Source organism: Pseudophryne corroboree, chromosome 9 (genome assembly GCF_028390025.1).
Source record: "Pseudophryne corroboree isolate aPseCor3 chromosome 9, aPseCor3.hap2, whole genome shotgun sequence".
Lineage (NCBI taxonomy): Eukaryota > Metazoa > Chordata > Amphibia > Anura > Myobatrachidae > Pseudophryne > Pseudophryne corroboree.
Genome location: NC_086452.1, coordinates 126,845,506 through 126,989,684, shown reverse-complemented (window position 1 = coordinate 126,989,684; position 144,179 = coordinate 126,845,506).

Here is a 144,179-nt window from a genome sequence, read left to right as displayed (position 1 = left end):
AAACACTCCATATCTGTGCTCAGTGTGCTGCATATATCTGTGCTCACACTGCTTTATTGTGGGGACTGGGGACCAGCAGTATTATATAGGAGGAGTACAGTGCAGAGTTTTGCTGACAGTGACCACCAGTATACGTTGTCTGCCTGAAAAACACTCCATATCTGTGCTCAGTGTGCTGCATATATCTGTGCTCACACTGCTTTATTGTGGGGACTGGGGACCACCAGTATATTATATAGGAGGAGTACAGTGCAGAGTGTTGCTGACCAGTGACCACCAGTATACGTTGTCTGCCTGAAAAACACTCCATATCTGTGCTCAGTGTGCTGAATATATCTGTGCTCACACTGCTTTATTGTGGGTACTGGGGACCAGCAGTATTATATAGGAGGAGTACAGTGCAGAGTTTTGCTGACAGTGACCACCAGTATATATAGCAGTACGGTACGGAAGGCCACTGCTCTACCTACCTCTGTGTCGTCAAGTATACTATCCATCTAGATTCTATACCTGTGGTGCATTTTAGTTTTGCAGTTTGCTGACAGTGACCATCAGTATATATAGCAGTACGGTATGGAAGGCCACTGCTCTACCTACCTCTGTGTCGTCAAGTATACTATCCATCTAGATTCTATACCTGTGGTGCATTTTAGTTTTGCAGTTTGCTGACAGTGACCACCAGTATATATAGCAGTACGGTACGGAAGGCCACTGCTCTACCTACCTCTGTGTCGTCAAGTTTACTATCCATCCATACCTGTGGTGCATTTCAGTTGTGCACAGTATATATAGTAGTAGGCTATTGCTATTGATACTGGCATATTATTCCACACATTAAAAAATGGAGAACAAAAATGTGGAGGTTAAAATAGGGAAAGATCAAGATCCACTTCCACCTCGTGCTGAAGCTGCTGCCACTAATCATGGCCGAGACGATGAAATGCCATCAACGTCGTCTGCCAAGGCCGATGCCCAATGTCATAGTAGAGAGCATGTAAAATACAAAAAACAAAAGTTCAGTAAAATTACCCAAAAATCAAAATTGAAAGCGTCTGATGAGAAGCGTAAACTTGCCAATATGCCATTTACGACATGGAGTGGCAAGGAACGGCTGAGGCCCTGGCCTATGTTCATGGCTAGTGGTTCAGATTCACATGAGGATGGAAGCACTCATCCTCTCGCTAGAAAAATGAAAAGACTTAAGCTGGCAAAAGCACAGCAAAGAACTGTGCGTTCTTCTAAATCACAAATCCCCAAGGAAAGTACAATTGTGTCGGTTGCGATGCCTGACCTTCCCAACACTGGACGGGAAGAGCTTGCGCCTTCCACCATTTGCACGCCATCTGCAAGTGCTGGAAGGAGCACCCGCAGTCCAGTTCCTGATAGTCAAATTGAAGATGTCACTGTTGAAGTACACCAGGATGAGGATATGGGTGTTGCTGGCACTGGGGAGGAAATTGACAAGGAGGATTCTGATGGTGAGGTGGTTTGTTTAAGTCAGGCACCCGGGGAGACACCTGTTGTCCATGGGACGAATATGGCCATTGACATGCCTGGTCAAAATACAAAAAAAATCACCTCTTCGGTGTGGAATTATTTCAACACAAATGCAGACAACAGGTGTCAAGCCGTGTGTCGCCTTTGTCAAGCTGTAATAAGTAGGGGTAAGGACGTTAACCACCTAGGAACATCCTCCCTTATACGTCACCTGGTCCACTTTCATCAGAAGTCAGTGACAAGTTCAAAAACTTTGGGTGACAGTGCAAGCAGTCCACTGACCACTAAATCCCTTCCTCTTGTAACCAAGCTCCTGCAAACCACACCACCAACTCCCTCAGTGTCAATTTCCACCTTACACAGGAAAGCCAATAGTCCTGCAGGCCATGTCACTAGCAAGTCTGATGAGTCTTCTCCTGCCTGGGATTCCTCTGATGCATCCTTGAGTGTAACGCCTACTGCTGCTGGCGCTGCTGTTGTTGCTGCTGGGAGTCGATCGCCATCCCAGAGGGGAAGTCGGAAGACCACTTGTACTACTTCCAGTAAGCAATTGACAGTCCAACAGTCCTTTGCGAGGAAGATGAAATATCACAGCAGTCATCCTGCTGCAAAGCAGATAACTCAGGTCTTGTCAGCCTGGGTGGTGAGAAACGTGGTTCCGGTATCCACCGTTAATTCACAGGCAACTAGAGACTTGTTTGAGGTACTGTGTCTCCGGTACCAAATACCATCTAGGTTCCTTTTCTCTAGGCAGGCGATACCGAAAATGTACACAGACGTCAGAAAAAGAGTCACCAGTATCTTAAAAAATGCAGTTGTACCCAATGTCCACTTAACCATGTACATGTGTACAAGTGGAACAGGGCAGACTCAGGACTATATAACTGTGACAGCCCACTGGGTAGATGTATTGCCTCCCGCAGCAAGAACAGCAGCGGCGGCACCAGTAGCAGCATCTCGCAAACGCCAACTCGTTCCTGGGCAGGCTACGCTTTGTATCACCGCTTTCCATAAGAGGCACACAGCTGACAACCTCTTACGGAAACTGAGGAACATCATCGCAGAATGGCTTACCCCATTTGGACTCTCCTGGGGATTTGTGACATCGGACAACGCCACCAATATTGTGCGTGCATTACATGTGGGCAAATTCCAGCACGTCCCATGTTTTGCACATACATTGAATTTGGTGGTGCAGAATTATTTAAAAAACGACAGGGGCGTGCAAGAGATGCTGTTGGTGGCCGAAGAATTGCGGGCCACTTTCGGTATTCATCCACCGCGTGCCGAAGACTGGAGCACCAGCAAACAGTCCTAAACCTGCCCTGCCATCATATGAAGCAAGAGGTGGTAACGAGGTGGAATTCAACCCTCTATATGCTTCAGAGGATGGAGGAGCAGCAAAAGGCCATTTAAGCCTATACATCTGCCCACGATATAGGCAAAAGAGGGGGAATGCACCTGACTCAAGCGCAGTGGAGAATGATTTCAACGTTGTGCAAGGTTCTGCAACCCTTTGAACTTGCCACACGTGAAGTCAGTTCAGACACTGCCAGCCTGAGTCAGTTCATTCCCATCATCAGGCTTCTGCAGAAGAAGCATAAGAGAATGAAAGAGGAGCTAAAACAGAGCGATTCCGCTAGGCATGTGGGACTTGTGGATGGAGCCCTTAATTCGCTTAACCAGGATTCACGGGTGGTCAATCTGTTGAAATCACAGCACTACATTTTGGCCACCGTGCTCGATCCTAGATTTAAAACCTACGTTGTATCTCTCTTTCCAGCAGACACAAGTCTGCAGAGGTTCAAAGACCTGCTGGTGAGAAAATTGTCAAGTCAAGCGGAACGTGACCCGTCAACAGCTCCTCCTTCACATTCTCCCACAACTGGGGGTGTGAGGAAAAGGCTAAGAATTCCGAGCCCACCTGCTGGCGGTGATGCAGAGCAGTCTGGAGCGAGTGCTGACATCTGGTCCGGACTGAAGGACCTGCCAACGAAGCCTGACATGTCGTCTACTGTCACTGCATATGATTCTCTCACCATTGAAAGAATGATGGAGGATTATATGAGTGACCGCATCCAAGTAGGCACGTCAGACAGTCCGTACGTATACTGGCAGGAATAAGAGGCAATTTGGAGGCCCTTGCACAAACTGGCTTTATTCTACCTAAGTTGCCCTCCCTCCAGTGTGTACTCCGAAAGAGTGTTTAGTGCAGCCGCTCACCTTGTCAGCAATCGGCGTACGAGGTTACTTCCAGAAAATGTGGAGAAGATGATGTTCATCAAAATGAATTATAATCAATTCCTCCGTGGAGACATTCACCAGCAATTGCCTCCAGAAAGTACACAGGGATCTGAGATGGTGGATTCCAGTGGGGACGAATTAATAATCTGTGAGGAGGGGGATGTACACAGTGAAAGGGGTGAGTAATCGGAGGATGAAGATGAGGTGGACATCTTGCCTCTGTAGAGCCAGTTTGTGCAAGGAGAGATTGATTGCTTCTTTTTTGGTGGGGGCCCAAACCAACCAGTCATTTCAGTCACAGTCGTGTGGCAGACCCTGTCGCTGAAATGATGGGTTCTTTAACGTGTGCATGTCCTGTTTATACAACATAAGGGTGGGTGGGAGGGCCCAAGGACAATTCCATCTTGCACCTCTTTTTTCTTTCATTTTTCTTTGCATCATGTGCTGTTTGGGGACTATTTTTTTAAGTGCCATCCTGTCTGACACTGCAGTGCCACTCCTAGATGGGCCAGGTGTTTGTGTCGGCCACTTGTGTCGCTTAGCTTAGTCACACAGCGACCTTGGTGCGCCTCTTTTTTTCTTTGCATCATGTGCTGTTTGGGGACAATTTTTTTGAAGTGCCATCCTGCCTGACACTGCAGTGCCACTCCTAGATGGGCCAGGTGTTTGTGTCGGCCACTTGTGTCGCTTAGCTTAGCCATCCAGCGACCTCGGTGCAAATTTTAGGACTAAAAATAATATTGTGAGGTGTGAGGTGTTCAGAATAGACTGAAAATTAGTGGAAATCATGGTTATTGAGGTTAATAATACTATGGGATCAAAATGACCCCCAAATTCTATGATTAAGCTGTTTTTGAGGTTTTTTTTTTATAAAAAACCCGAATCCAAAACACACCCGAATCCGACAAAAAATTTTCAGGGAGGTTTTGCCAAAACGGAACCAAATCCAAAACCAAAACACAAAACCCGTAAAATTTCCGGTGCACATCACTACATATAATGTGCTCCAGCTCAGGAAGTACAAAGTATGTCAGACACCCACAAAGACTAATGTTGCATTTCACTGTTCTAGATTCATGTCCATCACAGGTAGGGGAAATTATCTCACAGATACCGGGTTCCCTATGAACTTAGAATGGACAGGACACTGGATTGATGGCTGGGATAGTCCCAGTAGAGATAAGACACACATAAATTTTTTTAAGGGGAATAGACCAAGTAGAGAAGCCATTCCCCATAGTGCCCAATCCAGTTGTAAAATTTTATAAAATCCTCTTTGCCTCTACAAACTTATCTGTTACTAACCTCTAAGTGATTTTTCTTCAAAGTTTCCTCGTCATCTCTTACGTTCACCGACAGGAGGGTACAATACATGAACCTGATTACAGTTCAAACGCCACATGCCTATTCGGTCCTTCAGAGTTCTGCCCAAATCCAGTATATCTCACCAGCACAAGGATACCAGTATTACTGCAGTGTGCCTGGTCATGCACAAAGTGTGGAGAATGAGAATACTGGTGAAAGGAGACTGTGTACAGACACCGATATGCATGATGGTGTGACAGCCTGTTGGTAAATGCCAAACCTGACATTTTCTTTTTTTTTATTATTATTCCCCTCTCTTCTCTCATCCAGAGATGGTTTACTTCACACAACTGATAACAGATGATAGTAAATTTGAAATGCAAAATTTGTGTTCCCTACAGGAAAAGGCAGTCTGGAAGTTGAAGGGGGAAGGTCAGGAGTCCTCAGGACTTTAGACAGGTGGACATGGTAAGCCAGTAGCACCCAGAGCATATCTTCCAAGTCTAGCTGAGGCGGCACACAGTCTGACTTATCTGGGCAAAGAGGGTATTTGCAAGCTAGTAAGAGCCTACTGGTGTGCACCAGGATTCTCTTCTCATGCAGGTAAGAAATCAATGACATGTTTTACTTGCCTGAGGAAGAATATTGGTAAGACAATACCAACAGAGCCATCCCATATCCCTCCTACAGACGGACCTTTTCAGATACATCCAACCGGAAAAGATGTTAACCCTACCCAAAATGTTTATGTGAATGTATTTTTATATATGTGTCTTATCTTCATCCCTGCAACCTCCAGTTAATGGCACACATAGTCGACAGATGATAGCCAGATATACTAGCACTCAGATATGTTCCCCTTCCATGTATCATCAACTAAATGTGCACCCCATTTGTTGGAATAAGAAGCCAAAAGAGCTCGGTAGTGTTTGTTTGCCCATTTACAGACCCTTAATACGGGATAAGAAGAATTTAATGTATACTTCGCAATACCTTGAAGCTTATTTAGAACATATATGGCATGATGATACATGCCCCTCAGACATTGGTTCATACATACATGCTTTTTACTATCCCACTAGGCTATACATTTCCCACCTACAACTCTCCCCAATCATCCAAGCTTTTGTATATATTGTATAGGTAATATTTTTCTGTTTATTAGTTAAGAGTAGCAGTTATTGATGACTGCCAAAGGGTGGACTGTGAAGTCAGAAAATATTACAGTACACACATCACATACAAACATCACACAGATGGCCTCCGTGCACGTACTTATTCTGCTGTCCGTGCACATATTCACAAATTGCGTATGATCGCTCACGCGGTCGTGCATGTTAGCGCATGGTATGATTAATTACGGAGGCATTTGTACTCGCATGGAAGAGCCACAAAGACATATTATATATTTAATCCATATAATGCATAAATCACCCACTGTCTGCTCATCCTTCTAATAGCATGAAGATGGTTCACACATAAATTATCCTCCCAGAAACTCTAATACAATGTACCAGACGGTCTTGTTTACGCAAACCTTTGAAATCCCATGAATAAGGCAAATACCTTTGGTTACTCCTATTGTTCTAGAGTTGTCCAGTATCTGTCGAAGACAATAAATACTGGATTGTCATTGTCTTATCTGAAGACAAGACAAACAAAAAGACAATATCCAGGTACCTAGTTTGAAGAGAAACTCAATTTGCAATAGCTGTAAAATTACAAACCAGACATTTAGATAGCTAAGGTAATTCATGGTTTGAACTCTTGGAAATGTGTGTGTGTCTTTATATATATATATATATATATATATATATATTTTTATATATATATATATATATATATATGTGATTGCAAGAGAATGCCGCACCACTTGTGATAACACAAACTCTCAATTAGAAAAACTCCCAGTTATTTGGGCGTCAGCTGCCCCCTAAGGAAACGGCAATGGTGTGTTGCCGCAAAACAAAGGATAGGGATACCGGATAGGGGTATGAGCGACCTAAGGTGTTTATATGTTGCCAAATATAATAAATATAATAAAAAGATGTATGAGATTTATAAAAATATATTATTCATTTATTTCACAACATTAGGAATGAATTTAAAGTGCAATGTAAATAAAAGAGACAAAAAATTATTAATTAAATGTTTTAAAAAAAGGAGAGAGAGTCTCTTACATAAATATGGTTCTAAAAAGACAGTTCTTTTAAAAAAGAGAATGGACATATGTTAGATCCTCAATTAAAGTGCAGAGACCTCCTGTCATATCAGTTAAGATTATATGCTATTACTCCACTTTTTAAATGAGCTTATTTGCACAGGCAATTTGCACTTTAATTGAGGATCTAACATATGTCCATTCTCTTTTTTTAAAAGAACTGTCTTTTTAGAACCATATTTATGTAAGAGACTCTCTCTCCTTTTTTTTTTTACTTTTAATTAATAATTTTTTGTCTCTTTTATTTACATTGCACTTTAAATTAATTCCTAATGTTGTGAAATAAATTAATAATATATTTTTATAAATCTCATACATCTTTTTATTATATTTATTATATTTGGCAACATATAAACACCTTAGGTCGCTCATACCCCTATCCGGTATCCCTATATATATATATATATATATGTTCCCTAACAAATTGTAATAACAGGTACATGTATGTGTGTATATATATATATATATATGTATATCTTGAGGATGGAAATAGATAATCATATCATGTGTGGGATCATATTGTTCAGAGTCAGGTAAACATTAATAGGGTGGGTATAAGAATATTGTCACATATTGCAACAATAGGTTATTAATAATACCAGATTTATGTATGATTAATGTGAGGCGATTAACTGGTCATGGGGCGGGAACTCAGATGCAAACAACAGAAATCACATCTCAAGTCTTAGCCATCGCCCACCTCTTGAGCTGACCAATGATCCCCGATGCACAGGATATGTCCCACCCCCGAACCAATGGAAGAAGAGCACACAGTGTCTATTGTATTATGTTTTGATCAACTGTATAAAAAGCCAAGCTGCCTAGCCGGTCGGTAATCTCTCTCTCTGAAGGGTCATCTTGCCTGATAGACCTGAGCACCGGGACCGCGTGGCGCTGGTGAAACCAAACGTATGTACCATTGTATTGTAGCCTCTTTTCTGGTATTGTAATTGTATCTTTCTTGTAACCCCCTTTTATCAATTATATGTTGGCGGGTCGGATCCCAACTTCTTAAATACAATTGGTGTTGTGTCTCCTTTCCCTGCTAGATTTGTAAGTGTATTACAGACACACGTGAAGCTGCATAGTGCTCACCGCGTGTCATTGTGTGTGTATGCACCGCGTGTACTTTGTACACCCGTCACGGTGTTAGTATGCAAAGTGTGTACACGGTATGGGACTTTGTATGCAAACTGAGTAATAAGTACGTAGGCTTAGGATTGCATTTAGCGGCCACAGCGGCTCGATAATAAAGTGTATTAAGTGTGGTTTTAAGTATTGCTTTTAGTCCTGTAAGTAAATCAGCATTTACAGATTCGGAGAACCTGGAGAACTTTTTCCAGGGGGACCACCTGTTGCTGAAATGATGGCTTTATTACACTGTGCATGTCCTGTTTCAGCAACATAAGGGTGGGTGAGAGGGCCGAGGACAATTCCATCTTGCACCTCTTTATTCTCTTTGCATTATGTGTTCTTTGGGGCCTAGTTTTTAAAACTGCCATCCTGTCTGCCACTGCAGTGCCACTCCTAGATGGGCCGGGTGTTTGTGCCACCCACTTGTGTCGCTAAGCTTAGTCATCCAGCTACCTCGGTGCAACCTTTTGGCCTAAAAACAATATTGTGAGGTGTTCAGAATAGACTGGGAATGAGTTGAAATGAATGTTATTGAAGTTAATAATAGGTAGGATCAAAATTACCCCCACATTTTGTGATTTTAGCTGTTTTTATGTTTAAAAAAAAAAATCCAGATCCAAAACCAAAACCCGAAAGGGTGGTTTGGCAAAACCAATCCAGATCCAAAACATGAATGGAGATCCAGATCCAAAACCAAAACACAAAACTCGAAAAGTGGCCGCCGCACATCTCTAGTATATAGCTTTTCCCCATTCACTCCTACATCATTTCGTTTCTTTAGTCTTTATTATGTTTTTATTATTTTATTAAATGTCATTTTTGTTTGTCATGCAGCAGCTTCTGGCCAGCTTCAGCCTTTTAGCTGTGGAGGACCCCCCTTGCATTGTAGAACATCATTGAAGCAAAGTGTTTGGTGTCCTACTGCTGACAGTGGGTTACAGCTAAAGCACCTGTCCTAACTAACTTAGGGGGTAATTCAGAGTTGATCGCAGCAGCAAATTTGTTAGCAGTTGAGCAAAACCATGGGGGGGTCATTCCGACCCGTTCGCAAACAGCGGTTCTTTGCTGCAGTGCAAACGGGTCGGAACTGCGGCTGCGCAGTGGCCACATTACGCACGTGCGTCATTGCCCAGCAACGGCAGTCACCGGGCAACAACACCAGGACCGAAGAAAGCAATTGCACGCGCCATCGCAAGAAGATTGACAGCGGGAAGGAGGATCGGGGCATCTACTCATCGCTTCCCGGGCGTGGTAAGGTGAACGCAGGCGTGTCCAGGCATTTGGAGGGCGGATGTCTGACGTCACATGCCGGACCTTCATCGCTGGATCCGTCACACTGGGTAAGTAGCTAGAGGGCTGGACTTGTTTTGCAGGAAACTTTTTTAGCATAGCAGGGCTGCACAAGTGATCGCAGCCCTGCTATGCTAAAATACACTCCCCTATAGGCGGCGTCAAGTTGATCACACGAGCAGCAAAAAGTTGCTACGTGCGATCAATTAGGAATGACCCCCCAATGTGCACTGCAGGTGTGGCAAATATAACTTTTGCAGAGAGAGTTAAATTTGGTTGGGTTATTTAGTTTATGTGCAGGGCAAATACTGGCTGCTTTATTTTTACACTGCAATTTAGATTTCAGTTTGAACACACCCAACCCAAATCTAACTCTCTCTGCACATGTTATATCTGCCCCCCCCCCCCCCCTCCCCGCAGAGCACATGGTTTTGCCCAACTGCTAACAAATTTTCTGCTGCAAACAACTCTGAATTAGGCCCTTGGGGGGTCATTCCGACTTGTTCATAGCTGTGCTAAATTTAACACAGCTACGATCAGGAACACAGACATGCGGGGGGACACCCAGCATGTCAGTCTCTGCCCTGTCGCTTAAGTACAAAAGTATCGTACAGCGGCGATGCTTTTGTACTTCAGGTGCAGCTCCCGGCCAGCGCAGCATTTGCGTGCTGGCTGAGAGCTACTCGCCACTGCCCGGCTCGCATCGGCTGTGTGTGACGTCATGCAGCCGCTGTGGCCCGCCCCCCACATGGTCCGGTCACGCCTTCATTGGCCGGATCGCGCCCACAAATGGTCGGCCAAACGCTGCCCTCCCGCCCAGTGACTGCCTCTGCCTGTCAATCAGGCAGAGGCAATCGCTAGGCAACGACAGCCGCTGGTTGTCAGCAATGCGCTGGTGCACTGCAGCACCGGCACAGTTCTGACCTGATCGCTGCGCTGCAAAGAACTGCAGCGAGGGATCAGGTCAGAATGACCGCCCTTAGTTTCTTGTCTATGAGCCTAGGACATGATATATAATGTATTTATTAGAGATGAGCGCCTGAAATTTTTCGGGTTTTGTGTTTTGGTTTTGGGTTCGGTTCCGCGGCCGTGTTTTGGGTTCGACCGCGTTTTGGCAAAACCTCACCGAATTTTTTTTGTGTTTTGGATTCGGGTGTTTTTTTCAAAAAACCCTAAAAAACAGCTTAAATCATAGAATTTGGGGGTCATTTTGATCCCATATTATTATTAACCTCAAAAACCATAATTTCCACTCATTTTCAGTCTATTCTGAATACCTCACACCTCACAATATTATTTTTAGTCCTAAAATTTGCACCGAGGTCGCTGGATGACTAAGCTAAGCGACCCTAGTGGCCGACACAAACACCTGGCCCATCTAGGAGTGGCACTGCAGTGTCACGCAGGATGTCCCTTCCAAAAAACCCTCCCCAAACAGCACATGACGCAAAGAAAAAAAGAGGCGCAATGAGGTAGCTGTGTGAGTAAGATTAGCGACCCTAGTGGCCGACACAAACACCGGGCCCATCTAGGAGTGGCACTGCAGTGTCACGCAGGATGGCCCTTCCAAAAAACCCTCCCCAAACAGCACATGACGCAAAGAAAAAAAGAGGCACAATGAGGTAGCTGTGTGAGTAAGATTAGCGACCCTAGTGGCCGACACAAACACCGGGCCCATCTAGGAGTGGCACTGCAGTGTCACGCAGGATGGCCCTTCCAAAAAACACTCCCCAAACAGCACATGACGCAAAGAAAAAAAGAGGCGCAATGAGGTAGCTGACTGTGTGAGTAAGATAAGCGACCCTAGTGGCCGACACAAACACCGGGCCCATTTAGGAGTGGCACTGCAGTGTCACGCAGGATTTCCCTTCCAAAAAACCCTCCCCAAACAGCACATGACGCAAAGAAAAAAAGAGGCGCAATGAGGTAGCTGTGTGAGTAAGATTAGCGACCCTAGTGGCCGACACAAACACCGGGCCCATTTAGGAGTGGCACTGCAGTGTCACGCAGGATGTCCCTTCCAAAAAACCCTCCCCAAACAGCACATGACGCAAAGAAAAAAAGAGGCGCAATGAGGTAGCTGTGTGAGTAAGATTAGCGACCCTAGTGGCCGACACAAACACCGGGCCCATCTAGGAGTGGCACTGCAGTGTCACGCAGGATGGCCCTTCCAAAAAACACTCCCCAAACAGCACATGACGCAAAGAAAAAAAGAGGCGCAATGAGGTAGCTGACTGTGTGAGTAAGATAAGCGACCCTAGTGGCCGACACAAACACCGGGTCCATTTAGGAGTGGCACTGCAGTGTCACGCAGGATGTCCCTTCCAAAAAACCCTCCCCAAACAGCACATGACGCAAAGAAAAATAAAAGAAAAATAAAAGAAAAAAGATGCAAGATGGAATTGTCCTTGGGCCCTCCCACCCACCCTTATGTTGTATAAACAAAACAGGACATGCACACTTTAACCAACCCATCATTTCAATGACAGGGTCTGCCACACGACTGTGACTGATATGACGGGTTGGTTTGGACCCCCCCCAAAAAAGAAGCAATTAATCTCTCCTTGCACAAACTGGCTCTACAGAGGCAAGATGTCCACCTCATCATCATCCTCCGATATATCACCGTGTACATCCCCCTCCTCACAGATTATCAATTCGTCCCCACTGGAATCCACCATCTCAGCTCCCTGTGTACTTTGTGGAGGCAATTGCTGCTGGTCAATGTCTCCGCGGAGGAATTGATTATAATTAATTTTAATGAACATCATCTTCTCCACATTTTCTGGATGTAACCTCGTACGCCGATTGCTGACAAGGTGAGCGGCGGCACTAAACACTCTTTCGGAGTACACACTTGTGGGAGGGCAACTTAGGTAGAATAAAGCCAGTTTGTGCAAGGGCCTCCAAATTGCCTCTTTTTCCTGCCAGTATAAGTACGGACTGTGTGACGTGCCTACTTGGATGCGGTCACTCATATAATCCTCCACCATTCTTTCAATGTTGAGAGAATCATATGCAGTGACAGTAGACGACATGTCCGTAATCGTTGTCAGGTCCTTCAGTCCGGACCAGATGTCAGCATCAGCAGTCGCTCCAGACTGCCCTGCATCACCGCCAGCGGGTGGGCTCGGAATTCTGAGCCTTTTCCTCGCACCCCCAGTTGCGGGAGAATGTGAAGGAGGAGATGTTGACAGGTCGCGTTCCGCTTGACTTGACAATTTTCTCACCAGCAGGTCTTTCAACCCCAGCAGACTTGTGTCTGCCGGAAAGAGAGATCCAAGGTAGGTTTTAAATCTAGGATCGAGCACGGTGGCCAAAATGTAGTGCTCTGATTTCAACAGATTGACCACCCGTGAATCCTTGTTAAGCGAATTAAGGGCTCCATCCACAAGTCCCACATGCCTAGCGGAATCGCTCCGTGTTAGCTCCTCCTTCAATGTCTCCAGCTTCTTCTGCAAAAGCCTGATGAGGGGAATGACCTGACTCAGGCTGGCAGTGTCTGAACTGACTTCACGTGTGGCAAGTTCAAAGGGCATCAGAACCTTGCACAACGTTGAAATCATTCTCCACTGCACTTGAGACAGGTGCATTCCACCTCCTATATCATGCTCAATTGTATAGGCTTGAATGGCCTTTTGCTGCTCCTCCAACCTCTGAAGCATATAGAGGGTTGAATTCCACCTCGTTACCACTTCTTGCTTCAGATGATGGCAGGGCAGGTTCAGTAGTTTTTGGTGGTGCTCCAGTCTTCTGTACGTGGTGCCTGTACGCCGAAAGTGTCCCGCAATTCTTCTGGCCACCGACAGCATCTCTTGCACGCCCCTGTCGTTTTTTAAAAAATTCTGCACCACCAAATTCAAGGTATGTGCAAAACATGGGACGTGCTGGAATTTGCCCATATTTAATGCACACACAATATTGCTGGCGTTGTCCGATGCCACAAATCCACAGGAGAGTCCAATTGGGGTAAGCCATTCTGCGATGATCTTCCTCAGTTGCCGTAAGAGGTTTTCAGCTGTGTGCGTATTCTGGAAAGCGGTGATACAAAGCGTAGCCTGCCTAGGAAAGAGTTGGCGTTTGCGAGATGCTGCTACTGGTGCCGCCGCTGCTGTTCTTGCGGCGGGAGTCCATACATCTACCCAGTGGGCTGTCACAGTCATATAGTCCTGACCCTGCCCTGCTCCACTTGTCCACATGTCCGTGGTTAAGTGGACATTGGGTACAACTGCATTTTTTAGGACACTGGTGAGTCTTTTTCTGACGTCCGTGTACATTCTCGGTATCGCCTGCCTACAGAAGTGGAACCTAGATGGTATTTGGTAACGGGGGCACACTGCCTCAATAAATTGTCTAGTTCCCTGTGAACTAACGGCGGATACCGGACGCACGTCTAACACCAACATAGTTGTCAAGGACTCAGTTATCCGCTTTGCAACAGGATGACTGCTGTGATATTTCATCTTCCTCGCAAAGGACTGTTGGACAGTCAATTGCTTACTGGAAGTAGTACAAGTGGGCTTACGACTTCCCCTCTGGGATGACCATCGACTCCCAGCAGCAACAACAGCAGCGCCAGCAGCAGTAGGCGTTACACGCAAGGATGCATCGGAGGAATCCCAGGCAGGAGAGGACTCGTCAGAATTGCCAGTGACATGGCCTGCAGGACTATTGGCATTCCTGGGGAAGGAGGAAATTGACACTGAGGGAGTTGGTGGGGTGGTTTGCGTGAGCTTGGTTACAAGAGGAAGGGATTTACTGGTCAGTGGACTGCTTCCGCTGTCGGCCCAAGTTTTTGAACTTGTCACTGACTTATTATGAATGCGCTGCAGGTGACGTATAAGGGAGGATGTTCCGAGGTGGTTAACGTCCTTACCCCTACTTATTACAGCTTGACAAAGGGAACACACGGCTTGACACCTGTTGTCCGCATTTCTGGTGAAATACTTCCACACCGAAGAGCTGATTTTTTTGGTATTTTCACCAGGCATGTCAACGGCCCTATTCCTCCCACGGACAACAGGTGTCTCCCCGGGTGCCTGACTTAAACAAACCACCTCACCATCAGAATCCTCCTGGTCAATTTCCTCCCCAGCGCCAGCAACACCCATATCCTCCTCATCCTGGTGTACTTCAACACTGACATCTTCAATCTGACTATCAGGAACTGGACTGCGGGTGCTCCTTCCAGCACTTGCAGGGGGCGTGCAAATGGTGGAAGGCGCATGCTCTTCACGTCCAGTGTTGGGAAGGTCAGGCATCGCAACCGACACAATTGGACTCTCCTTGTGGATTTGGGATTTCGAAGAACGCACAGTTCTTTGCGGTGCTACTGCTTTTGCCAGCTTGAGTCTTTTCATTTTTCTAGCGAGAGGCTGAGTGCCTCCATCCTCATGTGAAGCTGAACCGCTAGCCATGAACATAGGCCAGGGCCTCAGCCGTTCCTTGCCACTCCGTGTGGTAAATGGCATATTGGCAAGTTTACGCTTCTCCTCCGACAATTTTATTTTAGGTTTTGGAGTCCTTTTTTTACTGATATTTGGTGTTTTGGATTTGACATGCTCTGTACTATGACATTGGGCATCGGCCTTGGCAGACGACGTTGCTGGCATTTCATCGTCTCGGCCATGACTAGTGGCAGCAGCTTCAGCACGAGGTGGAAGTGGATCTTGATCTTTCCCTAATTTTGGAACCTCAACATTTTTGTTCTCCATATTTTAATAGGCACAACTAAAAGGCACCTCAGGTAAACAATGGAGATGGATGGATACTAGTATACAATTATGGATGGACTGCCCAGTGCCGACACAGAGGTAGCTACAGCCGTGGACTACCGTACTGTACTGTGTCTGCTGCTAATATAGACTGGTTGATAAAGAGATGTAGTAGTAGTAGTATGTATGTATAAAGAAGAAAGAAAAAAAAACCACGGGTAGGTGGTATACAATTATGGACGGACTGCCCAGTGCCGACACAGAGGTAGCTACAGCCGTGGACTACCGTACTGTACTGTGTCTGCTGCTAATATAGACTGGTTGATAAAGAGATGTAGTAGTAGTAGTATGTACGTATAAAGAAGAAAGAAAAAAAAACCACGGGTAGGTAGTATACAATTATGGACGGACTGCCCAGTGCCGACACAGAGGTAGCTACAGCCGTGGACTACCGTACTGTACTGTGTCTGCTGCTAATATAGACTGGTTGATAAAGAGATGTAGTAGTAGTAGTATGTATGTATAAAGAAGAAAGAAAAAAAAACCACGGGTAGGTGGTATACAATTATGGACGGACTGCCCAGTGCCGACACAGAGGTAGCTACAGCCGTGGACTACCGTACTGTACTGTGTCTGCTGCTAATATAGACTGGTTGATAAAGAGATGTAGTAGTAGTAGTATGTATGTATAAAGAAGAAAGAAAAAAAACCCACGGGTAGGTGGTATACAATTATGGACGGACTGCCCAGTGCCGACACAGAGGTAGCTACAGCCGTGGACTACCGTACTGTACTGTGTCTGCTGCTAATATAGACTGGTTGATAAAGAGATGTAGTAGTAGTAGTATGTATGTATAAAGAAGAAAGAAAAAAAAACCACGGGTGGGTGGTATACAATTATGGACGGACTGCCCAGTGCCGACACAGAGGTAGCTACAGCCGTGGACTACCGTACTGTACTGTGTCTGCTGCTAATATAGACTGGTTGATAAAGAGATGTAGTAGTAGTAGTATGTATGTATAAAGAAGAAAGAAAAAAAACCACGGGTAGGTGGTATACAATTATGGACGGACTGCCCAGTGCCGACACAGAGGTAGCTACAGCCGTGGACTACCGTACTGTACTGTGTCTGCTGCTAATATAGACTGGTTGATAAAGAGATGTAGTAGTAGTAGTATGTATGTATAAAGAAGAAAGAAAAAAAAACCACGGGTAGGTGGTATACAATTATGGACGGACTGCCCAGTGCCGACACAGAGGTAGCTACAGCCGTGAACTACCGTACTGTGTCTGCTGCGACTGGATGATAAATAATGATATAAAAAATATATATATATATCACTACTGCAGCCGGACAGGTATATATTATATAATGACGGACCTGCTGGACACTGTCTGTCAGCAGAATGAGTTTTTTATAGAATAAAAAAAAAAACACCACACAAGTGAAGTCACACGACGAGTGTTTAACTTTTTCAGGCAATCACAATATAGTATACTATACTACTAACTATACTGGTGGTCAGTGTGGTCAGGTCACTGGTCAGTCACACTGGCAGTGGCACTCCTGCAGCAAAAGTGTGCACTGTTTAATTTTAATAATAATATGTACTCCTGGCTCCTGCTATAACCTATAACTGGCACTGCAGTGCTCCCCAGTCTCCCCCACAATTATAAGATGTGTGAGCTGAGCACAGTCAGATATATACATAGATGATGCAGCACACTGGGCTGAGCAGTGCACACAGATATGGTATGTGACTGAGTCACTGTGTATCGTTTTTTTCAGGCAGAGAACGGATATATTAAATAAAACTGCACTGTCTGGTGGTCACTGTGGTCAGTCACTAGTAAACTCTGCACTCTCTACACAGTTCTACAGTACTCCTAATCTCCAGTAAATCAGGTCAATCTCTCTCTCTCTCTCTTCTAATCTAAATGGAGAGGACGCCAGCCACGTCCTCTCCCTATCAATCTCAATCCTTTACTGTGCTGTATGTAGTGTGTTTTACCTTCCTGTACTGTGCTGTGTGTAGTGTGTGCTACCTTCCTTTACTGTGCTGTGTGTAGTGTGTGCTACCTTCATGTACTGTGCTGTGTGTAGTGTGTGTTACCTTCCTGTACTGTGCTGTGTGTAGCGTGTGCTCCCTTCCTGTACTGTGCTGTATGTAGTGTGTGTTACCTTCCTGTACTGTGCTGTGTGTAGTGTGTGTTACCTTCCTGTACTGTGCTGTGTGTAGCGTGTGCTCCCTTCCTGTACTGTGCTGTATGTAGTGTGTGTTACCTTCCTGTACTGTGCTGTATGTAGCGTGTGCTCCCTTCCTGTACTGTGCTGTGTGTAGTGTGTGCTACCTTCCTGTACTGTGCTGTGTGTAGTGTGTGCTACCTTCCTGTACTGTGCTGTGTGTAGTGTGTGCTCCCTTCCTGTACTGTGCTGTGCTGTGTGTTGTGTGTGCTACCTTCCTGTACTGTGCTGTGTGTAGTGTGTGCTACCTTCCTATACTGTGCTGTGTGTAGTGTGTGCTACCTTCCTGTACTGTGCTGTGTGTTAGTGTGTGCTACCTTCCTGTACTGTGCTGTGTGTAGTGTGTGCTACCTTCCTGTGCTGTGCTGTGTGTGCTACCTTCCTTTACTGTGCTGTATGTAGTGTGTGCTACCTTCCTGTACGTAGTGTGTTCTCCCTCCCTGTACTGTATGTAGTGTGTGCTCCCTTCCTGTACTGTGCTGTGTGTAGTGTGTGCTACCTTCCTGTACTGTGCTGTGTGTAGTGTGTGCTTCCTTCCTGTACTGTGCTGTGTGTAGTGTGTGCTACCTTCCTGTACTGTGCTGTGTGTAATGTGTGCTACCTTCCTGTACTGTGCTGTGTGTAGTGTGTGCTACCTTCCTGTACTGTGCTGTGTGTAATGTGTGCTACCTTCCTGTACTGTGATGTGTGTAGTGTGTGTGCTACCTTCCTGTACTGTGCTGTGTGTAGTGCGTGCTACCTTCCTGTACTGTGCTGTGTGTAGTGTGTGCTACCTTCCTGTACTGTGCTGTGTGTAGTGTGTGCTACCTTCCTGTACTGTGCTGTGTGTAGTGTGTGCTACCTTCCTGTACTGTGCTGTGTGTAGTGTGTGCTACCTTCCTGTACTGTGCTGTATGTAGTGTGTGCTGCCTTCCTTTACTGTGCTGTATGTAGTGTGTGTTACCTTCATGTACTGTGCTGTGTGTAGTGTGTGCTACCTTCCTTTACTGTGCTGTGTGTAGTGTGTGCTACCTTCCTGTACTGTGCTGTGTGTAGTGTGTGCTACCTTCCTGTACTGTGCTGTGTGTAGTGTGTGCTCCCTTCCTGTACTGTGCTGTGCTGTGTGTAGTGTGTGTTACCTTCCTGTACTGTGCTGTATGTAGTGTGTGCTCCCTTCCTGTACTGTGCTGTGCTGTGTGTTGTGTGTGCTACCTTCCTGTACTGTGCTGTGTGTAGTGTGTGCTACCTTCCTATACTGTGCTGTGTGTAGTGTGTGCTACCTTCCTGTACTGTGCTGTGTGTTGTGTGTGCTACCTTCCTGTACTGTGCTGTGTGTAGTGTGTGCTACCTTCCTGTACTGTGCTGTGCTGTGTGTGCTACCTTCCTTTACTGTGCTGTATGTAGTGTGTGCTACCTTCCTGTACGTAGTGTGTTCTCCCTCCCTGTACTGTATGTAGTGTGTGCTCCCTTCCCGTACTGTGCTGTATGTAGTGTGTGTTACCTTCCTGTACTGTGCTGTGTGTAGTGTGTGTTACCTTCCTGTACTGTGCTGTGTGTAGCGTGTGCTTCCTTCCTGTACTGTGCTGTATGTAGTGTGTGTTACCTTCCTGTACTGTGCTGTATGTAGCGTGTGCTCCCTTCCTGTACTGTGCTGTGTGTAGTGTGTGCTACCTTCCTGTACTGTGCTGTGTGTAGTGTGTGCTACCTTCCTGTACTGTGCTGTGTGTAGTGTGTGCTCCCTTCCTGTACTGTGCTGTGCTGTGTGTAGTGTGTGTTACCTTCCTGTACTGTGCTGTATGTAGTGTGTGCTCCCTTCCTGTACTGTGCTGTGCTGTGTGTTGTGTGTGCTACCTTCCTGTACTGTGCTGTGTGTAGTGTGTGCTACCTTCCTATACTGTGCTGTGTGTAGTGTGTGCTACCTTCCTGTACTGTGCTGTGTGTTGTGTGTGCTACCTTCCTGTACTGTGCTGTGTGTAGTGTGTGCTACCTTCCTGTACTGTGCTGTGCTGTGTGTGCTACCTTCCTTTACTGTGCTGTATGTAGTGTGTGCTACCTTCCTGTACGTAGTGTGTTCTCCCTCCCTGTACTGTATGTAGTGTGTGCTCCCTTCCTGTACTGTGCTGTGTGTAGTGTGTGCTACCTTCCTGTACTGTGCTGTGTGTAGTGTGTGCTACCTTCCTGTACTGTGCTGTGTGTAGTGTGTGCTACCTTCCTGTACTGTGCTGTGTGTAGTGTGTGCTACCTTCCTGTACTGTGCTGTGCTGTGTGTAGTGTGTGCTACCTTCCTGTACTGTGATGTGTGTAGTGTGTGTGCTACCTTCCTTTACTGTGCTGTGTGTAGTGTATGCTACCTTCCTGTACTGTGCTGTGTGTAGTGTGTGCTACCTTCCTGTACTGTGCTGTGTGTAGTGTGTGCTACCTTCCTGTACTGTGCTGTGTGTAGTGTGTGCTACCTTCCTGTACTGTGCTGTGTGTAGTGTGTGCTGCCTTCCTGTACTGTGCTGTATGTAGTGTGTTCTCCCTCCCTGTACTGTATGTAGTGTGTGCTCCCCCTCCCTGTACTGTGCTGTATGTAGTGTGTGATCCCCCTCCTTGTACTTTGAAACATACAGTATAAGGTTAACAGTGGCGTGCGGTGAGGTCAGTGGCTGGTGAGGCACTACAGCCATAATGTCCAACAAATCCTGCCGATGACCCGTACTGCCGCTGAGCCAATGCCTGTTACTTCCCCTGAGCCGATGCCTGCTGCCACCGCCTAAGGCTTACAAACTCACCCACCATTAACTGACCCAGCCCTCCACCACGAATTTGCATCTCAGTCCAATGCCGCCAATGCCCGCTGCCTGCCTGCTCATCATACTGTACTTGTGATATATTGTACAGTTTTATAGAAAAAATAAATAGTGTTTGGGACTGGGAAGGGAGTGGGAGGAGGACATGAATGCAATTTTGTTGTCCTGGGCTTCAATTAACTTAATGGAAAAGGGTCTGAATGGGTTAAAAAAAAAATGTGTGATGTCCCCCCCTCCTAAGTATCACCAGCCTTGGGCTCTTTGAGCTGGCCCTGGTTGTTTAAATACTGGGGAAAAAAATGGACAGAGGTTCCCCGTATTTAGACAACCAGCACCGGGCTCTTAGTCCGGTCCTGGTTCTAAAAACATGGGGGACAAAAGATGTAAGGGTCCCCCATATTTTTAAAACCAGCACCAGGCTCCACAAGCCAGGGAGATAATGCCACAGCCGAGGGACACATTTATGGAGGTCTCTGCGGCCGTGGCATTACGCCCCCAGCTAGTCACCCCTGGACGGGATTCCCTGGAGGAGTGGGGACCCCTTAAATCAAGGGTCCCCTTCCTCCAGGCACCCAAGGACCAGGGGTGAAGCCCGATGTTGTCCCCAGCACCCCTGGGCGGTGGGTGCCTGGTTGATAGCCAGAAGTATGTAAAACAAAGGAATATTTTTTGTTGTTGTGGACCTACAAGGCCATCTAGCCTCTCCCACTTGCTGGTACTTGAAGAACCTCAAGTACCAGCATGCGGGGAAATAACGGGCCCGCTGGTACCTGTAGTTCTACAACAACAAAAATACCCAAATAAAAACACAACACAAACACACACCGTGAAAGTAAAAATTTATTAAAACACGCTTACACATTCATACATACTTAACTACATCCCACGCAGAGAATCACGTCCACTTGTCCATGTAGAATCCAATAGGGGTACCGGTAAAAATGAGAAAGATTACTTACCTACAGTACATCCCACGACGAGAATCATAAACATCCTAGTGATATTTGGTGGACCCCCTTCCTTCAAAGTAAAGCATTCATTACCTTCAAACCCAGAAATAAAGACACGGAGACTTGAATTTTGGCAGAGAAATTGCTAGCTATTTATTTGACCCTAACCAATAGCAAACCTGTAATAGAAAATTTTATTAAGATGCCGATCCAGCCGGCATATGGTGGCAGCAAAAAGAACGGCTCTATTAACCTAAATTAACCGTAAAATACTAAAAATTCGAAACCATCCTAATTTTACTACAACTGTCAAAAAACCGGTAATAGGTGACAACTCAACCCCCACAGTGACTACCCACCCAGATGGGTGCCCCTTCCCGGACGGGTGGTCAAGCGGCCAATAAGTCGATGGAGGTGAGTGCACCTAAACCACACCAAACTGTAAAACACTACAGCTTACCATACAAATACAAACTGCCGTTCTTTTCCGCCAATAAATAGCCAACGATAAAACCAGCCAACAATTAAACGCCAAGGCACCATGTGCCAGAACTTCTGACAAAAGGGGCGGGAGGGTGGGAAGGCAAATCACCACAAGAGAGAGCTAAAATGGCCTCACCTTCCCTATATATATTAAACCCTCCCCTTCAAAAAAGGCTGTACTTTCCTCACAGCTAGGTCCACCCCTCACCAGATGTTTAACTCTTTCCTTTCCTATGCAGTCAATTCTCTCTCCTAAACATCCTAGTGATATTTGGTGGACCCCCTTCCTTCAAAGTAAAGCATTCATTACCTTCAAACCCAGAAATAAAGACACGGAGACTTGAATTTTGGCAGAAAAATTGCTAGCTATTTATTTGACCCTAACCAATAGCAAACCTGTAATAGAAAATTTTATTAAGATGCCGATCCAGCCGGCATATGGTGGCAGCAAAAAGAACGGCTCTATTAACCTAAATTAACCGTAAAATACTAAAAATTCGAAACCATCCTAATTTTACTACAACTATCAAAAAACCGGTAATAGGTGACAACTCAACCCCCACAGTGACTACCCACCCTGATGGGTGCCCTGCCGCTGCCTTCCCGGACGGGTGGTCAAGCGGCCAATAAGTCGATGGAGGTGAGTGCACCTAAACCACACCAAACTGTAAAACACTACAGCTTACCATACAAATACAAACTGCCGTTCTTTTCCGCCAACAGCGAAAGACTCATCCCCAAAGTCTTCGCACCGCCACCATAACCTACCCTAACTCCTGCAAAACGAAACCCAGATCCTCCAGGAAAAACATCATCCCCTCATTGGATAAATGTACCCCATCAGGCCGAAAAAGGTGGCTGTCTCTGAACCGAATCCTAGGGTGGCAAACTACCTTGCCTCCGTGGGACAGTACCCACTTTGCCACCGCCCCATTCACCTTTTTCCGGGCCTCATCAATCTGGCGACCATCCGCTACACCCCTCCAACTCAACCTTGGCACCATCAAGGAGAAAACCAACACACAATTGGTCCATGCTGCGGCCACACTTGCCAGATCCTGCATCATGGCCCACCGCAGATCCAAGGATGTCCTCTTCCCTAGGTCGTTGCCACCTAGATGGACAACCAAGACCCTAGGGACTCCATGCTTGCTGGCCTGACTTACTAGCCTACTCTTAGGCTCGCTCCACATCATCCCTCGCCAGCCAAGCCATCTAACACCCTGCGCTCCAGGCAACGTCTGAGCCCCCTCCGAGGCCACAAACTTGGCTGCCCAGTATACATAAGAGTGGCCGACCACCCAAATAGCCAAATTGTCTTCAAACCAACCTGAAGAGGGAAAAAAGGGGGTAAAATTGATTACTAATAAGCTTCATTAATTGCTTTCACCTGAAGGATCTGCCAAAAAGAAAAACTTTAGTTCTCGATATTGCAGCAGTCACGGCCTAGCCGATCTGCACCATGCTTCTAGCCAATTTGAAGCGAACATAGACACACAATGGGGAAGTTCAAAATAAAGTCAAACAAAATTAAAACAGGGGGGGGGGGTATAAAATGGGAAACACATGTAATAACTCAGCTGGAGGTGAAAGCGTAAAGACCTGCTGAGGGACTCTAATTAGAACAGATTAGCCGAATTGTAGATTAGAATTCAGTCCGTCAAGTCAGGCAAAAAATCGCAAAATAACTCCAGACCCCCGCTGCCGGCTCATGCCAGCAACGGCGAGTAGCTAATCCCTGAGTAGGATAAAAAAGGGGGGAACAAACAAACGCACAATACCATAACTCACAGAACTGTAACAACATGATATGAATGCAAATAACAAAAACACCACGCGCAAGCCGACCTCTCATGCAACGGGGCGAATATATCGTCTGTAACTTGACGACTTCCATCGCCCCACCACCTGGATTTCAGTTCTGGACAAACCCGCCGCCGCAGCCGACGTCGCAGCGCCTATGCGAAAGGAATGGGTACCGAACGCAGCGGGTGGGAGGCCCAATCTGTACAAACAACGACCCAGCATCCATCGAAATTGGTATTTCGTCACCGGCAGCCGTCATAATGCAGTAGCCATGACCCCCTCCTATCGGGTCGCACTGCCACATATTGCACTGCCAGACCTACTGGGCAAACGCTCTCCTCATGCGCCGGAACCAAAGTGACCCAACGACCTCTCCCCACTTGGTCTGTCTTAGAGCGCCGCAATCTGCATAGCAAGGACCTCTCACCCACCACCACGTCTCCGACCAGCATGCACGAATCTGTTCTCTTGGAAGGCGTTACCAACTCCGAAACCCTAAAGGCCCCGTGGTAAGCCATTGAGAACGCCAAACTGAACAAAAGCGTCTCAAACCTGGACGACGCGACTCGCCCAACCGCCTCAATGACGGCCGGCAACAAAGCCGCATCGATGGGCCGCCTCCTATCAGGTGGCGTCGGCGCGACTCGCGCCCATCCTTTCATCGCCTTCCGCAGAACATCGCTTTTTGTCACGTCGGGGACGCCCCGCAGTTTGCTAAAAAACGAGACCCCAGCCAAGTACCGGGATACCACCGCTCGGGACCTACCCGAAACATACAGCTGCCAAATAAAAGAAAGCATTATCCGATGCCTGCTCTTACCTTGTTGCTGACGTCCTTGAACAAACTCCTCCCACTCGCTCCAAGCTTGTCCGTAAGCCTTGAGCGTGGCTGGCGCGACTGACCGCAACGCTAGACCCTCCAGTCCGGCCCGATCACCTGCCAAACATAACCGGGACAATGAAAACCATGCTCGTCGGCCTCGGGTGCCAACAACCAAAACCTTTCCCACTGCCCTCGCGACAAAGCGTCGGCAATTCCATTCTCCAGACCAGGCACATGCTGCGCGCGGAACCACAGGTTCCTACGCAAGCATGTCAATAGCAACTGTCCCAGCACCCGCAGAACCACCAACGACTTTGCCCTCTGGTTATTAATCGCATGCACCACGCCCAGATTATCGCATCTAAACAAAATGCTGCGATTAGCCAGCCGATCGCCCCAGACCTCCAACGCCACCATAATGGGAAAAAGCTCCAGAAGCACCAGGTCCTTAGTTAGACCTTCGCTATGCCATTTCGCCGGCCAGGATGCCGCGAACCAAGATCCCTCCAGAAAGCAACCGAATCCAGAGGCACCTGCTGCATCGGTGAACAGCTGCAACCGCTCGCTGTCCACCGCTGGCGTCTGCCATATACACACCCCGTTGAAATCCTCCAGGAACGAGGCCCATATGGCCAAATCCCTTTTTACTTCGGAGGACAAACGCACAAAATGGTGTGGTCTGGCACACCCCGCCGTCGCCCTTTCTAGCTTCCGGCAGAAAACCCTGCCCATCGGTATTACCCGACAAGCGAAGTTCAACATGCCCAGCAAGGACTGCGCCTGCCGCAGCGTGACTTTACGCGACCCCTCGAACCGGCAAATAGCATCGCGGAGCTTCGAAACCTTGTCCCGAGGCAGTCGACACTCTCCCGCCACAGTGTCAATTTCAATCCCCAAAAATGACAAACAGGAGGCCGGACCCTCTGTTTTATCCACGGCCACGGGAACACCGAAGTGGTAAAACAGAGCTCGGATGCTAAAAAGCAAGTCGCCGCAGCGTGGAGAATTAGCCGGACCCGCACACAGAAAGTCATCGAGGTAATGGGCGACCCCGTGACCCCCTGACGAAGACTCCACGCACCAATGTAGAAACGTGCTAAAACGCTCGAAAAATGAGCATGAAACGGAACATCCCATCGGCAAACATTTGTCGATGAAATACTCCGCCCCAATCCGGAAACCCATAAAACGGAATGAGTCCGGATGTAACGGCAATAACCGAAAAGCTGACTCAACATCAATCTTAGCCATGAGGGCCCCAGTCCCGTAGCTGCGGACCATCTCTAACGCTTCGTCAAATGACTGATACACCACCGAGCAATGAGCCGGCGGTATTGCGTCATTGACCGACGCCCCCGCCGGGTAAGAAAGATGCTGAATGAGCCGGAAAGTGCCCGGAGTCTTCTTAGGGACCACCCCGACCGGAGAGATGACCAAGTCATCCACCGGGGGTGATAAAAACGGCCCCTCCATCCTGCCCAACCTGACCTCTTTATCCACTTTCTCCCGTAGCACTATCGGCAAGGCTCGGGCAGATTGGAGGTTCCTCTGTGCCCGCACGGACACCTCGCTCGCAACGGGCAAGCGAAACCCAAATTTAAAACCGGAAAACAAAAAATTTGCATCCTCCCTATTCGGATACAAGTCCAGCCACCGGCCCATAGTCTCCAATTTAATTGGTGTTGGAGCCCTGCAGAGCGGTCCCGCATGCGCCGCGAGTGCGGGCCCTGTCCCCCAGGCCAACCACCCCTTCCCCTGGCCCAGCTCCACCGCTAGAAACGCGGGTACCGAGCTGGAGGCCCGGCGGAACATTGAGGGCGGGCAGACATGAGTAAATGCAGGAGATAGAACAGGCAGAGAAGACACAGCAGATGTGCAAAAAACCACTCTCACAAAAAATGTGTGAACAAAATAATTTCTGCACTGCAGCACTCACCCACAAGGCAAATCACCACAAGAGAGAGCTAAAATGGCCTCACCTTCCCTATATATATTAAACCATCCCCTTCAAAAAAGGCTGTACTTTCCTCACAGCTAGGTCCACCCCTCACCAGATGTTTAACTCTTTCCTTTCCTATGCAGTCAATTCTCTCTCCTGTCCACTTGTCCATGTAGAATCCAATAGGGGTACCTATAAAAATGTAAATTATACTTACAAACTTTGTTCTAATCCAGAGGAGGGGGGAGGGGAGAGAGAGAGAGAGAGAGAGAGAGAGATTGAGAGAGAGAGGAGGGGGGAGTGAGAGAGAGGGGGAGGGAAGATAGAGAGAGGGGAGGGGAGAGAGAGAGAGGGGGAAGGGGGGAGAGACAGGGGGATTGATTCTGCAAAGGGCAGAGAGCCAACGGAGCGTCTGGCAGAGAGGTGCAACAGAGGTGAAGTGGCGAGAGAGGAAAGTGATCACAATAAAAAAAAACATTTTAAGGCAGAAATGCTAGTTTCATGTTCTCCGCAGCTCTGCCTGTGGTTCCTATTAATCGTTGCTAGGCTACTAATGAACTGGTAATGAGCTGGGCTGCAGAGAGCTATACGGGAGAGGAGAGGTCTCACCTGCCTTACACATGTAGTGTGTATCCCCTACAGCAGCTGGAGGGGGGGCAGGGAGAGACACAGACAGACAGTGTCAGACACACACACAGGGCCGGCAACAGAAATCATGGGGCCCGGTACACTGATATCTCTGGGCCCCCCCAGATATATGTGTGTGTGTATTGTTTCTGATCAGATTAAATCTAGTGGTTCTTTTCCAGAACCAATATATTGCGACTAGTTACGAGCCAGTCAAAATGACGGAACAACATAACACAAGAGTTTCTTTTTCTGGTTTTTGCTGGACCGACATACCAGTAATGGCAGCGCTGGCGGCTGCGCGCCCAAATGGAGCAACAGTTCAATTGCTCCATCAGGCACCATCTAGTGGCCATCGGCGAGCAAAACAATTCAATTCCTCCACAGAGTTGAGGAGCAGCGTTAGCCTTTTATTATATAGGATAGTATGTTGTTAAAATAGAGTCTGTTGTTATCAAAGTCTTTTGTTAGGTTTGTAATAAGCAAGTCAGCAGCAGGTAATGAGTGTATTAGTTCCAGTATTAAAAGTCACTCTCCCAACACAACTTTAAACTCTGTGAATCTCCACTGTAAAGAAAGGAGGTCATAAAGCTTGCCCTCTGGTCAGTATAGGCTCCAGTCAAAAAGCGTTAGTGCAGTATACTTTATAGTTCAATTGGGCTCAACAATTATTAACAATTAGACACCCAGTGCATTTTGGCAGCAAGAATATACCCACAATGTATCCAATGATCTCAGTAGCAGTCATCTTGTCATGACTGCTAGGGAACAATGATATTCCATGCATGGCTAACCTGAATACTCCAAAACATTGCCCTCTAGCTGATCTGTGATCTTACCCAGGCCCGGCGCTACCCGCTCAGCAAAGGGATGCAGTGCAGGTAGGCGCCGGGCAGGAGAGGCGCCTTCACTGCTCTGCATCCCAGCTGAAGCGCCGTCCTGTTCCCCCCTGCTGCTGCTGCTGCGCCTGCCCTGTCACACTGACAGGCAGCCGCAGCAGCGCCGGCAGCATGAAGCCTTCTCCTCTCTCCCCTGTGACAGGGAGAGGAGTGTCAGTGATCGTTCGGCCAAAAAGGGGCGGGGCTACACGGACCAAGGGGGCGGAGCTACACAGGATTATGCTATTGAAGATCTGGCCAGCACAACTGTGGTAAGTGGATGTAAAAAGAATGAGAGAGAAAGTGTGTGTGTGTGTGTGTGTGTGTGTGTGTGTGTGTGTGTGTGTGTGTGTGTATGTGTATGTGTGTGTTTGTATTTATGCAGAGGCGGAACTACCGCCAGTGCAAGCAGTGCGTTGCACTGGGGCCCGCCTCTGTCCAGGGGCCCAAGCATGTAATGAGTCAAACTGACTCATTACATGCCGCTGTGCGCTGCGGGCAACCGCTGCCCGCAGCGCACAGCCACCCACAGAGGAGAGGAGCAGCGGCACGGACGGGGGAAGGAGGAGGAGGGAGGTGAAGGAGGGAGCCGCAGCAGCGCTTTGTTACTGGTGGAGGCGCTGCTGCTGCTGCCCCTCTGCTTCACTATAGGCTGTCTTCCGAGAACAGCCTATAGTGAAGCAGAGGGGCAGCAGCAGCAGTAGCGCCTCCACCAATGACACAGCGCTGCTGCGGCTCCCTCCTCCACCTCCCTCCTCCTCATTCTCTACTGCCCGGGAATCGTCAGAAGCTGCACCGAGGAGCCTGAGCCAGCGGAGAGGGTAAGTATAATTCTTCTTTCTTTCTTTCTTTCTTTCTTTCTTTCTTTCTTTCTTTCTTTCTTTCTTTCTTTCTTTCTTTCTTTCTTTCTTTCTTTCTTTCTTTCTTTCCTACAAAAAAGGGGGACTGTGTGCCGCAATGTTTAAAAACGGGGAATCTGCCTGCCGCAATGTGTAAAAATGGGGAATCTGCCTGCCGCAATGTGTAAAAATGGTGAATCTGCCTGCCGCTATGTGTAAAAATGGGGAATCTGCTTTCCGCAATGTGTAAAAATGGGGAATCTGCCTGCCGTAATGTGAAAAAAAGGGGAATCTGCCTGCCGCAATGTGTAAAAAGGGGGAATCTGCTTGCCGCAATGTGTAAAAAGGGGGAATCTGCCTGCCGCTATGTGTAACAAGGACACGCTGTCTGCCGCAATGTGTAAAAAGGGGGAATCTGCCTGCCGTAATGTGTAACAAAGGCACGCTGTCTGCCGTTATGTGAAAAAAGTGTACGCTGTCTGCCGCTATGTTTAACAAGGGCACGCTGTCTGCCGTTATGTGAAAAAAGTGTACGCTGTCTGCCGCTATGTGTAACAAGGACACGCTGTCTACCGCAATGTGTAAAAAGGGGGAATCTGCCTGCCGTAATGTGTAACAAGGGCACGCTGTCTGCCGTTATGTGAAAAAAGTGTACGCTGTCTGCCGCTATGTGTAACAAGGGCACGCTGTCTGCCATTATGTGAAAAAAGTGTACGCTGTCTGCCGTTATGTGTAAAAAGTGCACGCTGTCTGCCGTTATGTATAAAAAGGGCACGCTGTCTGCCACTATGTGTAACAAGGGCACGCTGTCTGCTGTTATGTGTAAAAAGGGGACGCTGTCTGCCGTTATGTGTAAAAAGTGCACGCTGTCTGCCGTTATGTGTAAAAAGGGCACGCTGTCTGCCGTTATGTGTAAAAAAGGGGGACGCTGTCTGCCGTAATGTGTAAAAAGGGGACGCTGTCTGCTGTAATGTGTAAAAAGAGGAATCTGTCCGCCGTAAGGTGTCAAAGGGTCTCTACCTGGTGTAGTGGTGCTACTGTGCGGCGTAATTTGAATAATGGAGACTACTGTGCACCGTTTTATGAATTGGTATTATTTTGTGGCCACACCCCTTCCCCACGAAGCCACGCCACTATGTATTTTTGCGCGCGCCTACTGCGTGCACTGCCCCTGTTTTGCATGCAGGGGTGGGGCTCCAATGCCGTTTCTTGCACACAGTGCTAAAATGTCTAGTTACGGCACTGTTGCTAGGTATCCACTTCCCTGAGCAGGTCCCCCCTCACCAGATCCTCTCCAGGGGTGAGGGGGAGGACTTGGATGGGATGGGGGGGGGGGGCCCAAGCCATTTTGTCGCACATGGGCCCACCGCTCGCTGGTTCCGCCACTGTATTTATGTATATACTGTATTTATGTATGTGTGTATCTGTATGCAGAGCCGTCATGTGTAAAAAGGGGACGCTGTCTGCCGTAATGTGTAATAAGGGGGATGCTGTTTGCCGTAATGTGTAATAAGGGGGGCACTGTCTGCCGTAATGTGTAAAAAAGGGACACTGTCCGCCGTAATGTGTAAAAAGGGGGACGCTGTCTGCCGTAATGTGTAAAAAGGGGGCGCTGTCTGCCGTAGTGTGTAAGAAGGGGACACTGTCTGCGGAATGTGTAAAAAGTGCACGCTGTCTGCCGTAATGTGTAAAAAGGGGACACTGTCTGCCGTAAAGTTTAAAAAGGGGCTCTGTCTGCCGTAATGTGTAAAAAGGGGACGCTGTCTGCCGTAATGTGTAAAAAGGGGGACGCTGTCTGCCGTAATGTGTAAAAAGGGGATGCTGTCTGCCGTAATGTGTAAAAAGGGGACGCTGTCTGCCGTAATGTGTAAAAAGGGGACGCTGTCTGCCGTAATGTGTAAAAAGGGGATGCTGTCTACCGTAATGTGTAAGAAGGGGACTCTGTCCGCCGTAATGTGTAAAAAGGGGGACGCTGTCTGCCGTAATGTGTAAAAAGGGGACGCTTTTTGCCGTAATGTGTAAAAAGGGGGATGCTGTCTGCCTTAACGTGTAAAAAGGGGGGCGCTGTCTGCCGTAATGTGTAAAAAGGGAAATCTGTCCGCCGTAATGTGTAAAAGGGCTCTACCTGGTGTAGTGGCGCTGCTGTGCGGCGTAGTTTGAATAATGGAGACTACTATAATATGTAATATGTATTGGTGTTATTTTGTGGCCACACCCCTTCCCCATGAAGCCACGCCCCTAATTTTTTTGCGCGCCCCTGCGGCGCGCAGTGCCCCTGTTCTACATACAGGGAGGCCACCAATGCCCTCTCTTGCACACAGCGCTAAAATGTCTAGTTACGGCACTGTCTGTGTGTAGGGCCGTAACTAGCGCTGCACAGGGTGTGTATGGGCAGAGAGTTCACATCCATAGGCTTACACGGATCTCCTGCAGCTCAGGGGCCCAAGAGGCCATGGTAACCCTCCGGCCCTGTATGTAAAGTATGGGAGGGCGCAAATTTATATTTTGCAGGAGGGCGCCGAACACCCTAGCACCGGCCCTGATCTTACCATTACTGCTAGTGTGAGCAGTCAGCCATGAGAGGGCTGAAATGAGCCATCCTGGAAGTTCATTCTCAGGAGAGCAGCGGGGGAACTGCACAGCTGCACTGGCTTGTGAGCATGTTGAGCTGGAATATCGGTGCCGACCCGGGTACAGTGTATGAGAGAGCAGTTCCTGCAGACGTCACAGAAGGGAGACAGGGGAATCAGAGCTTGATGATGCATTTCTAAGCCTAAATTAGAGGGGCTGTTTCATAACAACTCGGAACCCGGCGCTTAGCCACCTGAAGCCGGTTACGGAGTCCTTATTAGCAGCTGCAGCCCCGTTTTTGTGCACCTGATTCTCGGGGCCCCTCCGAACCATGGGGCCTGGTACGCGGGTCCCCTTTGACCCCCCCTGTCGCTGGACCTGCACACACACACTGACTCATCCACCAACCAGACGCTGGCTACTCCAGATGCTGCCACTTCTGTGCACTTGTTTAGATGTTCCCCCGTACAGCACTGGCAGTGACAGCCGGATACAGTCACTGTCAGTGCTGCCCAATCACAGTGCCCCTGCTGTTCTGCGGCACTTACACAGGTGCTGCTTGCATTATTTTTTTCAATGGGCTTTAAGAGCACTTTGCTTGGCTCCACCCCCCTGCTTCTGCCCGCTTACAATGCACAGCGGGAGGCACCGTTCTCGGTGCCGCACAAAAGCCTTTAAACAGAAATTTTACATGTGAAAACATTAACATGATATATAAAAGATACTTATGACACACAATATGTGTCATAACTATCTTTTTTGTATTCTTTTAATCAGGAATGACAGGGGAGGCACTGCCTCCCCTGACTGCATGTCCCTGAAGGTTAAAAAGAAGGGGGTTTGTAGAATGAAAAATAAATAAAATCAGAAGTAGATTAAAGGCATAACTGCAGTTTCAGTAGACAATAAAAGTGGGCATATCAGTCCTTGTATATATTCAGACGTAGGGATGTACATCAGGGAAGGACATTGTAGCAGCATATGCATAAAGTCTAGTGATGTGCACCGGAAATTTTTCGGGTTTTGGTTTTGGGTTTGGTTCCGCGGCCGTATTTTGGATTCGGACGCGTTTTGGCAAAACCTCACCGAAAAATTTTTGTCGGATTCGGGTGTGTTTTGGATTCGGGTGTTTTTTTCAAAAAACCCTAAAAAACAGCTTAAATCATAGAATTTGGGGGTCATTTTGATCCCATAGTATTATTAACTCAATAACCATAATTTCCACTCATTTCCAGTCTATTCTGAACACCTCACACCTCACAATATTATTTTTAGTCCTAAAATTTGCACTGAGGTCGCTGGATGGCTAAGCTAAGCGACACAAGGGCCGACACAAACACCTGGCCCATCTAGGAGTGGCACTGTAGTGTCAGGCAGGATGGCCCTTCAAAAAAATAGTCCCCAAACAGCACATGATGCAAAGAAAAAAAGAGGCGCACCAAGGTCGCTGTGTGACTAAGCTAAGCGACACAAGTGGCCGAGACAAACACCTGGCCCATCTAGGAGTGGCACTGCAGTGTCAGGCAGGATGGCCCTTCAAAAAAATTGTCCCCAAACAGCACATGATGCAAAGAAAAAAAGAGGCGCACCAAGGTCGCTGTGTGACTAAGCTAAGCGACACAAGTGGCCGACACAAACACCAGGCCCATCTAGAAGTGGCACTGCAGTGTCAGGCAGGATGGCACTTCCAAAAAATAGTCCCCAAACAGCACATGATGTAAAGAAAAATGAAAGAAAAAAGAGGTGCAAGATGGAATTGTCCTTGGGCCCTCCCACCCACCCTTATGTTGTATAAACAGGACATGCACACTTTAACGAACCCATCATTTCAGTGACAGGGTCTGCTACACGACTGTGACTGAAATGACTGGTTGGTTTGGACCCCCACCAAAAAAGAAGCAATCAATCTCTCCTTGCACAAACTGGCTCTACAGAGGCAAGATGTCCACCTCATCATAATCCTCCGATTCCTCACCCCTTTCACTGTGTACATCCCCCTCCTCACAGATTATTAATTCGTCCCCACTGGAATCCACCATCTCAGGTCCCCGTGTACTTTCTGGAGGCAATTGCTGCTGGTGAATGTCTCCACGGAGGAATTGATTATAATTCATTTTAATGAACATCATCTTCTCCACATTTTCTGGAAGTAACCTCGTACGCCGATTGCTGACAAGGTGAGCGGCTGCACTAATACTCTTTCGGAGTACACACTGGAGGGAGGGCAACTTAGGTAGAATAAAGCCAGTTTGTGCAAGGGCCTCCAAATTGCCTCTTTTTCCTGCCAGTATACGTACGGACTGTCTGACGTGCCTACTTGGATGCGGTCACTCATATAATCCTCCTCCATTCTTTCAATGGTGACAGAATCATATGCAGTGACAGTAGATGACAGTAGATGACAGTAGATGACATGTCAGTAATCGTTGGCAGGTCCTTCAGTCCGGACCAGATGTCAGCACTCGCTCCAGACTGCCCTGCATCACCGCCAGCGGGTGGGCTCGTAATTCTTAGTCTTTTCCTCGCACCCCCAGTTGTGGCAGAATGTGAAGGAGGTGATGGTGACGGGTCACGTTCCGCTGGACTTGACAATATTCTCACCAGCAGGTCTTTGAACCTCTGCAGACTTGTGTCTGCCGGACAGAGAGATACAACGTAGGTTTTAAATCTAGGATCGAGCACGGTGGCCAAAATGTAGTGCTCTGATTTCAACAGATTGACCACCCGTGAATCCTGGTTAAGCGAATTAAGGGCTCCATCCACAAGTCCCACATGCCTAGCGGAATCGCTCTGTTTTAGCTCCTCCTTCAATGTCTCCAGCTTCTTCTGCAAAAGCCTGATGAGGGGAATGACCTGACTCATGCTGGCAGTGTCTGAACTGACTTCACATGTGGCAAGTTCAAAGGGTTGCAGAAACTTGCACAACGTTGAAATCATTCTCCACTGCGCTCGAGTCAGGTGCATTCCCCCTCCTTTGCCTATATCGTGGCCAGATGTATAGGCTTGAATGGCCTTTTGCTGCTCCTCCATCCTCTGAAGCATATAGAGGGTTGAATTTCACCTCATTACCACCTCTTGCTTCAGATGATGGCAGGGCAGGTTCAGGAATGTTTGGTGGTGCTCCAGTCTTCTGTACGCGGTGCCTGAATGCCGAAAGTGGCCCGCAATTCTTCGGGCCACCGACAGCATCTCTTGCACGCCCCTGTCGTTTTTTAAATAATTCTGCACCACCAAATTCAAGGTATGGGCAAAACATGGGACGTGCTGGAATTTGCCCAGATGTAATGCACGCACAATATTGCTGGCATTGTCCGATGTCACAAATCCCCAGGAGAGTCCAATTGGGGTAAGCCATTCTGCGATGATCTTCCTCAGTTGCCGTAAGAGGTTTTCAGCTGTGTGCCTATTCTGGAAAGCGGTGATACAAAGCGTAGCCTGCCTAGGAACGAGTTGGCGTTTGCGAGATGCTGCTACTGGTGCCGCCGCTGCTGTTCTTGCGGCGGGAGGCAATACATCTACCCAGTCGGCTGTCACAGTCATATAGTCCTGAGTCTGCCATGCTCCACTTGTCCACATGTCCGTGGTTAAGTGGACATTGGGTACAACTGCATTTTTTAGGACACTGGTGACTCTTTTTCTGAGGTCTGTGTACATTTTCGGTATCGCCTGCCTAGAGAAATGGAACCTAGATGGTATTTGGTACCGGGGACACAGTACCTCAATCAAGTCTATAGTTGGCTCTGAATTAACGATGGATACCGGAACCACGTTTCTCACCGCCCAGGCTGCCAAGTTATCCGCTTTGCAGCAGGATGACTGCTGTGATATTTCATCTTCCTCGCAAAGGACTGTTGGACAGTCAATTGCTTACTGGAAGTAGTACAAGTGGTCTTCTGACTTCCCCTCTGGGATGACGATCGACTCCCAGCAGCAACAACAGCAGCGCCAGCAGCAGTAGGCGTTACACTCAAGGATGCATCGGAGGAATCCCAGGCAGGAGAGGACTCGTCAGACTTGCCAGTGACATGGCCTGCAGGATTATTGGCTTTCCTGGGTAAGGAGGAAATTGACACTGAGGGAGTTGGTGGTGTGGTTTGCAGGAGCTTGGTTACAAGAGGAAGGGATTTAGTGGTCAGTGGACTGCTTCCGCTGTCACCCAAAGTTTTTGAACTTGTCACTGACTTATGATAATTGCGCTGCAGGTGACGTATAAGGGAGGATGTTCCGAGGTGGTTAACGTCCTTACCCCTACTTATTACAGCTTGTCAAAGGCAACACACGGCTTGACACCTGTTGTCCGCATTTGTGTTTACGCTTCTCATCAGACGCTTTCAATTTAGATTTTTGGGTCATTTTACTGAAATTTTGTTTTTTGGATTTTACATGCTCTCTACTATGACATTGGGCATCGGCCTTGGCAGACGACGTTGATGGCATTTCATCGTCTCGGCCATGAATAGTGGCAGCAGCTTCAGCACGAGGTGGAAGTGGATCTTGATCTTTCCCTATTTTACCCTCCACATTTTTGTTCTCCATTTTTTAATGTGTGGAATTATATGCCAGTATCAATAGCAATGGCCTACTACTATATATACTGCGCACAACTAAAATGCACCACAGGTATAGAATGTAGATGGATAGTATACTTAATGACGACACAGAGGTAGGCACAGCAGTGGCCTTCCGTATCGTACTGCTATATATAGTATACTGGTGGACACTGTGTCGGCAAACTGCAAAACTAAAATGCACCACAGGTATAGAATGTAGATGGATAGTATACTTAATGACGACCCAGAGGTAGGCACAGCAGTGGCCTTCCGTATCGTACTGCTATATATAGTATACTGGTAAACACTGTGCCGGCAAACTGCAAAACTAAAATGCACCACAGGTATAGAATGTAGATGGATAGTATACTTAATGATGACACAGAGGTAGGCACAGCAGTGGCCTTCCGTATCGTACTGCTATATATAGTATACTGGTGGACACTGTGTCGGCAAACTGCAAAACTAAAATGCACCACAGGTATAGAATGTAGATGGATAGTATACTTAATGACGACACAGAGGTAGGCACAGAAGTGGCCTTCCGTATCGTACTGCTATATATAGTATACTGGTGGACACTGTGACGGCAAACTGCAAAACTAAAAGGCACCACAGGTATAGAATGTAGATGGATAGTATACTTAATGGATGACGACACAGAGGTAGGTACAGCAGTGCACTCTGCACTGTACTCCTCCTATATATTATTAATTACTGGTGGTCCCCAGTCCCCACAATAATAAAGCAGCACACTGAGCACAGATATGGAGTGTTTTTCAGGCAGACAACGTATACTGGTGGTCACTGTCAGCAGAACTCTGCACTGTACTCCTGCTATAGCTGCTCCCCAGTCCCCACAATTAAGCAGTGTGAGCACTCAGCACAGATATATTATGCAGCACACTGAGCACAGATATGGTATGGAGCGTTTTTTTTCAGGCAGAGAATGGATAAAAACCGGTGGTCACTTATCAGCAAAACTCTGCACTGTACTCCTCCTAACAGCTGCTCCCCAATCCTCCCCACAATTAAGCAATAAACCAATCAACTTCTACAATAAACGGAGAGGACGCCAGCCACGTCCTCTCCCTATCATCTCCAATGCACGAGTGAAAATGGCGGTGACGCGCGGCTGCTTACATATAATCCGAATCTCGCGAGAATCCGACAGCGGGATGATGACGTTCGGACGCTCTCGGGTTAGCCGAGCAAGGCGGGAAGGTTCGAACCTGCCTCGGACCCGTGTAAAATGGGTGAAGTTCGGGGGGGTTCGGTTTCCGAGAAACCGAACCCGCTCATCACTAATAAAGTCACAGGTAAACATTAACATAACGTAAAGATAAGGAGGCCCCAACTGTGTCTATCTAAGAATCAAGACCTCTGAGGAGTGACCCTGCCCTCTTGACAGACCCCTACCCTTCAACAGACTCCACCCCCATTAGGGCTGCTTCCATAAATTGCTGGTGTTCGATCCCAATCCGCCCCTGGAGACTACCAATTGTATATAAGAAGCTAATAATTAATGAGAACTCTTATACTACAGTATGTATCATAGCTTAATTTGAAACACTGAGAAACTTTGAGTTTATCCAAGAATGTTAAACCATAAACCTTTGATATGTATATCTACAATTAAGTAATATTGCAAAACACTGTAATACAGGATAAATACAAAGAAGAGTGCTTACAGAGGAACCTTCCTTAAATTACCTGACAGCAAATTTATCTTAGCTGTAAGATGTAAATGCCATAACATGAAAATAATAATATACTGTATAAAGGTTTGCCATTTCCATAGTACTACTCCTGTAACCCATTCACACTATGGGTGAGTTCTAGCTAAAGCACGGACAAAGATAAAGTGGAGAGAGATAAAGTACTAACCAATCAGCTTATATTATTTTACAAACTGTGGTCAGAATTTACTAAACGCAGAAATGATCCCAGAGCTCAAAAAGCCCATTTTCAGAGTTGTGGCCATTTTCCTGTAAGTACAAAGCTTCAGAATTCAATACATTCTAGAGCTTGGACCCGGAGGTTTACGCATCTTTATGTGGCATTACCCAGTAGAATCTAAACACAATATAGGCAGGCATAACTTGTGCCCCCCAACTGCCGCTAAGTACCAATCCTCAATAATACTTAACAAAAAAAGAGAGTGGTCCACAAGCGCTCTTTAGAGTTAAATTCCGTAGAGAATGTTCTTAGCTCTTTATGTCAGGTGTTTCCTATATTCTCAATCAAATCAGAAAGACAGGGAAACTCGATCAGATATTAGGAAGTACAATTGATTCCTTCAGGATTCTACTCTGGCAACTACTGACTCTGAACTTCTGACTCATATAAATTCAGTGAGATGTGTTCATCAAAAGGTATCTGGTTTTCGCCCAATAATCACAACATAAACCATAGAATCCCCCTTAAAGTGATACTCATAAATGGCTAGGTTCCTATTTTCATCAAAAGGTATCTTTAACTGTGCCGTTCCTCTGTAAGTGTGTTTCATGAGACACCGATGACCACTGCTTGGAATTGGTACCTCCTGAAGTAGGGTTAGGGTTCTTTAGAGGGGGCTATTAGGATTCTGATGGACATTTTAGTGCCCTGAGTGAGAGTGAGCTCTGTTTGATCCTATTTACCACTGGTAGAAGCCTGCAGTTGGAACATTGCTATCCCACAGTAAAAATGAGCCAATCTTCTGCGTGTGGAAGTACACATAGGACCGGCCAAATTGAATTCTGTCCTCAGGTCTTTTAAACAGAAGGATACTGTATGCCAGGGATTAGAACTGTTACATTGCAGGTTTCCTCTGACTAAACCTGGATGGGTGTTTAGTAGCAATAACTCCAACATGAACAGTGAATGGAGTCATGCAGTATACCTCCCAATGTGACCCTCTCCAGGAGGGACAAAATGCTCTGCTCCTGGACTTTCCTCTTAATGTATGATTGCTGGCACCTGTTTTGAACAGGTTAATGGATAAGGGCAATCATAATTTAAGAGGGAAGTCCAGGAGCAGAGCATTCTGTCCATCCTGGATAGGGTCATGTTGGGAGGTATGATGCAGTCCTTGTGCTCAGCTGCCCCGCAGCCCTTGCATGCTCGCTTCACCCACTCCATCATCAGGAGAGATAATGTACAGCTCCTCTTGTAATAAAGCTCTGCTTTCACAGAATAGCTCTTATTGGCCAGAGCACTACTGGGACCAGTCCACTATGATAACTAAAGGTGGGGGAGTTGGGCACCGCTGAACAGGAAGTGGAGTGCAGCACAGCCACATTCCGTACAGCTGGCAATGCACAAATTAGTTACAGGCCGGGACAGCAGTCGTGATGGTGATGGGCCCGCCGGCGGCCAAACTTGCATGGGGTGCCCCCGAGAAGGGTGGGGGGCCTGGGGTAACGTATACCCTGCCCCCCTCCCATTAATACAGCTCTGTGCTTACCTACCTGCACTAGAAGCTGACTTCTTTCGTGAACTCTTTTCTTTCCATTCTCCGTCATCCTAAAGGGTAAATTAATCAGATTGATAAATTAGAAAAGGTTGGCTATTTGTGATGCACTTATATCCACTAAGAACAAATAATTTGTTTTAAAATTATATCTTTATTCATATTTTTAAAGAGCTTAATCAAAGTTTGAACTTGCATTATTGGAGAATGCACAGTTGAGTCACATTATTATGACCACCAGCTAATAGCCAGTATAAGCGCCGTGTGCAGCTCTGACAGCAGCTAGATGGGCTGAACCTCCATATTAGACACACATCTGGTAGCCCCCAGGTTCATTTTGACAGTGGGCTGCTCTACTGTAGTGAGTCAATCGGCCCTCACGCACCTTCATAGCAGACGTTCACCACATCAATGGCATGTGGTGCTCCGCAGTTCAACGTAGGTTATTTGCAATAGTGCCATTTGTCCAGTCATGATACACCGTCACCACAGCAGCAGGCGCACAGTTCATAACCTGCGCTGTTCCAGAAATGCTGCCAGCCTTGGCCCAAAAAGTCTGATAATCATCCGTTTTTGCAACTCAGATAAGTTACCCATTTTACCCATGACAGCAACAAGTGATGTGTGTGCAGACGGCCTATTGCACACCTTATATACCCACCAAGCTAGCGCATGACATGTGACGTACATCATGGGCTACGCGCTGCCGATGTGAAATGTAGGAGGTGGTCATAATAATGTGAATCAACTGTGTATATTTAAAAGGGTCTACTACGTTATACTGGCGCTCGTGATCCCGGTGCCCAGCATACCGGCACCGTGATCCTGACCGCTGGCATGCCGGCAGTTGAGTGAGCGCAATAGAGCCCATTTATTCTTCCTCCAGGGGTGTCATGGACCCCCCAAGAGGGAGAATAGTTGTCAGTATGCCGGCTATCGGGATCCCGGCGCCGGTATGCTGAGCGCCAGGATCCCGACAGCCGACATATCAAATGTCTCCCATTCAAAATGATAGTACTAAATGAAAAACGAAAAAATCTTCCTACAGAAGGAGCTGCGCTCATCTGAGGCGGCTCCATTGCAGGCGTGCGGTCCCGGCATGACTAGGCGATCCAACCGCCAAGACCCGCTGGGAGTGCAAAGAGACGCTCTTTCATTCACTAGAATGGGGCGTGTCCCCGTCTTGGACGCACACGCGCCCCGGACAGAGACGCTCTCCCATTCTAGTGAATGGGGCACGTCTCCGTCAAGGGTGCTCCTGCCCGGATGAAGACGCTGTAGTCTTTAGGCACAGACGAAGCCACGACTAGCATGGCTCCATCTATACCTGTATGTCTGTCTGATTTTGGCCAGTTTTGTTCTAATCGTAAGGCGCAACGGAATATGCTGAGCTATATAAAGCCCCTTTCACATCTTCAATGCCGTATCCACCCGGTTATTGGAAACGAGTCCTTCCCGGGTGCAACCCGACATTGGACCCTAAGATCTGGCTTACCGACCCAGCAATATGCCGGGTAGTGTATTAAAAGTGGCGGGGGGCAGAGCCGACATCAGGGGCAGGGCGGGGTGGTACTGGGAGATTAGCTGATCTCTGTGCCGCCTCTCCCTATGTAGTGAACTGGTCCCGAGTCGCATTGATCCGGGAATCCATTCACACTGCCACTGACCCAGTATTCAACCAGAGAATAACCCTTCTTATAACCTAGGTTGAATTACTGGGTCAGGCGACTCGGGAATTCTCCATGGGCCCTTTCACATCGCACAGTGACCCGTGTTGACTCGGCAATATAAGGGGTCGATACCGGGTTATTTGTGCGATGTGAAAGCGGTAGAAGAAACTGTTAATAAATAATAAATAAATAAATAATATGATAAAGGCAAGAATATTATCTCTTTATAGACAATAACCATATAAGTTAGTAATTCTTATAGGATTTTTTCATTTATTACATTTATTTTTTTAAAGGATCTTCAATAGTTACTAATTCTTTGGACACAGAACCTGATTCATAGTTGGAAACTAATGCAGCTGCAGATACAATTTTTAACTCAGATGATGTTCAAAAATACACATGCCCCTGCACATCTTATGGGCCCTACACATTGGCCGATCCACCGCCGAGCTGGCCGACAGCGGATACGGCCGACCCGGCAGCGGAGGGGCAGTGACGGGGGGAGTGAAGTATCTTCACTCCCCCCGTCACCCGGCTGCACTGAAGTGCAGGCAAATATGGACGAGATCGTCCATATTGGCCTGCATGTACAGCCGACGGGGTACCAGCGATGAACGAGCGTGGGGCCGCGCATTGTTCATTGCTGGAGCCTCCACACTCAAAGATATGAACGGTATCTCGTTCATTTATGAACGAGATCGTTCATATCTTTGACTGATGTCGGCCAGTGTGTAGGGCTTATAAACCCTATTTGCGGAACTGGTTTGCCACAAATGTGCAAGGGCATGTGCGTACACACCTGCTTCTGATGCATACGCACTCATAAATGGGTCGCAGGCTGCCACAGCTAATTGCAGTCATGATACTGCCACACGCAATACCCGTTCGTGAGTAGAATGAGCAGGGTCATATCTGGATCTGTATGTTATTGTAACAGCCTCCAGGATTTGTGCAGAGACACCAACTTGAGCCACAAATCAGCTGATTCCCGTCTATTACTTATGAATGAATCCTCACTGTGACCATAATCACAAATCAATCACGTGTTCGCACTGCGGCAGTGGTGCATGTATGTATGTATGTATGTATGTATGTATGTATGCGCAGTTTACCAATAATCGGGAAAACATCAGCCAGAGTAAAACTATATATCAGGCCCACAGTTTTTAGTTTACATAGTTATCAGAAGTTTGTTGGTATTGGAATTAGAATGTTTCTATTTGCCATAACTATTGATATATACATTCCTATTTGTGTGCTTCATTATATTTGCAACAATGTACTTGCAGAAGCGAGTGAATGAAGGTGTTATAGTTAGAAGAAACAGTTATTTACAGGTAAAAATAAATTATTAGAACTTAAAAACATATCAAACATTACCGATAAAATCTATCAGTAAATAGAGTGTTGTTATTATTATTATTATGATCTCTAGGTCATAACACCGTCATCCATTAAATAAAAAAATAAAAAACAGAAAACTGTTATAAAACACCTTCATCCATTCGCCCGTTCAATTGTTGTAAGACACTGCAGTATGCTGTATGGATTGCACATACTGTAATTATGAGCCAAACAAACATCAGTTTGCTAGTGGGGTTTTATTCATTGATCATCTTGATTTCACATTCAAATAACAAATCATCCTTTAGACATACTTGCATACCCTTCTGGAACGGCTGGGAGGCTCACGAAAATCGTCTGGCATCCCCACCCCCCAGAAAGGAGGGCAAGTCTCTCAGCTCCCATAGCGGCCCGTACACCCCTGAAGCCACCGCTTAACAATAGCAAGTGGGCGGGGCAATGGCGCACATTGCATCATCGTAGCCCCATCCCCACACTCTACAAATCCGGTAACTGGTCATTGTGCCTCCATGCCCCCGCTCTGCCCATGCACCTTGATGCCGTGCCCCCTGTTGTGCTGACCTGGTTGCCCTCTCCTGGAGAGCTGCCAGAAAGTCGGCAAGTTTGCCAAGGGGCGGATTGGCCACAGGGATCATCACATCCAGGGCCGGACTGGCCCACAGGGGAACAGGGGAAACCACCGATGGGCCCCACTGCCTGTGGGCCCCCTCCTCCTCTAGGGATCAGGTTCCAAACTCTATCCTAGTGCACTTGAATTATGCATTATACATATGTTACATTATACTTCACAAGAATTTGGTTTATTATACATTTACCAAGGGGCACAGAACATGTACTCTGTAATGGTTAGTCAAACTTCTGTGGTGTCTGGCCATGCTCCCACTGGAGCCTGGCCACACCCTTAAGCTTGGGCCCCTACAACAGCATTCCCCCGGTGGGCCCCCCAGGCCCCAGTCCAACACTAATTACATCTCCCACATGACAGGCAGCCCAACCACTGAGTACGCTACATTGTCCCCATTCATTCTGTTATCCCATCTCTGCAGAACAGCAAATCTGCCATCCAGTGATGCTGCCATGGCTACACAGTGTTATACCACTTGTGCTGCCCATGTTGGGTCACTTCTACAAAATTTTACAGGGTCACTTTTAGTTCCCAATCTGCCCCTGGTCTCAGACACAACTGCAGCAAAAAACACAAGGAAGGATGCAATTGCGTACATTCAGGCCCTATGAGGAGGGATTCTGTTCCCCTCGGCAGATTCCACCCCCCTCAACAGACCAAACCCCCATTAGGGCTGCTTCCATAAATTTCCCGGGCTGGTTCCAGCGTGCAGCAAACCTGTTGTAAATGGGGGTTTGGGGATCCAAAGGAAACTTTTGTCCTGGGCACCACAAGGTCTAGATCCAGTTCCTGACTCTCAAATAACACTACACAGCTACCCAATCTGTACAGATAACACTCACAGCTGTACCCTGTACATGTAATACTAAACACTGCCCCCCCTGTACATATAACATTGCACAGCTGCCACCATCATACATATAATAATACACAGGAGACCCCCTGTACATATAACATTGCAGTGCATACTATCGGGCTCCTCATGTGCTTGTCCAGGCCGGCTGCAGCGCAGTTTTGCTGGGGTATTATAAATGGATGATCCCGAGTCAGCAGAGAGCTTTCTCTGCAGGTTGCCATGTGTCCGCATACTGCTATAGATGGGCGCTGTGTGTTCCTCCCCCTCTCCATCTGCTTCCTCACTCTCTCCCTCACCAGTCATCCCACATAGAAGGAGCCGGGCGCACTGCTATTGTAAAGTGTATCACAGCGAGCACCCACCAAGGTGTTAAGGTGGTGGCAGGTGAGCATAGCAGGTTCATTCTACCCCCTCCCCAATGGTGTCCTGCTCTGTGTGCCAGCTCACCCGGCTAATAGCAGTAGCCTATCACTGGGCAATTTTTAGGGACAGGGTGTCAGGCCCCTAATGTGGTTGCCATGTAGACAGACATATGCCCTTGTGAGACTGTCAGGGCCAGACACAGAAATCTTGGGACCCAGTACACTCATATTTTTGGGGCCCTCTATCCCTCAAAGGTAGGTACAAGCTGGTTGGCCATAGGCTCCCCCCATTATCTCTGTCCATCCTCACAATCTCCAAAGCTTCACTCCTCACATGTGGTTCTCCAGCACCACCTTTCCCATCCCCACGTATATCTCAGCCCCTCCACCCCCTGAGTATCTCAGCCTCCCCCTTCTGTTATGGCTTAGCTTTCCCTTGTGTCTCTCAACTCGGAATGACCCCCATAGTTATTAATAAAAGTGCTTGTTTATAGATACTGCTAGATACTAGCATTTAAAATGTGTCCCATCATTTGCTAAAAATATTAACAGTAAACTATTATGGAGCTTTACCAGTCAGAGTAAGGATTTAGGATTTAGTCCTCCTCTAACATAAGAACACAACCAAAAAAAAAGATTGCTGTGGGCCCCCAAAGATAATTCAGCAAAATCAGTGGTCCCAATATTATCCTTTGACCCCAAAGATCGCCAATTCTGCCTCTGTTATAATGTGTTACTGCTCACAAGTGACTGGGACTTCTCAGACTGCACAGAGGTAGTACATTGGCTTGCATTACTGCCAACATTGAGCAGTAGGAGTTTAGCCCCAGGCAGTTATTGTACTCACTTCTTATTTATTGTTCCACTACTTCTCATTTATAGCTACGTTTATGTACTTTATCCACCTCTACAAAGTCTATATACTGCTGGATGCATCTTAGTTTACTGTTCTTATGAACTGTGTTTGTTTTTTAATTTAAGCTGTCATTTTGACAAATCATGTTTCTTATTAATTTCTTTTCCTGCCAGTGGAAAAACTTATGTAAGTTGTTTACGCGTCACTACATTGCTCATCTGCTTAGCTATAGGTAAAATAAGAACAGTTGTAAGGTGCTGGACTTTATTCTGCAAAGAACCATTACAGTCCAAGACCCTCACAGCATCATACAGCATTGTCTTGTGTACCTCTAAGTCTTCATCTCCTCTATTATAGTAATAGCCATTGACCATCAAAAGTTAGCAACCATTGATGGTTTGCCACCAGGGGTGAATGGTTTTGCCCTTGATGGCTGTTGGGCAGTGATGGTTTTCTTCAATATTCTGCTTCTCTGTGGATATGTGATGTCTCTCAAAAGCAAATGTTTTCAGGGTGTGCTCTAGAGATGTGCACCGGACATTTTTCAGGTTTTGTGTTTTGGATTAGGGTCCGCGGCCGTGTTTTGGATTCGGACGCGTTTTGGCAAAACCTCCCTTAAAATTTTTTGTCGGATTCGGGTGTGTTTTGGATTCGGGTGTTTTTTTTTCAAAAACCCCTCGAAAACAGCTTAAATCATAGAATTGGGGGCAATTTTGATCCCATAGTATTATTAATCTCAATAACCATAATTTCCACTCATTTCCAGTCTATTCTGAACACCTCACAATACTATTTTTATGCCTAAAATTTGCACAGAGGTCGTTGGATGAGTAAGCTAAGCAACCCAAGTGGCCGGAACAAACACCTGGCCCATCTAGGAGTGGCACTGCAGTGTCAGACAGGATGACACTTAAAAAAATTGGCCCAAAACATCACATGATGCAAAGATAAATAAAAAAAGAGGTCCAAGATGGAATTGTCCTTGGGCCCTCCCACCCACCCTTATGTTGTATAAATAGGACATGCACACTTTAACAAACCCATCATTTCAGTGACAGGGTCTGCCACACGACTGTGGCTGAAATGACTGGTTGGTTTGCGCCCCCACCAAAAAAGAAGCAATCAATCTCTCCTTGCACAAACTGGCAGTACAGAGGCAAGATATCCACCTCCTCCTCATCGTCCAATTCCCCACCCCTTTCACTGTGTACATACCCCTCCTCACAGAGTATTTATTCGTCCCCACTGGAATACACCATAACAGGTTCCTGTGTACTTTCTGGAGGCAATTGCTGGTAAATGTCTCCACGGAGGAATTTATTATAATTCATTTTGATGAACATCATCTTCTCCACATTTTCTGGAAGTAACCTCCTACGCCGATCGCTGACAAGGTTACCGGCTGCACTAAACACTCTTTCGGAGTGCACACTGGAAGGGGGGCAACTTATGTAAAATAAAGCCAGTTTGTGCTAGGGCCTCCAAGTTGCCTCTTTTTCCGGCCAGTATACGTACGGACTGTCTGACATGCCTACTTGGATGCTGTCACTCATATAATCCTCCACCATTCTTTCAATGGTGACAGAATCATGTCTAGTGACAGTAGACGACATGTCAGTAATTGTTGGCAGGTCCTTCAGTCCGGACCAGATGTCAGCTATCACTCCTGACTGCCCTGCATCACCGCCAGCGGGTGGTTTTGGAAATGTTATCCTTTTCCTGGCAGCTCCAGTGGCAGTAGAAAATGAAGGAGGAGCTGTTGGCAGGTCACGTTCCGATTGACTTGACAATTCTCTCACCAGCAGGTCTTTGAACATCTGCAGACTTGTGTCTGCCAGACAGAGAGATACAACGCAGGCTTTAAACCTAGGATTGAGCACGGTGGCCAAAATATAGTGCTCTGATTTCAACAGATTGACCACCCGTGAACCCTGATTAAGCGAATGAAGGGCTCCATCCACAAGTCCCACATGCCTAGCGGAATCGCTCCGTTTTAGCTCCTCCTTCAATCTCTCCAGCTGCTTCTGCAAAAGCCTGATGAGTGGAATGACCTGACTCAGGCTGGCAGTGTCTGAACTGACTTCACGTGTGGCAAGTTCAAAGGGTTGCAGAACCTTGCACAACGTTGAAATCATTCTCCACTGCGCTTGAGTCAAGTGAATTCCCACTCCTTTGCCTATATCGTAGGCAGATATATATGCTTGAATGTCCCTTTGCTGCTCCTCCATCCTCTGAAGCATATAGAGGGTTAAATTCCACCTCGTTACCACCTCTTGCTTCAGCTAATGGAAGGGCATGTTCAGGAGTGTTTGCTGGTGCTCCAGTCTTCTGCACGCGGTGGCTGAGTGCCGAAAGTGGCCCGCAATTCTTCGGGGCACCGACAGCATCTTTTGCACGCCCCTGTCGTTTTTAAAAAAAAATTATGCACCACCAAATTCATTGTATGTGCAAAACATGGGACGTGCTTGAATTTGCCCACATGTAATGCACGCATAATATTGGTTGCTCTGTTCGATGCCACAAATCCCCAGGAGAGTCTAATTGGGGTAAGCCAATCTGCAGTGATGTTCCTCAGTTTCTGTAAGAGGTTGTCAGCTGTGATACAAAGTGTAGCCTGTTTAGGAACAAGTTGGCATTTGCGAGATGCTGCTACTGGTGCTGCTGCTGCTGTTGCTGCTGCGGGAGGCAATACATCTGGGCTGTCACAGTCATATAGTCCTTAGTCTGCCCTGCTCCACTTGTCCACATGTCAATGGTTAAGTGGACATTGGGTACAACTGCATTTTCTAGGACACTGGTGACTCTTTTTCTGACGTCTGTGTACATTCTCGGTATCGCCTGCCTAGAGTAGTGGAACCTAGATGGTATTTGGTACTGGGGAAAGACTTCGTCAAGCAATTCTCTAAGTCCCTGTGAACTAACGGCGGATACCGGACGCACGTCTAACACCAACATAGTTGTCAAGGCCTGAGTTATCCGCTTTTTCAACAGGATGACAGCTGTGATATTTCATCTTCCTCGCAAAGGACTGTTGGACAGTCAATTGCTTACTGGAAGTAGTACAAGTGGTCTTCCGACTTCCCCTCTGGGATGACGATCGACTCCCAGCAGCAACAACAGCAGTGCCAGCAGCAGTAGGCGTTACACTCAAGGATCCATCGGAGGAATCCCAGTTAGGAGAGGACTCGTCAGACTTGCCAGTGACATGGCCTGCAGGACTATTGGCGTTCCTGTCTAAGGAGGAAATTTACTTAGAGGGAGTTGGTGGTGTGGTTTGCAGGAGCTTGGGTACAAGAGGAAGAAGGGATTTAGTTGTCAGTGGACTGCTTTCGCTGTCACCCAAAGTTTTTGAACTTGTCAATGACTTCTGATGAATGTGCTCCAGGTGATGTATAAGGGAGGATGTTCCTAGGTGGTTAACGTCCTTACCCCTACTTATTACAGCTTGACAAAGGCAACACATGGCTTGACACCAGTTGTCCGCATTTCTGTTGAAATAATTCCACAACGAAGAAGTGATGTTTTTGGTTTTTTGACCAGGCATGTCAATGGCCTTATTCATCCCACAGACAACAGGTGTCTCCCCGAGTCCCTGACTTAAACAAACCACCTCTCCATCAGAATCCTCCTAGTCAATTTCCTCCTCAGCGCCAGCAACACCCATATCCTCATCCTGGTGTGCTTCAACAGTGACATCTTCAATTTGAATATCAGGAACTGTACTGTGGGTGCTCCTTCCAGCACTTGCAGGGGGCGTGCAAATGGTGGAACGAGCAACCTCTTTCCGTCCAGTGTTGGGAAGGTCAGGCATCGCAACCGACATAATTGGACTCTCCTTGGGGATTTGTGATTTAGAAGAACACACAGTTCTTTGCTGTGCTTTTGCTAGCTTAACTCTTTTCATTTTTCTAGCGGGAGGATGAGTGCTTCCATTCTCATGTGAAGCTGACCCACTAGTCATGAGGAACATAGGAGAGGGCCTTAGCCATTCCTTTCCACTCCATGTCGTAAATTGCATATTGGCAAGTTTACGCTTCTCCCCAGATGCTTTTAATTTAAATTTTTGGGTCATTTTACTGAACTTTTGTTTTTTGGATTTGACATGCTCTCTACTATTACATTGGGCATCGGCCTTGGTAGACGACGTTGATGGCATTTCATCGTCTCTGCCATGACTAGTGGCAGCAGCTTCAGCACTAGGTGGAAGTGGACCTTGATCTTTCCCTATGTTACCCTCCACATTTTTGTTCTCCTTTTTTTCATGTGTGGAATTATATGCCAGTAATATATCTGGAATTAGACGGCAGTAATGTCTGGAATTAGATACCACTATATAGATACCAGATACCACTTTGACTGGAATGATGATGACCTATGCACAATGACAGCACACTGCCACAGCACCCTACAGCAGCAAGATGCAGCAAAAGATACTGGACTTTTAGTCACCACAATGCAGCACTGATAATAATGAGCACAGATACACTGTGCACTGTTCAGGATAATAGAACTGAATGACACTGGGCAGCGAGAACAGCACTGGACTACTGTACTGTACTACCATATACTGGTCAGTGGTCAATAGAATGCAGCAATGATAATAATGAGCACCGATACACTGTGCACTGTTTAGGATAATAGAACTGAGTGACACTGGGCAGCGAAAACATTACTGGATTACTGTAATGTACTACCATATACTGGTCAGTGGTCACCAGAATGCAGCAATGATAATATAATGAGCACAGATACACTGTGCACTGTTCAGGATAATAGCACTGAGTGACACTGGGCAGCGAGAACAGCACTGGACTACTGTACTGTATTACCATATACTGGTCAGTGGTCAACAGAATGCAGCAATGATAATAATGAGCACAGATACACTGTGCACTGTTCAGGATAATAGAACTGAGTGACATTGGGCAGCAAGAACAGCACTGGACTACTGTACTATACTACCATATACTGGTCAGTGGTCACCACAATGCAGCAATGATAATATATTGAGCACAGATACACTGTGCACTGTTCAGGATAATAGCACTGAGTGACACTGGGCAGCGAGAACAGCACTGGACTACTGTACTGTATTACCATATACTGGTCAGTGGTCAACAGAATGCAGCATTGATAATATTGAGCACAGATACACTGCACTGTTCAGGATAATAGAACTGAGTGACACTGGGCAGCAAGAACAGCGCTGGATTACTGTACTGTACTGTACTACCATATACTGGTCAGTGGTCACCACAATGCAGCAATGATAATATAATGAGCACAGATACACTGTGCACTGTTCAAGATAATAGAACTGAGTGACACTGGACAGCGAGAACCGCACTGGACTACTGTACTGTACAACCATATACTGGTCAGTGGTCAACAGAATGCAGCAATGATAATAATGAGCACAGATACACTGTGCACTGTTCAGGATAATAGAACTGAGTGACACTGGGCAGCGAGAACAGCACTGGACTACTGCTCTATACTACCATATACTGGTCAGTGGTCACCACAATGCAGCAATGATAATATATTGAGCACAGATACACTGTGCACTGCTCAGGATAATACAACTGAGTGACACTGGGCAGCGAGAACAGCACTGGACTACTGTACTGTACTACCATATACTGGTCAGTGGTCAACAGAATGCAGCAATGATAATATAATGAGCACAGATACACTGTGCACTGTTCAGGATAATAGAACTGAATGACACTGGGCAGCGAGAACAGCACTGGACTACTGTACTGTAAAACCATATACTGGTCAACACAATGCAGCATTGATACTGAGCACAGATATTGACCTGAGATATGCTGATATTGGGCTATTTGGGCAGAGAACATAGCCACGTCCTCTCTCTATCTCGACAATGCACGAGTGAAAATGGCAGCGACGGGCGGCTCTTTATATGGAATCCAAATCTCGCAAGAATCTGACAGCGGGATGATGTTTTCCCCAGTTCGGGTTTTGCGTGTAAGGCGGGAAGAACCGAGGCTGCCTCGGACCCGTATAAACCACGTGAAGTTCGGGGGGGGGGGGGGGTTCGGATCTCGACGAACCGAATCCGCTCATCTCTAGTGTGCTCACAAATCTTAATGACCACCTGAATGTATATACAGGGAACCACAGCAGATATTGGAGCTGCTGCTATTCCCTATTTTGATTGCAAAAGCAGCCCTCATAGGTTTCGATAGGGGTTGCTTCAAAAGCAAATTGTCCAAGCTCCAGAATGCTTTGCCTTATTGTGCTTGGCCCTGGGAGATAACACCACCGTCAGATGGCATTAGCCATTGTAGCCTACAATTTACAAATAGCAACATTTACAGAGAAGAGGATTGTGCAATAGAGCAGTGGGGTCCCAAAGGAGAAGTGTTAAAAGTAATGTGATTAACTCTTCCTTCACATTGCACGGTTGGGCTCCTATCAGGGCCCCGTCCATGTGTCTGTTTTTTAATATATTCAGACATTGAACCATGATAATTAATAAATACTTTGTGGGGGTCATTCCGACCTGATCGCATGCTGACGTTTTTCGCAGCGCAGTAATCAGATCACTACGGCGCATGCGTATGCACCGCAATGCACAGATGCATTGTACAGGTACAAAGCGGATCGTTGCTGTGCAATGGATTTAACGAAGAATCCATTCGCACAGCCGAGCGCAAGGAGATTGACAGGAAAAAGGCGTTTATGGGTGTCAAGTGACCATTTTCTGGGAGTGTTTGGAAAAATGTAGGCATGTCCAAGCGTTTGCAGGGCGGGTGTCTGACGTCAATTCCGGGACCAGACAGGCTGAAGTGATCGCTAGGGCTGAGTAAGTTCAGATTAGAGATGTGCACCGGACATTTTTCGGGTTTTGTGTTTTGGTTTTGGATTTGGTTCCGCGGTCGTGTTTTGGATTCGGACGCGTTTTGGCAAAACCTCTCTTTAGAATTTTTGTCGGATTGGGTGTTTAAAAAAAAAAAAAAAAAACCTCAAAAACAGCTTAAATCATAGAATTTGGGGGTAATTTTGATCCTATAGTATTATTAACCTCAATAACCATAATTTCCACTCATTTCCAGTCTATTCTGAACACCTCACACCTCACAATATTATTTTTAGTCCTAAAATTTGTACCGAGGTCACTGGATGACTAAGCTAAGCAACCCAAGTGGGCGGCACAAATACCTGGCCCATCTAGGAGTGGCACTGCAGTGTCAGACAGGATGGCACTTAAAAAAATAGTCCCCAAACAGAACATGATGCAAAGAAAAAAAGAGGCGCACCAAGGTCGCTGTGTGACTAAGCTAAGCGACACAAGTGGCCGACACAAACACCTGGCCCATCTAGGAGTGGCACTGCAGTGTCAGACAGGATGGCACTTCCAAAAAATAGTCCCCAAACAGCACATGATGCAAAGAAAAATGAAAGAAAAAAGAGGTGCAAGATGGAATTGTCCTTGGGCCCTCCCACCCACCCTTATGTTGTATAAACAGGACATGCACACTTTAACGAACCCATCATTTCAGCGACAGGGTCTGCCACACGACTGTGACTGAAATGACTGGTTGGTTTGAGCCCCCACCAAAAAAGAAGCACTCAATCTCTCCTTGCACAAACTGGCTCTTCAGAGGCAAGATGTTCACCTCATCATCATCCTCTGATTCCTCACCGCTTTTACTGTGTACATTACAGATTATTAATTCGTCCCCACTGGAATCCACCATCTCAGATCACTGGTTACTTTCTGGAGGCAATTGCTGGTGAATGTCTCCGAGGAGGAATTGATTATAATTCATTTTGATGAACATCATCTTCTCCACATTTTCTGGAAGTAACCTCGTACGCCGATTGTTGACAAGGTGAGAGGTGCACTAAACACTTTTTCGGAGTACACACTGGAGGGAGGGCAACTTAGGTAGAATAAAGCCAGTTTGTGCAAGGGCCTCCAAATTGCCTCTTTTTCCTGCCAGTATACGTACGGACTGTCTGACGGGCCTACTTGGATGCGGTCACTCATATAATCCTCCACCATTCTTTCAATGGTGACAGAATCATTTGCAGTGACAGTAGACGACATGTCAGTAATCATTGGCAGGTCCTTCAGTCCGGACCAGATGTCAGCACTCGCTCCAGACTGCCCTGCATCACCACCAGCGGGTGGGCTCGGAATTCTTAGCCTTTTCCTCGCACCCCCAGTTGCGGGAGAATGTGAAGGAGGATCTGTTGACGGGTCACGTTCCGCTTGACTTGACAATTTTCTCACCAGCAGGTCTTTGAACCTCTGCAGACTTGTGTCTGCCGGAAAGAGAGATACAACGTAGGTTTTAAATCTAGGATCGAGCACGGTGGCCAAAATGCAGTGCTCTGATTTCAACAGATTGACCACCCGTGAATCCTGGTTAAGCGAATTAAGGGCTCCATCCACAATTCCCACATGCCTAGCGGAATCGCTCTGTTTTAGCTCCTCCTTCAATGTCTCCAGCTTCTTCTGCAAAAGCCTGATGAGGGGAATGACCTGACTCAGGCTGGCAGTGTCTGAACTGACTTCATGTGTGGCAAGTTCAAAGGGTTGCAGAACCTTGCACAACGTTGAAATCATTCTCCACTGCGCTTGAGTCAGGTGCATTCCCCCTCCTTTGCCTACATCGTAGGCAGATGTATAGGCTTGAATGGCCTTTTGCTGCTCCTCCATCCTCTGAAGCATATAGAGGGTTGAATTCCACCTCGTTACCACCTCTTGCTTCAGATGATGGCAGAGCAGGTTCTGGACTGTTTGCTGGTGCTCCAATCTTCGCCACGCGGTGGCTGAATCCCGAAAGTGGCCCGCAATTCTTCGGGCCACCGACAGCATCTCTTGCACGCCCCTGTCATTTTTTAAATAATTCTGCACCACCAAATTCAATGTATGTGCAAAACATGGGACGTGCTGGAATTTGCCCAGATGTAATGCACGCACAATATTGGTGGCATTGTCCGATGTCACAAATCCCCAGGAGAGTCCAATTGGGGTAAGCCATTCTGCGATGATGTTCCTCAGTTTCCGTAAGAGGTTGTCAGCTGTGTGCCTCTTCTGGAAAGCGGTGATACAAAGCGTAGCCTGCCTAGGAACGAGTTGGCATTTGCGAGATGCTGCTACTGGTGCCGCCGCTGCTGTTCTTGCTGCGGGAGGCAATAAATCTACCCAGTGGGCTGTCACAGTTATATAGTACTGAGTCTGCCCTGCTCCACTTGTCCACATGTCCATGGTTAAGTGGACATTGGGTACAACTGCATTTTTTAGGACACTGGTGACTCTTTTTCTGAGGTCTGTGTACATTTTCGGTATCGCCTGCCTAGAGAAATGGAACCTAGATGGTATTTGGTACCAAGGACACACTACCTCAATCAAGTCTCTAGTTGCCTCTGAATTATCGGTGGATACCGGAAACACGTTTCTCTCCACCCAGGCTGACAAGGCCTGAGTTATCCGCTTTGCAGCAGGATGACTGCTGTGATATTTCATCTTCCTCGCAAAGGACTGTTGGACAGTCAATTGCTTACTGGAAGTAGTACAAGTGGTCTTCCGACTTCCCCTCTGGGATGACGATCGACTCCCAGCAGCAACAACAGCAGCGCCAGCCGCAGTAGGCGTTACACTCAAGGATGCATCGGAGGAATCCCAGGCAAGAGAGGACTCCTCAGACTTGACAGTGATATGGCCTGCAGGACTATTGGCTTTCCTGTGTAAGGTGGAAATTGACACTGAGGGAGTTGGTGGTGTGGTTTGCAGGAGCTTGGTTACAAGAGGAAGGGATTTAGTGGTCAGTGGACTGCTTCCACTGTCATCCAAAGTTTTTGAACTTGTCACTGACTTCTGATGAATGCGGTCCAGGTGACGTATAAGGGAGGATGTTCCTAGGTGGTTAACGTCCTTTCCCTACTTATTACAGCTTGACAAAGGCAACTCACGGCTTGACACCAGTTGTCCGCATTTCTGTTGAAATAATTCCACACCGAAGAGGTGATTTTTTTTGTATTTTGACCAGGCATGTCAATGGCCATATTCGTCCCACGGACAACAGGTGTCTCCCCGGGTGCCTGACTTAAACAAACCACCTCACCATCAGAATCCTCCTTGTCAATTTCCTCCCCGGCGCCAGCAACACCCATATCCTCATCCTGGTGTACTTCAACAGTGACATCTTCAATTTGACTATCAGGAACTGGACTGCGGGTGCTCCTTCCAGCACTTGCAGGGGGCGTGCAAATGGTGGAAGGCGCAACCATTTCCCATCCAGTGTTGGGAAGGTCAGGCATCGCAACCGACACAATTGGACTCTCCTTGGGTATTTGTGATTTAGAAGAACGCACAGTTCTTTGCTGTGCTTTTGACATCTTAACTCTTTTAAGTTTTCTAGAAGGAGGATGAGTGCTTCCATCCTCATGTGAAACTGAACCACTAGCCTTGAACATAGGCCAGGGCCTCAGCCGTTCCTTGCCACTCCGTGTCGTAAATGGCACATTGGCAAGTTTACGCTTCTCCTCAGACTTTATTGATTTAGATTTTTGGGTCATTTTACTGAGCTTTATTTTTTTGGATTTTACATGCTCTCTACTATGACATTGGGCATCGGCCTTGGCAGACAACGTTGATGGCATTTCATTGTCTCGGCCATGACTCGTGGCAGCAGCTTCAGCACGAGGTGGAAGTGGATCTTGATCTTTCCCTATTTTACCCTCCACATTTTTGTTCTCCATTTTTTAATGTGTGGAATTATATGCCAGTAATATATCAGTAGCAATGGCCTACTACTAAATATACTGCGCACAACTGAAATGCACCACAGGTATGGATGGATAGTATACTAGACGACACAGAGGTAGGTAGAGCAGTGACCTACTGTACCGTACTGCTATATATTATATATACTGGTGGTCAGCAAACTGTGCAAAACTTAAATGCACCACAAGTATGGATGGATAGTATACTTGATGACACAGAGGTAGAGCAGTGGACTACTATACTGTACTGCTATATATATAGTTATCCTAGTGGTCAGCAAAATTCTGCACTGTCCTTCTACTATATACTACTATGCAGCACAGATAAGGAGCGTTTTTCAGGCAGAGAACGTATAATACTGGTGGTCACTGATCAGCAAAACTCTGCACTGTACTCCTCCTATATAATACTGCTGCTCCCCAGTCCCCACAATAAAGCAGTGTGAGCACAGATATATGCAGCAAACTGAGCACAGATATGGATCGTTTTTGAGGCAGAGAACGTATAAGATATCACCAGGTGAGAGTGACTGCTGTACAGGACTCTTATAGAGACACAATAGGTGACTGTATTATAGTAATTACCTGATAGTGATGTATATTGCCTAGGTAGTGTGAGCCAGGATTACTGAGTGTATAGAGAGATATCAGCAGGTGAGAGTGACTGCTGTACAGGACTATTATAGAGACACAATAGGCGGCTGTATTATAGTAATTACCTGATAGTGATGTATATAGCCTAGGTAGTGTGAGACAGGATCACTGAGTGTATAGAGATATCACCAGGTGAGAGTGACTGCTGTTCAGGGCTTTTATAGAGACACAATAGGTGACTGTATTATAGTAATTAGAGATGTGCACCGGAAATTTTTCGGGTTTTGTGTTTTGGTTTTGTGTTCGGTTCCGCGGCCGTGTTTTGGGTTCGAACGCGTTTTGGCAAAACCTCACCAAATTTTTTTTGTCGGATTCGGGTGTGTTTTGGATTCGGGTGTTTTTTTCAAAAAACCCTAAAAAACAGCTTAAATCATAGAATTTGGGGGTCATTTTGATCCCAAAGTATTATTAACCTCAATAACCATAATTTCCACTCATGTTCAGTCTATTCTGAACACCTCACACCTCACAATATTATTTTTAGTCCTAAAATTTGCACCGAGGTCGCTGGATGACTAAGCTCAGCGACCCAAGTGGCCGACACAAACACCTGGCCCATCTAGGAGTGGCACTGCAGTGTCACGCAGGATGGCCCTTCCAAAAAACATTCCCAAACAGCACATGACGCAAAGAAGAAAAGAGGCGCAATGAGGTAGCTGTGTGACTAAGCTCAGTGACCCAAGTGGCCGACACAAACACCTGGCCCATCTAGGAGTGGCACTGCAGTGTCATGCAGGATGGCCCTTCCAAAAAATACTCCCCAAACATCACATGACGCAAAGAAGAAAAAAAAGAGGCGCAATGAGGTAGCTGTGTGACTAAGCTCAGCGACCCTAGTGGCCGACACAAACACCTGGCCCATCTAGGAGTGGCACTGCAGTGTCACGCAGGATGGCCCTTCAAAAAAACACTCCCCAAACAGCACATGACGCAAAGAAAAAAAGAGGCGCAATGAGGTAGCTGTGTGAGTAAGCTCAGCGACCCTAGTGGCCGACACAAACACCTGGCCCATCTAGGAGTGGCACTGCAGTGTCACGCAGGATGGCCCTTCAAAAAAACACTCCCCAAACAGCACATGACGCAAAGAAAAAAAGAGGCGCAATGAGGTAGCTGTGTGAGTAAGCTAAGCGACCCTAGTGGCCGACACAAACACCTGGCCCATCTAGGAGTGGCAAACAAACAAAGAGGACGGGGGGTGCAAATCCCCACCCCCATATTCCCCTCCGCACACTGAAAATTACCTGTAACCATCCCTGAATCTATCTGGTAATAAAATTCAGAGAATTTGTCACAAATGTTTGCAAACACATGTTTAGCTGCTGGCCACTTCACGGCTTCTCTGATACAGCAGTCCTAACTACTTGATAGCAGTGCCCAATTTTATTACCAGATAGATTCAGGGATGGTTACAGGTAATTTTCAGTGTGCGGAGGGGAATATGGGGGTGGGGATTTGCACCCCCCGTCCTCTTTGTTTGTTTGTCTGTGACCCCTCCCCCTTCCAGCACCTGATATATAATTATCTCCAGGTATGATTGAGCAGCTTCCAAATTGTCCATCTAGGAGTGGCACTGCAGTGTCACGCAGGCTGGCCCTTCAAAAAAACACTCCCCAAACAGCACATGGCGCAAAGAAAAAAAGAGGCGCAATGTGGTAGCTGTGTGACTAAGCTCAGCGACCCAAGTGGCCGACACAAACACCTGGCCCATCTAGGAGTGACACTGCAGTGTCAGGCAGGCTGGCCCTTCCAAAAAACACTCCCCAAACAGCACATGACGCAAAGAAAAATGAAAGAAAAAAGAGGTGCAAGATGGAATTGTCCTTGGGCCCTCCCACCCACCCTTATGTTGTATAAACAGGACATGCACACTTTAACCAACCCATCATTTCAGTGACAGGGTCTGCCACACGACTGTGACTGAAATGATGGGTTGGTTTGGACCCCCACCAAAAAAGAAGCAATTAATCTCTCCTTGCACAAACTGGCTCTACAGAGGCAAGATGTCCACCTCATCATCATCCTCCGATATATCACCGTGTACATCCCCCTCCTCACAGATTATCAATTCGTCCCCACTGGAATCCACCATCACAGCTCCCTGTGTACTTTGTGGAGGCAATTGCTGCTGGTGAATGTCTCCATGGAGGAATTGATTATAATTCATTTTAATGAACATCATCTTCTCCACATTTTCTGGAAGTAACCTCGTACGCCGATTGCTGACAAGGTGAGCGGCGACACTAAACACTCTTTCGGAGTACACACTTGTGGGAGGGTAACTTAGGTAGAATAAAGCCAGTTTGTGCAAGGGCCTCCAAATTGCCTCTTTTTCCTGCCAGTATACGTACGGACTGTCTGACGTGCCTACTTGGATGCGGTCACTCATATAATCCTCCACCATTCTTTCAATGGGGAGAGAATCATATGCAGTGACAGTAGACGACATGTCCGTAATCGTTGGCAGGTCCTTCAGTCCGAACCAGATGTCAGCATCAGCAGTCGCTCCAGACTGCCCTGCATCACCGCCAGCGGGTGGGCTCAGAATTCTGAGCCTTTTCCTCGCACCCCCAGTTGCGGGAGAATGTGAAGGAGGAGATGTTGACAGGTCGCGTTCCGCTTGACTTGACAATTTTCTCACCAGCAGCTCTTTGAAACCCTGCAGACTTGTGTCTGCCGGAAAGAGAGATCCAAGGTAGGTTTTAAATCTAGGATCGAGCACGGTGGCCAAAATGTAGTGCTCTGATTTCAACAGATTGACCACCCGTGAATCCTTGTTAAGCGAATTAAGGGCTCCATCCACAAGTCCCACATGCCTAGCGGAATCGCTCTGTTTTAGCTCCTCCTTCAATATCTCCAGCTTCTTCTGCAAAAGCCTGATGAGGGGAATGACCTGACTCAGGCTGGCAGTGTCTGAACTGACTTCACGTGTGGCAAGTTCAAAAGGTTGCAGAACCTTGCACAACGTTGAAATCATTCTCCACTGCGCTTGAGACAGGTGCATTCCACCTCCTATATCGTGCTCAGTTGTATAGGCTTGAATGGCCTTTTGCTGCTCCTCCAACCTCTGAAGCATATAGAGGGTTGAATTCCACCTCGTTACCACTTCTTGCTTCAGATGATGGCAGGGCAGGTTCAGGCATTTTTGGTGTTGGTTCAGACTTCTGTACGTGGTGCCTGTACGCCGAAAGTGTCCCGCAATTCTTCTGGCCACCGACAGCATCTCTTGCACGCCCCTCTCGTTTTTTAAATAATTCTGCACCACCAAATTCAAGGTATGTGCAAAACATGGGACGTGCTGGAATTTGCCCATATTTAATGCACACACAATATTGCTGGCGTTGTCCGATGCCACAAATCCACAGGAGAGTCCAATTGGGGTAAGCCATTCTGCGATGATCTTCCTCAGTTGCCGTAAGAGGTTTTTAGCTGTGTGCGTATTCTGGAAAGCGGTGATACAAAGCGTAGCCTGCCTAGGAAAGAGTTGGCGTTTGCGAGATGCTGCTACTGGTGCCGCCGCTGCTGTTCTTGCGGCGGGAGTCCATACATCTACCCAGTGGGCTGTCACAGTCATATAGTCCTGAGTCTGCCCTGCTCCACTTGTCCACATGTCCGTGGTTAAGTGGACATTGGGTACAACTGCATTTTTTAGGACACTGGTGAGTCTTTTTCTGAGGTCTGTGTACATTTTCGGTATCGCCTGCCTAGAGAAATGGAACCTAGATGGTATTTGGTACCGGGGACACAGTACCTCAAACAAGTCTATAGTTGGCTCTGCAGTAATGATGGATACCGGAACCACGTTTCTCACCGCCCAGGATGCCAAGGCCTCAGTTATCCGCTTTGCAGCAGGATGACTGCTGTGATATTTCATCTTCCTCGCAAAGGACTGTTGGACAGTCAATTGCTTGGTGGAAGTAGTAAAAGTGGTCTTACGACTTCCCCTCTGGGATGACCATCGACTCCCAGCAGCAACAACAGCAGCGCCAGCAGCAGTAGGCGTTACACGCAAGGATGCATCGGAGGAATCCCAGGCAGGAGAGGACTCGTCAGAATTGCCAGTGACATGGCCTGCAGGACTATTGGCATTTCTGGGTAAGGAGGAAATTGACACTAAGGGAGTTGGTGGGGTGGTTTGCGTGAGCTTGGTTACAAGAGGAAGGGATTTACTGGTCAGTGGACTGCTTCCGCTGTCGCCCAAAGTTTTTGAACTTGTCACTGACTTATGATGAATGCGCTGCAGGTGACGTATAAGGGAGGATGTTCCGAGGTGGTTAACGTCCTTACCCCTACTTATTACAGCTTGACAAAGGCAACACACGGCTTGACAAATGTTGTCCGCATTTCTGTTGAAATACTTCCACACCGAAGAGCTGATTTTTTTGGTATTTTCACCAGGCATGTCAATGGCCATATTCCTCCCACGGACAACAGGTGTCTCCCCGGGTGCCTGACTTAAACAAACCACCTCACCATCAGAATCCTCCTGGTCAATTTCCTCCCCAGCACCAGCAACACCCATATCCTCCTCATCCTGGTGTACTTCAACACTGACATCTTCAATCTGACTATCAGGAACTGGACTGCGGGTGCTCCTTCCAGCACTTGCAGGGGGCGTGCAAATGGTGGAAGGCGCATGCTCTTCACGTCCAGTGTTGGGAAGGTCAGGCATCGCAACCGACACAATTGGACTCTCCTTGTGGATTTGTGATTTCGAAGAACGCACAGTTCTTTGCTGTGCTTTTGCCAGCTTAAGTCTTTTCATTTTTCTAGCGAGAGGCTGAGTGCTTCCATCCTCATGTGAAGCTGAACCACTAGCCATGAACATAGGCCAGGGCCTCAGCCGTTCCTTGCCACTCCGTGTGGTAAATGGCATATTGGCAAGTTTACGCTTCTCCTCCGACGATTTTATTTTAGATTTTTGAGTCCTTTTTTTACTGATATTTGGTGTTTTGGATTCTACATGCTTTGTACTATGACATTGGGCATCGGCCTTGGCAGATGACGTTGATGGCATTTCATCGTCTCGGCCATGACTAGTGGCAGCAGCTTCAGCACGAGGTGGAAGTCGATCTTGATCTTTCCCTATTTTTGGAACCTCAACATTTTTGTTCTCCATATTTTAATAGGCACAACTAAAAGGCACCTCAGGTAAACAATGGAGATGGATGGATACTAGTATACTTATGGATGACGAGTGACTGCCGACACAGAGGTAGCTACAGCCGTGGACTACCGTACTGCGTCTGCTAGTATAGACTGGATGATAATGATATAAAAAATATATATATATCACTACTGCAGGACAGGTATATATTATATAATGACGGACCTGCTGGACACTGTCAGCAGCAGACTCCTAAACTACTAGTATGAAGAAGATAGAAAAAAAAAACCCACCACATGTAGGTATACAATTATGGACGAGCACTGCCGACACAGAGGTAGCTACAGCCGTGGACTACCGTACTGCGTCTGCTAGTATAGACTGGATGATAATGATATAAAAAATATATATATATATATATATATATATATCACTACTGCAGGACAGGTATATATTATATAATGACGGACCTGCTGGACACTGTCAGCAGCAGACTCCTAAACTACTAGTATGAAGAAGATAGAAAAAAAAACCCACCACAGGTAGGTATACAATTATGGACGAGCACTGCCGACACAGAGGTAGCTACAGCCGTGGACTACCGTACTGCGTCTGCTAGTATAGACTGGATGATAATGATATAAAAAATATATATATATCACTACTGCAGGACCGGTATATATTATATAATGACGGACCTGCTGGACACTGTCAGCAGCAGACTCCTAAACTACTAGTATGAAGAAGATAGAAAAAAAAACCCCACCACAGGTAGGTATACAATTATGGACGAGCACTGCCGACACAGAGGTAGCTACAGCCGTGGACTACCGTACTGCGTCTGCTAGTATAGACTGGATGATAATGATATAAAAAATATATATATATCACTACTGCAGGACAGGTATATATTATATAATGACGGACCTGCTGGACACTGTCAGCAGCAGACTCCTAAACTACTAGTATGAAGAAGATAGAAAAAAAAAAAAACACCACAGGTAGGTATACAATTATGGACGAGCACTGCCGACACAGAGGTAGCTACAGCCGTGGACTACCGTACTGCATCTGCTAGTATAGACTGGATGATAATGATTTAAAAAAATATATATATATCACTACTGCAGGACAGGTATATATTATATAATGACGGACCTGCTGGACACTGTCAGCAGCAGACTCCTAAACTACTAGTATGAAGAAGATAGAAAAAAAAAAAACCACCACAGGTAGGTATACAATTATGGACGAGCACTGCCGACACAGAGGTAGCTACAGCCGTGGACTACCGTACTGCGTCTGCTAGTATAGACTGGATGATAATGATATAAAAAATATATATATATATCATTACTGCAGGACAGGTATATATTATATAATGACGGACCTGCTGGACACTGTCAGCAGCAGACTCCTAAACTACTAGTATGAAGAAGATAGAAAAAAAAAACCACCACAGGTAGGTATACAATTATGGACGAGCACTGCCGACACAGAGGTAGCTACAGCCGTGGACTACCGTACTGCATCTGCTAGTATAGACTGGATGATAATGATATAAAAAATATATATATATCACTACTGCAGGTATATATTATAATATAATGAATGACGGACCTGCTGGACACTGTCTGTCAGCAGAATGCGTTTATAGAATTAAAAAAAAAAACACCACACGAGTGTTTAACTTTTTCAGGCAGACAATATACTGGTGGTCACTGGTCAGTCACACTGGCAGCAAAAGTGTGCACTGTTATGTACTCCTGCTATAACTGCTCCCCAGTCTCCCCCACAATTAAGCTGTGTGAGCAGTGAGCACTCAGCACAGTCAGATATACATAGATGATATTATCATGCAGCACACTGAGGCTGAGCACAGATATGGTATGTGACTGTGTATCGTTTTTTTTCAGGCAGAGAACGGATTTTAAATAATAAATAAAACTGGTGGTCACTAGTATAACTATCAGCAAAACTCTGCACTCTCTGAGTACTCCTAATGCTCCCCAAAATTACTAAAATTAAATTACTAGTAAATCAAGTGTCTCACTCTCTATCTAAACGGAGAGGACGCCATCCACGTCCTCTCCCTATCAATCTCAATGCACGTGTGAAAATGGCGGCGACGCGCGGCTCCTTATAGATATAGATATAGATAGAATACGAGCCTTGCGAGAATCCGACAGCGGGATGATGACGTTCGGGCACGCTCGGGTTAGCCGAGCAAGGCGGGAAGATCCGAGTCTGCCTCGGACCCGTGTAAAAAGGCTGAAGTTCGGGGGGGTTCGGATTCCGAGGAACCGAACCCGCTCATCTCTAATAGTAATTACCTGATAGTGATGTATATTGCCTAGGTAGTGTGAGCCAGGATCACTGAGTGTATCATACTTACCTACATTTTGGCTGCTCTCTGCGAGAGAGAGCAGCCAGGTCAGCTCAGAGGGTGGGCAGGGAAGGCTGTGACGTCGAGGAGCGGGTGGGCCGGAGGCGGGGCGGGGTGGAGAAAGGGCGGAGCGGGGTCGGAGTAAGGGCGGAGTCATGACAATGCATTTTTTAAGCCACGCCCCGCTCTGTAATGCCGCGATCACCGGCATTACACTGCAGGGGGCGTGGCTATGATGACGCGATTCAGCAAGAATCGCGTCATCAACTGCCCGGACCGCCCACTTTACACACTAAGTGGGCGGATGGGCAGGGGGGACCGCACGAATCGGTAGACTTGCCTGCTCTTCCGGGGGGCCGTGAGGGTCACCCGATTTTCAGGAGCCTCCCGGCCATTCCGGGAGAGTAGGCAAGTATGGAGTGTATAGAGGAGAGATATCACCAGGTGAGGATGACTGCTGTACAGGACTCTTATAGAGACACAATAGGCAGCTGTATTATAGTAATTACCTGATTGTGATGTATATAGCCTAGGAAGTGTGAGCCAGGATCACTGAGTGTATAGAGAGATATCACCAGGTGAGAGTGACTGCTGTACAGGACTCTTATAGAGACACAATAGGCGGCTGTATTATAGTAATTACCTGATAGTGATGTACATAGCCTAGGTAGTGTGAGACAGGATCACTGAGTGTATAGAGAGATATCACCAGGTGAGAGTGACTGCTGTACAGGACTCTTATAGAGACACAATAGGCGGCTGTATTATAGTAATTAGTACCTGATAGTGATGTATATAGCCTAGGTAGTGTGAGACAGGATCACTGAGTGTATAGAGATATCACCAGATGAGAGTGACTGCTGTGCAGGGCTCTTCTAGAGACACAATAGGTGGCTGTATTATAGTAATTACCTGATAGTGATGTATATAGCCTAGGTAGTGTGAGCCAGGGTCACTGAGTGTATAGAGATATCACCAGGAGAGTGACTGCTGTACAGGACTCTTATAGAGACACAATAGGTGACTGTATTATAGTAATTACCTGATAGTGATGTATATTGCCTAGGTAGTGTGAGCCAGGATCACTGAGTGTATAGAGGAGAGATATCACCAGGTGAGGGTGACTGCTGTACAGGACTCTTATAGAGACACAATAGGCGGCTGTATTATAGTAATTACCTGATAGTGATGTATATAGCCTAGGTAGTGTGAGCCAGGATCACTGAGTGTATAGAGAGATATCAGCAGGTGAGAGTGACTGCTGTTCAGGACTCTTATAGAGACACAATAGGCGGCTGTATTATAGTAATTACCTGATAGTGATGTATATAGCCTAGGTAGTGTGAGACAGGATCACTGAGTGTATAGAGATATCACCAGGTGAGAGTCACTGCTGTACAGGACTCTTATAGAGACACAATAGGTGACTGTATTATAGTAATTACCTGATAGTGATGTATATAGCCTAGGTAGTGTGAGCCAGGATCACTGAGTGTATAGAGGAGAGATAATACCAGGTGAGGATGACTGCTGTACAGGACTCTTATAGAGACACAATAGGCGGCTGTATTATAGTAATTACCTGATAGTGATGTATATAGCCTAGGTAGTGTGACCCAGGGTCACTGAGTGTATAGAGATATCACCAGGTGAGAGTGACTGCTGTACAGGACTCTTATAGAGACACAATAGGTGGCTGTATTATAGTAATTACCTGATAGTGATGTATATAGCCTAGGTAGTGTGAGCCAGGATCACTGAGTGTATAGAGAGATATCACCAGGTGAGAGTGACTGCTGTACAGGACTCTTATAGAGACACAATAGGCGGCTGTATTATAGTAATTAGTACTAGAGATGAGCGCCTGAAATTTTTCGGGTTTTGTGTTTTGGTTTTGGGTTCGGTTCCGCGGCCGTGTTTTGGGTTCGAACGCGTTTTGGCAAAACCTCACCGAATTATTTTTGTCGGATTCGGGTGTGTTTTGGATTCGGGTGTTTTTTTCCAAAAACACTAAAAAACAGCTTAAATCATAGAATTTGGGGGTCATTTTGATCCCAAAGTATTATTAACCTCAAAAACCATAATTTACACTCATTTTCAGTCTATTCTGAATACCTCACACCTCACAATATTATTTTTAGTCCTAAAATTTGCACCGAGGTCGCTGTGTGAGTAAGATAAGCGACCCTAGTAGCCGACACAAACACCGGGCCCATCTAGGAGTGGCACTGCAGTGTCACGCAGGATGTCCCTTCCAAAAAACCCTCCCCAAACAGCACATGACGCAAAGAAAAAAAGAGGCGCAATGAGGTAGCTGTGTGAGTAAGATTAGCGACCCTAGTGGCCGACACAAACACCGGGCCCATCTAGGAGTGGCACTGCAGTGTCACGCAGGATGGCCCTTCCAAAAAACCCTCCCCAAACAGCACATGACGCAAAGAAAAAAAGAGGCGCAATGAGGTAGCTGTGTGAGTAAGATTAGCGACCCTAGTGGCCGACACAAACACCGGGCCCATCTAGGAGTGGCACTGCAGTGTCACGCAGGATGGCCCTTCCAAAAAACCCTCCCCAAACAGCACATGACGCAAAGAAAAAAAGAGGCGCAATGAGGTAGCTGACTGTGTGAGTAAGATTAGCGACCCTAGTGGCCGACACAAACACCGGGCCCATCTAGGAGTGGCACTGCAGTGTCACGCAGGATGTCCCTTCCAAAAAACCCTCCCCAAACAGCACATGACGCAAAGAAAAAAAGAGGCGCAATGAGGAAGCTGTGTGAGTAAGATTAGTGACCCTAGTGGCCGACACAAACACCGGGCACATCTAGGAGTGGCACTGCAGTGTCACGCAGGATGTCCCTTCCAAAAAACCCTCCCCAAACAGCACATGACGCAAAGAAAAAAAGAGGCGCAATGAGGTAGCTGTGTGAGTAAGATTAGCGACCCTAGTGGCCGACACAAACACCGGGCCCATCTAGGAGTGGCACTGCAGTGTCACGCAGGATGTCCCTTCCAAAAAACCCTCCCCAATCAGCACATGATGCAAAGAAAAAGAAAAGAAAAAAGAGGTGCAAGATGGAATTATCCTTGGGCCCTCCCACCCACCCTTATGTTGTATAAACAAAACAGGACATGCACACTTTAACCAACCCATCATTTCAGTGACAGGGTCTGCCACACGACTGTGACTGATATGACGGGTTGGTTTGGACCCCCCCCAAAAAAGAAGCAATTAATCTCTCCTTGCACAAACTGGCTCTACAGAGGCAAGATGTCCACCTCATCTTCACCCTCCGATATATCACCGTGTACATCCCCCTCCTCACAGATTATCAATTCGTCCCCACTGGAATCCACCATCTCAGCTCCCTGTGTACTTTGTGGAGGCAATTGCTGCTGGTCAATGTCTCCGCGGAGGAATTGATTATAATTCATTTTAATGAACATCATCTTCTCCACATTTTCTGGATGTAACCTCGTACGCCGATTGCTGACAAGGTGAGCGGCGGCACTAAACACTCTTTCGGAGTACACACTTGTGGGAGGGCAACTTAGGTAGAATAAAGCCAGTTTGTGCAAGGGCCTCCAAATTGCCTCTTTTTCCTGCCAGTATAAGTACGGACTGTGTGACGTGCCTACTTGGATGCGGTCACTCATATAATCCTCCACCATTCTATCAATGTTGAGAGAATCATATGCAGTGACAGTAGACGACATGTCCGTAATCGTTGTCAGGTCCTTCAGTCCGGACCAGATGTCAGCATCAGCAGTCGCTCCAGACTGCCCTGCATCACCGCCAGCGGGTGGGCTCGGAATTCTGAGCCTTTTCCTCGCACCCCCAGTTGCGGGAGAATGTGTGAAGGAGGAGATGTTGACAGGTCGCGTTCCGCTTGACTTGACAATTTTGTCACCAGCAGGTCTTTCAACCCCAGCAGACCTGTGTCTGCCGGAAAGAGAGATCCAAGGTAGGCTTTAAATCTAGGATCGAGCACGGTGGCCAAAATGTAGTGCTCTGATTTCAACAGATTGACCACCCGTGAATCCTTGTTAAGCGAATTAAGGGCTGCATCCACAAGTCCCACATGCCTAGCGGAATCGCTCCCTTTTAGCTCCTTCTTCAATGCCTCCAGCTTCTTCTGCAAAAGCCTGATGAGGGGAATGACCTGACTCAGGCTGGCAGTGTCTGAACTGACTTCACGTGTGGCAAGTTCAAAGGGCATCAGAACCTTGCACAACGTTGAAATCATTCTCCACTGCACTTGAGACAGGTGCATTCCATCTCCTATATCGTGCTCAATTGTATAGGCTTGAATGGCCTTTTGCTGCTCCTCCAACCTCTGAAGCATATAGAGGGTTGAATTCCACCTCGTTACCACTTCTTGCTTCAGATGATGGCAGGGCAGGTTCAGTAGTTTTTGGTGGTGCTCCAGTCTTCTGTACGTGGTGCCTGTACGCCGAAAGTGTCCCGCAATTTTTCTGGCCACCGACAGCATCTCTTGCACGCCCCTGTCGTTTTTAAAAAAATTCTGCACCACCAAATTCAAGGTATGTGCAAAACATGGGACGTGCTGGAATTTGCCCATATTTAATGCACACACAATATTGCTGGCGTTGTCCGATGCCACAAATCCACAGGAGAGTCCAATTGGGGTAAGCCATTCCGCGATGATCTTCCTCAGTTGCCGTAAGAGGTTTTCAGCTGTGTGCGTATTCTGGAAAGCGGTGATACAAAGCGTAGCCTGCCTAGGAAAGAGTTGGCGTTTGCGAGATGCTGCTACTGGTGCCGCCGCTGCTGTTCTTGCGGCGGGAGTCCATACATCTACCCAGTGGGCTGTCACAGTCATATAGTCCTGACCCTGCCCTGCTCCACTTGTCCACATGTCCGTGGTTAAGTGGACATTGGGTACAACTGCATTTTTTAGGAGACTGGTGAGTCTTTTTCTGACGTCCGTGTACATTCTCGGTATCGCCTGCCTAGAGAAGTGGAACCTAGATGGTATTTGGTAACGGGGGCACACTGCCTCAATAAATTGTCTAGTTCCCTGTGAACTAACGGCGGATACCGGACGCACGTCTAACACCAACATAGTTGTCAAGGACTCAGTTATCCGCTTTGCAGTAGGATGACTGCTGTGATATTTCATCTTCCTCGCAAAGGACTGTTGAACAGTCAATTGCTTACTGGAAGTAGTACAAGTGGGCTTACGACTTCCCCTCTGGGATGACCATCGACTCCCAGCGGCAACAACAGCAGCGCCAGCAGCAGTAGGCGTTACACGCAAGGATGCATCGGAGGAATCCCAGGCAGGAGAGGACTCGTCAGACTTGCCAGTGACATGGCCTGCAGGACTATTGGCATTCCTGGGGAAGGAGGAAATTGACACTGAGGGAGTTGGTGGGGTGGTTTGCGTGAGCTTGGTTACAAGAGGAAGGGATTTACTGGTCAGTGGACTGCTTCCGCTGTCACCCAAAGTTTTTGAACTTGTCACTGACTTATTATGAATGCGCTGCAGGTGACGTATAAGGGAGGATGTTCCGAGGTGGTTAACGTCCTTACCCCTACTTATTACAGCTTGACAAAGGGAACACACGGCTTGACACCTGTTGTCCGCATTTCTGGTGAAATACCTCCACACCGAAGAGCTGATTTTTTTGGTATTTTCACCTGGCATGTCAACGGCCATATTCCTCCCACGGACAACAGGTGTCTCCCCGGGTGCCTGACTTAAACAAACCACCTCACCATCAGAATCCTCCTGGTCAATTTCCTCCCCAGCGCCAGCAACACCCATATCCTCCTCATCCTGGTGTACTTCAACACTGACATCTTCAATCTGACTATCAGGAACTGGACTGCGGGTGCTCCTTCCAGCACTTGCAGGGGGCGTGCAAATGGTGGAAGGCGCATGCTCTTCACGTCCAGTGTTGGGAAGGTCAGGCATCGCAACCGACACAATTGGACTCTCCTTGTGGATTTGGGATTTCGAAGAACGCACAGTTCTTTGCGGTGCTTTTGCCAGCTTGAGTCTTTTCAGTTTTCTAGCGAGAGGCTGAGTGCTTCCATCCTCATGTGAAGCTGAACCACTAGCCATGAACATAGGCCAGGGCCTCAGCCGTTCCTTGCCACTCCGTGTGGTAAATGGCATATTGGCAAGTTTACGCTTCTCCTCCGACAATTTTATTTTAGGTTTTGGAGTCCTTTTTTTACTGATATTTGGTGTTTTGGTTTTGACATGCTCTGTACTATGCCATTGGGCATCGGCCTTGGCAGACGACGTTGCTGGCATTTCATCGTCTCGGCCATGACTAGTGGCAGCAGCTTCAGCACGAGGTGGAAGTGGATCTTGATCTTTCCCTAATTTTGGAACCTCAACATTTTTGTTCTCCATATTTTAATAGGCACAACTAAAAGGCACCTCAGGTAAACAATGGAGATGGATGGATTGGATACTAGTATACAATTATGGACGGGCTGCCGAGTGCCGACACAGAGGTAGCCACAGCCGTGAACTACCGCACTGTACTGTGTCTGCTGCTAATATATAGACTGGTTGATAAAGAGATAGTATACTCGTAACTAGTATGTATGTATAAAGAAAGAAAAAAAAAACACGGTTAGGTCACTGGTATATACAATTATGGACGGGCTGCCGAGTGCCGACACAGAGGTAGCCACAGCCGTGAACTACCGCACTGTACTGTGTCTGCTGCTAATATATAGACTGGTTGATAAAGAGATAGTATACTCGTAACTAGTATGTATGTATAAAGAAAGAAAAAAAAACCACGGTTAGGTCACTGGTATATACAATTATGGACGGGCTGCCGAGTGCCGACACAGAGGTAGCCACAGCCGTGAACTACCGCACTGTACTGTGTCTGCTGCTAATATATAGACTGGTTGATAAAGAGATAGTATACTCGTAACTAGTATGTATGTATAAAGAAAGAAAAAAAAACCACGGTTAGGTCACTGGTATATACAATTATGGACGGGCTGCCGAGTGCCGACACAGAGGTAGCCACAGCCGTGAACTACCGCACTGTACTGTGTCTGCTGCTAATATATAGACTGGTTGATAAAGAGATAGTATACTCGTAACTAGTATGTATGTATAAAGAAAGAAAAAAAAACCACGGTTAGGTCACTGGTATATACAATTATGGACGGGCTGCCAAGTGCCGACACAGAGGTAGCCACAGCCGTGAACTACCGCACTGTACTGTGTCTGCTGCTAATATATAGACTGGTTGATAAAGAGATAGTATACTCGTAACTAGTATGTATGTATAAAGAAAGAAAAAAAAAACACGGTTAGGTGGTATATACAATTATGGACGGGCTGCCGAGTGCCGACACAGAGGTAGCCACAGCCGTGAACTACCGCACTGTACTGTGTCTGCTGCTAATATATAGACTGGTTGATAAAGAGATAGTATACTCGTAACTAGTATGTATGTATAAAGAAAGAAAAAAAAACCACGGTTAGGTCACTGGTATATACAATTATGGACGGGCTGCGGAGTGCCGACACAGAGGTAGCCACAGCCGTGAACTACCGCACTGTACTGTGTCTGCTGCTAATATATAGACTGGTTGATAAAGAGATAGTATACTCGTAACTAGTATGTATGTATAAAGAAAGAAAAAAAAACCACGGTTAGGTGGTATATACAATTATGGACGGGCTGCCGAGTGCCGACACAGAGGTAGCCACAGCCGTGAACTACCGCACTGTACTGTGTCTGCTGCTAATATATAGACTGGTTGATAAAGAGATAGTATACTCGTAACTAGTATGTATGTATAAAGAAAGAAAAAAAAACCACGGTTAGGTGGTATATACAATTATGGACGGGCTGCCGAGTGCCGACACAGAGGTAGCCACAGCCGTGAACTACCGCACTGTACTGTGTCTGCTGCTAATATATAGACTGGTTGATAAAGAGATAGTATACTCGTAACTAGTATGTATGTATAAAGAAAGAAAAAAAAACCACGGTTAGGTCACTGGTATATACAATTATGGACGGGCTGCCGAGTGCCGACACAGAGGTAGCCACAGCCGTGAACTACCGCACTGTACTGTGTCTGCTGCTAATATATAGACTGGTTGATAAAGAGATAGTATACTCGTAACTAGTATGTATGTATAAAGAAAGAAAAAAAAACCACGGTTAGGTCACTGGTATATACAATTATGGACGGGCTGCCGAGTGCCGACACAGAGGTAGCCACAGCCGTGAACTACCGCACTGTACTGTGTCTGCTGCTAATATAGACTGGTTGATAAAGAGATAGTATACTACTAATATTATATACTGGTGGTCAGGTCACTGGTCACTAGTCACACTGGCAGTGGCACTCCTGCAGCAAAAGTGTGCACTGTTTAATTTTAATATAATATTATGTACTCCTGGCTCCTGCTATAACCTATAACTGGCACTGCAGTAGTGCTCCCCAGTCTCCCCCACAATTATAAGCTGTGTGAGCTGAGCAGTCAGACAGATATATAATATATATAGATGATGCAGCACACTGGCCTGAGCCTGAGCAGTGCACACAGATATGGTATGTATGTGACTGAGTCACTGTGTGCTGTGTATCGCTTTTTTCAGGCAGAGAACGGATTATAAATAAAAGTGGTGGTCACTGGTCACTATCAGCAAAACTCTGCACTGTACACTACTGAGTACTCCTAATGCTCCCCAAAATTAGTAAATCAAGTGTCTAAACGGAGAGGACGCCAGCCACGTCCTCTCCCTATCAATCTCAATGCACGTGTGAAAATGGCGGCGACGCGCTATCAATCTCAATGCACGTGTGAAAATGGCGGCGACGCGCGGCTCCTTATATAGAATCCGAGTCTCGCGATAGAATCCGAGCCTCGCGAGAATCCGACAGCGTCATGATGACGTTCGGGCGCGCTCGGGTTAACCGAGCAAGGCGGGAAGATCCGAGTCGCTCGGACTCGTGAAAAAAAACATGAAGTTCTGGCGGGTTCGGATTCAGAGAAACCGAACCCGCTCATCTCTAATTAGTACCTGATAGTGATGTATATAGCCTAGGTAGTGTGAGCCAGGATCACTGAGTGTATACTGGTGGTCACTGATCAGCAAAACTCTGCACTGTACTCCTCCTATATAATACTGCTGCTCCCCAGTCCCACAATAAAGCAGTGTGAGCACAGATATATGCAGCACACTGAGCACAGATATGGAGCGTTTTTCAGGCAGAGAACGTATAATACTGGTGGTCACTGATCAGCAAAACTCTGCACTGTTTTCCTCCTATATAATACTGCTCCCCAGTCCCCACAATAAAGCAGTAAGCACAGATATTTGCAGCCACATGAATAAAACAGAGAGGACGCCAGCCACGTCCTCTCACTAACATTTCCAATGCACGAGTGAAAATGGCGGCGACGCGCGGCTCCTTATATAGAATACGAATCTCGCGAGAATCCGACTGCGGGATGATGACGTTCGGGCGCGCTCGGGTTAACCGAGCAAGGCGGGAAGGTTCGAATCGCCTCGGACCCGTGTAAAAAAGCTGAAGTTCGGGGGGGTTCGGATTCCGACGATCCGAACCCGCTCATCTCTACTGTAATGTGGCGGGTTGGGACACCGGCGCTAACAAAAGTGACTGGCTTCCAGAACTGACTGACTGGCTGAATCAATGTAAAAGGTGAGAGTGCTGTGCAGTGTCAGTGACACTGCACACCCACTGCACTGCTCAGCACTGTCACCATTTACATTGACTCCAGACATTACCCTCCGCGATATCACCCACTCTACCCGTTACATTAGCCAGCTCGGGGCTTCCAGGCCCAGGTGCTGTGTGTGTTGCGGAGTCAGGGCCTCTGGGGATCTGGGTGCGGCTGTGGCGGGGAGACACTTCTGTAACATCATGCGCAAAGGAAAATCAGGGGCTAAGAGAGTATGCGGTGCAGGGAGGGCTATGAAAGCATTTCGCTGCGCCGCTTTTATACACATCTATGCCAGTGGCCACCGTAGCTTTTGTTCCACCTACGCCGCGGCTAGGGAGTGGGGATTGTTGATGCCGGAGGGGGCAGGCGGAATGGCAGCAGGACAAAGGACACTGCAGTAAAAGGATTTTTTTTCCCTATCTACAGCACTGAGACTTGCTGCAGATGCAGTGGCATACCCTCCAGCTGTACCTTTTTGGCAGGTACAGTACCCTTTTTTATTATTACCTGTACCAATTTTTGGCTCTCCAAACTTACATTGAAAGTATAGGAAAAGGGGTGTGGCCACACCAATTTACCCGTAGACGTGCCCACTTTTAGAATTTGTAGCAATTTTTATGTGTTAATTGTTGGAGGGTATGTTGCTGCAGATGCAGTGGGCCTATTTTGGGGTGTGGATCTGGAGCAGCAGCTCCATCAGCGCCATTGTTAATCCTGCTCTGGGAACACACAACAGCCAGAGGGCAGAGCCTCCCATTGGATGTAACCTGTGTGGGAGGGCGTTTCTCGCCAAATCAGCTGTGGACTGGGTGTGATAGACCTGCTGCTAACCCAATGAGAGCTCCTAGCCACGCCCAACGTTAGACACACAGGCACAGAGTCACAGATCTGGACTATTATATAGGATATATATGAATGAATTAAAAATTAACAGTAATTAATTTCGTGAGGGTACCGGACAACGTTTTTTCTATCATGCGAGTACTGGTCCAAATGCTTCTGATATATATATATATATATATATATATATATATAGTGTTCTGAAAAGTACTGGTCCAAATGCTTCTGATATATATATATATATATATATATATATATATATATATAGTGTTATGAAAAATAAAATGTGTATATATATATATATATATATATATATATATATATATATATCTGTGAAAATGTGGTACTTAGCGCTACACCAAATGAGTGAAAATAAAGAGAGTCTTAGTCCAGAGACAGTGGTGATGTCCAATTTCTCTGTCTACAATCCACACTCCCTCTGACAGGGTGGCAGCCGTAATCCAGGTGACCGGTGTTCAGTCGGTCTGTTTTGATGGATCTAGAAAGAAGGTGAAAACAGCGCCTACTAGTGCAGTATATTAGGATCCTTCAAATGAAAACCTCCACCAGTTCAATAACACCCTTAGAAAAACGCAAGTACCATCATGAGTGGAGTTAACCACTTAATTAAATCGCACGCTCTCAAAATGGGAATTCCCGAACTGGATAGATTTCTCCCTTCAGCTCCAGAACCTCATGGTACTTCTAATGCTCAATGATCACCAATGAAAAGAAAGAAGGTCGCCGAAATAGTGTAATAAAGTTTTAACACCAGTTTAATTGTTAAAAAACAAAGCCAATACCCGTATATCAAAATAATGTAAAAATAGCTTATCTGCTGTGTAGTAGATACAGTTCAGTCTCTGTTCCTCAACGCATTTCGTCCTTATGGCATATCAAGCCTGGACTTTAAAAAGCAAGGAGTTTGAAAGATCATCTAGCGCCAAGCATGCTCCCCCTAAAAAAAGTAGAAAAGAAAGGAATATTTGATAGTGCATTAAAAGGGTTCTACAAATGTAACCATTACAACATATGCAAGTTTGCGCATCCAAAGTCCAAACACACACACAGTGGGGAATTTTAATGACTCTAGGTCTTTTCCTATATTAGATTTTATAAATTGTAATACCACCTGGGTAATTTACATTTTGGAATGTCCCTGTAACCTCAAATATGTTGGAAAAATGAAAAGACCGTTGAACATAAGGATACAGGAATATATACGTAGTATAAGGAACAAAGTGGATATACATACCATTCCGAGACATTTCACATCTTTTCATGCTTCTGACACTAATGGTCTTAAATTTAAAGCCATTGAATTAGTGCAGTTGGGCCCCAGGGGGGGAGATCGTGAAAATAAATTATCCAGACGGGAAATGTATTGGATTTTTGAATTAAATACTCTTACTCCGCACGGTCTGAATGACAATTATGAGATTGCACCTTTTCTTTGAGCTCAATATTTTCTTTTAACCAATATGTGAAATCCATGTTGCTGCTATTGTTTTGTTCTTGAGCATACTGTATATTTTTTTATGAGTTTTTGTCTGTAACATTTATTAACTATTCCCTGAGGCTCAGATTGCTGCTACTATATGTCTTATTATATGTGAAACCTATGCTGCTGCTATTCTATTTAGTGTTGGCTTTTTAATATCGTATATTTTTTATGAGTTTTTGTCTGTAACATTTATTAACTATTCCCTGAGGCTCAGATTGCTGGCTACTATATGCCTTATTATATGTGAAACCTATGCTGCTGCTATTCTATTTAGTGTTGGCTTTTTAATATCGTATATTTTTTATGAGTTTTTGTCTGTAACATTTATTAACTATTCCCTGAGGCTCAGATTGCTGGCTACTATATGTCTTATTATATGTGAAACCTATGCTGCTGCTATTCTATTTAGTGTTGGCTTTTTAATATCGTATATTTTTTATGAGTTTTTGTCTGTAACATTTATTAACTATTCCCTGAGGCTCAGATTGCTGCTACTATATGTCTTATTATATGTGAAACCTATGCTGCTGCTATTCTATTTAGTGTTGGCTTTTTAATATCGTATATTTTTTATGAGTTTTTGTCTGTAACATTTATTAACTATTCCCTGAGGCTCAGATTGCTGCTACTATATGTCTTATTATATGTGAAACCTATGCTGCTGCTATTCTATTTAGTGTTGGCTTTTTAATATCGTATATTTTTTATGAGTTTTTGTCTGTAACATTTAATAACTATTCCCTGAGGCTCAGATTGCTGCTACTATATGTCTTATTATATGTGAAACCTATGCTGCTGCTATTCTATTTAGTGTTGGCTTTTTAATATCGTATATTTTTTATGAGTTTTTGTCTGTAACATTTATTAACTATTCCCTGAGGCTCAGATTGCTGCTACTATATGTCTTATTATATGTGAAACCTATGCTGCTGCTATTCTATTTAGTGTTGGCTTTTTAATATCGTATATTTTTTATGAGTTTTTGTCTGTAACATTTATTAACTATTCCCTGAGGCTCAGATTGCTGCTACTATATGTCTTATTATATGTGAAACCTATGCTGCTGCTATTCTATTTAGTGGTGGCTTTTTAATATCGTATATTTTTTGAGTTTTTGTCTGTAATATTTTTAACTATTTCCTGAGGTTCAGATTGCTGCTATCATAGGTTTTAATAATTGTATTTTAATATTGCATTGGAGTGTGAATTTTAATGCTACTTTCAAATTAAAAATAAGGGACATATACTATAGTTTAGCTGTTTTTTGATCACCGAGGTACGATCCCCACCCAAGCTGGGCAAGGAGATGGCACTGTGACCGTTATCCCCCTTGTACCGGGGTGGGCAGAACGGACCAGTTATGTGATCGATATTAAATACCTTCCCCGTGCAGAGTGCGGGGAACTGGTGGCGTGTAACCCATGTTGTGTATATGTTGCTAAGGTAACACTCCATATGCTACAGATCGGTTGTTACCGTGATGCTCACGAGAGCACACGGGAGGATCGAGCACCATGAGCTTAGGTGCTATGGCAACGAGCTGGATATGGTCGTTGGTTTGATCCCGGAGGACGAAGCGGATGTGATGACGTCACTGGCGCCCCCGGGATCACCTAGCAACGGGCAGCAGTTTGTTGTTGCCATTAAGTTCCCGAAGTGCGCAGTGGGCGTGTCGGCATCACTGACACGCTCGGGATCATTTAGTAACGGGCGGCAGGATCTTTATATCTATTAGTGCATTCTCGGGAGATGCTGTGGGCGTAATGACGTCACGGCGATCCCGTGATTATGTTATAGCAGGAAGTAGTGTGTGTTTATTATTATTGTACTCCCGGAAGTGATGTCAAAATGAACCCAGAAGTGATGTCAAAATGAACCCTGGAAGTGATGTCAAAATGAACTGAAAGGCGGGAAAACACTCCCCCTAATTATCTCATTAGTGTAGCTATAAGTAGAGAGAGCAGGCAGTGGGGTAGTATACTCCTGATGAAGTCCAGGCTTGATATTCCATAAGGACGAAATGCGTTGTGGAACTGAGACCGAACTGTATCTACTACACAGCAGATAAGCTATTTTTACATTATTTTGATGTACGGGTATTGGCTTTGTTTTTTAACAATTAAACTGGTGTTAAAACTTTATTACACTATTTCGGCTACCTTCTTTCTTTTCATTGGTGATCATTGAGCATTAGAAGTACCATGAGGTTCTGGAGCTGAAGGGAGAAATCTATCCAGTTCGGGAATTCCCATTTTGAGAGCGTGCGATTTAATTAAGTGGTTAACTCCACTCATGATGGTACTTGCGTTTTTCTAAGGGTGTTATTGAACTGGTGGAGGTTTTCATTTGAAGGATCCTAATATACTGCACTAGTAGGCGCTGTTTTCACCTTCTTTCTATATATATATATATATATATATATATATATATGTAGATTGCAGGCTGCCCGGCACTCCCATACAAAGATTACCTTGACCCGGTGCCCTCACTATTTGGGAAGAATGTAGGCAGGCAGAGGTGCGGCACTCAGGGCTCAGGATGAGAACAGAACGAGGCGACCACCAAGTCAGCAAACAATGTTTCAATCTTTAACCTGATGAAAATCGTTAAAGATTGAAACGTTGTTTGCTGACTTGGTGGTCGCCTCGTTCTGTTCTCGTCCTGAGCCCTGAGTGCCGCACCTCTGCCTGCCTATATATATATATATATATATATATATATATACAGTTGTGCTCATAAGTTTACATACCCTAGCAGAATTTGTGATTTTCTGGCCATTTGTCAGAGAATATGAATGATAGCTTTCAAACTTTCACTCATGGTTAGTGGTTGGGTGAAGCCATTTATTGTCAAACAACTGTGTTTACTCTTTTTAAATCATAATGACAACAGAAACTACCCAAATGACCCTAATCAAAAGTTTACATACCCCAGTTCTTAATACCGTGTATTGTCCCCTTTAACATCAATGACAGCTTGAAGTCTTTTCTGGTAGTTGTGGATGAGGCTCTTTATTTTCTCAGATGGTAAAGCTGCCCGTTCTTCTTGGCAAAAAGCCTCCAGTTCCTGTAAATTATTGAGCTGTCTTGCATGAACTGCACGTTTGAGATCTCCCCAGAGTGGCTCAATGATATTGAGGTCAGGAGACTGAGATGGCCACTCCAGAACCTTCACTTTATTCTGCTGTTGCAAATGACAGGTCGACTTGGCCTTGTGTTTTGGATCATTGTCATGTTGGAACGTCCAAGTATGTCCTATGTGCAGCTTCCGGGCTGATGAGCGCAAATTTTCCTCCAGTATTTTCGATAACATGCTGCATTCATCCTACCATCTGACCAAGTTTCCAGTACTTGGACGTTCCAACATGACAATGATCCAAAACACAAAACACAGAGGCACGTATTGATATGGGCAGAGGCACACATGGGTAGGGGAAGGGGCACGCATGAGTATGTATAGAGTCAAAATGGGTACAGGCAGAGGCAAACATGGGTAGGGGCAGAGGCACACATGGGTAGGGACAGAGACACACATGGGTAGGGGCAGAGGCACATATGGGTCTGGGCAGAGTAAGGGTTAGGGCAGAGGAACACTAGGGTAATGGCAGTAGGGTAATGGTTGGAGCGGGTGGAGGCACACACAAAACTGGTAATAAAGGGAAAAACAAAGGCAGAGACAGACAGTGGGTGACAGCTACATGCACTCTGGGGAGGAGGGGGCAAGGAGAAGCAGACACTGTTGGTATGACAGAGAAGCATGTAGGGGTAGAAAGAGACAGGTGTGGGGGGGGGGATACAGTGCAGGGCAGTTAGGACCCAATGTGGCCAGGTAGAGAGTAGATGTGGAGATCTTGTCACTGAAATGTACCTCTTCAGTTGCTGGTAATGCCTCTTGTACTCCTGTACAGTGCAGTGACAGCCCCTGTGCTACTATGTAATATAATATGGCCGTATACTGCCTAATTATGGGCAAAATGTAGTGCGCAGTCAGTGATATATAACAGAGACAGTGTATTTCAGTGGCCAGCAGCTGGCCCAAGGAGCTGAAGATAGGCACAAGATTTGGCACCTTGCCCCCTGGACCAGTCCGCCACTGCCAACTCTAGTAGGTGAGTGCAATACCTTTAGGAGGATTTAAGTAGAATTGAAGTAAAATAACAACAGTTTACAGTACAACTGGATATTAAGATTGAAGATTGTGAGAGAACGGATGATATGTCCAGTCCATCTTGAAAGAAAGGATTTTGACACTTTCATCAAATTATATATAGTGCTGTTTTACTTTTCCACTTTTTATCCTACATCTCGTTCTGAGGGTTGGACTATTGCAGCTGTATTGCAAGCGCAGGTTGTTACAACCTTTTATTGTAATTGCTTTTTCTTAGTGGAGTCTAAACTGGACACCAGAGAGGCAATGGTAGGTTTCTACTTATACAAGAGGCATAATTATGAGAGACTTTGTGTGAAAGCTAATAGCCTGCGAGTTGCAGGCTATACAGGATTTTGTGTGAATCTGCCTGTATTTTTAATGCAGCAATCATTTATCTAGTTTTGCCGTGTATATAATTGGTACTTTAAAAATAGGGGCACAAAGTCCAACACAGCCTACACCTGGCAGGCTATTAAATGTAGTTTTTAATGTTAGGGTTAGGCTGTGGGAGGGGTAGGTTAGGGATAGACTGTGGAAGGGGGAGGTTAGGGTTTAGCTGTGGGAAATATAGGTTAGGTTTATGCTGTGGGAGGGAAGGGATAGGGTTAGGCTGCAGGAGGGGGAAGTTAGCGTTAGGCTGCAGGAAGGGGAGGATAAGGTTAGGCTGCGGGAGGGGGAGGTTAGAGTTCGTCTGTAGGAGGGGGAGGTTAGGGATAGGCTACTGGAGGGGGGTTAGGGTTAAGCTGCTGAAGAAAGAAGAAGATAACCCAGACGCGCTGTCACAGCTGCCAGAAGGGATTGTCAGTCCCTAAAAAATGTTTTTAGAAAATGAGGAAATAAGAACTGGCGCTACTGTGTTTCTCCAATAATAATGAACGACTGTGGATCAATTTGAATAAAAATAACATATAATTTATTCCCTATACATCACAAATAAAAACTAAAAAACATCCTGAACATATATAGCAAATATAAAATTGAGGCATATATGGAGCTATGATATATTTATAGGTGGCTGCTTGCAGTGTCCACAAATGGATCCCGGACTAAGTGCCTTGTGCAAAGTTCTCTGGTAAGAGGAAATAAGTACAGCTGGTATTACCCTTGTTGATGGAGACTTCCAAAGATTTTATGGAGATTATTTCAGCAAGCAAGCTGTGGCAATGAAACAACCTGGGTCTCTCCCATCGATGCTGTACATGTGCAATTCCTCAGAGTTCCAAATGGCAGATTTAAAAGTCCATATCTGGATCCGACTTGCAGGTGGAACACTTGTGGTGGTTGTGGCAGCTTCAACACTTAACGCGTTTCCCTAGGTAAAGTCACCTAGCTTCATCAGAAGTATGGCTCCATCTGATTTTGGGATCTATTTATACCCCATTTAATGACCTGATGCCCCACAGGTGTGATGTAATTTATCAATGATCCACAGTCTCGGTAAAAATACAGAAATTCTATATAGAATATACTCATTATACACATGCGAAAGGATGGGAGGCAAACCCACATGAAAAAGACATTTCAGAAGACACAAATCAATAAAATATACCTCTATGATCAGGAGGGTCAAGGGTCAATGTAGTCACATGACTCACCCCCTGTTTATTATGAACAACCGTTTGTAATCATATGCATTAATTACATATACTTCACTCCCCCAGTCACTGGGATGATAATGTCCCCATAATAAAATATGACTTACATAAATATCCCCAAGAAGATATAGGTAGATGGGGAGATTTATCTCCTGGGCTCCGTATAACGGTGTGTATTCCTTCCGGGTCACGTGATCGGCGGCATCACGTGTGAGAGGATTTACTAGAGAGCTCTGGTTGCTTAGCAGCAGAGCGCGTATCTACGTGATGTACGTATGACGTGACGCCGCCGTCACGTGATCGGGATTCTGGAGAAGACCGATTTGTGTAGATGGTTGCTAGGTGACCTGAACGTACACCCGCATAGTGATCATGCCGCTGTCATTCCACAGAAGACTTATAGTTATAAAGCTATAAACAGTATGTTCCCACTCATGGGCTAATCAAAACACGTTATGGATGAATGTGTACATTAATACAGTAAGGTCATTATGTCTACATTAGCTGGTAACTCTTTTTTGATTACCGAAAACGTCAGCAGCATACTATTATACAGCACATATTACCAAGTATAATCATATGTTGGAATTTCAATTTACACACCAGATATTACGTGATAGACAATAACAGATATTATATCACTCATGACCCTTAAAATGAGAAACACTTGGATACTATTATATTACTTTTTGTTGTCTATTTTTTGTGTTTTTTATATAGATACAAATATATGTTTTTTATTTTTTATTTTTATTATTTTTTATTTCTTATTTTTTGTATATATATTTATTTTAACCCTCAAAAATACTGCAAGAAAAAAGACCTGATTGTGATCAATATAATAATGACATTCATTATGGTTATAAGTGGGCTTGTCCCGTTCATAGATATCTAGCTGATTATATATAATAAAATGAAGAAACATGATTCATATTGAATCTGAGAGACACTCATGAGTACATTTGATGCTGAAAATATTAAGGCATGTTGAGCCCAAGTCACCCCAACCCTGTCGATAACATAGGGTGGCCGTATAGCCGTGGAGTGACTCCGGTTGACAGGGTGAGTCATGTGACTACATTGACCCTTGACCCTCCTGATCATAGAGGTATATTTTATTGATTTGTGTCTTCTGAAATGTCTTTTTCATGTGGGTTTGCCTCCCATCCTTTCGCATGTGTATAATGAGTATATTCTATATAGAATTTCTGTATTTTTACCGAGACTGTGGATCATTGATAAATTACATCACACCTGTGGGGCATCAGGTCATTAAATGGGGTATAAATAGATCCCAAAATCAGATGGAGCCATACTTCTGATGAAGCTAGGTGACTTTACCTAGGGAAACGCGTTAAGTGTTGAAGCTGCCACAACCACCACAAGTGTTCCACCTGCAAGTCGGATCCAGATATGGACTTTTAAATCTGCCATTTGGAACTCTGAGGAATTGCACATGTACAGCATCGATGGGAGAGACCCAGGTTGTTTCATTGCCACAGCTTGCTTGCTGAAATAATCTCCATAAAATCTTTGGAAGTCTCCATCAACAAGGGTAATACCAGCTGTACTTATTTCCTCTTACCAGAGAACTTTGCACAAGGCACTTAGTCCGGGATCCATTTGTGGACACTGCAAGCAGCCACCTATAAATATATCATAGCTCCATATATGCCTCAATTTTATATTTGCTATATATGTTCAGGATGTTTTTTAGTTTTTATTTGTGATGTATAGGGAATAAATTATATGTTATTTTTATTCAAATTGATCCACAGTCGTTCATTATTATTGGAGAAACACAGTAGCGCCAGTTCTTATTTCCTCATTAAGCTGCTGAAGGACTGAATAAGGGTTAGCGGAAGGGTAAGGGTTGTAGTACTGTACTTACCAAAATGTGTCGGGATAATGACAGCCGATATGTCGCTGTCAGTATTTTGACAATTAGCATACTAACTGACGGGATCCCATACACAACCCTTTTTATAATCCCTTTATTTATTTATATTCTTACGCCTAGACTAGCAGGGCAACATCAATCTTTTATGATTTCATGAGGGCAATTTATAATCAGTCCTAATTATACTACTCTAAGAATATCAAACACTTTATACATCAAATACTTTATACAGCTAGGGCATAGTACTGCTGCTTTTAAGGCGTCTATTCAATTATTGAGCTTGACATTAACTATACACTTTAAGCTAGGTTATCAACTAAAAATAACGACACGGACACAACTGCGTTGGATTAAATGGTCATTGAATTTATTAATTGGAATGACCTTACTCGTAGTGGGTGGCCAGGAAAACGCTACCACTAACCAGCTCTAGTCACGATCTTACAAAATGGCGGCGACTAAACGCCCCAACTGTCATGGGTGCGACTGAAACGCCCCATCTATATATATATCAGCATAACCTGTGTTGCGAAGGTCTCACCACCCCTTCCTATAGCAGAGTGAGGACGCTCCCCACGGAAGCGCCCCTCGCCCCCCCACAAGGGCAGGACACACTCTCCGTCCTTCAAAAGGGGTAAGTGCCCCACAACACCACTTATGCTACAAGTGACCGCTGGCCAGTAGCGCCTTCCCGCCCACTAAGTCTGAAAGAAAGATAATAGTAAGCCAAATTGAAGAGGGCCAAATTAGAGAGCCAACAGGGCGGGTGGGTGGGCTTCCAGACGACAAGAGGAAGTACTCTGGAAGTTTCTACCCTAAATGTACTAAACACCTCCCCTACACTCACCGATAGGCTGGCCCTACCCAATTATCACTCACTCAAAACTCTGATCTGCCTAGCAACAATTGACCTTCTTTAACCAATCACAAAATTGCAAGACTCTTATATAGATATCGTGCCCAGCCAGGCACTCTCCTTATCTACTCAATAATCTGTTAAATAGAATTAAGTATTAAAAACTGTTTAAGCTGGTTAAGCATTACAGACAGAAGGGACTTGTTCTTCTACTGTATATTATATATTATACTGTACATATTTGTAAGTACCACCACGGCAATTGGTATACAGGTTCTAATATGACATGGGTTTATTGCCGGTGATAATCGGCAGAGAGACAATAGGAAGATAATTTAGATCTCAACACAAAATGGTTTGTGGCAAAAGGTACAGTACTTCTGAAACTCTCATTAATTAGAAAACAGGATGTTCATCCTTCATAAGTTTCCTGGATCCATAGAAGCTGCACAATTCCTGGTATTGCAGCCAACTTGGGCGGCAGAGACTTTAGATCAAAATGAGTTTTACGTACTTGGCTCATTTATTATACAAGTACTTCTAACTGTCACGCAAGGGTGTTCTACCAAGCACCAATAGCAAATCTACCAGTAGACAAACCTTTGTTTAATGTTCCTATGCACTGTATTTACTTTTAATAAACTTTAATAATTACATTTAACTCTTCATTGCCATTTTCACACTTTGGGCCTGAGTCTGAGTTGTGATCGCATTTGCATTCGCTGTCATTGATACAAGCATCCTAATATGCTTATGTTAACCAGTGGCATGCAGTGAGGTCAGTGGCTGGTGAGGAACTACAGCCATAATGTCCGCCGAATCCTGACGATGACCCCTACCGCCGCCGAGCCAATGCCCGCTACTGCCCCTGCGCCGATGCCTGCTGCCACCACCAATGACTTACAAACTCGCCCACCATCAACTGACCCAGCCCTCCGTCACTAATTTGCATCTCAGTCCGATGCCACCAATGCCCGCTGCCTGCCTGCTCATCATACTTGTGATATATTGTACATTTTTATAGAAAAAAAAAAATTAGAGTTTGGAACTGGGAAGGGAGTGGGAGGAGGACATGAATGCAATTTTGTTGTCCATGGCTTCCATTAGTCAAATTACACCGCATAGTAGCGCCACTTACACAAATTACACCAGGCAGAGCTCCCTTTTACACATTACGACAGGTAGAGTTCCCTTTTACACATTACGGCAGGTATAGCCTCCTATTACACATTACGGCAGGTAGAGATCCCTTTTTTCAAATTATGGCAGGTACAGCCCCCTATTACACATTACAGCTGGTAGAGCCAGTGGCGGAACTTGCGAGCGGTGGGCCCAGGTGCGACAAAATGCTTTGGACCCCCTTCCCCATCCCATCCAAGTCCACCCCCTCTCCCCTGGAGAGGATCTGGTGAGGGGGACCTGCTCAGGGCCAGGGAAATGGATACCTAGCAACAGTGCCGTAACTAGACATTTTAGTGCTGTGTGCAAGAAACGGCATCAGAGTGTCCGAAACGCGTCAAGCTAGTGGTGCCCGGTGTGGAGAGGTGGAGCTGTCTTCTTTGGATGACCTTTTTTCCTTCCGATACGCTGCAGAAGTCCGGAATCTCCAGTGTTCTTTTTGGGAGGGTAATTTGATTCCAGCTGCCAGCACCCCTTGACACCCACTCTGTTTTGTTGTGGATATATGCCTATATTTTTTAATACATTGTGAGTGTTCTGTGTAATAAATTCGCTGTCCCCTTTTTCCAAATTGGTCTGCCCGATGATTTGTTTTCTTTTTTGAGATAAGAGACTACACTTTGGAGGGCGTCATAAGAGGATACCTACAAACACTCCAGTGAAGGATCGCAAGGGGACTCCTTTGCTTTGATTTATTTATCAGATGTAAGGATGTTTTCTATGGTGTTTTGCGCCTATCACTTTCCAATCCTATGTGTATCTGTTTCTGTGGAATTTTTGTGAAGGTTCCAGTGTTAGTGGTTGGCTGCATATACATCATTGGCAGCGCATGGTGTTTTATTCTTCTTTTCTTCCATGCCCTCTTCTATCACATTGGGCATCGGCCTTGGCAAACGACGTTAATGACATTTGATTGTCTAAGTAATGGCTAGTGGCAGCAGCTTCAGTACTTGGAGGAAGTGATTCTTGATCTTTCCCTATTTTATCCTCCAAATTTTTGTTCTCCATTATGTTTCTGGAGTTATATAACAAAATATGCAGCACAGGTTTGACTGATGACTAATGGCCAGGACACTACCACTGGTCTGATGCAGCACAACACAACAACACTATAAGAGTCTTGTGGTTGTTGTTGTTATTATTATTATTATTATTATTATACTGTAGCAGTGGACGTATAGCATCAGCGTATACCACTGTGACTGCCTCGTCACTGGAATGACTGATGGACAGGACACTACCACTGGTCTGATGCAGCACAACACAACAACACTGTAAGGGACTTATACAGCTACACTGGATACATGGCAGCAGAGGACACTACCACTGTGACTGGTTACTGGACTGATGCACAAGAGACTTCCCCAGGTCTAATGCAGGACAACACTGCACTACTGAAAGGGACTTATACAGCTACACTGGATATATGGCAGCAGAGGACACCACCACTGTGACTGGTCACTGGACTGATGCACAAGAGACTTCCCATGGTCTAATGCAGGACAACACAGCAAAAATGAAAGCCAGCAGCACTGGGGACATATAGCAGCAGAGGACACCAACACTGGCTGGACTGATGCAGCACAATACACTGACTACACTGGACTGGACAGCACAACACAGCACAAGACTCACCACCCCACTTTCCCGCCCCCACACAGACACTGAACACTCAGGATACGTCCTCTCAATACACTCTCTAAGACTGGAGTGAAAATGGCTGCAACGTGCGGCTCCTTATATGGGATCCAAATCCCGCGAGAATCCGACAGCGGGATGATGACGTTTTGCCTCGTTCGGGTTTCCGAGTCAGGCGGGAAAACCCGAGCCTGACTCGGATCCGGGCTCGGAAGGCAATGTCTGGTAGGGTTCGGTTCCCACAACAACATATGAACAAGTACCTTGGAGAATTCCTTTTTTAAACAGATATTTTGGGTCTAAAACAACATATGGGGCCAGATGTAATGACGCCTGAGTTCGACGACCATGTGGAATGCTGACCGAACTAAGGTGTTTTTTTAAAGGGGCAATCACTTACAAGGCAAAACCATGAATTGTAAGTGATTGCCCCTTTAAGAAAAAAACACACATCCGAGTTCTGCGGCATCTAGCTTGGCCAGCATCTAGCTCTAGCGTCATTACATCCGGCCCATGGAAATGTAAAATGTCCATTTTTATGCCCTAACACTAATAGGATGAAAGTAGTATATGTTTATTATAATAAAATAGACAAAAACTATATTACAAATGCATTTTTAGCTGACATTTGGAATTAGAAGGGCATTAAGCAATAGCCGTGGGAAATAATTGGCATCAACTTGTGTCAGGCTTACTAGAAGTATGGCTGACCATGTAGAGTTCCTTAGGTTCATCATAAAAGGTGCTGGCAAGATATTCTTTTAAATGGAACTCTATGGGCGATATTCAAATGATATATCATGCCCAATCTCATAGAAACAGAATTTGACGGGCAGATGAGAACTACTTGGCCCCTCTAGTCTGCCCCTTCTTTTTATCCTTTAGGTAATCTCAACACTTTTTGAACCTTAATTCTTTGTAAAGATATTTATATGCCTATCCCAAGCATGTTTAAATTGCTCTACAGTCTTAGCCTCTACCACCTCTGATGGGAGGCTATTCCACTTATCCACTACCCTTTCTGTAAGTAATTTTTCCTTAAATTTCCCCTGAACCTGCCTCCATCAAGATTCAGTGTATGTCCTCGAGTTCTAATACTTCTCTTCCTTTGAAGAATGTTTCCCTCATGAACTGTGTTAAGACCCTTGGTATATTTGAAAGTTTCTATCATGCCCCCCTTCTCTCCTCCAAACTATTTATTTTAAAATCTTTTAGCCTTTTCGGGTAAATTTGGTGATGTGGGCCATGCACCATTTTAGTTGCCTTTCTTTGTACACTGTATAATGTATTTATATCTTTCTGGAGATATGGTTTCCAGAACTGTACACAGTATTCCAGATGAGGCCGTACCAATGACCTATACAGTGGCATTATTACTTATTTTTTCCTACTACTGATTCTTCTCCATATGCAACCAAGCATCTGACTTAGTGCCTCCTAAATCCCTTTCCTCCTAAGTAGTTTCCATTATAGTACACTTGATACTATATTCAGCCTTTGGTTTTGTGAGACACAAGTGCATGATTTTGCATTTTTTAGCATTAAACTGTAGTTGCCACATTCTTGACCATTTCTCAAGCCTACCTAGGTCATCCATTATTTATTTTACCCCTCCTTTGGCATATCTTTGTATCATCTGCATTAAGGCATACTTTCCCTTCAATACCATTTGCAATGTCACTAACAAAGATATTAAAGAGAACTGGTCCAAGTACAGATCACTGGGATACTCCACTGATAACATTTCCCTCCATAGATTGCACTCCATGTGGGACAGTGTCAAATGCCTTACTAAAGTCTAGATATGCTACATCTACAGCTCCCCCTTGATCTATTATTTTCATCACAGAGTTAAAAAAGTCAATAAGATATGTTTGGCATGATCTCCCACCAGTAATCCATGCTGTTTGAGATCCTGTAAGTTGTTTGATTTAAGATATTCCACAACTTTTCTTTTAATAGTTTTTCCATTACTTTCCCTAATACTGGTGGAAGGCTTACTGGTCTGTACTCTGTAGTTACTTGCTTCTTCCTTGCTTCCACTTTTGTGCAGTGGAACTACATTTGCTCTTTTCCAGTCCTCTGGAATGTCACCTGTGTTTAGTGACTGGTTAAATAATTCTGTTAATGGTGCCACCAGCACATCTTTTACCTCTTTTAGTATCCTTGGGTGTATCCCATCTGGCTCCATTGATTTATCCATTTTTAGTTTTGAAAGTTCTATTAGGAACTTCTCCTCTATAAATGCACTTTCATCTACTTTATTTTGATGAATGTCCTTGCAACATAACTGTGGCCCCTTCCCTGCTCCTTCTGTAGTAAATACTGAGCAAAAATAATTATTTAGGTGATCTGCTATTGCCTTGTCTCCCTCCACCAAATTCTCATGCTCTGTCTTAAATCTTATTATTTCTCCATTAGATTTTCTCCTTTCACTTATATACTTAAAAAAAGTTTTGCCCCATTTATCTACTGACTGGGCAATTTTCTCCTCAGCTTCTGCCTTTGCATGTCTGATCACTTTCTTAGCATCCTTCTGTTTGTCAAGATACACCTCTTTGTTGTTATTATTTTGAGTATGTTTTGTATTTCCTAAATGCCATCTTTTTTGATTTCACACTAGTTGATACTTCTTTTGTGAACCACACTGGCTTCCTTTTCCTGGTGCTTTTCCTACCCCTTTTGATGCAAAGGTCTCCTTTCTTAAGTAATCCCCCCAGGGGTAGCGAGCTGAAATGATTAACACGCCCATTGGCAGAAACAGAATGGTGTAGAAGGGGGTGAAAAGAATTTAATACCGCCCTATATGTTTCAGTAACTAGAGAACAGGAAAATGCCATTAAGGCCTACACCTAAAGCATGGACATTTTAAAAGAGAGGGACCCCACATTCAAGCTCTGTATGGGCCTCCTCCTTTCTGGCAGGTGTAGACTCTGGCTTCATGGGAGAGACTACTGCGCATGCGCAGGTCTCCGGGAACATTGCGCTCACTCCTTGCTTTGGGGAGGGGCATCTCAATTGCTCATGTGCGAATTACTGGGAAAATGGCCGCATGGGTAATAGGGAACAGGTCTACCATGGGCACTACTACAGAATATTTTTAAAATGGAGGCATTGCTATATAAATTGTTAAGATAGGGGCATTACTATATATTTCGATTATACTGGCGATATCACTATATTTCTATTATGCTGGAGGCATTACTTTATATTTCTAGCCTTGCCTCCTGAGTGCAAAGAAAAGGTGCTGTCATGTAGCCACGCCGCTAGTATTATGTAGCCCCTACCAGTAGTGGCATGTGGCCATGCACCTCAGAACACATAACCACGCCCATTTTTCTGCACTCAGTACCATTAAAATATTTTTCTACTTGCACCACTGATTGTGGTTTATACATTTCCCATGGCAGGAGGACCCAAGGGGCTCATCTGTTAGTATAGATGAAAGAAGGAGAAAGACATGTCAGGGAGCTGATCCAGAACCTAGTGCCTGCCTGCTATGGGAAGTAACAAAGATAGCGCAGATGTGTCTCCGACAGTCTGTACAGTTTAAAGATGCAGCTGCCCCTCCTTCCTCTATCCTTGACATCCTCTGACAGCTGGCTGCCGGAATCCAATGCTTCCATTTAGTGATGAGCGGATTCGGTTTTACTCGGTTTTACTCGGTTCTCAAAACCGAATTTTATTGGCTATCCAAAACACGTGACATCAGTGAGCCAATAAGATTCGGTTTTGAGAACCGAGTAAAACCGAGTAAAACCGAATCCGCTCATCATTGCTTCTAGGATATACGCCACTGTCTCAGACCATTATTGACAAAGTAGTAGCAGCTGGAAGCTTCACTGGTAAGCAGCTGCCAGCTTCTTCTCATCCACATCAGAGGCCAGTGTTACACTTAGGAGTACCACATGGAACTTAAAATTACTGGATTAGTGACATACAGTAATTATCAAATCTTTGTATTCCATCAGTCAAACTTATTTTTACAGGGAGATATTTTTGAGAAAAAGAAAAATGCTTTGGTGTATTATGCATGATATTCCTTTGCTGTTCATTATAGGAGATATGTTTAATTATAATATTAGATTAGTAGTAATGGGATGATGATTAATTTGTATTTGTAATATTTTACATAATGTGCTTAAAGTCTGTCTTTGCCAATCCCCATGCCACCTTTTCTCATAGATCTCAAAGGCTACCTGCCAGCACACAGCGCCCTGCTACCTTTACTCACAGCTGACACTACTTGCCTGCCAGGACACAGCCCCCTGCCACCCCTTTTCACATCTGTCACCAATTGCCTGCCAGGAAAAGCCCCCTTGCCACCTCCTCTCACACCTGTCACTATTTGTCTGGCAGGACAGCCCCCTGCCACCTCCACTCACAGCTGTCACTAGTTGCCTGCCAGGACACAGATCCCTGCCACCTCCACTCACAGCTGTCACTAGTGGCCTGCCAGGATACAGCCCCCTGCCACCTCAACTCACAGCTGACACTAATTGCCTGAGAGGAAAAAAGCCCCATGCCACTTCCACTCACACCTGTCACTAGTTGTCTGGGAGGACAGCCCCCTGCCACCTCTTGTCACAGCTGCCACTAATTGCCTGCCAGGACACAGCTCCCTGCCACCTCCACTCACAACTGTCACTAGTGGCCTGCCAGGATACAGCCCCCTGCCTCCTCCACTCACAGCTGTAACTAGTTGCCTGCCAGCAAACAGCCATCTGCCTCCTCCACTCACAGCTGTCACTAATTGCCTGCCAGGACACAGCCCCTTGCCTCCTATACTCACAACTGTAACTAGTTGCCTGCTAGGAAATAGCCACCTGCTGCCTCCACTCACAGCTGTCACCCGTTGCCTGCCATGACACAGCCCCTGCCTAATCCACTCACAGCTGTCACTAATTGCCTGCCAGGACACAGCCCCCTGCCACCTCTACTCATAGCTGTCACTAATTGCCTGCCAGGATATAGCCCTCTGCCTTCCCACTTATAGCTGTAACTAGTTGCCTGCCGGGACACAGCCCCCTGCCTCCTCCCCTTACAGCTGTAACTAGTTGCCTGCCAGCACACAGCCACCTGCCTCCTCCACTCACAGCTGTCACTAATTGACTGCCTGGACACAGCCTCTTGCCTCCTCCACTCACAGCTGTAACTAGTTGCAAGCCAGGACACAGCCCCCTGCCTCCTCAACTCACATTTATGTCATTTATGGCATATTCATTTTTTTATTTTATTAAACTTTGTATGTTTTTACTATCCCATAACATCAGTGTATACTTGTATTCATTGCTGTGTTTTTATTTAAAGAAAAAATATATAATTTTTATGTTTCTGTTTTTACTATTTATATGAGAGATACATTTTGAGGAGCAGTGGAGACTATGCATTTGGAAAGACTTCTTAGTTATTTGTATCTGTGAAGCCTTTAAGATATTCTTATTGTAAAAGTAGAAAAAGTAAACAAAGAACATTTTAAGGTATACATACCACCGCTCAGGAACTGGCTGGCAAATTTTATCTGGGGTAAAAGTCAAATCACTGGCTCATGAGCAGCAGAGACACACAAGGGTACAGGCAAAGGCACACATGGGTAGGGGCGGAGGCATGCATGGGTAGGGGCAGAGGCACGTATTGATATGGGCAGAGGCACACATGGGTAGGGGCGGAGGCATGCATGGGTAGGGACAGAGGCACGTATTGATATGGGCAGAGGCACACATGGGTAGGGGAAGAGGCACGCATGAGTACATACAGAGTCACAAATGGGTACAGGCAGAGGAAAACATGGGTAGGTGCAGAGGCACACATGGGTAGGGACAGAGACACACATGGGTAGGGGCAGAGGCACATATGGGTCTGGGCAGAGTAAGGGTTAGGGCAGAGGAACATTAGGGTAATGGCAGTAGGGTAATGGTTGGAGCGGGTGGAGGCACACACAAAACTGGTAATAAAGGGAAAAACAAAGGCAGAGACAGACAGTGGGTGACAGCTACATGCACTCTGGGGAGGAGGGGGCAAGGAGAAGCAGACACTGTTGGTATGACAGAGAAGCATGTAGGGGTAGAAAGAGACAGGTGTGGGGGGGGATACAGTGCAGGGCAGTTAGGACCCAATGTGGCCAGGTAGAGAGTAGATGTGGAGATCTTGTCACTGAAATGTACCTCTTCAGTTGCTGGTAATGCCTCTTGTACTCCTGTACAGTGCAGTGACAGCCCCTGTGCTACTATGTAATATAATATGGCCGTATACTGCCTAATTATGGGCAAAATGTAGTGCGCAGTCAGTGATATATAACAGAGACAGTGTATTTCAGTGGCTAGCAGCTGGCCCAAGGAGCTGAAGATAGGCACAAGATTTGGCACCTTGCCCCCTGGACCAGTCCGCCACTGCCACCTCTAGTAGGTGAGTGCAATACCTTTAGGAGGATTTAAGTAGAATTTAAGTAAAATAACAGCAGTATACAGCACTACTGCATATTAAGATTGAAGATTGAAGATTGTGGGAGAACGGATGATATGTCCAGTCCATCTTGAAAGAAAGGATTTTGACACTTTATTCAAATTATATATAGTGCTGTTTTACTTTTCCATTTTTTATCCTACATCTCGTTCTGAGGGTTGGACTATTGCAGCTGTATTGCAAGCGCAGGTTGTTACAACCTTTTATTGTAATTGCTTTTTCTTAGTGGAGTCTACTCTAAACTGGACACCAGAGAGGCGATGGTAGGTTTCTACTTATACAAGAGGCATAATTATGAGAGACTTTGTGTGAAAGCTAATAGCCTGTGAGTTGCAGGCTACACAGGACTTTGTGTGAATCTGCCTGTATTTTTAATGCAGCAATCATTTATCTAGTTTTGCCGTGTATATAATTGGTACTTTAAAAATATGTGCACAACGTCCTGCACAGCCTACACCTTGCAGGCTATTAAAAGTAGTTTTTAATGTTTGGGTTAGGCTGTGGGAGGGATAGGTTAGGGATAGACTGCGGAAGGAGAAGGTTTGGGTTTAGCTGTGGGAAATATAGGGTAGGTTTATGCTGTGTGAGGGAAGGGATAGGGTTAGACTGCAGGAGGGGGAAGTTAGGGTTAGGCTGCAGGAAGGGGAGGTTAAGGTTAGGCTGTGGGAGGAGAAGGTTAGAGTTCATCTGTAGGAGGGGGAGGTTAGGAATAGGCTGCTGGAGGGGGGTTAGGGTTAAGCTGCTGAAGGACTGAGTAAGGGTTAGCAGAAGGGTAAGGGTTGTAGTACTGTACTTACCAAAATGTGTCGGGATAATGACAGCCAGAATGCCGCTGTCGGTATTTTGCATACTAACTGACGGGATCCCATACACAACCCTTTTTATAATCCCTTTATTTATTTATATTCTTACCCCTAGACTAGCAGGGCATCATCAATCTTTTATGATTTAATGAGGGCAATTTATAATCAGTCCTAAGTATACTACTCTAAGAATATCAAACACTTTATACATCAAACACTTTATACATCTAGGGCATAGTACTGCTGCATTTACTCAATAATCTGTTAAATAGAATTAAGTATTAAAAACTGTTTAAAGCATGGTTAAGCATTACAGATAGAATGGACTTGTTCTTCTACTTTATATTATATATTATACTGTAGTACTGTACATACTTGTAAGTACCACCACAGCAATTGGTAGACAGGTTCTAATATGACATGGGTTTATTGCCGTTGATAATCGGCAGACAGACAACAGGAAGATAATTCAGATCTCTACACAAAATGGTTTGTGGCAAAAGGTACAGTACTTCTGAAACTCTCATTAATTAGAAAACAGGATGTTCATCCTTCAGAAGTTTCCTGGATCCATAGAAGCTGCACAATTCCTGGTATTGCAGCCAACTTGGGGCGGCAGAGACTTCAGATTGAAATGAGTTTTACGTACTTGGCTCATTTATTATACAAGTACTTCTAACTGTCACGCTAGGGTGTTCTACCAAGCACCAATAGCAAATCTACCAGTAGACGAACCTTTGTTTAATGTTCCTATGCACTGTATTTACTTTTAATAAACTTTAATAAATACATTTAACTCTTCATTGCCATTTTCACACTTTGGGCCTGAGTCTGAGTTGTGATCGCATTTGCGTCCGCTGTCATTGATGCAGGCATCCTGATATGCTAATGTTAACATACTGTATGCTGGAGCACCTGCACCAGTAAAAGTAAGTTCTAGATTTGTCATGCCCAGCCAGAGTAGTTGGGTGCATCCGTATACAGATGTATGTTTTATACAACAAAGAATGAATCCATGAAAGCCCTTCTTTTGATTTATACATATGTCATATTAGTAAAGATGTGCGGCTGGCACTTTTCGTGTTTTGTGTTTTGGTTTTAATTCCACTTTTGCGTTTTGGTTTTGGCTTGGTTTTGCCAAAACCACCCTTTCGTGTTTTGGTTTTGAATCTGGAAGATTTTTGAAAAAAACATAAAAAAAGCTAAAATCACAGAATTTGGGGCAATTTTGTCCTACTGTATTTTCCACTAATTTCCAGTCTATTCTGAACTCCTCACACCTAACAATATAGTTTTTAGCTGTATGACTAAGCTATGCGACACAAGCATGCGGCACAAACACCTGGCCCATCTAGGAGTGGCATTGCAGTTGCAGACAAGATGGCACTATTCAAAAACTAGTCCCCAGACAGCACATGATGCAAAGAAGAAAAAGATGTGCAATTAGGTAGCTGGATGTCCATGCTAAGCAACACAAGTGTGCGGCACAAACACCTGGACCATTTAGGAGAGGCACTGCAGTGGCAGACAGGATGGCAGATTTAAAAAATAGGCCCCAAACAGCACATGATGCAAAGAAGAAAAAGAGGTGCAATGAGTTATCTGTATGACTAAGCTAAGCGACACAAGTGTGCGGCACAAACACCTGGCCCATCTAGGAGTGGCAATGCAGTGGCAGACAGGATGGCAGATTTAAAAAATAGGCCCCAAACAGCACATGGTGCAAAGAAGAAAAAGAGGTGCAATGAGGTAGCTGGATGACCAAGCTAAGCGACACAACTGTGCGGCACAAACACCTGGCCCATCTAGGAGTGGCACTGCAGTTACAGACAGGATAGCACTTAAAAAAACAAGGCCCCAAACAGCATATGATGCAAAGAAGAAAAAGAGGTGTAAGTTGGAATTGTCTATGGAACCTCCCACTCACCCTTATGTTGTATAAACAGGACATGCACACTTTAACAAACTAATCATTTCAGCGACAGGTTCTGCCACAGGCCTGTGTCTGAAATGACTGGTTTGTTTGGGTCCCCACCAAAAAAGAAGCTATCAATCTCTCCTTGCACAAACTGGCTCTACAGAGGAAAGATGTCGACCTCATCCTCCAATTCCTCACCCCTTTCACTGTGTACATCCTCCACCTCACAGAGTATTAATTTGTGCCCTCTGGAATCCACCATCACAGGGCCCTGTGTACTTTCTGGAGGCAATTGCTGGTAAAGGTCTTCCCGGAGGAATTTATAATTCATTTTGATGAATATCATCTTCGCCACATTTAGTGGAAGTAACCTCCTATGCTGATCGCTGACAAGGTTACCGGCTGCACTAAACACTCTTTTGGAGTGCACACTGGAGGGGGGTCAACTTAGGTAAAATAAAACCAGTTTGTGCAAGGGCATCCAAATTGCCTATTTTTCCTGCCAGTATATATACGGACTGTCTGTGATGCCTACTTGGATGCGGTCACTCATATAATCCTCCACCATTCTTTCAATGGGGACAGAATCATATGCAGTGACAGTAGACGACATGTCAGTAATCGTTGGCAGGTCCTTCAGTCCGGACCAGATGTCAGCTTTCGCTCCTGACTGCACTGCATCACTGGTTGGGCTAGGAAATCTTATCCTTTTCCTTGCAGCCCGAGTGGCAGGAGAAATTAAAGGACGAGCTGTTGACGGGTCACGTTCCGCTTGAGTTGACAATTTACTAACCAGCAGGTTTTTGCACCTCTGCACACTTGTGTCTGCTGGAAAGAGAGATACAACGTAGGCTTTAAACCTAGGATCGAGCACCGTGGCCAAAATGTAGTGCTCTGATTTCAACAGATTGACCACCCTTGAATCCTAGCAAAGCGAATGAAGGGCTCCATCCACAAGTTTCACATAGTTTGCACAATCGCTCCGTATTAGCTCCTCCTTCAATTTCTTCAGCTGCTTCTGCAAAAGCCTGATAAGGGGAATGACCTGACTCAAGCTGGCAGTGTCTGAATTTACTTCACGTGTGGCAAGTTCGAAGGGTTGGAGAACCTTGCACAAGACGGAAATAATTTTACACTGTGCTTGAGTCAGGTGCATTACCCCTCCTTTGCCTATATCGTAGGTGGATGTATAGGCTTGAATGGCCTTTTGCTGCTCCTCCATCCTCTGAAGCATATAGAGTGTTGCATTCCACCTCGTTACCACCTCTTGCTTCAGTTGATGGCAGAGCAGGTTCAGGAGTGTTTGCTGGTGCTCCAGTCATTGGCACACAGTGGCAGAATGCCGAAAGTGGCCCGCAATCTTTCGTCCCACCGACAGCATCTCCTGCATATTCCTGTCATTTTTCAAAAAATTCTGAGCCACCAAATTAATTTATGTGCAAAACATGGGACATGATGGAATTTGCCCAGATTTAATGCACGCACAATATTGGTGGCGTTGTCCGATATCACAAATCCCTAGAGGAGTTCAATTGGGGTAAGCCATTCTGCAATGATGTTCCTCAGTTTCCGTAAGAAGTTGAAAGCTGTGTGCCTCTTAAGGAAAGCGGTGATACATAACGTAGCCTGCCTAGCAAAGAGTTGGCGTTTGCGAGATGCTGCTACTGATGCTGCTGCTGTTGTTGCTGCGGAAGGCAATACATCTACCCAGTGGGCTGTCACAGTCATATAGTCCTTAGTCTGCTCTGTTCCATTTGTCCATGGTTAAGTGGACACTGGACACAACCGCATTTTGTAGGACACTGGTGACTCTTTTTCTGACGACTGTGTACATTCTCGGTATCGCCTACCTAGAGAAGTGGAACGTAGATAGGATTTGATACCAGGGACACAGTACCTCAAACAATTCTCTAAGTCCCACTGAACTAATGGTGGATACCGCACGTCTAACACCAACATTTGTCAAGGCCATGGCCTGCAGGACTACTTGACTGAGGAGGAAGTTGACATTGAGGAAGTTGGTGGTGTGGCTTTCAGGAGCTTGGGTACAGGAGGAAGAAGGGATTTAGGTGTCAGTGGACTGCTTACGCTCTTACCAAAATTTTCACAACTTGACACTGACTTATGATGAATGCGCAGCAGGTGACATATAAGGGAGGATGTTCCTAGGTGGTTGACATCCTTACCCCTACTTTTTACAGATTGACAGAGGCAACACATGGCTTGACACCTGTTGTCCGGATTTGTGGAGAATTAATTCCACACCGAAGAGGTGACTTTTTTGGTAGTTTGCCCAGGCATCACAATGGGCTTCTTCATCCCACGGACAACAGGTGTCTTCCCCGGTGCCTGACTTAAACAAACCACATCACCATCAGAATCCTCATCGTCAACTTCCTCCTCAGTGCCAGCAACACCCATATCCTCATCCTGGTGTACTTCAACACTGACATCTTCAATTTCAATATCAGGAACTGGACTGTGGGTGCTTCTTCCAGCACTTGCAGGGGGCATGCAAATGGTGGAAGGAGCTACATCTTCCCGTCCAGTGTTGGGAAGATCAGGCATCGCAACCGCAGACACACTTTGACTATCTTTGGGGATTTGTGATACCATCTCAGAACGCACAGTTCTTTTCTGAGCACTTTCCAGCTTAACTCTTAATTTTTTTAGTGGGAGGATGGGGGCTTCTGTCATCATGTAAAGCTGAACCACTAGCCATGAACATAGGCCAGGGCCTCAGCCGTTCCTTGCCACTCCGTGTCGTAAATGGCATATTGGCAAGTTTACGTTTCTCCTTAGACGATTTAAATTTCTTTTTTTGGTTCTTTTTACTGAACTTTGGCTTTTTGCATTTTACATGCCCTCTACTATCACATTGGGCATTGGCCTTGGCAGACGACGTTAATGGCATTTCATTGTATATGTCATGGCTAGTGGCAGCAGCTTCAGCACTAGGAGGAAGTGGTTCTTGATTTTTCCCTTTTTTATCCTCCAAATTTTTGTTCTCAATTATGTTTCTGGAGTATTTATAACAAAATATTCGGCAAAGGAATGACTGATGGCTAATGGCCAAGATGCTACCACTGGTCTGATGTAGCACAACACAATAACACTGTAAGAGTATTGTGGTTGTTGTTATTATTATTATTTATTATTATTATTGTACTGTAGCAGTGGACATATAGAAGCAGCGTATACCACTGTGACTGCCTCGTCACTGGAATGACTGATGGATAGGACACTACCACTGGTCTGATGCAGCACAACACAACAACACTGTAAGGGACTTGTGGTTGTTTTAGTTATTATTATAATACTGTAGCAGTGGACATATACAGCAGCGTATACCACTGTGACTGCCTCATCACTGGAATGACAGGACACTACCACTGGTCTGATGCAGCACAACACAACAACACTGTAAGGGACTTATACAGCTACACTGGATATATGGCAGCAGAGGACCCTACCACTGTAGCTGGTCACTAGACTGAAGCACAAGAGACTTCCCCAGGTCTAATGCATGACAACACAGCACCACTGAAAGGGACTTATACAGCTACACTGGATATATGGCAGCAGAGGACATCACCACTGTGATTGGTCACTGGACTGATGCACAAGAGACTTCCCCTGGTCTAATGCAGGACAATACTGCACAAATGCAAGCCAGCAGCACTGGAGACATATAGCAGCAGAGGACTCCAACACTGTGACTGGCTGGACTAATGCAGCACAATACACTGACTACACTGGACTGGACAGCACAACACAGCACAAGACTTACCACCCCACTTTCCCACCCCCATACAGACACTGAACACTCAGGATACATTCTCTCAATACACTCTCTAAGACTGGAGTAAAAATGCCAGCAACGCGCGGATCCTTAAATGGAATCCAAATCCCGCGAGAATCCGACAGCGGGATGATGACGTTTTGCCTCGTTCGGATTTCTGAGTCAGGCGAGAAAACCCAAGCCTGACTCGGAACCGGGCTCGGAAGGCAATGTCTGGTAGGGTTCGGTTCTCTCTGTCGCTCTTAGAGGGATAAGGATGGTTCTTCATATAAATTACATAAATAGCAATCTTGGAGAAGATGGTTTTGCAAGCTGCAGCATAGTGACCATGCACCTGACCTGCCAGCTAACATCTTTTAAAATGCCTTCATTCTTGTTCCAAGATCAATGCACCCAACCTCACCCACTGGAAGCTGTGGACAGTTAATATCATTAATATGCATTATTTCCTACATAATGATGAAATTACTTTTTATCCCTGATGCTACTTTACTGAATATGTGTTATCTATATTTTATTAAGGTTATTATCCACAGGTACAGTAATATGTAACTTTGTGCAGTGTGCTATGTGCAGTGGCCATATTGTCTAAAATAGTTAAAAGGCGGGGCAAATGTATTAAGCCTTGGACAGTGATAAAGTGGAGAGAGACGAAGTACCAACCAACCAGCTCCTGTTATTTTTCAAGCACAACCTGTAACATGACAGTGAAGAGCTGGTTGGCTGGTACTTTATCTCTCTCCAGTTTATTAAACACAACAACATATGAACAAGTACCTTGGAGAATTCCTTTTTTAAACAGATATTTTGGGTCTAAAACAACATATGGGGCCAGATGTAATGACGCCTGAGTTCGACGACCATGTGGAATGCTGACCGAACTCAGGTGTTTTTTTAAAGGGGCAATCACTTACAAGGCAAAACCATGAATTGTAAGTGATTGCCCCTTTAAGAAAAAAACACACATCCGAGTTCTGCGGCATCTAGCTTGGCCAGCATCTAGCTCTAGCGTCATTACATCCGGCCCATGGAAATGTAAAATGTCCATTTTTATGCCCTAACACTAATAGGATGAAAGTAGTATATGTTTATTATAATAAAATAGACAAAAAACTATATTACAAATGCATTTTTAGCTGACATTTGGAATTAGAAGGGCATTAAGCAATAGCCGTGGGAAATAATTGGCATCAACTTGTGTCAGGCTTACTAGAAGTATGGCTGACCATGTAGAGTTCCTTAGGTTCATCATAAAAGGTGCTGGCAAGATATTCTTTTAAATGGAACTCTATGGGCGATATTCAAATGATATATCATGCCCAATCTCATAGAAACAGAATTTTACGGGCAGATGAGAACTACTTGGCCCCTCTAGTCTGCCCCTTTTTTTTATCCTTTAGGTAATCTCAACACTTTTTGAACCTTAATTCTTTGTAAAGATATTTATATGCCTATCCCAAGAATGTTTAAATTGCTCTACAGTCTTAGCCTCTACCACCTCTGATGGGAGGCTATTCCACTTATCCACTACCCTTTCTGTAAGTAATTTTTCCTTAAATTTCCCCTGAACCTGCCTCCATCAAGATTCAGTGTATGTCCTCGAGTTCTAATACTTCTCTTCCTTTGAAGAATGTTTCCCTCATGAACTGTGTTAAGACCCTTGGTATATTTGAAAGTTTCTATCATGCCCCCCTTCTCTCCTCCAAACTATTTATTTTAAAATCTTTTAGCCTTTTCGGGTAAATTTGGTGATGTGGGCCATGCACCATTTTAGTTGCCTTTCTTTGTACACTGTATAATGTATTTATATCTTTCTGGAGATATGGTTTCCTGAACTGGATACAGTATTCCAGATGAGGCCGTACCAATGACCTATACAGTGGCATTATTACTTCTTTTTTCCTACTACTAATTGTTTTCCATATGCAACCAAGCATCTGACTTAGTGACTCCTAAATATCTTTCCTCCTAAGTAGATTCCATTATAGTACACTTGATACTATATTCAGCCTTTGGGTTTTTGAGACACAAGTGCATGATTTTGCATTTTTTAGCATTAAACTGTAGTTGCCACATTCTTTACCATTTCTCAAGCATACCTAGGTCATCAATTATTTGTTTTACCCCTCCCGGTGTGTCTACCCTGTTGCATATATTTGTATCATCTGCAAAAAGGCATACTTTCCCTTCAATACCATTTGCAATGTCACTAACAAAGATATTAAAGAGAACTGGTCCAAGTACAGATCACTGGGATACTCCACTGATAACATTTCCCTCCATAGATTGCACTCCATTTACTACAACTGTCTGTTTCCTATCCTGCAACCAGGTTCTTATCCATTTAAATGTTTTATAATCCACCACCATGCTTTCAAGTTTATTTAGCAGTCTGAGATGTGGGACCGTGTCAAATGCCTTACTAAAGTCTAGATATGCTACATCTAAAGTTCCCCTTGATCTATTCTTTTCATCACAGAGTTAAAAAAAAGTCAATAAGATTTGTTTGGCATGATCTCCCACCAGTTATCCGTGCTGTTTTAAATCCTGTAAATTGTTTGATTTAAGATATTCCACAACTTTTCTTTTAATAGTTTTTCCATTTATTTCCCTAATACTTATGTAAGGCTTACTGGTCTGTACTCTGTAGTTACTTGCTTCTTCCTTGCTTCCACTTTTGTGCAGTGGAACTACATTTGCTCTTTTCTAGTCCTCTGGAATGTCACCTGTATTTAGTGACTGGTTAAATAATTCTGTTAATGGTGCCACCAGCACATCTTTTACCTCTTTTAGTATTCTTGGGTGTATCCCATCTGGCTCCATTGATTTATCCATTTTTAGTTTTGAAAGTTCTTTTAGGAACTTCTCTGTAAATGCACTTTCATCTACCTTACTTTGATGAATTTCCTTGCAACTTAACTGTTGCCCCTTCCCTGCTCCTTCTGTAGTAAATACTGAGCAAAAATAATTATTTAGGTGATCTGCTATTGCCTTGTCTCCCGCTACCAAATTCTCACTCTCTGTATTAAGTCTTATTATTTCTCCTTAAGATTTTCTCCTTTCACTTATATACTTAAAAAAAAAGTTTTGCACCATTTATCTACTGACTGGGCCATTTTCTTCTCAGCTTCTGCCTTTGCATGTCTGATCCCTTTCTTAGCATCCTTTTGTTTGTCAAGATACACCTCTTTATTGTTATTATTTTGAGTCTATTTTGTATTTCCTAAAAGCCATCTTTTTTTAATTTCACACTAGTTGATACTTCTTTTGTGAACCACACTGGCTTCCTTTTCCTGGTGCTTTTCCTAACCCTTTTGATGCAAAGGTCTCCTTTCTTAAGTAATCCCCCCAGGGGTAGTGAGCTGAAATGATTACCACGACCGTTAGCAGAAACAGAATGGTGTGGAAGGGGGTGAAAAGAATTTAATACCGCCCTATATGTTTCAGTAACTAGAGAACAGGAAAATGCCATCAAGGCCTACACCTAAAGCATGGACTTTTTAAAAGAGGAGAGAGCCCACATGCAAGCTTTGTATGGGCCCCCTCCTCTCTGGCAGTGAGTAGACTCTGGCTTCATGTGAGAGACTACTGCGCATGCGCAGGTCTCCGGGAACATTGCGCTCACTCCTTGCTTTGGGGAGGGGCATCTCAATTGCTCATGTGCGAGTCACTGGGAAAATGGCCGCATGGGTAATAAGTAACAGGTCTACCATGGGCACTACTACAGAATATTTTTATAATGGAGGCATTGCTATATATTGTTATTAAGTTAGGGGCATTACTATATATTTCTATTACACTGGCGATATCACTATATATTTCTATTATGCTGGAGGCATTACTTTATATTTCTAGCCTTGCCTCCTGAGTGCAAAGAAAAGGGGCTGTCATGTAGCCACGTCGCTAGTGTTATGTAGCCGCTACCAATAGTGGCATGTGGCCATGCACTCTCAGAACACATAACCACGCCCATTTTTCTGCACTCATTACCATTAAAATATTTTCAACTTGCACCACTGATTGTGGTTTATACATTTCCCATGGAAGGAGGACCCAAGGGGCTCATCTGTTAGTAAAGATGAAACTCATGAAAGAAGGATAAAGACATGTGAGGGAGCTGATCCAGAACCTAGTGCCTGCCTGCTATGGGAAGTAACAAAGATAACGCAGATGTGTCTCCGACAGTCTGTACAGTTTAAAGATGCAGCTGCCCCTCCTTCCTCTATCCTTGACATCCTCTGACAGCTGGCAGCCGGAATCCAATGCTTCCATTGCTTCTAGGATATACGCCACTGTCTCAGACCATTATTGACAAAGGAGTAGCAGCTGGAAGCTTCACTGGTAAGCAGCTGCCAGCTGCTTCTCATCCACATCAGAGGCTAATGATACACTTAGGAGCACGACATGGAACTTAAAATTACTGGATTAGTGACATACAGTAATTATCAAATCTTTGTATTCCATCAGTCAAACTTATTTTTACAGGGAGATATTTTTGAGAAAAAGAAAAATGCTTTGGTGTATTATGCATGATATTCCTTTGCTGTTCATTATAGGAGAACGGTTTAATTATAGAATTAACTTAGTAGTAATGGGATGATGATTAATTTGTATTTGTAATATATTACATAATGTGCTTAAAGTCTGTCTTTGCCAATCCCCATGCCACCTTTTCTCATAGCTCTCAAAGGCTACCTGCCAGCACACAGTGCCCTGCTACCTTTACTTACAGCTGACACTACTTGCCTGCCAGGACACAGCTCCCTGCCACCCCTATTCACATCTGTCACCAATTGCCTGCCAGGAAAAGCCCCCTTGCCACCTCCTCTCACACCTGTCAATATTTGTCTGGCAGGACAGCCCCCTGCCACCTCCACTCACAGCTGTCACTAGTTGCCTGCCAGGACACAGCTCCCTGCCACCTCCACTCACAACTGTTACTAGTGGCCTGCCAGGACACAGCCCCATGCCACCTCAACTCACAGCTGACACTAATTACCTGAGAGGAAAAAAGCCCCATGCCACCTCCACTCACGCCTGTCACTGGTTGTCTGGCAGGACAGCCCCTGCCACCTCTTCTCACAGCTACCACTAATTGCCTGCCAGGACACAGCTCACTGCCACCTCCACTCACAACTGTCACTATTTGCCTGCCAGGATACAGCCCCTTTCCTCCTCCACTCACAGCTGTAACTAGTTGCCTGCCAGCAAACAGCCATCTGCCTCTTCCACTCACAGCTGTCACTAATTGCCTGCCAGGACACAGCCCCTGCCTCCTATACACACAGCTGTAACTAGTTGGCTGCTAGGAAACAGCCACCTGCTGCCTCCACTCACAGCTGTCACCCGTTGCCTGTCATGACACAGCCCCTGCCTAATCCACTCATAGCTGTCACTAATTGCTAGCCAGGACACAGCCCCCTGCCTCCTCCACTTATAGCTGTAACTAGTTGCCTGCTGGGACACAGCCCCCTGCCTCCTTCACTTACAGCTGTAACTAGTTTCCCGCCAGCACACAGCCACCTGCCTCCTCCACTCACAGCTGTTACTAATTGACTGCCTGGACACAGCCTCTTGCCTCCTCCACTCACAGCTGTAACTAGTTGCAAGCCAGGACACAGCCCCCTGCCTCCTCCACTCACAGCTGTCACCAGTTGACTGCCAGGACACAGACCCCTGTCTCCTCCACTCACTGCTGTCTCTTGTTGCCTTCCAAGACACAGCCCCCTGTTACCTCTTCTCATAGCTGTCACTAGTTGACTGCCAGGACACAGACCCCTGTCTCCTCCACTCACTGCTGTCACTTGTTGCCTGCCAAGACACAGCCCCCTGTTACCTCTACTCACTGCTGTCACTAGTTGCCTGCCTGGACACAGCACCCTGGCTCCTCCACTCATCCTATCATCATTACTCACCCCAATACAAACTATCAGGTTTGCATAAATTTCTGCATTTGGCCCATAGTTGGATTCTGGCTCAATTCCAACCAACACCCACAGATGATAAACATTTCAGCAAAATTACATAATATATCCACTATATGAGAACCATAAATCCTCCAATGTAATCTATTCTGAATATATCCAGTAAAGGAATCTACCATGCAACTCCTTTGCAACATGTGAACTAAAAGACAGAACCTAAATGAGTTCAAAGAGTAGTGTACTTAGTAATAAACAAATCCCACTTGTAATAATAACTTAGTTTTATTATTTAATTCTTAAAATCTGATCAATATAGGATCCTTATAGAAAAAGAGCCAAATGAGTTGACAATTTGCAGTGCACTTAGGACCCACAACAAATGCATTTACATATTTATAGTCTTTATTAACTTACAGTTAAAGGTTTATTTCATTAGCTTAATGAGATCTTCTTGAAGACACAAAGCACTAAATATGAGCAATGAAACAGAACATTATAGAAAATTAGTTTACTGCACAATAACCACTATATTCCTAATAAATATTCTTAAGTATTAGCAATTAGCATACTTTAGGCGAGTCCACCTCCGTCAGTCTCACATACATACAGTATTTCTGGCAGTGGGAATGAGAGGATGTAAAGAGGAGATTCCCAGCCCCTGAGAGGAGTGAGGACCCATGCAGGACACACACGGACATTATCAAGGACAAAGGGCAAGTGGTGGAGGAGGAGTACTGGGCAGCATGAGGAACTAGGAAGAAAGTGCATGGGGAAGCATATGAGGGAAGATAATCTGCATGAGGGGGGAAAGCTGTGCCATAGGTAAGAGCTGTGTCAGAGGGTAGATCTGTGTCATGGGGTATAGCTGTGTCAGGTATAAGATATATTTGAGGGAAGAGCTGTGTCAGCGGGGTAGAGCCATGTCAGGGGGTAGAGTTGTTTCATGTATAAGATGTGTGAGGGAAGAGCTGTGTCAGGGGGTAAAAGCTGTGTCAGGGGGTATAGCCATGTCAGGGGTAAGAGCCATGTCAGGTATAAGATGTGTGAGGGGTAAAGCCATGTCAGGTATAAGATGTGTGAGGGGTAGAGCTGTGTCAGGGATAAGAGCCATGTCATGGGGTAAGAGCCATGTCAGGTGGCAGAGCTGTGTCAGGTATAAAATGTGTGAGGGTAAGAGCCATGTCAGGGGTAAGAGAGATATCATGGGGTAAGCTGACGTCAGGAACCCTCCCTGGAAATGGTTGGACGCACCTGTGTTCGACCGGACACGCCATTAAAACGGGGAGTTGACACCCCTGGCCGGCCACTTCCTGTTAATCTTCTAGTGTTCACCGCTGCAAAAACTTTCTTCATTCAATTCGTCGCTGCCCGGCAATGGCCATCACCGAGCAGCGACGTGCCTGTGCATTGCGGCCGCATGTATGCGCAGGACATACCTGAACGCACGGCTGCAAAAAACTGCAGCGTGCGATCAGGTCGGAATAGTCAGATTTGGGTGGGTTATTTTGTTTCTGTGCAGGGTAAATACTGGCTGCTTTATTTTTACACTGCAATTTAGATTTCATATTGAACATACCATACCCAAATCTTACTTTCTCTGCACATGTTACATCTTCTACACCTACAGTGCACATGGGGGGTAATTCAGAGTTGATCGCAGCAGCAAATTTGTTATCTGTTGAGCAAAGCCATGTGCATTGCAGGGGGGACAGATATAACATGTGCAGAGTTAGGGTGTGTACACACGGTGAGATCCTTGCTATGCCCAATTTTCACTTGCGATTTCCCTTGAACTCCCTGGAGCCCAGATAGCACAGATTTTGACTAACTTTTCTTGAGATATGGACTATGTGTGCTTACGATTTTGGCTTATGTGAGATTTTGGCTTACGTGATATTTTGGCTTATGTGAGATGTCATTGACATGTGAGATGAAATAGATAGTACACCGATCTAGCAAGGATTGACTTGCCTGCACAGTCTATCCTTTCTTGCGATGCCGACCTGGCAGGACCACGCATCTGGATCGAACCGGGATCGCAAGGTGACTTTCACCTTGCGATCTGCACTAACTTTTCTTGCGATTTTGACTAGTCAAAATCGAAAGAAAATATCTCACCGTGTGTACACACCCTTAGATTTGAGTGGGTTATATTGTTTCTGTGCAGGGTAAATACTGGCTGCTTTATTTTTACACAGCAAATTAGATTTCAGTTTGAACACACCCCACCCAAATCTAACTCTCTCTGCACATGTTTTATCTGCCCCCCTTCCCCTGCAATGCACATGGGGTGCAATTCAGACCTGATCGCTCGCTAGCATTTTTTGCAGCGCTGCGATGAGGTCCGAACTGCGCATGTGTATGCACCGCAATGCGCAGGTGCGTCACACGGGTATAAATTGGATCGTTGCTGTGTGATGGGTTTTACGAAGAATCCATTTGCACAGCTGATCGCAAGGAGCGTGACAGGAAGAAGGCATTTGTGGGTGGCAACTGACCATTTTCAGGGAGTGGTTGGAAAAACGCAGGCGTGTCCAAGCGTTTGCAGGGCAGGTGTCTGACGTCAATTCTGGCCCCGGACAGACTGAAGCGATAGCAGCAGCTGAGTAAGTCCTGGGCAACTCAGAAACTGCACAAAGTTTTTTTGTACCGCTCTGCTGCACATGCGATCACACACTTGCAACGCTAAAATACACTCCCCTAGCGATCAGGTCTAAATTACCCCCATGGTTTTGCAAAACTGCTAACAAATTTGCTGCTGCGATCAACTCTGAATTAGGCCCATGGTTTTGCCCATTAGCTAACAAATTTGTTGCTGATATCAGATCTGAATAAAGCCCCAAGTCAACTGTTGCCAAGCATGAATAAACTTAAAACCTGAACAGTTGGGGTGCATTTATGACTGCGTTTGAGAGCCTCTGCTAGAGCATACCAATACCATTCATACTGTATAATTTCTGTTTGGGGGAAAAGTACTCCATCTAGTGGCAAAACAACAAAATAGCATACAAACTAGTTCCGTTACATCACTACATTAATTGCAGATGCCTTTTGTTTGATGGTTTATTTATCAGATTATTCAATTAGTACTGGGACACATCATGTTATAGATGGCATATATATATATATATATATATGTAATCTCCCTGATATTACCGAATCAGATGATACCAAATAAGTCTAATGAATATCTATATAAACTGATCTGTACCTGGTTTCCTCACCGGGGTTCGGTGATTCAGTCTTCTATGGAGAGGTGTAGCAGAATTTCCAAGTGAAGAATTGGGGAAAACGTTGCTCTTATAGTGAATTAATTTATTAACAACTTTGCCTTACAAATATTTTTATCCTCTCACATATCATAGTATATTAACATAACCATATATCAATGTAGGACTCAACAAGAATACGATCAATTTATTGTACTGGAACTCATTGTCGAAGAATTCTTCGTTACCTTGGTTTACTAAATTACCTTAAACAAAAAAATATTTCAAGTTTCATCACTTTACTCTATCACGAATCTTAACGGACTAAAATATACTGTGTCTTCCCCGAAATCTATCTAAATTAGTCTGGTCCCTGCACACTGTATGTGTTAATGTCCACCAGTCAGTAAACTGTCCCTGCCGGCTTATCTTATCTGAGTACTCGCTCTTTTCCGTTGGTGCACATATTAAGTATACGTTGTGGTACCGTAATTTCTGTCTTACTATTGAAGCTGAACGCCTTGTAATAAGAACAATATTTCACATTTGTAATCCTGCTCTAGGTATATTGTCTGATATCCTTGGTGTGTGAGAGGGAGCTCACGCAGGTATAGTATCCTTGCAGAGAAGAATCAGTAACTAATCGATTCCTTGCTAATAACGTATCTTAATTCTGAAACAAGAATATCACAAGGAGAGACACTTTGAGTGGGTTGGGCACCCTGCGGTGCTTATTGGTACCAGTTCTGTCTATAGCTTGGGATTTACTATGTGAGTGACGTACATTAGCAGTTAAACAGTGGCTGACTCTCAAACAGATTAACTGGGTATTGAAGCAGAGAGTGGATGGATGGTACCTCACAGCTATACTGTATGCACAATTAAGTTTGTACCACCTAAGCATTAGTGGTATTAAGGGATTAACAAGGGTCCGGTTTATTAACACTACGGTTGTAGTATGGAGCCAGTGTAATTACTACACTCCTCTCCGTGAATTTGTTGCAGAGATGGCCTAGACGGTACCTTAGACGGAACTGCGGTTCTGCCTTCTGCTGTCTTGACTAAGGTAGTTCAGCCCACTACCGTTGTCTGACTGTCACTCACCGCCCGGCCTCCTCCTCCGGAGATTATGGGTAGAGTCGCGTCTTCCCCGCTCCGCCCTGACCTGTATTACATCAGAGAGGTCATACTGATGCTGGAGCCCACAGCTGCGCTGATCGTCACTCCAGCCCACCTCCTCCACTCCGCCCAGCGGGAGACACTGAAGTCAGATCTCCCAGCCATTACACACCGGAGTTCCTCCTCCACCGAGTCCCAATCTCCCTCTATCTCTGGGATAAACTCTCGTCAAATCCGGTGGGTGTCGCACTTGTTGACAGGCCTGGCGTTGCGCAGCTTATCTCTCCTTCAGGCAGTCCTGAGCCACGAACCAACGGTTCTTTTCACTCCCTTATATATCCTCTCCCGCAGTGGCCCGGATCTGTCCCGCCAGCGGCCCATTGCACGAGCTGGCTCGTGTTCCCCGACTTTGTATTGACCATCCCTGCTAACATGAATCCTTTCCACGATACCCCCAGACCTTGTACCCATACTGTGCAGATCGGTTCAATCTCTCTGTCATGGGGAACACTTAATACCTCTTTAAAGAGTGATTATAATTATGTTTTAACATTCCTCTATATACCCCTACCAGTAACACACATAAGCATCTTAAACTATAACTCATACAAGAACCTTAGCAGGGTGTTACATATATATATATATATATATATATATACGAACAGAAATCAGCGGCACTCCCAGGACTTTGTATGAAATAAAGGCTCCTTAGCCCATTAAATATGCAACGTTTCGGTATTTTATTCCAACCATCGTCAGGCTTAATAGCAATACATAAAACCGTCTTACCTTAAATACCATACAAAGATACATGTGCAGTGGTCACCGGATGTCCGGAGCCCCGGACTTCCTCTGACATACGTCAGACCTGACCTTATCAATTAACCGCACAAAGAGGATAATATATTATCAGAGAGCGCATATAATTTTATATCAAATTTATTACATATAAAAAATAATTACAATTATAAACACATGTACACATTCAATTAAAATAAGGATAAAGATAAAAACTCCCCCTACTACAGCGGGTAAAACTTAATAAATGGACACTTCCACCACATCCAGATTAATAATTTGCAGTAAGGAATACTCCTGTAATAAAGTCCAGATCAAGGTGTCAGTCCTGGAATAAAGGAACAACTAATACATTAGAACGTTTTGGTGTAGCTGTGAGCATTTGCACATGCTCTCTGAGATCCCTGTAAATAAGGGCCGGGCGGCCGGCTTTCAACTCCCGCTAATTAGAGCTGCAAAGCGGCCAGGTGTATTTGCTGTTGAACTTTAGTGTCCGTGCATACATACAAGGCTTGTATGTCTACTCCCGCTGTGCTTAGGGCCAAATAGCAAGAAAGTCCACTTTACTCACGGCTAGCAGCGTGCTTGTTTGTCATCTGTGGACGGCCCCCGTTATTAGTAGCTGTACAGTCGGGAGGCAGCACTTTTCCTTTCCTTAGTGCGGGGTACACCGGAGGATCTCATCAATGATCAGCTTCCAAAAGGCAGTTGTTGTAAGGATGTTGGTAAATAGGTACCGCTGAAATGTCGGAGGGCATCAATGACGAATTATCCCCAGTCCTTACGCGTTTCTCCGCGACAATAGCGGAGAAACGCGTAAGGACTGGGGCTTATTCTTCATTGATGCCCTCCGACATTTCAGAGGTACCTATTTACCAACATCCTTAGAACAACTGCCTTTTGGAAGCTGATCATTGATGAGATCTTCCGGTGTACCCCGCACTAAGGAAAGGAAAAGTGCCGCCTCCCGACTGTACAGCTACTGATAATGGGGGCCGTCCACAGATGACAAACAAGCACACTACTGGCCGTGAGTAAAGTGGACATTTTGCTATTTGGCCCTAAGCACAGCGGGAGTAGACATACAAGCCTTGTATGTATGCACGGACACTATAGTTCAACAGCAAATACACCTGGCCGCTTTGCGGCTCTAATTAGCGGGAGTTGAAAGCCGGCCGCCCGGCCCTTATTTACAGGGATCTCAGAGAGCATGTGCAAATGCTCACAGCTACACCAAAACGTTCTAATGTATTAGTTGTTCCTTTATTCCTGAACTGACACCTTGATCTGGACTTTATTACAGGAGTATTCCTTACTGCGAATTATTAAAGGTTTGCCATTTTCTCAGCTGTTAAGGGTGCATCGTATATGTAGTGACGTCACGGAAGAACAAATTCAAATGGACAAACTTATATCTAAATTCCTTGAGAAAGGCTATCCAAACAAATTATTGCAAGATGCAAAAAAACAAGCACTAGCACATCCAAAGGTTAAACTGCCTGTTGTTTCCACAAAGTCCCTGAATAACAAAGTTATTTATGTTAACCGATTTTCTACTGCTAGTTCTGCACTGACACGATGTGCAAAAAGGCATTGGCCGGTCATACAGGCAGATCAGGCATTATCTTCACTAGCTTCTAAACACCTTATCCCATGCTATCGGAGGGGACGCAATTTGCGTGATTCCTTAGTGCATTCCGATATCTCGGATTTCACGACATCAAAACCTAGTCACTTTTTAGTTAAAAAAACAGGAAATTATCGTTGTTTAGGCTGTACCACCTGTTTGTATTTGGATATCGGAGATACCTTCTATCATCCACAATCTGGTAAAGCTTTAAAAATTACCCATGGTCTCACATGCACTTCGAGATATGTGGTTTATTATATTAAATGCCCATGTGGGTTATTTTATGTGGGTAAAACCACTTCATGTCTAAAGAACGGATGGCGCAACATCGCAGTGCTATTAAACAAACATTTGAGGGCAAAATTATTGAACAACCAGTTGCCAAACATTTTAAACTATGTGGTCATAATTTATCCAGTTTAAGATATAAAATGATAGATCATATCCCTGAAAATAGAAGAGGTGGTGACAGGAATAAAAAACTACTACAATGTGAAACTCATTGGATTTACCGTTTAAACACCCTTGCACCGTATGGTTTAAATGAAGCACTTTCATTTAGTAGTTTTTTGTAAAACATTAATTCATGTACAATTTGCAATAAATATCGAAACATGTTGAAAGCATCATTGAAATGTTATTTGAGAATGTACTGATATAGAATTTATTCTTATATTTACAGTTGTTTCCATTGTATTGTAATTTTCACGGTGAAGGGTTAATTGATGAGGTCAGGTCTGCCGTAGTCAGAGGAAGTCCAAGGCTCCGGACATCCGGTGACCACTGCACATGTATCTTTGTATGGTATTTAAGGTAAGACGGTTTTATGTATTGCTATTAAGCCTGACGACGGGTGGAATAAAATACCGAAATGTTGCAAATTTAATGGGCTAAGGAGCCTTTATTTCATACAAAGTCCTGGGAGTGCCGCTGATTTCTGTTCGTATACTTCACAGTGCTGTCTGTGGGAGAAGGCACCGGGCAATTACTATTTCTAACTTGGAGTGCCGAATGCTGGGTTTGATATAATATATATATTAGTGATGAGCGGGTTCGGTTTCCGAGAAACCGAACCCCCCCGAACTTCACCCTTTTTACACGGGTCCGAGCCATACTTGGATTCTCCCGTATGGCTCGGTTAACCCGAGCGCGCCCGAACGTCATCATCCCGCTGTCGGATTCTCACGAGATTCGGATTCTATATAAGCAGCCGCGCGTCGCCGCCATTTTCACTCGTGCATTGGAGATGATAGGGAGAGGACATGGCTAGCGTCCTCTCCGTTTATATAGTAGAAGACAGTTTCATTTGATTGGTTGTTTATTGCTAATTGTGGAGAGGATTGGGGAGCAGCTGTTAGGAGTACAGTGCAGAGTTTTGCTGATAATAAGTGACCACCAGTTTATCCGTTCTCTGCCTGAAAAAAACGCTCCATACCATATCTGTGCTCAGTGTGCTGCATGATATATCTGTGCTGAGTGCTCACACTGCTTAATTGTGGGGACTGGGGGGCAGCTATAGCAGGAGTACAGTGCAGAGTTTTGCTGACAGTGACCACCAGTATACGTTGTCTGCCTGAAAAACACTCCATATCTGTGTTCACAGTGTGCTGCTTTATTGTGGGGACTGGGGACCCCCAGTATAATTAATATTATATAGGAGGAGTACAGTGCAGAGTGCACTGCTGTACCTACCTCTGTGTCGTCACTCGTCATCCATTAAGTATACTATACATCTACATTGTATACCTGTGGTGAATTTTAGACTAGTTTAGCAGTTTGCTGACAGTGTCCACCAGTATACTATATATAGCAGTACGGTAGGCCACTGCTGTACCTACCTCTGTGTCGTCACTCGTTATCCATTAAGTATACTATCCATCTACATTGTATACCTGTGGTGCATTTTAGACTAGTTTAGCAGTTTGCTGACAGTGTCCACCAGTATACTATAAATAGCAGTACGGTAGGCCACTGCTGTACCTACCTCTGTGTCGTCACTCGTCATCCATTAAGTATACTATCCATCTACATTGTAAACCTGTGGTGCATTTTAGACTAGTTTAGCAGTTTGCTGACAGTGTCCACCGGTATACTATATATAGCAGTACGGTAGGCCACTGCTGTACCTACCTCTGTGTCGTCACTCGTCATCCATTAAGTATACTATCCATCTACATTGTATACCTGTGGTGCATTTTAGACTAGTTTAGCAGTTTGCTGACAGTGTCCACCAGTATACTATATATAGCAGTACGGTAGGACACTGCTGTACCTACCTCTGTGTCGTCACTCGTCATCCATTAAGTATACTATCCATCTACATTGTATACCTGTGGTGCATTTTAGACTAGATTAGCAGTTTGCTGACAGTGTCCACCGGTATACTATATATAGCAGTACGGTAGGCCACTGCTGTACCTACCTCTGTGTTGTCACTCGTCATCCATTAAGTATACTATCCATCTACATTGTATACCTGTGGTGCATTTTAGACTAGTTTAGCAGTTTGCTGACAGTGTCCACCAGTATACTATATATAGCAGTACGGTAGGCCACTGCTGTACCTACCTCTGTGTCGTCACTCGTCATCCATTAAGTATACTATCCATCTACATTGTATACCTGTGGTGCATTTTAGACTAGTTTAGCAGTTTGCTGACAGTGTCCACCGGTATACTATATATAGCAGTACGGTAGGACACTGCTGTACCTACCTCTGTGTCGTCACTCGTCATCCATTAAGTATACTATCCATCTACATTGTATACCTGTGGTGCATTTTAGACTAGTTTAGCAGTTTGCTGACAGTGTCCACCGGTATACTATATATAGCAGTACGGTAGGCCACTGCTGTACCTACCTCTGTGTCGTCACTCGTCATCCATTAAGTATACTATCCATCTACATTGTATACCTGTGGTGCATTTTATACTAGTTTAGCAGTTTGCTGACAGTGTCCACCAGTATACTATATATAGCAGTACGGTAGGCCACTGCTGTACCTACCTCTGTGTCGTCACTCGTCATCCATTAAGTATACTATCCATCTACATTGTATACCTGTGGTGCATTTTAGACTAGTTTAGCAGTTTGCTGACAGTGTCCACCAGTATACTATATATAGCAGTATGGTAGGCCACTGCTGTACCTACCTCTGTGTCGTCACTCGTCATCCATTAAGTATACTATCCATCTACATTGTATACCTGTGGTGCATTTTAGACTAGTTTAGCAGTTTGCTGACAGTGTCCACCGGTATACTATATATAGCAGTACGGTAGGCCACTGCTGTACCTACCTCTGTGTCGTCACTCATCATCCATTAAGTATACTATCCATCTACATTGTATACCTGTGGTGCATTTTAGTTGTGTGCTGTATATATAGTAGTAGGCCATTGCTATTGATACTGGCATATAATTCCACACATTAAAATATGGAGAACAAAAATGTGGAGGTTAAAAAAATAGGGAAAGATCAAGATCCACTTCCACCTCGTGCTGAAGCTGCTGCCACTAGTCATGGCCGAGACGATGAAATGCCATCAACGTCGTCTGCCAAGGCCGATGCCCAATGTCATAGTAGAGAGCATGTAAAATTCAAAACACAAAAGTTCAGTAAAATGACCCAAAAATCAAAATTAAAAGCGTCTGAGGAGAAGCGTAAACTTGCCAATATGCCATTTACGACACGGAGTGGCAAGGAACGGCTGAGGCCCTGGCCTATGTTCATGGCTAGTGGTTCAGCTTCAAATGAGGATGGAAGCACTCATCCTCTCGCTAGAAAAAAGAAAAGACTTAAGCTGGCAAAAGCACAGCAAAGAACTGTGCGTTCTTCGAAATCACAAATCCCCAAGGAGAGTCCAATTGTGTCGGTTGCGATGCCTGACCTTCCCAACACTGGACGGGAAGAGCACCCGGGGAGACACCTGTTGTCCATGGGACGAATATGGCCATTGACATGCCTGGTCAAAATACAAAAAAAATCAGCTCTTCGGTGTGGAATTATTTCAACACAAATGCGGACAACATGTGTCAAGCCGTGTGTTGCCTTTGTCAAGCTGTAATAAGTAGGGGTAAGGACGTTAACCACCTCGGAACATCCTCCCTTATACGTCACCTGCAGCGCATTCATCATAAGTCAGTGACAAGTTCAAAAACTTTGGGTGACAGCGGAAGCAGTCCACTGACCACTAAATCCCTTCCTCTTGTAACCAAGCTCCTGCAAACCACACCACCAGCTCCCTCAGTGTCAATTTCCTCCTTACCCAGGAAAGCCAATAATCCTGCAGGACATGTCACTGGCAAATCTGACGAGTCCTCTCCTGCCTGGGATTCCTCCAATGCATCCTTGAGTGTAACGCCTACTGCTGCTGGCGCTGCTGTTGTTGCTGCTGGGAGTCGATCGGCATCCCAGGGGGGAAGTCGAAAGACCACTTGTACTACTTCCAGTAAGCAATTGACTGTACAACAGTCCTTTGCGAGGAAGATGAAATATCACAGCAGTCATCCTGCTGCAAAGCGGATAACTGAGGCCTTGGCAGCCTGGGCGGTGAGAAACGTGGTTCCGGTATCCATCGTTAATTCAGAGCCAACTATAGACTTGATTGAGGTACTGTGTCCCCGGTACCAAATACCATCTAGGTTCCATTTCTCTAGGCAGGCGATACTGAAAATGTACACAGATGTCAGAAAAAGAGTCACCAGTGTCCTAAAAAATGCAGTTGTACCCAATGTCCACTTAACCACGGACATTTGGACAAATGGAGCAGGGCAGACTCAGGACTATATGACTGTGACAGCCCACTGGGTAGATGTATTGCCTCCCGCTGCAAGAACAGCAGCGGCGGCACCAGTAGCAGCATCTCGCAAACGCCAACTCGTTCCTAGGCAGGCTACGCTTTGTATCACCGCTTTCCAGAATAGGCACACAGCTGAAAACCTCTTACGGCAACTGAGGAAGATCATCGCAGAATGGCTTACCCCAATTGGACTCTCCTGGGGATTTGTGACATCGGACAACGCCAGCAATATTGTGTGTGCATTACATCTGGGCAAATTCCAGCACGTCCCATGTTTTGCACATACCTTGAATTTGGTGGTGCAGAATTATTTAAAAAAACGACAGGGGCGTGCAAGAGATGCTGTCGGTGGCCCGAAGAATTGCGGCCCACTTTCTGCGTTCAGGCACCGCGTACAGAAGACTGGAGCACCACCAAACATACCTGAACCTGCCCTGCCATCATCTGAAGCAAGAGGTGGTAACGAGGTGGAATTCAACCCTCTATATGCTTCAGAGGATGGAGGAGCAGCAAAAGGCCATTCAAGCCTATACATCTGGCCACGATATAGGCAAAGGAGGTGGAATGCACCTGACTCAAGCGCAGTGGAGAATGATTTTAACGTTGTGCAAGGTTCTGCAACCCTTTGAACTTGCCACACGTGAAGTCAGTTCAGACACTGCCAGCCTGAGTCAGGTCATTCCCCTCATCAGGCTTTTGCAGAAGAAGCTGGAGACATTGAAGGAGGAGCTAACACGGAGCGATTCCGCTAGGCATGTGGGACTTGTGGATGGAGCCCTTAATTCGCTTAACCAGGATTCACGGGTGGTCAATCTGTTGAAATCAGAGCACTACATTTTGGCCACCGTGCTCGATCCTAGATTTAAAACCTACGTTGTATCTCTCTTTCCGGCAGACACAAGTCTGCAGAGGTTCAAAGACCTGCTGGTGAGAAAATTGTCAAGTCAAGCGGAACGTGACCCGTCAACAGCTCCTCCTTCACATTCTCCTGCAACTGGGGGTGCGAGGAAAAGGCTAAGAATTCCGAGCCCACCCGCTGGCGGTGATGCAGGGCAGTCTGGAGCGAGTGCTGACATCTGGTCCGGACTGAAGGACCTGCCAACGATTACTGACATGTCGTCTACTGTCACTGCATATGATTCTCTCACCATTTAAAGAATGGTGGAGGATTATATGAGTGACCGCATCCAAGTACGCACGTCAGACAGTCCGTACGTATACTGGCAGGAAAAAGAGGCAATTTGGAGGCCCTTGCAGAAACTGGCTTTATTCTACCTAAGTTGCCCTCCCTCCAGTGTGTACTCCGAAAGAGTGTTTAGTGCAGCCGCTCACCTTGTCAGCAATCGGCGTACGAGGTTACTTCCAGAAAATGTGGAGAAGATGATGTTCATTAAAATGAATTATAATCAATTCCTCCGTGGAGACATTCACCAGCAGCAATTGCCTCCAGAAAGTACACGGCAACCTGAGATGGTGGATTCCAGTGGGGACGAATTAATAATCTGTGAGGAGGGGGATGTACACAGTGAAAGGGGTGAGGAATCGGACGATGAGGAGGAGGTGGACATCTTGCCTCTGTAGAGCCAGTTTGTGCAAGGAGAGATTGATTGCTTCTTTTTTGGTGGGGGCCCAAACCAACCAGTCATTTCAGTCACAGTCGTGTGGCAGACCCTGTCACTGAAATGATGGGTTCGTTAAAGTGTGCATGTCCTGTTTATACAACATAAGGGTGGGTGGGAGGGCCCAAGGACAATTCCATCTTGCACCTCTTTTTCTTTCATTTTTCTTTGCATCATGTGCTGTTTGGGGACAATTTTTTTGAAGGGCCATCCTGCCTGACACTGCAGTGCCACTCCTAGATGGGCCAGGTGTTTGTGTAGGCCACTTGGGTCGCTTAGCTTAGTCACACAGCTACCTCATTGCGCCTCTTTTTTTCTTAGCATCATGTGCTGTTTGGGGACTATTTTTTTGAAGTGCCATCCTGTCTGACACTGCAGTGCCACTCCTAGATGGGCCATGTGTTTGTGTCGGCCACTTGGGTCGCTTAGCTTAGTCACACAGCTACCACATTGCGCCTCTTTTTTTCTTTGCATCATGTGCTGTTTGGGGACAATGTTTTTGAAGTGCCATCCTGCCTGACACTGCAGTGCCACTCCTAGATGGGCCAGGTGTTTGTGTCGGCCACTTGTGTCGCTTAGCTTAGCCATCCAGCGACCTCTGTGCAAATTTTAGGACTAAAAATAATATTGTGAGGTGTGAGGTGTTCAGAATAGACTGAAAATGAGTGGAAATTATGGTTATTGAGGTTAATAATACTTTGGGATCAAAATGACCCCCAAATTCTATGATTTAAGCTGTTTTTTAGGGTTTTTTGAAAAAAACACCCGAATCCAAAACACACCCGAATCCGACAAAAAAATTTCGGTGAGGTTTTGCCAAAACGCGTCCGAATCCAAAACACGGCCGTGGAACCGAACCCAAAACCAAAACACAAAACCCGAAAAATTTCCGGTGCACATCACTAATATATATATATATATATATACTGTATATATATATATATAGAGGGGAATGCGGGAATACGAAATAGCTAAGCTCCGCATATACTACCCCTTTAATGTTTTTAGAGCTGGCTGACATATTGAATTACGAATGTACATGATTGTCATAAGAGGACAAGAGGAACTAGCAGCTTGTAATTTAAGGTCAATTGCAAATACTATATAGCAAACTGGCTGGGAATAATTTATCTTAGTGTCTTTCTCTATCTATGGGGGTAATTCAGACCTGATCTCTAGGCAGTGATTTCTGCTGTCCTGCAATCAGATAGCTGCCACCTACAGGGGGAGTGTATTTTTGCTGTGCAAGTGTGCGAACACATGTGTAGCAGAGCTGCACAAACTGATTTTGTGCAGTCTCTGCGCAGCCCAGGACTTACTCAGCCGCTGCGATCACATCAAGCTGTCCGGTACCGGATTTGACGTCAGACACCCTCACTTCAAATGCTTGGACACGCCTGCGTTTTTCAAGACACTCCCTGAAAACAGTCAGTTGCCACCCACAAATGCCCTCTTACTGTCAATCTCCTTGCGAATGACCGTGCGATTGGATCCTTCGCACAATCCCGTCTCTGAGCAGTGATCCCCATTGCAGCAGTCTGTCGCACCTGCTCATTGCGGCTAAGATGCATGCGCTGTTCGGATCTGATCGCCCGCTGTGCAAAAATGCACAGCAGTGATCAGATCTGAATTACCTCCTATGTACACTATGCACACTGCTGCAAATGGACCACTATATCCTATTTTTCATGAGACAGTACCAATTTTGGTGGACTGTTCTGTGATGAGTATGATCATCCCAATTTGTGCTGGAGGCGGGGTAAGGTGTTGTGTGCTGTGCACTGCGGGGGCAGGTATTCAAAATTGGATTTGAAAAACAAACCACCAAATGTGGGGAGACGGCACCCCCCCATTTCACCATGGCCACATAACCCTGTCCTACTGTTGATGTTGAGAGGTATGTAATTATAATGGTATTGCCTTATTTGTAACTACTGTATGTGTATAATGAACTCACAGACACAGGTGTAAATGTACTACAGTACTATAAGTGCCAGTTTTTCAGGGCTTTCGAAACCCCTGTACCACACCTAAAGCAGAAGCACCAAATCACTGTATTTTACTATTCAATAGTTTTCATGGGGCTCTGTGCATCTGTTTTAGGATGATTTTGCAGTGTATGAGGAAAGAAGGAGGGGGGGGGGGGCAGGGCCGGTGCTAGGGTGTTCGGCGCCCCCCTGCAAATAATACATTTGCGCCCTCCCATCCGTAAAAAAGGGATAGTGCGCACTGCAAAAAGGGGTGTGGTCACAAAAGGAAGGGGCGTGGCCACAATGGTACCCACAATTCAAATTACGCAACACAGTATTACAATCTTATGCACATTAACCCAAACGAAGTGTCCCTGATTCATATTATGCCCCTTATTCACATTTAAAATCGATGACAGGGCCGGTTCTAGATCTTGAAGAGCTCAGGGCAACAGTTTCCTTTGGCCATGCTCAGAATAGGAACAGTGTGCGCCGAAGGCGCGCGCCAAAAATATAGGGCCACAGAATAGTACCAGTTCACATAACCCCACACAGTAGTGTCCGTTAGTCACATAACTCCGCACAGTAGTGTCCATTAGTCACATTACACCGCACAGTAGTGTCCGTTAGTCCCATTACACCGCACAGTAGTGTCCGTTAGTCACATTACACCGCACAGTAGTGTCCGTTAGTCACATTACACCGCACAGTAGTGTCCATTAGTCACATTACACCGCACAGTAGTGTCCATTAGTCACATTACACCGCACAGTAGTGTCCGTTTGTCACATTACACCGCACAGTAGTGTCCGTTAGTCACATTACACCGCACAGTAGTGTCCATTAGTCACATTACACCGCACAGTAGTGTCCATTAGTCCCATTACACCGCACAGTAGTGTCCGTTAGTCCCATTACACCGCACAGTAGTGTCCATTAGTCACATTACACCGCACAGTAGTGTCCGTTAGTCACATTACACCGCACAGTAGTGTCCGTTAGTCACATAACCCCGCACAGTAGTGTCCATTAGTACATTACACCACACAGTAGTGTCCGTTTGTCACATTACACCGCACAGTAGTGTCCGTTAGTCCCATTACACCGCACAGTAGTGTCCGTTAGTCACATTACACCGCACAGTAGTGTCCGTTAGTCACATTACACCGCATAGTAATGTCCGTTAGTCACATTACACCGCACAGTAGTGTCCGTTAGTCACATTACACCGCACAGTAGTGTCCGTTATTCACATTACACCGCACAGTAGGGTCCGTTATTCACATTACACCGCACAGTAGGGTCCGTTATTCACATTACACCGCACAGTAGGGTCCATTAGTCACATTACACCGCACAGTAGTACCCTTATACACCTTACGCCATACAGGAGAGCCGCTGTTACACATTACGCCAGAGTAGAGCCCATTATACACATTATGAAGGTCATTGAGACCCCGCTGTAATAGCGGCCCTCAGCGCAGTTTGCCAGTGGCAGCAAACTGTGCATGTGCAGTGGGTATGAGGCCACACACATTGCGGTCGCTTCCCCAATGGATGCGACCACAATGTGATTGATAGGCGACAGCGTAGCGGAGTTAAGGTGTTGCGGGGGTGACGCTGGTAAAAAAGGGGGTAGGCCGGGACGTCACACACAGCCGCTCCCATAAAAAAATGGCTGCTGACCAGGCTTCACTGCCAGGGGTCAACCTTAGATCAGATGCGTCCGCAATCAAATTGCGGATGCATCGGGAGGCGGCGCCACACATGCTGGGCGGCCTTGCCTTGTGCTGGGCGGCCCTCAGCATGTGCAGAGATGAACGCAGATCTGGCTGCATATACACTATCTGCATTCATCTTTGAATAACCCCCTATGCCAGGTACAGCCACTCATTCCCTCCACAGTGCAGCCCCGTTACCTGCAGGAGGTCCCGGCGCTGGCGCTGCTACTCCTCTCCCTTCTCCGCCTTCTTGCAGGCTCCGTTACTTCAGCGGCTGTAGGATGTCGGCAGTGATGATGGGGGGGGGGGAGCGGGTCCTAATTACCCAGGCCTGGGACTTATGGAGTGGCCCAGCATGGACCCTGGTCTGCCGCACTCCCACCACTATCCCTCTTTACTGGGCAGCAGCATATTGCTGAGCCTCTGCCTGTTACTGTATAGGTGGGGTGGGGGGAGGAGGGTGCTCACACTGTTCATGTTTCTACTCCGAATTTACCCTGCCAGAGGGCTGGCCAGGGGCTCAGGGATCATCAGGCGCCATAAAGATTAAAAAAAAAAAAAACTTTTTCCATAAGGGGGCGTGGCCACGCCTCCCGCGATTAGGCCACGCCCCCAATACATTTTGGAATGGGGGATGGCGGCGGCAGCAGAGTTGTGTGAGGGGTGAGTCACTCTGCACAGTGCCTGCAGTCTCACTGGGGAGGAGGAGAGGAGGGAGCCACGCTACCCGCTGCCAGCGCCGCTACCTGTCATCCAGACTGACAGGCGCAGCGGCAGGGTAGCAGAGCAGGGAGAGCACCTCTTCACCTCAGCGCCTCCCTGCAATGCATACCCTTGCTGAGCGGGTAGCGCCGGCTCTGGGGGGGGGGGGGTTGTTTTGGGGAAAGGCACTAATTGGTTTTCTACCAAACTGACATAAAACAATGTTGAACCAATACCTTTATCTGGCCAATCAGACAAAGAGGAATGTGCAATGAAGGCAGTTATTATGTATTTCAAAAGAAGTCAGGAACTATTACGTTCATAATTCTCTTACGAGGGAAATACTATTTTATTAATACATTAGTGGAAAAGTGATTCATTTTATTAAGAGAGCATTATTTATTACTTATATTAAAAGAACAATATCAAGTAGTTATTAACTGGTGTTTAAAAGTTTTATTTAATGATGGTGGAAGCATTTATTACTTTATAGCTATATAAATGGTACCCACATAATAAAATATATACTGTACATAATATATAATGAAATTGAGTTATATATACACTATCTATGTATACAACAAAAAGAATTCGAGGGACAAACTAGGCCCGAGAATAAATAAGCGTCCTGGGTTTTTTAAAGAAGGAGCCTAGGGCAAGGAAGGAGAGAAAAGGGGAGGGGAGGGGAGGGGGGGGGGGGGGGATAGAGCAGGTAGCATAGCAGCATCCTATAGGTAAGAGGGGGAGGAGAGTTACCTGGGAGGTACAAAAGAGCAGGAGTGCCAGGCAGGCTCCCTCTTTCAGGCTGATCAAGGATACAAGAAGGCACCCACCTCACAGCTCCTGGAATCAAGGGAAAGGAATAAGTACAATTTTATTATAAGCCCCCTCTCATACACTTCAGTTATACACACACTGCAGCCCAAAATCTAGACCCCCCTCCTTACAGTTCACCACAAAATATACTCACTGCACCAAACGCAGCCCAGTCATCTAGCGCCCGCACACCAGAATGCCCAGACCCAGCAGGAATGCCCCCGCCCCCCGGCGCCTCATCCAGGCGGACCAGGCAGCGCACGGTTCACAGCACGCTGCTCACTCCCGAGGGCCCCGGACGGGATCGGCGAGACCGCCGACCGCGTCACCCCTACGCACGTGGCTGGCGCGCGGCGGCCCGGAAGCAGGCTCCGGCGAGCCAGCCCGTAGCCAGCCGCAGGCCGCACCCCCCCCCCTCCTTCCGGCGCCGAGCGATCGCGTCACGCTCGGCGCCGCCCAGCCACAGCAGCAGCTACAATCCCCGTCTACGGCGGGTCAGGTCCTAAGAAACTTAACAGGCCGCCGCCAGAGCCCGCACTCACACCCCCAGCGACGCTGCACAGTAGCGGCGCGTACCGACACACGCAGGTACGCGCCCAGCAGCGACAGCAGGCACAGATAGCGGCTCCGGCGGGACAGACACCACCGCAGGAGCCCGTGATTGCTGTGGGTGGAATACTCTACTTCTCACTAAGAAACTTAACATGCTTTCCTTTTTAAAATACTTTTATTAGTATTTTCATGTTTTTAACTAAAAATTAAAGGTAAACGGTACAGCAGAATGTGTTCTAAATCTTTAATCAAAATAAGAACAAAGTGGTAAATAAATATGATACAATAAAAATAATAAGAGCAAAGTGGTAAGTAAATATGATACAATAAAAATATAACATGAAAATATAACATTATAGGAAAGTAAGATTTCAAAAATGTAAAGATCATTTGGAGTAATCCACATTTTACAGGTCACAGTTTCTCATTCTTTATAACAGCACCATGTTAGCTTACATTTTATCTGTGTATACTCCTATGTCGGTAATTGAGTAATGTTTATATAGAAAAATAGTTGCTAAACACTCATTTTGCACAGCCAGAGCAAGTGGGATGGGGGCAGCAGCTTGCAGCGCTCCCCCCCCCCCCCCCCCCCCCCCTCGGGTGGCATGCGGGACAGCACTTCCCCACAGCCCATTATCCGCAGTGGGCAAGCTGCTGGCCCGCCGCAGCCCACTCCACCGGGTATCAGCCCCGCCATATCCGCCAGGCTGCACGGGCGCTAGCCAGTACCAATACCCATATCAATCAGCCAGCCTATTTATTAATTCAAGTTATTGGGTTGTTAGTTAATTAATTATTTCCATGAATGTTCCCTTTTCGGTCATGTTACTTTGTAATATGGTACTTTTCCCTCTCACTTACTGTACTTACTTACAGATGATCAGGCTACTCGTCTCGCTTCTCCCTACGGCTTAGCTTCAGGGGGAGCCCACGCGAAACTTTGCAATCTAATGATTCCTTAGGAGGCACGCAGAGGGACCACCCAGATAAGTATCATGTATTTACAGGCTAGGGGTATGGCTTCTGCGCTATGGCTTAGTGGGTTAAAGCGACTGTCTGGTAAGAAAACATAAGATAATCACTCCAGCCTTGGAGTTGGTTTTAAAAGACAAACGCATGGGACATTCAGCTGCTGCAGGGATAGCAAACACCACATCTAAGCAACCCCCCCCCCCCCCTTCCCCGTTGCTAAGGCTTCCCGCATAAAATCTTTGCTCTCACAGTAATACAATAGCTTCCCCCCTTCTTAATTACTGATAGCATGTCCAGCAGACGCTATCTGGCTGGGGGTTATCTTATCTCCCCTCCTCCAACAATGGTGGTGGTTCCCTTTCATCTTCTCCCCTGCGCATAACCCCTCCCAGCAGGGTGACCAGTGTAAGGTATACGAGGGAGGGGGTGTAAAAATAAAAATACATAAATAAAGGAAATAAAAGGGCAGTGGGGGGCTGGGTAGAATTACAGGGTTGTGGGGGTTATGGCAGCGCATAGTGTGTAATAGTGTCATAGTAGACAGTATAACATGGGTCAGTGGTTACATTGCAGTCAGTATTAAATTACAGCGTATAAAGTATGATAAGGTTATAATATGCGAGTGATGCAAGGATCGCAGAAGTGCAACGGCGTGTATATATTGCAGGGTAGAATAGGTACTAGCAATGCTGCTCACATCGCAAAACCTGCTTTTGAAACGGTATTTGAAACGGTTCTTAAAACGGGTTTGAGCAGTTAAACCCCTTTCACATCTCATGTTGTAACCAGTATATTACCATTTCATTAATTTTTTTTGGTACCTTTCACACTGAACCCGTTTCACCCATAGAAAACAGTGGTTGTCGCTATAAATGGACTTTTCTAACCACACATTATTAATAAGTATTAATTAATTAATTATTAATAAATTTGGATAGTAGTACGATGGAACCCAGCAGCTTGAAGCATTTTGCTATGTTTTTATATATGAGGGTATTCTTGACTGTCCCAGTAATTTGTCTGCAGATTTCCTCATCCCCTCTGATCCTAAAGCAGCTCCCTCACCTCTTCATCACTCCAATGAGACATTTTATAGTGGCTTTGCAGTATAAAAGTTTATAAAGCCACTCTCACATGGGTCTCCGGTGTTTTCCAAGCTGTTTCCTGGTTGTGGCTGCTGACATCACACATGGAGACAGCCTATGACCTGCTGGGGCTTGCAAATACCGTTTCAGACCCTTTCACACTGCACAGTGAAATGGGACTGAAACGGGGAGGACCCTTCTTTTACCGTTCAAAATACCTGTAGTTGAAAGCGGTAAATTGAAGGGGACCCCTTTTCACATCGCAGTTTTGACCCGTTTAGGAAGCCAGTTAAAATGGCAAAATACCGGGTACGGGCGGCAGTGTGAAAGGGGAAGTATACGAGATAAAGCAAATCAGCGATGTCATTGCCGCATGGGTATATTACAGGGTACGGGTCGTACTAGGTATACAGCGTAATGATTACTGAGGGCATGGCGGCAAGAGCATATTTCAGCATCATAGGTATACTAGCGGGCTAATATAAAGCTTAATACCGGATCGAATGGCCGGGGGGTATTTTGCACATTATAGAGGGGAATAGCGATGAATTATATAATATAAGGCAGAACAGTCATCGCATTGCCGTGAACATGTATTATTGCATTGATAGTAGGTATATAAGAACAGTATAATACAGATCAGTGGGGGACAGTCACGCACCATAACGTTCATACTAGCAAATTTTTTCAGTATTACCCGTGGCCTTAGCTCCATTATTATTGTATTGCAGTTAGTAGGAAGGCGTCACAGGCGATTTGCAATGCCTTGCACAGTCCATACATTAGAAAAATGCATGGGTACACAGAGCATAACGAGGCAGTAACAAAAACCAAAAATAATAATAATAATAATAATAATAATGAATAAATAAAAATAAATAAAAAATAGACAGACCACGATTTGCATAGCGCGGTACAGCCCAGCGCTACGCAGTACAACTTCCACTGTGCTAAACGCATGGTTTAATCCCCTGGCATTGTATTATGTGGTATATAGTTATAATGATAACCGCTTGTTATATAACCTGAGTGTCATACAAAAGGCAGGCCTGGGAGACAAAGCAAGTAGCGATAGCGATCTCAATAGAAAAACCATCAAAGCGGCTTTGGGGAATACGCAGTATTATGTTCACTTAGGTAGCAGAATAGCAGAAACGCACCATTTATGGGGCAATGGTTAGCATTACGGCCTCACAGCGCTGAGGTCATGGGTTCAATCCCAGTTCTTAATTCATATTACATTTACTAGCTATGCCTTTAAGCGCTGAATAAGTTTGTTCCAGAACCGAACGGTCATACAAAATGCAACAAGTAGCGGTAGCGATCACAGTAAAAACCCATCAAAGCTACTTTAGTGAACGTGCAATATGATGGTCACTTATGGTATCATAATAAGGTAGACAGGACAGAAGGAAAAGGAAAGCAAAAGGTCCAGGCGCAAAGCGAAGGTTTAAGGGCTGAATAATACCTCATCTCTGCATAAAGTAGGGGTCAAGGCTGCATGTGCCTTAGCGGTAGACGGGATAACGTAGGACAACTATAGTCTGGCGCAAGGCATGAATATCAAGTCAGCGTAAACGCACCAGTATGTAGCAATGGGTAGTATTACGGCCTCACAGTGCTTAGGTCATGGGTTCAATCCAGTTAAGAGCATTCTTTGTGGAGTTTGTATGCACTCTCGGGTGTCTTATGTCATATGTCAGTTGCTAGGTATAGATCATAGGGCGCTATATGATGAGTATACCTAACCGGATTGAACCCGTTAGGATGTAGAATTGTTGTGTTTTTAATTTCGGCACCGTTAGGATGTAGAAATTTTTTATTGGCACCGTTAGGATGTAGAAATTGTTTTTTGTTTTTTTTTTTGTTTTTTTTTCGGTGGAGGCATCGTCAGGCCATTTGAAAGTGTAATTATCAACTGACAAGACATGGCAGTAGTGGCACGTAAGGGGTTGCCAGCGGGCGAGACCAAAAATCCGGCCAGGGGGAAATCAGGAGCGTACAAGGTACACTTACGCGCGGAAAAGCAAGACTAGAAGGCAGCTCGGCGTCTTTCGCGAAACCCAAGGCCTTAAGCTGCCCGCCATAAATGGGGGAATGAAGGACTTTTTCCAATTTTGCCCTCAAACAAAAAGAGGTTTTGTGGTTTTCACCTTCATATGGGTCGCGCGAAAGTTCGCACCATAGGTCCGCATACAACAGGGGGTAACGGTTATTTGTAATTCTACTTTTCAGGAGGGCAAAAGGTCTAGGGGGCAGCGATCTAGGAAAAAGCTAGGGGAGCGAGCCGATTACGGCAATTCAAGCCGGCATACAAGGGTTGAAGGGCCGGTGGCCTAATACACGGATCACATGGTCCGAGATAGTCCCAAGGGCACAGGGGGGCACGGGGTTACAAAGGGTCAGAAGAAAGGTGAACGGGGCGGTAGCCCGTCTCTTAACGGGAGAAGGCGATACGATCGCCAGGCACCCGTTGTTGAGGTTCGGAGAGGAGGGACTATTCAGGCAAGGCGGGGTACACCTGACAGAGGAAGGTTTAGCTATATTCTTGGGCAACATAGCAGAAAGCGTCAGTGGAAGGCATGAGGTAGCAGGGGGTGGCGGGCCTGGGTTCTAGGAACCAGGCTATGGCGGCAAGCAGTGCTCCTCGGCGGTCTGTAGTAGCGCAACGTCGGTTGGCCGGCACTTCCCCAGATACTCGGCGAATTTGTCGTGGCCTCAAGGGCCGACACGGTCGTCATCTTAAGGGTGGACCGGTGCTATGCCGATGAGGGGAAGTGGTACCGCTCAGCTAACTTGCGCAAGGGCGGGACTTAGGTTCCGCCCCGTTGTTTAATTGAGGAGAAATTAATATGGAGGCTGTAGCCGGGGGTATGCACTGCTTTCTCGCCACCCACTTATAGAGTACCAATTCTAATCCAATCAATAAATTTGGCTGTGACCTTTTAAATCGCAATTCAGTTGTCCGCGTGTTTATTGGGGAGAAAAGAAGGTAGGGGGGTGGACGGCGAGGCCGTTAATAAAATCAATGGACGGCTTAAAGAATTCGAGGGACAAACTAGGCCCGAGAATAAATAAGCGTCCTGGGTTTTTTAAAGAAGGAGCCTAGGGCAAGGAAGGAGAGAAAAGGGGAGGGGAGGGGAGGGGGGGGGGGGGGGGATAGAGCAGGTAGCATAGCAGCATCCTATAGGTAAGAGGGGGAGGAGAGTTACCTGGGAGGTACAAAAGAGCAGGAGTGCCAGGCAGGCTCCCTCTTTCAGGCTGATCAAGGATACAAGAAGGCACCCACCCTCCCGCCCAGTTGGTAGGGCAATTTGGCCCTGGTATTTAGGAATTGAACATTTTTTAATTTCGGTGGTGGCACCGACAGGCAATCCAGAGTTTTCGCTATCACCAGGGCGAAGGTGAGGTAACTGGAATTTGAATTGAAGTTTACGTCCGGTGGTGGCAACGTCAGGCCAATTCGGTCTTTAATTATGGTCTGGCAAAAGAGGTCCAGCAGGCGCGGCAAGCAGTGCTCCTCGGCGGTCTGTAGTAGCGCAACGTCGGTTGGCCGGCACTTCCCCAGATACTCGGCGAATTTGTCGTGGCCTCAAGGGCCGACACGGTCGTCATCTTAAGGGTGGACCGGTGCTATGCCGATGAGGGGAAGTGGTACCGCTCAGCTAACTTGCGCAAGGGCGGGACTTAGGTTCCGCCCCGTTGTTTAATTGAGGAGAAATTAATATGGAGGCTGTAGCCGGGGGTATGCACTGCTTTCTCGCCACCCACTTATAGAGTACCAATTCTAATCCAATCAATAAATTTGGCTGTGACCTTTTAAATCGCAATTCAGTTGTCCGCGTGTTTATTGGGGAGAAAAGAAGGTAGGGGGGTGGACGGCGAGGCCGTTAATAAAATCAATGGACGGCTTAACCACATTTTGAATTATCTATGAACCATCAAATATAATAGATATCAGTAATTGGTTTAGTGATTTATCACAAAAAATAAATAGTACTCTGTTGATGTTTTTTTTTTTGTGTTACCACAAGAGGGAGAACTTTCTCCCAATAGGAATGTATGTTTTTGTGTTACACTAATACCCCTTTTACACTCGTATGAAAATCCCGGGATTTTGCACGTGAACGCGCATATCCCGGGATTTTTTTCAGTGTGAAAGGGTACAGGGTCAATTTCCCGGGACGAGCATCCCGGGATTTCAACCCAGGTCTCGACCAGGGTTGGTCCCGGGACCGCGCCGGGAAGCTGTGTAGTGTGAAAGGGTCCGTCCCGGGATTCACTATCTCGGGACTGTTAAAAGGCCTCGGATTGGAGATTTCTTGGGCTCGGAAAAGATGATGTCATCTTTCTGAGTCGTGGGGAGCATCCAGGAAACGTAAGAGAAAGCCGCTGCGGCCGCTATACTCTGTACGCAACCTACGTACTTTGTACACCGTTTGCGTACAGAGTCCCGTACCGTGTACGGACTTTGTGTACAAATGCCGCGCTGGGGGTACAAAGTACACACAACGCAAAACACCCAGAGATACACCGCAAACCCTATAAAAATAACAAAAATTTAATTCGCCAAACATGTTGTGTTGATTCTTCTTCACCTCTCCCTTTGTTGACTAGTGTGACCTCATCTATGTGAGCCAGAAAAAGGCAATTTCTAATGACAAACATATGCATTTGCAGGGATATCCCGGGATCAGTGTAAATGCGGCTGTCCTGGGTCGATCCCAGGTCTTAGTGCAGTGTGAAAGGGGTCAGTCCCGGGAATGCATCCCGGGAAGCATCCCGGGAGTGACACGGGAGTGCGAGTGTAAAAGGGGTAGTAACACTAACAAGACACACTGGGGACTCAGATGTGGTTGGATTAGCTGTTGCCTCTTGTTAATGCAGCAGAAAGCATCTATAACAAGTAGACGACCTTCTTACAGTAGTGATCTGAGCTGCATCCTAGGACGCATACATCTGATCACTGTGATACCATTGGGCGGCTTGCAGCACCCATGGGGTCATGCAAGCTGCCTGTCGCAGATGCTTGTAAGAAGCCAGAAATGACAGAGATCCTGGCCTCTTCTATTCCCCTAAACAGCAGTGACACTCCTCCGTTTTCACAGAGGCCATCGCTGCCCCTTCCTCACCCACAAACAGCAATCACTGACAGTCTGATGCTGTGCTGCTTACAAAGTCACAGGATCCATCCGCACATACACAGTACAGGTCCTGCACATGCACAAAGTACCGATAATTGGTACTTTGCATGGAAAGCAGCAACTTCGTCCACATCTGAATCACTGCCATTAAGGGGTATATTTACTAATATTCTATATTGTATTCAATTTTAAGGTTGATTTAAATCATCTGTAACTGAATCAAATCGACATTCTTTTTCACTGTCCAAATCATTTGTTTACTAACACTCGATTTTGAAATTGATTTCAATATCGTATTTGATGTGTGTTGATTTTGATGAGTATTTTTTTTTTTTTATTGGTTTAGGTTTTCCCGCAGCTGTGGGGTTGTTTCTATTCAACTGAGAAAGAAAATGAGCTGTGGGAGATTACTATATAAATCACTGCATATTTTTTCTCACTCCCCTAGAACAAGTCTGATTTTTCCTAAAATTGTTTCTTTAAAAAAAAATCATTGGGACTTGCTCTATCACCCCTACTGAGCACCCATTCCGATGACTAATTAAGGAATTAAAGTTTCCAATAACCTTAATTAGTCCTTAATTACTCACCTTCTGAAGCAGTGTCTTCTTCCTCCAGCCTGTTGGACACTAGTCTTCTGTGGCAGTGGTGTGTGTTAGTATGTGTAAGTTTGTGTGTGTGTGACCCCCTTGTGTGTGTCCAGTGGCAGCAGCTGTGAGAACTACATCTCCCAGCAGACACCTCCACTCCCAGCTGCCCCCTTCCCTCCCAACAGCCACCTATAAGGGGCTAGATGGAGGGTAGATGACGGGAAGCAGCAGAGACCACCGGCACTAATGACACTAATACCCCTTTTCCACCTAGTAAGCACGGGTCACAGCCGGGAACCTGACACAGGTGCTACTCGGCTGCGGCCCATGCTCAGCCCCCTTTCCCACTGTGCTCACCAACCCGGCATTTTGCCGGTTTGGTGATGCAGCTAGTGACGTGGCAGGGGCAGCGCTGGGAGATCACATGATCTCCCAGCGCCACCCTTCCATACAGTGTACACGGGAGCCGTGTCGCATTGACACGGCCTCCATTTACACTACAACCCTACACGGATCATTCCCATGTCCTACCCAGGTAGGTACCCAGGTAGGATTCACGGGTCACTTGATCCGGGTTTTTGCGGGGGGACCCTTTTCCACTAGCAAAAAACATGGGTAAATGCGTGCCCCTGTGCATTTACCCGTGTTTTTTTGAGCTAGTGGAAAAGTGGTATAATGGAACACATTGCTTCTTTGAATGTGGGATTTAGATCTAGTTATATACATATACTGTATCTGCCACCACACAAACATGTATTGAGAGCATGTCCATATCCCCACACTATATTGTGCAAAGTCTTTGTGCCTAAATAATGCAATATATACAATTCCATTAGTGTCCTACATCCCACATATAAGATCTGAAAAAAGACTGCTTGGATTTTAGGAATCACTGCTTGTGCATCTAAGATAGTACACTGGATATATACAGTTGTGCTCATAAGTTTACATACCCTAGCAGAATTTGTGATTTTCTGGCCATTTGTCAGAGATTATGAATGATAACTCACAAACTTTCAAACTTTCACTCATGGTTAGTGGTTGGGTGAAGCCATTTATTGTCAAAAAACTGTTTACTCTTTTGAAATCATAATGACAACAGAAACTACCCAAATGACCCTGATCAAAAGTTTACATACCCCAGGTGGGGGAGGAGGTCCAGGTTCTCCTCCTGGAAGCAGCTAAGCTGCTGTCCTCCCTTTGGCAGTGGCTTTCCCGGCAGGGCCGGTGTTAGGGTGTTCGGCGCCCCCCTGCAAACTATAAATTTGCACCCTCCCATAGTTTACAAAGGGACAGCGTGTGGCAAAAAGGGGTGTGGTCTCATAAGGAAGGGGTGGTACCACACAATAGTACTCCCATTTCAAATTATGCCACAAAGTAGCACAATCTTATTCACATTACCCCGCACATAGAAGTGCTGTTTATACACATAATAGCCCCTGTAGTAGCACCGATTATACACATAATACCCCCTGTAGTAGCACCGATTATACAAATAGCCCCTGTAGCAGTAGTACCGCTTATATGCATAATAGCCTCTGTGGTAGCACCTCTTATACACATAACAGCCCCTGTAGAAGCGCCACTGATACACACAATAGCCCCAGTACTAGTGGCGCTTTTACACATAATAGCCCCCCCTCCTATGCAAGACTGGGGCAGTGCGTGCTGTAGGCGTGCAAAAAATATATAGGGGCGTGGCTTCATGGTGAAGGGGTGTGGCCACAAAATAATACCAATTCATACTACGGTGCACAGTGGTCTACATTATTCAAATTACGCTGCACAGTAACGCCACTACACAAGACAGAGACCCTTTTACACATTACAGCAGACAGTCCCCAATATTACACATTATGGCAGACAGCATCCCCTTATTACACATTATGGCAGACAGCGTCCCCTTTGTACACATTACGACAGACAGAATCCCCCTTTTAACACATTACGGCAGACAGCTTCCCTCTTTTTACACATTACGGCAGACAGTCCCCTTTTTACACATTACGGCAAACAGTCCCCTTTTTACACATTACAGTAGACAGCGTCCCTTTTTACACATTACAGCAGACAGTGTCCCCTTTTTACACATTACGGCAGACAGTGTCCCTTTTTACACATTACAGCAGACAGCGTCCCCCTTTTTACACATTACGGCAGACATCGTGCCTTTTTACACATTACGGCAGAGAGCGTGCCTTTTTAAACATTACGGCAGACAGCGTCCCCAATTTTACACATTATGGCAGACAGCGTCCCCTTTCTACACATTACGGCAGACAGCATCCCCTTTTAACACATTACGGCAGACAGCATCCCCCTTTGAACACATTAAGCAGACAGCATCCCCCTTTTTACACATGACGGCAGACAGTGTCCCTTTTTACACATTACTGGCAGACAGCATCTCCCTTTTAACACATTACGGCAGACAGCATCCCCCTTTTTACACATTACAGTAGACAGCATCCCTTTTTACACATTACAGCAGACAGCATCCCCCTTTTTACACATTACGGCAGACAGCGTCCCCTTTTTACACATTACGGCAGACAGCGTCCCCAATTTGACACATTATGGCAGACAGCATCCCCTTTTTACACATTATGGCAGACAGCGTCCCCTTTTTACACATTACGGCAGACAGAGTCCCCTTTTTGCACATTACGGCAGACAGCGTCCCCCTTTTTACACATTACGGCAGACAGCATGCCTTTTTACACATTACGGCAGACAGCATCCCCCTTTTTACACATTACGGCAGACAGCGTACCTTTTTACACATTACGGCAGACAGCGTCCCCAATTTTACACATTATGACAGACAGCGTCCCCTTTTTACACAATACGGCAGACAGCATTTCCTTTTTACACATTTCGCAGACAGCATTTCCCTTTTAACACATTATGGCAGACAGCGTCCCCCTTTTTACACATTACAGTAAACAGCGTCCCTTTTTACACATTACAGCAGACAACGTCCCCCTTTTTACACATTATGGCAGACAGCGTACCCAATTTTACACATTATGGCAGACAGCGTCCCCTTTTTACACATTACGGCAGACAGCGTCCCCTTTTTACACATTACGGCAGAAAGTGTCCCCTTTTAACATATTATGGCAGACAGCATCCCCTTTTTACACATTATGGCAGACAGCGTCCCCTTTTTACACATAACGGCATACAGCATCCTCTTTTAACACATTACGGCAGACAGCATCCCCCTATGAACACATTACGGCAGACAGCATCCCCCTTTGTACACATTGCGGCAGACAGCGTACATTTTTACACTTTACGGCAGACAGCGTCCCCAATTTTACACATTATGACAGACAGCGTCCCCTTTTTACACAATACGGCAGACAGCATTTCCTTTTTACACATTTCGCAGACAGCATTTCCCTTTTAACACATTACGGCAGACAGCGTCCCCCTTTTTACACATTACAGTAAACAGCGTCCCTTTTTACACATTACGGCAGACAACGTCCCCCTTTTTACACATTATGGCAGACAGCGTACCCAATTTTACACATTATGGCAGACAGCGTCCCCTTTTTACACATTACGGCAGACAGCGTCCCCTTTTTACACATTACGGCAGAAAATGTCCCCTTTTAACATATTATGGCAGACAGCATCCCCTTTTTACACATTATGGCAGACAGCGTCCCCTTTTTACACATAACGGCATACAGCATCCTCTTTTAACACATTACGGCAGACAGCATCCCCCTATGAACACATTACGGCAGACAGCATCCCCCTTTGTACACATTGCGGCAGACAGCGTACCTTTTTACACATTACGACAGACAGCATCTCCCTTTTTACACATTACGGCAGACAGCATCCCCCATTCTACACATTACGGCAGACAGTGTCCCCCTTTTTACACATTAGAGCAGACAGTCCACTTTTTACACATTACAGCAGACAGCGTCCCCTTTTTAAATGTAACGTCAAAAAGCATCCACTTTTTACACATTACGGCAGACAGCGTCCCCCTTTTTACACATTACGGCAGACAGTATGCCATTTACACATTATGGCAGACAGCGTCCCCAATTTTACACATTATGGCAGACAGCGTCCCCTATTTACACATTACAGCAGACAGCATCCCCCTTTTTACACATTACGGCAGACAGCATCCCCCCTTTTTACACATTATGGCAGACAGCGTCCCCTTTTTACACATTAAGGCATACAGCATCCTCTTTCAACACATTACGGCAGACAGCATCCCCCTTTGAACACATTACGGCAGACAGCATCCCCCTTTGTACACATTACGGCAGACAGCATCCCTTTTTACACTTTACAGCAGACAGCATCCCACTTTTTACATTACAACAGACAGCATCCCCCTTTTTACACATTACGGCAGACAGCGTACCTTTTTACACATTACGGCAGACAGCGTCCCCAATTTTACACATTATGACAGACAGCGTCCCCTTTTTACACAATACGGCAGACAGCATTTCCTTTTTACACATTTCGCAGACAGCATTTCCCTTTTAACACATTATGGCAGACAGCGTCCCCCTTTTTACACATTACAGTAAACAGCGTCCCTTTTTACACATTACGGCAGACAACGTCCCCCTTTTTACACATTATGGCAGACAGCGTACCCAATTTTACACATTATGGCAGACAGCGTCCCCTTTTTACACATTACGGCAGACAGCGTCCCCTTTTTACACATTACGGCAGAAAGTGTCCCCTTTTAACATATTATGGCAGACAGCATCCCCTTTTTACACATTATGGCAGACAGCGTCCCCTTTTTACACATAACGGCATACAGCATCCTCTTTTAACACATTACGGCAGACAGCATCCCCCTATGAACACATTACGGCAGACAGCATCCCCCTTTGTACACATTGCGGCAGACAGCGTACCTTTTTACACTTTACGGCAGACAGCGTCCCCAATTTTACACATTATGACAGACAGCGTCCCCTTTTTACACAATACGGCAGACAGCATTTCCTTTTTACACATTTCGCAGACAGCATTTCCCTTTTAACACATTACGGCAGACAGCGTCCCCCTTTTTACACATTACAGTAAACAGCGTCCCTTTTTACACATTACGGCAGACAACGTCCCCCTTTTTACACATTATGGCAGACAGCGTACCCAATTTTACACATTATGGCAGACAGCGTCCCCTTTTTACACATTACGGCAGACAGCGTCCCCTTTTTACACATTACGGCAGAAAATGTCCCCTTTTAACATATTATGGCAGACAGCATCCCCTTTTTACACATTATGGCAGACAGCGTCCCCTTTTTACACATAACGGCATACAGCATCCTCTTTTAACACATTACGGCAGACAGCATCCCCCTATGAACACATTACGGCAGACAGCATCCCCCTTTGTACACATTGCGGCAGACAGCGTACCTTTTTACACATTACGACAGACAGCATCTCCCTTTTTACACATTACGACAGACAGCATCTCCCTTTTTACACATTACGGCAGACAGCATCCCCCATTCTACACATTACGGCAGACAGTGTCCCCCTTTTTACACATTAGAGCAGACAGTCCACTTTTTACACATTACAGCAGACAGCGTCCCCTTTTTAAATGTAACGTCAAAAAGCATCCACTTTTTACACATTACGGCAGACAGCGTCCCCCTTTTTACACATTACGGCAGACAGTATGCCATTTACACATTATGGCAGACAGCGTCCCCAATTTTACACATTATGGCAGACAGCGTCCCCTATTTACACATTACAGCAGACAGCATCCCCCTTTTTACACATTACGGCAGACAGCATCCCCCCTTTTTACACATTATGGCAGACAGCGTCCCCTTTTTACACATTAAGGCATACAGCATCCTCTTTTAACACATTACGGCAGACAGCATCCCCCTTTGAACACATTACGGCAGACAGCATCCCCCTTTGTACACATTACGGCAGACAGCATCCCTTTTTACACTTTACAGCAGACAGCATCCCACTTTTTACATTACAACAGACAGCATCCCCCTTTTTACACATTACGGTAAAGAGCGTCCCCCTCTTTACACATTACAGCAGACAGTGTCCCCCTTTTTACACATTACAGTAGACAGTCCACTTTTTACACATTACAGCAGACAGCGTCCCCTTTTTAAATGTAACGGCAGACAGCATCCCCCTTTTTACACATTACGGCAGACAGCATCCCCCTTTTTACACATTACGGCAGAGAGCATCCCCCTTTTTACACATTACGGCAGACAGCGTCCCCAATTTTACACATTATGACAGACAGCATCCCCTTTTTACACAATACGGCAGACAGCGTTCCCTTTTTACACATTTCGGCAGACAGCATTTCCCTTTTAAAACATTACGGCAGACAGCGTCCCCCTTTTTACACATTACAGTAGACAGCATCCCTTTTTACACATTACAGTAGACAGCATCCCTTTTTACACATTACGGCAGACAACGTCCCCCTTTTTATACATAATGACAACGTCCCCCTTTTTACACATTATGGCAGACAGCAGACAGCGTCCCCAATTTTACACATTATGGCAGACAGCGTCCCCCTTTTACACATTACGGCAGACAGCGTCCCCCTTTTTACACATTACGAAAGACAGCGTCCCCTTTTTACACAATACGGCAGACAGCGTCCCCAATTTTACACATTATGACAGACAGCATCCCCTTTTTACACAATACGGCAGACATCGTTCCCTTTTTACACATTTCGGCAGACAGCATTTCCCTTTTAAAACATTACGGCAGACAGCGTCCCCCTTTTTACACATTACAGTAGACAGCGTCCCTTTTTACACATTACGGCAGACAACGTCCCCCTTTTTATACATAATGACAACGTCCCCCTTTTTACACATTACGGCAGACAGCGTCCCCTTTTTACACATTACGGCAGAAAGTGTCCCCTTTTAACATATTATGGCAGACAGCATCCCCTTTTTACACATTATGGCAGACAGCATCCCCTTTTTACACATAACGGCATACAGCATCCTCTTTTAACACATTACGGCAGACAGCATCCCCCTATGAACACATTACGGCAGACAGCATCCCCCTTTGTACACATTGCGGCAGACAGCGTACCTTTTTACACTTTACGGCAGACAGCATCCCACTTTTTACACATTACGACAGACAGCATCTCCCTTTTTACACATTACGGCAGACAGCATCCCCCATTCTACACATTACGGCAGACAGTGTCCCCCTTTTTACACATTAGAGCAGACAGTCCACTTTTTACACATTACAGCAGACAGCGTCCCCTTTTTAAATGTAACGTCAAAAAGCATCCACTTTTTACACATTACGGCAGACAGCATCCCCCTTTTTACACATTACGGCAGACAGTATGCCATTTTACACATTATGGCAGACAGCATCCCCCCTTTTTACACATTATGGCATACAGCGTCCCCTTTTTACACATTAAGGCATACAGCATCCTCTTTTAACACATTACGGCAGACAGCATCCCCCTTTGAACACATTACGGCAGACAGCATCCCCCTTTGTACACATTACGGCAGACAGCATCCCTTTTTACACTTTACAGCAGACAGCATCCCACTTTTTACATTACGACAGACAGCATCCCCCTTTTTACACATTACGGTAAAGAGTGTCCCCCTCTTTACACATTACAGCAGACAGTGTCCCCCTTTTTACACACTTCAGTAGACAGTCCACTTTTTACACATTACAGCAGACAGCGTCCCCTTTTTAAATGTAACGGCAGACAGCATCCCCCTTTTTACACATTACGGCAGAGAGCATCCCCCTTTTTACACATTACGGCAGAGAGCATCCCCCTTTTTACACATTACGGCAGACAGCATCCCCCTTTTTACACATTACGGCAGAGAGCATCCCCCTTTTTACACATTACGGCAGACAGCATCCCCCTTTTTACACATTACGGCAGACAGCGTGCCGTTTACACATTACGGCAGACAGCGTCCCCAATTTTACACATTATGACAGACAGCATCCCCTTTTTACACAATACGGCAGACAGCGTTCCCTTTTTACACATTTCGGCAGACAGCATTTCCCTTTTAAAACATTACGGCAGACAGCGTCCCCCTTTTTACACATTACAGTAGACAGCGTCCCTTTTTACACATTATGGCAGACAACGTCCCCCTTTTTATACATAATGACAATGTCCCCCTTTTTACACATTATGGCAGACAGCAGACAGCGTCCCCAATTTTACACATTATGGCAGACAGCGTCCCCCTTTTACACATTATGAAAGACAGCGTCCCCTTTTTACACAATACGGCAGACAGCGTCCCCAATTTTACACATTATGACAGACAGCATCCCCTTTTTACACAATACGGCAGACAGCGTTCCCTTTTTACACATTTCGGCAGACAGCATTTCCCTTTTAAAACATTACGGCAGACAGCGTCCCCCTTTTTACACATTACAGTAGACAGCGTCCCTTTTTACACATTACGGCAGACAACGTCCCCCTTTTTATACATAATGACAACGTCCCCCTTTTTACACATTATGGCAGACAGCAGACAGCGTCCCCAATTTTACACATTATGGCAGACAGCGTCCCTCTTTTACACATTACGGCAGACAGCGTCCCCCTTTTTACACATTACGAAAGACAGCGTCCCCTTTTTACACAATACGGCAGACAGCGTCCCCAATTTTACACATTATGGCAGACAGCATCCCATTTTTACACATTACGGCAGTAAGCGTCCCCTTTTTACACATTACGGCAGACAGCCTCCCCTTTTTTCACATTACGGCAGACAGCATCCCCCTTTTTACACATTACAGTAGACAGCATCCATTTTTACACATTATGGCAGACAGCATCCCCCTTTTTACACATTACGTCAGACAGCGTCCCCTTTTTACACATTATGTCAGACAGCGTCCCCTTTTTACACCTTACGGCAGACAGTGTCCCCTTTTTACACATTACGGCAGACAGCGTCCCCAATTTTACTCATTCTGGCAGAAAGTGTCCCCTTTTTACACATTACGGCAGACAGCGTCCCCCAATTTTTACACATTACGGCAAACAGCGTCCCCCTTATTACACATTACAGTAGACAGCATCCCCCTTATTACACATTATGGCAGACAGCATCCCCCTTTTTACACATTACGGCAGACAGCGTACTGTTTACACATTGTGGCAGACAGCGTCCCCAATTTTACACATTATGGCATACAGCGTCCCCTTTTTACACATTACAGCAGACAGCGTCCCCCTTTTTACACATCCTTTTTACACATTATGGCAAACAGCATCCCCTTTTTACACATTACAGCAGACAGCATCCTCTTTTAACACATTACGGCAGACAGCATCCCCCTTAGAACACATTACGGCAGACAGCATCACCCATTCTACACATTACGGCAGACAGTGTCCCCCTTTTTACACATTAGAGCAGACAATCCACTTTTTACACATTACAGCAGACAGCGTCCCCTTTTTAAACGTAACGTCAAAAAGCATCCCCTTTTTACACATTACGGCAGACAGCGTCCCCCTTTTTACACATTACGGCAGACAGCATGCCATTTTACACATGGCAGACAGCGTCCCCAATTTTACACATTATGGCAGACAGCGTCCCCTATTTACACATTACAGCTGACAGCGTCCCCCTTTTTACACATTACGGCAGACAGCATCCCCCCTTTTTACACATTATGGCAGACAGCATCCCCTTTTTACACATTAAGGCATACAGCATCCTCTTTTAACACATTACGGCAGACAGCATCCCCCTTTGAACACATTACGGCAGACAGCATCCCCCTTTGTACACATTACGGCAGACAGCGTCCCTTTTTACACTTTACAGCAGACAGCATCCCACTTTTTACATTACGACAGACAGCAGCCCCCTTTTTACACATTACGGTAAAGAGCGTCCCCCTTTTTACACATTACAGCAGACAGTGTACCCCTTTTTACACATTACAGTAGACAGTCCACTTTTTACACATTACAGCAGACAGCGTCCCCTTTTTAAATGTAACGACAGACAGCATCCCCTTTTTCACATTACGGCAGACAGCATCCCCCTTTTTACACATTACGGCAGACAGCATCCCCTTTTTACACATTACGGCAGAGAGCATCCCCCTTTTTACACATTACGGCAGACAGCATCCCCCTTTTTACACAATACGGCAGACAGCATTTCCTTTTTACACATTTCGGCAGACAGCATTTCCCTTTTAACACATTACGGCAGACAGCGTCCCCCTTTTTACACATTACAGTAGACAGCGTCCCTTTTTACACATTACAGCAGACAACATCCCCCTTTTTATACATTATGACAACGTCCCCCTTTTTACACATTATGGCAGACAGCAGACAGCGTCCCCAATTTTACACATTATGGTAGACAGCGTCCCCCTTTTACACATTACGGCAGACAGCGTCCCCCTTTTTACACATTACGAAAGACAGCGTCCCCTTTTTACACATTACGAAAGACAGCGTCCCCTATTTACACATTACAGCTGACAGCATCCCCCTTTTTGCACATTATGGCAGACAGCACCCCCCCTTTTTACACATTATGGCAGACAGCGTCCCCTTTTTACACATTAAGGCATACAGCATCCTCTTTTAACACATTACGGCTGACAGCATCCCCCTTTGAACACATTACGGCAGACAGCATCCCTTTTTACACTTTACAGCAGACAGCATCCCACTTTTTACATTACGACAGACAGCATCCCCCTTTTTACACATTACGGTAAAGAGCGTCCCCCTCTTTACACATTACAGCAGACAGTGTCCCCCTTTTTACACATTACAGTAGACAGTCCACTTTTTACACATTACAGCAGACAGCGTCCCCTTTTTAAATGTAACGGCAGACAGCATCCCCCTCTTTACACATTACGGCAGAGAGCATCCCCTTTTTACACATTACGGCAGACAGCATCCCCCTTTTTACACATTACGGCAGACAGCGTGCCGTTTACACATTACGGCAGACAGCGTCCCCAATTTTTCACATTATGACAGACAGCATCCCCTTTTTACACAATATGGCAGACAGCGTTCCCTTTTTACACATTTCGGCAGACAGCATTTCCCTTTTAAAACATTACGGCAGACAGCGTC